At 44.3% G+C, this 144,179-nt stretch overlaps 1 protein-coding gene and 1 non-coding gene across 2 annotated transcripts; both read right to left on the bottom strand.

The window, feature by feature from the left end:
• Nucleotides 1-66,688: 66,688 nt before the first annotated feature.
• Nucleotides 66,689-141,201, bottom strand: BARX2 (BARX homeobox 2). The gene is made up of 4 exons (XM_047693985.1): nt 140,658-141,201; nt 81,294-81,594; nt 76,626-76,710; nt 66,689-67,429 (listed from the first exon to the last, which is right to left on the bottom strand). The coding sequence occupies exons 1-4, from the start codon at nt 140,842-140,844 to the stop codon at nt 67,163-67,165; spliced, it is 840 nt and encodes a 279-aa protein (XP_047549941.1). The 5' UTR covers nt 140,845-141,201; the 3' UTR covers nt 66,689-67,162.
• LOC125080207 (U6 spliceosomal RNA) lies at nt 71,261-71,367 on the bottom strand. Its single transcript, XR_007121243.1, has one exon. It is a non-coding gene; the product is annotated as a U6 spliceosomal RNA (small nuclear RNA).
• Nucleotides 141,202-144,179: the final 2,978 nt, after the last annotated feature.

The following is a 144,179-nucleotide window of genomic DNA, read 5'->3' as shown; positions in this document are numbered from 1 at the left end:
CCAGCGGAGACCTCTGGAGGCCCAGCAAATACCCAGGCCTTCAGATGCCTCCTTGCTGTGCTCCCTGACACTCACGAGGCAGTATGGATTCTCTGAACCACCCCCTCCTCTTTTTCTGACAAAGCCCGGGTCAGACAGATGCCACCCTTTTGTCACTTATTTATCTTCCTCAAGGCTTCAAAGAGCTGTGTGCTTCTATATGTTTTCTGGCAGATTCAGGCAGATTCTTTTGGAAGCAGCTGAGCAAATAGGTGGGTTCAAAATGAGCCACCGCTTCTCTCAAAAGCTTTCTACCACCTACCATGCTGGGACTACTTGCTGCCTGTGACTACAGGAGCTGCCCTGGGCATAACCGACCACACTTCCTGGGTTCAGGGCAGCTGATCACACAAGAGAGGCCGTGGGCATTGCTCATTGTGTTTGGATGCCCATGCCTCGGGCCAGGAGTGGCCAGTCAACTAGTTTGAGTTGCCCATGGCTCTTCATTATTCCCAAAGCCCTTGAATTAAGGGAAGGGGATAGACAATAGATACATGAAAAAAAGTGTTCAATGTCATTAAGCCATTAGGGAAATGCAAATCATAACCAAAATGATATACCACTTCACACCCACTATGATGGCTAAAATTGGTGATAACAAATGTTAGCTAAGATGTGGAAAAATTGGAATTCTTGTGCATTGCTGAGAACATAAAAATAGTGAATGTGAAATAGTGCAGCTACCTTGGAAAGCAGTCTGGAGGTTCCTCAAAATGTTAGACCTAGAGTTACCATATGACCCAGCAAGTCAATCCTAGGTGATCCAAGAAATCCAAGAAAAATGAAGACACATCCTCACAAAAACATGTGCAAAAATATCCATAGCAGCGTTATTCAGAATAGCCCCAAAGGGAAAACAGTCCAAATGTCCATATGTCCAGATGGTTAAATAAAAAGTGCTATATCTATACAATGGAATATTGTTAGGGAAGAAAAGGAGTGAGGTATAGAAAGCCAACTCATCTCCATAGGTCAGAAGACTTAACATTATCAGATGGCAACAATCCTCTAAGTGGTCTGTAAATTCAACATGATCCATATCAAAATCCCAGATGGCGTGTTTACAGAAACTGACAGTCTGGTTCTAGAATTCATATAGGAATGTAAGGGATCCAGAATGGTGAAAATAACATTGAACAAGAACAAAGTTGAAAGACATACCCTCCCTGATTTCAAACTTACTGCAAAACTACAGTCCAGACAGTGTGGCCCAGGTGCAAGGCTAGACTTATAGTTTGATGGGATAGAATTGAGAGTCCAGAAATAATCCTTGACATTTATGGCCAATTGATATTAAATAAGATTGTCAAGACAATTCAATGGGGGAAAATGTGTTTTTTTCAAGAAATGATGCTGGTAGGCAACCTACTGAATGGGGGAAGGTATTTGCAAATGACATATCTGATAAAGGGTTATCCAAAATATGTAAAGAATTTATACAAGTCAACACCCCAAAAACAAATAATCCAATTTAAAAATGGGCAGGAGACATAAACAGACATTTCTCCAAAGAAATGACATGGCCAACAGACTCGTGGAAAGACGCTCAACATCATTCACCATCAAGGAAATGCAAAATCAAAACTATAATAAGGTATCACCTGCCACCTGTCAGATTGGCCAAAATCAACAACACAAGAAACAACAGGGGTTGGCCAGGATGTGGAGAAAAAGGAACCCTCATGGATAATGTAAACTCATGTAGCCACTGTGGAAAACAGTATGAAGATTTCTCAAAAAGTTAAAAATAGAACTACCCTAGGATCCAGTAATTATGCTACTGGGTATTTACCTAAAAAATACAAAAACACTTATTCAAAGGGACACATGCACCCCTACGTTTGCTGCAGCATTATTTACAATAGCCAATCTATGCAAGCAGCCCAAGTGTCCATTGATAGATGAATGGATAAAGAAGATGTGGTAGGTAGATACAATAGAGTATTACTTAGCCATAAAAAGGAATGAAATCTTGCCATTTGCAATGATATGGATGGAGCTAGAGAGTGTTACTCTAAGTGAGATAAGTCAGTCAGAGAAAGACAGATACTATATGAGCAATTTAAGAAACAAAGCAAGTGAGCAAAGGAAAAAAAGAGAGAGGGAAACAAACCAAGAAATGGACTCTTCACTGTAGAGAACAAACTAATGATTATAAGAGAGGAGGCAGGTGGGTGGGGGGGATGGAGGAAATGGGGGTGAGGATTAAAGGGTACACTTATCATGATAAAAAAATAAAATGATTTTAAAAAGGAATGAAATGATGCCAGTTATTATCCATATGCAAAGATATGAAGTTGGACTTCTACCTCTTTGTGATCTTAGATTAGTCCACGGTTCCTTAGATCTGACACCAAAGCATAAGCAACAAAAGACAAAAAATAGACAAATTGGACTTCACCAAAACTAAAAGAATAATTCTGTCCTTCAAAGAATACCATCAAGAAAGTGAAAAGGTACCCCACATAATGGCAGGAAATATTTATACATCATATATCTCATAAGGGGCTTATTTATAGATGATACAGAGAATTTATACAGATCAATAACAAAGAAACAACCAAATTTAAAATTGGGCAAAGGATCTGAATAGACGTTTCTCCAAGACAAATATACAAATAGGCACATGAAAAGATGTTCAACATTGTTAGTCATTAAGGAAATGCAAATCAAAACCACAATGAGGTACCACTTCATACTCCCGAGGATGGCTAAAATGAAAAAGGCAAATGATGGCAAAAGTTGGGGAGAACGTGGAGAAACAGAACCCTTCTACACTGTTTGTGGAACTGTCCAGGGGCATGGATGCTTTGGAAAACCGTCTGGCAGTTTCTCAAAATGTTCAACATATAGTTACCATCTGATCCAGCAAGTCCACTCCCAAGCATATACCCAAAGAAATAAAAACATCCGTTTGCACAAAATGTGTACATGGATATTTCTAGCAGCGTTGTTCTTAATAGCCAAAAGATGGAAACTGCTCCAATGTCCATAGGCTGAAGCATGGAGAAATAAACACAGTGTAACTGTACAACGGAATAGTATTTGTGCATAAAAGGGAATGAGGTACTGATACGTGACTCTCAACATGGAGGAAACTTGAAAACATTAGGCTAAGTGAAAAGATCCAGTCACAAAATCCAGATTATATGAGTGTAATACACAAATACACAAAATCCAGATTATACGAAATGTCCAGAATCGGAAAACCCACCGAGACGGCAAGTAGGTTTGTGGCTGCTTGGGGCTGAAGGGTATGGAGAAGTAAGGAAGTGGGTTCCTTCCTTCCTTCCTTTCTTTTTCTCTCTCTGTCTTTCTTTCTTCCTTCTAAGATTTACTTATTTATTTGAGAGAGAGGGAGAGAGCGCACAAGCAGGAGGGGCAGAGAGAGAGAATCTCAAGCAGATTCCACGCCAAGCAGCCCTGTAAAGGGTATGGGTTTTTTTTTTTTAAAGATGCCTGTGTCTATGAGTCTATTAAAGGGCATGACTTGTATCCTTTAAATGGGTGGATTGTGTGGTATGTGCCATATATCACACATATATCAACAAAGCTGTTAAAAACAAAAAAACCTAACTAAGATTCAAAACGATGGGCATCTGGGTGGCTCAGTTGGTTGGTTAAGCGTCTGGCTCTTGATCTTGGCTCAGGTCATGATCTCAGGGTGGGGAGATCGAGCCCCGCATCTGACTCCCCACTCAGCGAGGAGTCTGTTGAAGATTCTCTCTCTCCCTCTGCCTCTTCCCCTTCCCTCACTCACACTCAAGCTCACTCCCTCTATCAAAACAAAGACAAAAATCTTAAAAACAAAAACAAAAAACGAGTAAATCACCACCATCAAGGTAGCAGTTTTTTGGCTCTACTCGAGGCCGGCTATGTGTCATAGAGCTGGCTGACTTCTGCTGCCTGCCTTCCTCTCTTCTGTGAATGGGGAGAAACCCTGTCCAGTTCCCAGCGCCTCTTCCCTGCCTTCATTCCCCTGTCTCTGCTCTCTCTTCTCTTGGCCATTCTAACCTGCTCACATTTTCACTGAAGTTTTCCTCAGGCACAGATCCGATCATACCTCTTCTATGCCCTCAAACCTTCAGTGACTCCCTGCTACTGAGTAAAGACAACACCTGACCCTACTTTTGCCCCCCTGTCCCCCCCCCACTGGCCCCTGGGCCACCCCTCTGCTGGGCTCACCATCTTCCTTGTTCCTCAGGCACTTTACAGAACACAAAAAAGCCTGGTCATCTTTCTCCACACCAAAGGGCAGCTTCCCGGGCTCCAGGCCTTGCCTCACACAGGCTGTCAGAATCTTCCCACCCTTCCCAGTCCTGATCTGTGCCAGTCCAGCCCCGACTCCTGTCTTGCGGGAGCCCTGGCCCAGCGCTTACCCTCTCTGGTCTTGCTTCCTGTTGTAGGTAAAACCATGGACGACCCAGATATTCCAAGGAATAGGAATTCCTTGAGATGTTCATCAGGGTTTTTCAGAAGAGGGTGGCGTGATCAAGTAGGTTCAGGGAACCCTGGGTTGAACAGATTTCCTTCCCACAGGACTTTTCAGAGCCTTTAATTTGCTAATGGGCATTGGTGGGTCACCAAGAGTGGGATATGATTTACAACCTTTCAAGGCTTTTAAAACTATGCCCATACACACATACACCCCCTACATGCCCCCTACACACACATACACACATACATACACACACGCACATACATGCACACACACACACACACACACACACACACACACACTATAAAGGAACATCTTGGACACACCCAAGAAATGCCGAACTATTTGATCTTTAAGGATCTTTCTGGATCCAAAAAATAAAAACAAAAATTAGTATTTAAAAATTGCTACCTTCACACGAAACCCTTCCTAACCCCTCTGCTCTCAAGCCATCTGACCCCCTCTGTACTCCCATGACACTTTCTGTATCTCTAGTGGAGCGCTTTCTTTCTTCTCCTTTATGAAGTGAAAACAATCCCTTTGCCTCTGTGGCCAGCATGCTGCAGTGAAACACAGACACAGGCCGTGGAGCCCCACACAGAAGCTGGGTTCAGATTCCAGCTTGGCAGCTAGCCTGCTACGGCTTTGAGCAAGTGAAAACCTCGGTTTCCTTATCCTAAATATGGGCATACTCATACCTTCCCTGGAGGACTGGGCAGGGGGGCAGGTAAGGGGGCACCAGACACAAAGCCCTCAGGACCTGGTCCTGGGGGACATACGCTAATTGGAAACTGTCATTATTATTATTATCTCTGAGTGGATTTGTTCTCTGACTCACCAGTAAGGTCCTTGAGGCACTTCACAGCCCAGGCACCTGCGTACCCTCCCAGGGCCTCCGCACTTCTTAGCACAGAGTACGATTTTTAAGAACATGGAAGGAGATCAATTTTGTTCAGGTGAATTAATTGAGGACTTTTCAGGAAGAAAGGCAGAGCTTCTGCCTTCTGCTCAGGCTGTCGGATCTAGGGTCCTGGCACTTTCCTGTTGCGTAATCTCCTACAGGCCTATGCAGGACCCACATTTGCTTTTTATCTGGGGTTAGAATTCCTTCTAGGCCTACGCCGGCAGCTCAAAGAGAGGATATTAAGATAGGAAACAAGGCAAAGGAGCAGGGCAGCAAAATTTATACAAACACACCTTTTCTTGATGATGAAGCCCCAGGATTTTCCTAAATTCTACTTTTGGTGCGGCTACTGCTTGCGTGGGTCTTGGGTCTTGGTCAAGCAGGCTGGTGTTCTCTGATGATTTCTCATGAACAATTACGCAGGACACAAGGGCTATAGTACGCACAGTTATTTGTCTTGAAGCATATGCCATTTATAGAGAAGACAAGACTTCAACTCACAAATCGACTAAGGAGTAGGAAAACCGATAATATAGCAGGCTTTCCTTGATTCCTTTGGTTCAGCTAAGTTCCTGTGTTCTCGGCACCTAAGCGGTCTTTACCCCCCCTGCCCTCCCACTCGTACTTGCCATTCTTGGTTTCATTTGTCTTCCCCACTGGACTGTAAACCCCATAAGGCAGGAGTCAATTACCCACCTCAGCCCCCTATCACCAACCCTTTGCACGACACTGATTAGGTCACTTACAAATACCGCACTTGCTGAATCGTTGTGTTGCATATAGGTTGTGAGGTCCAACCTCTGTTAGACTCTGTGTCAGAGCTAAATTGTTAGTCAGTTCACAGAAGGGAGAACTTCAGAGAAGGGCTGAGACTTGAGTATGATTTGAGCTGATGTAGAGGAAGGGAGAAGGCATTCCAGGGGGAGACACGGCATGAGCAGATGGGCAGAAGCAGAGATGCAAGGGTGGCTCAGTCGGCTAAGCATCTGCCTTTGGCTGAAATCATGATCCCAGGATCCTGGGATCGAGCCCCACGTTGGGATCACTGCTCAGCTGCAAGTCTGTTTCTCCCTCTTCCTCTGCAGCTCCCCCTGCTTGTGTTCTCTCTCTCTCTCTCTCAAATATGTAAATAAAATCTTAAAAAAAAAAAAAAGTACAGAGGCAGGAGTGAATGCTGTCTGTAACTGCCCAGGACTGGGGTCTCTGGCTTAATGCATGCCTACTGAGGTCAATTACCCATGCATTTCATCAATGTTATCCGGAGAAGGAGGAGCAGAGAAATAACAAATGGGGAGGGGTAGGGTGCTCTGTTCAGTCTCCTCTTTTGCCAACACACTCCATTTCTCCACCTCTAGGCCACTCTGGGGTCCCGGTGAGGCTCAGCACTGGGAATCCAGCTCAGCGTGTGGCTCTTGCTGATGGTACTTCGGTCTGGGACTGGCCTGGTGCTGTGGAGGGTGGGGGGAAAGCCACAGCAGACTGGCAAGCTTGGCATCTTCATAGTGCTGGCAAGTGGAGGATTGCTTGCTCAAGTCATTCGTCTTGTAACAGGAGAACCTCATGGCCAGGAAGTGGTAAAAGCCATCAGCTTAGCTAGTGGCAAATCGCATCGTGCAGAGCAAGCTACCACTTCTGTAGACTTCCTCCATCTCGGACTCAGCACTCCTGCCTACAACTTGGGAGCCTGCTCACCAGTATTCTGTCCAAACAGCCAGCACTGCCTTGCTGCACAGTAAAGCAGATGTCCGGAATGCAGAACGGCCCGGCCAAAGGCACCTGTTCTCTTGGCCTCCACTACCAGCCAGGTGACCTTGGGCAAGTACAGCTTTTCATCCTGTGCCTGGAACAGAGTAAGCACCCAAATAAATGTGGCTATTGTTATGAATAATATCATTATTACAGGTACAGACAAGTCTAGGGAAAAAAGACAATAGAGGTTTAGAGCAGATAACTTTTGTTCAGTTTTTAGTATCCTGGTGCAAGATCTCTGGATCAGAGATTTAAAAAAAAAAAGATTTTATTTATTTATTTATTTGCGAGACAGAGAGAGCGAGCTAGCACACACCGGTCGGGGGTGGGGCAAAGGGGGAGGGAGAAGCAGTCTCCCTGCTGAGCAGCGAGCCTGATGTGGGGCTTGATCCCAGGACCCTGAGATCATGATCTGAGCTGAAGGCAGACACTTAACCAACTGAGCCACCAAGGCACCCCCAAATAAGAGGCTTTTTATTCACTCACAGAGAATCTTTTTTTTTTAATTTTTAAATTTTTTTATTAACATATAATGTGTTATTATTAGCCCCAGGGGTACAGGTCTGTGAATCGCCAGGTTTGCACACTTCACAGCACTCACCATAGCACATACCCTCCCCGAATGTCCATAACCCCACCACCCTCTCCCTATCCCCCTCCCCCTGGCAACCCTCAGTTTGTTTTGTGAGATTAAGAGTCACTTATGGTTTGTCTCCCTCCCGATCCCATCTTGTTTCATTTATTCTTTTCCTATCCCCCAAACCCCCTACGTTGCATCTCCACTTCCTCATATCAGGGAGATCATATGATAATTGTCTTTCTCTGATTGACTTATTTCGCTAAACATAATACCCTCTAGTTCCATCCATGTCTTCGCAAATGGCAAGATTTCATTTCTTTTGATAGCTGCATAGTATTCCATTTTATATATATACCACATTTTCTTTATCCATTCGTCTGTTGATGGACATCTAGGTTCTTTCCATAGTTTGGCTATTGTGGACATTGCTGCTATAAATATTCGGGTGCATGTGCCCCTTCAGATCATTACATTTGCATCTTTTGGGTAAATACCCAAAGTACGATTGCTAGGTTGTAGGGTAGCACTATTTTCAACTTTTTGAGGAACCTCCATGTTGTTTTCCAGAGTGGTTGCACCAGCTTGCATTCCCACCAACAGTATAGGAGTGTTCCCCTTTCTCTGCATCCTCGCCAGCGTCTGTTATTTCCTGACTTGTTAATTTTAGCCATTCTGACTGGTGACTCACAGAGAATCTTAGTAACACACCTGTTCCCCATGCCCCAGTTCCTTACGGGGCAATGCATAAGGGTCAAGGAACAGAACCTCAAAAGTATGTGAGGCATCTGGAAAAGGAGAGGGAGGAGAGGGACTAAAGAGTATGGGGGAGGGGGCTAGAGGAGAGAGCCCTTTTCTCTGAAATATAAATGAGTTCTTTCTAGGAGAAGGGAAGGTACCCATATATGTATGGGTGTGTGTGTGCAAATATCTGTGCACGGGTGTGTGCTTGTGTGTAAATATGTGCTCATCTTTGCACATGCGGGTGTATATATTTTGGGGGTACTTGTTTATGTACAGTGCCTGGAGAGGTGTCAAGGTTTCTCTGTCGAAGAAAGGGTGAGTTGAACATATGAAAGGCAGGCTGTGGAAGCCAGTAGGAGCACAGAGGATGGGAGAGAAGTATTGCTGGAGCAGGATTCCAGAGCCCTCCCTTCAACCTGATGAATTGCATGACTGTGTAGTCCTTTCTCTGTACCTCAGTCCCTGTCTCTCTGAAATACCGATGATTGCCTCTGCCATACCTATTGCACCCAGGTTCATGAAATTCAAGTAGGGATAGACATGGGAAAGCACTTTGAACAGTATGAAAATCATACAAATCAAATTCAGGATATTATTAGTAAAGCTTTGCTACCAAACTCTGGTAAAAATGCACATAAATGGCACAGCACAGTATCTGACACATAGTAGGTACTCTGTAAATATCTCTCCTTCTGTTACCCTCTGCACATACTAAGTACCAGTAATACTGGAAGGACAGATGGATGGATGGATGGATGATGGATGGATGGATGGGAGCCTTTCTCAGTGCTCCTTTCTTAAAATTACATTCAATCATCCCTGCACAAAGCATTTGGCTTCCACAGCTGTGGGAAGGGGGAAATTCCCCCCACTACTCCCAGTTCAGTTTTCTGACCTGCTGCATAATCTACCATCCCAGAGAGGAACAGTGGAGTATGGAGAGACAGCATGATGGGGCAGTCAGGGTGACTCCTCCTTTGAGAATAATAAGAGTAATTAGAGGATAGAAGAACAGTGTAGGTTGTTTGAACTGAAAGGCACCCAAGGTGACTTTTTTTTTTTTTAAAGATTTTTTTTATTTATTTGTCAGAGAGAGAGAGGGAGAGAGAGCAAGCACAGGCAGACAGAATGGCAGGCAGAGGCAGAGGGAGAAGCAGGCTCCCTGATGAGCAAGGAGCCCGATGTGGAACTCGATCCCAGGACGCCGGGATCATGACCTGAGCCGAAGGCAGCTGCTTAACCAACTGAGCCACCCAGGCGTCCCCCAAGGTGACTTTTTTTGGTCTCTTGAAGATCTACTCTGTGCTAGGACTGGGATACATACACTTTCTGCTGTCCAGAGGTTGAGTGTAGTGAGGAAGACAGACATCGGACAAGCAACCCCAGGGAAGACTGGCAGGATTGCTCAATGACGTTTTATTTTAACCTGGGCTCCACAGTTCTGGGGAAGTTCATGTTGCTGAGTCAAAAGCAGACCCCCTCCCCCACTTTTTAAGATTTCATTTATTTATTTTATAGAGAGTGAGATAGCACACAAGCAGTGGAGAGGGAAAAGCAGGCAGTCCATCAAGCAAGGAGTCTGATGCAGGGCTCGATCCCAGGACCCTGAGATCATGACCTGAGCCAAAGGCAGATTCCTAACCGACTGAACCACCCAGGTGCCCCTCAAAAGCAGATCCTTGCCTGCCTATTATTTTCCAAAAGCTCGAGAAGCTCCTTGGATGACTCAGCTGGAAAGGGTCAGAGCGTGAGAGGGGGTGGGGTCCCCAAGACAGGGAAACTGATAGAATCCTATGAGAATGGCAAGTGGAGGAGAGCTGGGAAGTTGGAGAACCTCAGAGGCAGCAGATGGCTTTGGGATACACCAGGGAGGTTTGGGGACTCCCAGCCTCCACAGAGGTTTGTGGGCTTAGACATGGTGCCGAAGTTGTCGTCAGGAACCACGTGGAGTTACATCATGAAGACAGCAGTGGTGGCGGTGTTGGGTAGGCAGAACGAGGTCCATTCCCCCAGTGATCTATCAATCCATATTCCAATCCCCAGAACCTACTATGTTACTTTATATGGCAAAGGGAACTTAAAAAAAATTTTTTTAAAGATTTTATTTACTTATTTGAGAGAGATACAGTGGGAAAGAGCATGAATGAGGTGAGAGGCAGAGGGAGAAGCAGACTCCCCATTGAGCAGGGAGCCCCATGATGGTCGGGATCCCGGGACTCCAGGATAATGACCTGAGCTGAAGACAGACACTTAACTGACTGAGCTCCCCAGGCACCCCTGCAAAAGTGACTTTGCAGACAAGAGTAAATTAAGGACCTACAGATAGGGAGATTTTTTTTTGGATTATCCAGGTGGGCTCAAGAAAACCAGGGTTCTTTTTTTTTTTTTTTTTTTGAGATTTTGTTTGTTTATTTGGCACAGAGATCACAAGTAGGCAGAGAGGCAGGAAGAGAGAGAGGAAGGGAAGCAGGCTCCTTGCTGAGAGGAGAGCGAGATGCGAGGCTTGAGCCCAGGACCCTGGGATCATGACCTGAGCCGAAGGCAGAGGCTTTAACCCACTGAGCCACCCAGGCACCCCAAAACCAGGGTTCTTAAAGTAAAAGGCCGAGGCAGTAGAGTCATAGTTACAGAGCGACTTGAAGATGCTGTTGGCTTTGAACACAGAGGACGGGGCTTTGAGCCCACGAATGCAGGTGTCCTCTAGAATCTGGCCAAATATGGACACTGATTTCACCCTAGAGTCTCCAGAACGAATGAAGCCTTTGGATGCCTTGATTTTAGCCTCATGAGATCCATTTTAGATGACTGACTTCCAGAACTGGGAAATAATCAATTTGTGCCCTAAGTCATTACATTGTGATAATTTGTCATAGCATTCCTGGGAGGGAGTCAGAGTGTGAGAACCTCCCTCTTGACCTCTGACCCTGAGCATAATTGCTTATGAATTGGCCATCACTGAGAACTTTCTATGTCCCAGGCATAATACAGTTTTCAAAAAATGCTGTCTTGACCCAGTTTTCAGGCCCTGACTAGAAGCCAGTCAGCTTTCCTTCCTAAGTAGTGGAATACGTCTAACCCCAACCGCCTGTTTGATCAGCCTCTCGCATTCCAGACCACCCTCCAGCTACCCTAACTGTCCAGGGCTAGGCTCTAGGGCAACTGCTCTGCCTCAGAACCCTGTGAAATGATTCAAGCTACCCATTCCTAAGCCTGCTTGCCCGGCCCTGCCTGTTCTTTCCCTCCAAAGCCACAACAGAGGGACCTGCCCATAGTTCCCACCTCTGTCTCACGACCCACCCCGCTGCTTCCCCAAGCAGCCCTGCACAGCCTGCTGTGTTCTTGGCAGGGAGCTGAGAGCCAACACCACCTGGAAATTCTTCCCAATTTCTCTGTCTTGGTGTATGTCTAGCCTCACCCTACCTTACCCCAGGTAAGGTGGTTAAAACACCAGGCAGTGTTCTAAAGCCTTCTACACATATTTACTCACTAATCCTCACCACAAGCCAACCAAGATGGTATTTGTCATGTAAAGTGGGGATAATAATAGTACACAGATACTCATGAGAAGCAGAGTAAGCTCTGCTGATAAGTGGCAGAGCTGGATTTTGAACCCAAGAGTCAGGCTTCAGAATCTGGGCTTGTCACCACCACACTGTGCTGCCCACGGTGACAGAGATGGCATTTGCCACCATCCTAATAAGACGGGGTGCTCAAAACTGGATTTATTTTGACTTAAAGAAAATAAAGGAATGTGACATGTCTAGCACACAACACTTGGGAAATTAGATGTCTGTTCCCCACAAGCATCATTAAGTAGAGTCTAGAGTGACCTACAGCTGGGAAGACTCATCCAGTCTGGGGCCTCCCTGCAACAGTTAGGTGATTTATTTTATTTTATTTTATTTTTTTTCAGTTAGGTGATTTAAAACATCATCTACGCATAATTCCTGATATAAGCCCGTATGTCTGCACAGCTAGCTGGTTTTAAACAACCTCTCATGTGGGGTCTCTTTTGACGGTTACAGCCAATAAGACCTCAATGCTTGGGGATGGAGGTGGCAATCTGGTAGGATATCTCCTTTGAGATCTAGTCCCCCACACTGTTTGGCCTTAGGACTAGCGGGAAGAGAATATTCTGAAGATACTTTGTTTCTGTAATGCTGCAGCTGGTGTTAGAGTGGCCCCTCCCCCCACCGGCCCAGCAGTGATGATCTCATGGTAAACAGAGCTCATTTAGTCTCAACCTGGGGCACCCCCAAAGCAAAGCCTGAAGCCAAAGCTGGCAAGCCAATGTTTGGGAATGTGATCCCAGCAAGCACTGTGTCATCTGCGTGTAGTCTACTGTCTGTCTCTAGCTAAGTCTATCTTCCAACATGCTAATCCTCTCTTTGACTGTGTTCAATCTGATTTTGGCACTATCCATGTCATAATTTCAGTTATTGTATTTTTCAGATTTAGGATTCTATTTGATATTTTTAAGGCTTCTGTTTCTATGGTAGGACTATTTGTTTTGTTGTCAATTCTTTTGAATATAGTCATAGGTATTTTATAATCTGTGCTGGATAATTCCTATCTGGATCACCTATGTGTCTATTTCCCCTCTTCTGTTTTTTCCATTGGTTCTATTTCTTCCTATGTCTGATAATTGGATATTGGATATTGGATATTGTGCATTGAATATTGTAGAGGTTCTGAATGATACTTCCTCTCTAGAAAAGAAAGAAAGATTTATCCCCTGGCAGGTAACTGGGAATCAGAGCTCCTCAACCTGACATGAATTAAGTTGACTTGAGATCTATTTGCAGTCTTTGTAAGATTCTGTGTACAGTGGGTTTGCTCTCACTCTTAGAGTGTAGATCTTCAGGGGTCCTCACTGAGAACCCAAGGTCTGCTCTAGGACCATTCCACCCCCATCCCTGAGGAGATACTGAATCCCAATTTTTGTCCCATAGACTGAGACACTTGTAAAAGCTTTTTCCTGACTCTCAGTCTCTTTCACTTGACTACTTAGTCTCTTCTGTACACAGATTTAACAGTAAAGGCCTCGGGGATCCATGCTGGGTATCAGGCCCACTTCTCTCCTGGGTCTTAGCCCTCAAGTCCTGGCCACCTTGGAGAGACTTCCATTTGTACCTCTCCACCTCATGAGGTTGCCTTAAGCTCTTCTGATTCTCTGCCTCTTAGGAGCACCCTCTCTGTTCCATTTCTTCACCTCTTGCCCCACACCAATACCCCAAAAATGCCCAGTGTGTAGAAAGTTAGGCTCAACTCCAAACTCAATAAGCTTCCCCTCTTTATAGGATGTGGCCCCTCAAGTCCTAGCTGCTTGATAGATCCCCAGTGCCTTCAAAGAGAAAATCTGCAAGAAGAGATTCAAAGAGAGAGAGAGAGAGAGGATCTGCATTTTGCCTGGCTTTTCTAGTTGTTCTTAGCAGGTGTGTTGGCCTGCTACAAGCTACTACATCACAGCTGGAAAGGAATGTGTTGACTCTTATTAAAGATTTCGAGGGGCACCTGGGTGGTTTAGTTGGCTGAGTGTCCAACTCTTGATTTCGGCCCAGGTCATGATCTCAGGGTTGTGAGATCGATCCCTGTTTTGGCTCAGCAGGGCATCTGCTTAAGATTATCTCTCTCCCTTTCCCTCTGTCCCTCCCCCCATTTGGGCTCTCTCTTTCTCTCTCTCAAATAAATAAATAAACAAATAAATATCTTTAAAAAAATAACAACAACAACAAAAGTTTTCTAAAACACCAGTTTATTAAGTTGGTTTCAGTGGTCCTCATTGTCCTTTCTAGTTCTCATCAGCTGTGAATTCAAACACATTGTCCTCCCATTTCAGGCCCTTCTTAGCCTCTTGGGAACCACCTCCCAGTCACCATGAGTGGCATGCTGGGTTGCTGGGCTCCTCCAGGAGGAAACCTCTCAGTCATCACTCAGAGCCCCTCATGGCCCTTTGCTCTGCCCATCCAACCTCTCCCCTCCTTCACTGATACCATCTTGCATATCTCCCTATTTCCTGTCATTTGCGGAGTGATGCCCTTAACAATTCTGAGTGACAGTCATCTCCCCACAGGGACAATCAGGGCCCCTCTACCTGCCCTGTGTTCCCCTTTTAACACCAAGCCTTCCCTCAAACTCAGACACAGACACTGCTGACATCTTCTGTTTTTCCTTAGACATTTGGGGACAAGAAGACAGCTTCCATTGCCCTATTACTATTAGCAAGAGCTTTCCGACTTTCCTGGGGATTCCATTGTTACTCAAACATCACTCCTGGTCTCCTTTCCAGTCTCCCCCCAGGTAACCCACCTAGCAGCATTCTTTCACTTGACTTTCCAGTTTAATCTTGCTCTTCTCCCTTGTAACCTGTTGTCCTGGAAAAGTATGATTTTGGGAGTCAGATAGACTAGAGTTTGCATACTAGCTCCGCCATTTATTTGGGAACTTACCCAGTGTTTTTGAGTTTACCACCATAGATGATAAAATGAAGATAATCATTTCTGCCTCACATCATTGTTGTAGGGAATACATGATACCATCTCTCCAAAGCACCTAGCCAGAGCCTGATTATTTTCTTCCCTCTTCATATGCTAAAACCCTGTCCATTTTGCCAGTACCCCCTCCTTCCTCACCTCCTTATCCTCTTTCATTCCTTTCTTCCTATGACTCATTAGGATTTATGGGAAAGAAACCCAGGTTCTAGCCTCTTCTTTGCCACTGACCTAGTAGCAGAACCTTGAGCAAATCACTAGCTCTCTCTGATTTTCACCTATAAAAGAAGGCCTTGCAGGAGATGACCTTTAGGATCCTGTTCTGAAACACCCTGTGATACAAAGCAGTTCTGGAATTCTGTCTCTTTCACAGGGACTTTTCAACTGTTGAAGATAGTGGCGATTCTTTCTCCTTTACCCACATTCCACTGCCTTGTTTGAACATGTCCCTTCTGTTTTATTTTTGCTCTTTACACTAAAAACATTTATCTGTAAGGATTTATGTCAGCATGGCTGGGGGCAGGGTGGTGAAATGATTTCTTCACGTTGATAGGGAGAGTCTTAGCTCTGCAAGAACAAAAATGTTGCCCTCAAGGGGGAAAAGCTATCCTTTGTGGAGACTGTGTCCTCTCCGTCCCCATCCACAAAAGAGCCTGATGGCAATGCTTGGCTGAGCTCATGACAAGCAACAATCACTCACTCTTCCTCCCTCCCTCCCTTCCTTTCTTCCTTCTTTGCTTCTTTCCTTAGTGTAGGCTCACAAGAAATACACAAAAGCATTTTACCAGAATTCTTTTCAATCTCTAGATTCGATTCAATCTATTTACATGTTCATACATTCTTTCTTTTAGTTAACAAATTGCTATTGACTGTGTATTTTCTGTGAGACACTGTGCTAAGTTTTATGATTGTAAATATGAATAAGACATAATTCTTGCCTTCCAGGAACTCACTGTCTACTTAACTAACTCATTTAACAACTATCTTACTATCTTGTGTCACTCTGGGTTCTCAGAAGCAGTCTGTGAGATAGAATTTGAAGTATGAGATGCTTATTAGGGATGGAAATCTGCTAAAGGAGGCCAGGGGAAAGCAAAAGTGGACAGAAGAAAAAGTTGATTGTGATGCAGGCCTGATAGGACCTTGGGACCCCACAGGGAACTCTGGAGCGGGGAACATTCCTCAGTCATGCCACAGTGGCCCAAATGCTGGCCTTTATGCCCCTGAGTGCCAGTTTCCTATAACAAAACACAAAACAGAAATTTATTCCCTCACAGTCTTGGAAGCCCGAAGTCCAACATCAAGGTATCTGCAGGGCAGACCCCTTTCAAAGCCCCAGCAGAGATTCCTTCCTTGTCTCTTCTAGGTCCTGGTGGCTCCAGGCACTCCTTGACGTGAGGCAGCAACACTCTAGTCTCTTCCTCTGCCTCCACAGACCTTCTCTTCTGTGTGTCCAAGTCTCAAATCTCCCTCTGCTTTTCTCTTATTAAGAACATCCCTCACTTGATCTGAGGCCTATTCTAACTCCAAAATGATCCCATCTTGAGAGCCTTCATTTAATTAGATTCACAAAGGCTCTTTTTTCCAATGAAGTTCTTATTCACAGGTTCAGGGGGTTAGGACACAGATGTATCTTTTGGGGATCACCACTCAACCCACTACACCTTGCCTCAGTCACTGAACAGACTGTCCCCCAAAGGGTACAATTCTCAGGTATGCCACCATCTACAACTGAGGCAGACCCTCACGTTATTGACTGTTGGCGGCTGTCTGCTGGCCATGTTCTGCACAGATGGGCAGTGAGTTCTTCCTTGAAGATGGTCTGGGTGGCACAACTTGTCTACTACACATAGCCAAGCTCTATGCTAGGAATCAAGATGAAGTGTTGATAAAATCAGAGAGCCCCTGTCCTTACCACACTTACAGTGCAATAGGGGAAGATGGATATTAATCATATAACCCCACGACTCTAGGTAAAACACATCAGTGGCTCACACTACCAAGTAGAGTTATGTGTTGCCATCAGAATATGTGGAGTGGAGACCTGATGGTGCTTGATTTGGAGTGAAGAACAATATTCAGGACAGAGAGAAGAGCTTAAGCAAAGTTGGGTCCTAAGCCTTGAAGAGTGAAGGAAGCCAGTGAGGCCAGAGTCAGAGAGTGGAGAGGGATAAGGTGTGGCATGAGATTGGGGAGGGGAGGTGCCCTGGGGAATGTGAAAGCTCTGGCATGAGATTGGGGAGGGGAGGTGCCCTGGGGAATGTGAAAGCTCTGACTTCTATCCTTTGAACAACACAATTCTAGTGAAGAGTTTCAAGAAAGAGTATGATGGCGTGCCAAGAGTTGGAAAGAGATCAGACTAAGCTGCGCATGAAGGTGAGGTGTATGACCATGATGGCAGGGCAAGGACAAGATTTCAGCAGAGAGATAGTCATGGCAGTGGACCAGCCAGGAGCTGATGGAACCTCAGCCCTGGGGGATGATAGTAATGATGGAGAGAAACTGATGGATTTCAGAGAGATTTAGTGGATATTTAACAGGATTTGGAGATGGACTAGGAGAGAAGTGAGGGAGGAAAAGATGTTCGGGATGAATGCTAGGTTTCTACCAGTGGATAAGGGATGCTGATTCTCACTGAAATAGGGAACATTAGAACGACCAGGTGTGAATGAGCATGGAATCTTCAAGAAGATGGGAGGAGTTTTCCATATGCGGTCTAAAGGGAGACTAAGAGTTCAGAGAGAGGTTTAGCACTCTCCTGCCTCCCTTCCCCTGCCACTGTTGAGTGCACACTGATGCCTCTCCGTCTTCATGCACAAATCTTCCCCTCTGAGGTTTATTCTTCCTGTCCATGTGATATTATTGCCCTCTCTTATCATTGACAGGTACTGACTCATCTCTTGGTCCCTCCCCACATTTGGTGAGAATTTTGGCTTGTGGCCCAGACTTTCTACTTCATGTCAAACTGTCATTCTGGGTGACCTCCGTATTTATGTAGATGTCTGGATCTCACTGACTCTACCTTGGCTACTTATCCTACTTGCCTTGTCCTTCTCAGCCCCCAAACTGTACCATGTCGGATCTTAAATGTCATATCCTACTGTCTGAATACAATCTTCTATCCTTCCAGTTTGCTTGTAATTGACTCCCATAACTGCTTTTTTGGTCCCTTCATTTTCTTCTGGTCAGCCACCCCTGGCCTCACTTCCTTCCTTTCCAGCTTACATGGAGAGGGGTATCTCCACATTGCATGGCCGCATCTGAGCATAACCTTGAATTTTGTGTCTTAGTTTCCACATTCACCAGCATTCTCAGTTCCCCTCCAATTTTGTCCTTCCTAATGTTAGGCAAAGCATAAACCAGGATTAATCCTGACTATGCCTCCTCCTCTACTTCTGCCAGGATGCTCACACTGCTGGAGATAGTCATCAGGTTGTAAGACTGGTCTTCAACCTCGGCTTTGCCCTTGGACTCCTGGAGAAGTCTGGGTGTGGGTCACCAGCAAATAAGGTACCTGTGACATGCTCTTGGATGAGGTTGTCCTGGGAAAGTGGGAGACAGGATGGACGACACTAGATTGCAGTAGCTCAAGGCATGCATGGATAATGAAGTGGAGACTAAGCAGGAATACTTACTCAGAAAACTTGATAGAAAAGGGAAGGAGAAAGATAGGGAGTAGGTTTAGTATCCTAACTGTAGGATAGGAGAGATGAAAGTGTGTTCACATGCTCAGAGGAAAGGGCTAATTAAGAGGGAGAGGTTGGGATTATAGGAGAGGGGGTGTTTGCAACTAAATGTCCAGCGAGAAAGGGATAATGAAGCAGATGATTGACCTCAACTCAGTGGAATATTTTACACATATGGAAAGGAGACATATACCATTGTTATGCTATATTACTATAAGTCCGTAAACGGTGTGTCCATCTGCATAAAGTTTGGACAGGAATAAGGAAAAATGAGGAGTTCTTATGTCAATGGAACAGATTCAAGGTTAGGTATTCAAGGCCAGAAATTCTAGCCCTATTTGTGGAGACAGATGAATCTGGGTTCATAGCTTGATTTGTCACTTTCTTTGTTAGTCATTTAAAGCATCTAAACCTTGGTTTTCTCAAATATGTAAAATGGGGATAATAATAATTCTTTTTCATGGTTGCGAGGATTAAATGAAACAAAGCATGTCCTTATGGTCTGTGGCATATAGTAAGTGCTTAGTAAATGTTACTGATTATTATCATTGTTGTTACTAGCTCTGCCAATGTTCTGAGTCAGATGCTCTGTCTTCAGATGTCCTCACAGCAATTAGAGCATGGCATCGTGGAATGAGGAAAGGCTTTGGAATTGGACATACCCTACAGTTCTACTCCTGATTTAGCAGAATAAATTTAAATGAATTAGTTAATTTCTGAGACTCAGTTTCCACAATTTTAAAAAAGAACATCTATCTCTTGGAGCACCTGGGTGGCTCAGTCAGTAGGTGGTCTGACTATTGGTTTCCACTCGTGTTCCGGTCTTAGGGTTGTGGGACTGAGTCCCTCGTCAGGCTCTGGGTTCAGCAGGGCATCTGATCTGCTTGGAATTCTCTCTTCCTCTCTCTCCCCCTCTGCCCCTGCTCATGTTCTCTCTTTCTCTCTGTCTAACATGAATAAATAAAAATAAATTTTTTTTTTAAAAAGAGTATCTACCTTTTAAAATCAAAATCAAAATTCTTACTCTACTTTACAAGATCTGGGCCATGCTTGTCTCTCCAGCTTCACCTTATATTTCTTTCCTGTTCCCCTATACTCCAAACTGATTCCTCCACAGTCTTCAGATCTGTGTCCTCATTTCCTGCCATTTATTTGCTTCAAGTTTCTTTATTTTCTCCCTATCGCTCTACTGATTTATAAACTATATGCTGTAATTCTGTAAGTATTTTATGTGAATATGTTTTAGCTACCATAAGTACCTTTTCATAGCATGTAAGTCACTTGCCCAGTATTTTAATTTCACTGTTTTTATACCCCCCCAATGAACCATCATTATTTTTCCTGTTTAGTAGTCAATTCATGTATTTACCTATGGGTTTATCAATTTCTTTGCTCAAGATTCCTTCTAATGCTTTTTGATTTAGTTCTTTTTTATACATACAATTCAATAATTCTTCCACTGAGTTTCTGCTCATGATAAATTCTTAGTTTCCATTTATCCAAAAATATTTTAATTTCACTGCCATTATTGCATGATACTTTAACTGGGTATAGGATTCTAGGTTTATGATGTTAATTTCTTATCACTTTGAAGATAGTATTCTATTCCCAATGGTTAGTGTTGTAAGTCAGCTGTTAGTCTACCTCCCATTTCTCTGAAGGTGTCTTAGCTTTCTCTATGTTTAAAAACATTTCTCTATGTCTATCTGGTTAAAAATATTTTTCTTCATCTTAAAAAAATTCTTAGTTTAGTTAAATTGTGTCTGGGTGTGGGTCTTCTTCGTCATGTTAAGTATTCAGTATGTTCCTTATATCTTAAGGATTCATTTCTTTAATGATTCTAGGAAATTGTCTTTGAACATTTTCTCTTCCCTATTTTCTCAATTCTGTCATTTTAAAACCCATAGTGGATGTAACTTTGTATTCTCAGTCTATTCTCTGTGTCTGTTAATCTCTTTTCCAATTTTCCATTTTTTCTCTCTCTGAGCTTCAGTTTCTTTAATTTTTTTGACCTCATCTTTCAGTTTATTAATTCTTTCTTTAGCAGCCTCTAATCTACTTAATTCATTTTAATCTGAGTGTATTTTTTCTTCTAAAATTTTTATTTTGTTCTTTTTTATAATTTCCTAGATTTTTAAAGCATTTTTGGTCCCATTTTTGTCAATCCCAATTTTGTATCTTTAATAATATTTTTTTAATTTTATTTTTATAAACATATATTTTTATCCCCAGGGGTACAGGTCTGTGAATCGCCAGGTTTACACACTTCACAGCACTCACCATAGCACATACCCTCCCCAATATCCATAACCCCACCCCCCTCTCCCAACCCCCTCCCCCCATCAACCCTCAGTTTGTTTTGTGAGATTAAGAGTCACTTATGGTTTGTCTCCCTCCCAATCCCATCTTGTTTCATTTACTCTTCTCCTACCCCCTCAACCCCCCATGTTGCATCTCCTCTCCCTCATATCAGGGAGATCATATGATAGTTGTCTTTCTCCAATTGACTTATTTCGCTAAGCATGATACCTTCTAGTTCCATCCACGTCATCACAAATGGCAAGATTTCATTTCTTTTGATGGCTGCATAGTATTCCATTGTGTATATATACCACATCTTCTTTATCCATTTGTCTGTTGATGGACATCTAGGTTCTTTCCATAGTTTGGCTATTGTAGACATTGCTGCTATAAACATTCGGGTGTACGTGCCCCTTCGGATCACTACGTTTGTATCCTTAGGGTAAATACCCAGCAGTGCAATTGCAGGGTCATAGGGTAGATCTATTTTCAACATTTTGAGGAACCTCCATGCTGTTTTCCAGAGTGGTTGCACCAGCTTGCATTCCCACCAACAGTGTAGGAGGGTTCCCCTTTCTCCGCATCCTCGCCAGCATCTGTCATTTCCTGACTTGTTAATTTTAGCCATTCTGACTGGTGTGAGGTGATATCTCATTGTGGTTTTGATTTGTATTTCCCTAATGCCGAGTGATATGGAGCACTTTTTCATGTGTCTGTTGGCCAACTGGATGTCTTCTTTGCAGAAATGTCTGTTCATGTCCTCTGCCCATTTCTTGATTGGATTATTTGTTCTTTGGGTGTTGAGTTTGCTAAGTTCTTTATAGATTTTGGACACTAGCCCTTTATCTGATATGTCATTTGCAAATATCTTCTCCCATTCTGTCAGTTGTCTTTTGGTTTTGTTCACTGTTTCCTTTGCTGTGCAAAAGCTTTTGATCTTGATAAAATCCCAATAGTTCATTTTTGCCCTTGCTTCCCTTGCCTTTGGTGATGTTCCTAGGAAGATGTTGCTGTGGCTGAGGTCGAAGAGGTTGCTGCCTGTGTTCTCCTCAAGGATTTTGATGGATTCCTTTCTCACATTGAGATCCTTCATCCATTTTGAGTCTATTTTCGTGTGTGGTGTAAGGAAATGATCCAATTTCATTTTTCTGCATGTGGCTGTCCAATTTTCCCAACACCATTTATTGAAGAGGCTGTCTTTTTTCCAGTGGACATTCTTTCCTGCTTTGCCGAAGATTAGTTGACCATAGAGTCGAGGGTCTATTTCTGGGCTCTCTATTCTGTTCCATTGATCTATGTGTCTGTTTTTGTGCCAGTACCATGCTGTCTTGATGATGACAGCTTTGTAATAGAGCTTGAAGTCCGGAATTGTGATGCCACCAACTTTGGCTTTCTTTTTCAATATTCCTTTGGCTATTCGAGGTCTTTTCTGGTTCCATATAAATTTTAGGATTATTTGTTCCATTTCTTTGAAAAAAATGGATGGTACTTTGATAGGAATTGCATTAAATGTGTAGATTGCTTTAGGTAGCATAGACATTTTCACAATATTTATTCTTCCAATCCAGGAGCATGGAACATTTTTCCATTTCTTTGTGTCTTCCTCAATTTCTTTCATGAGTACTTTATAGTTTTCTGTGTATAGATTCTTAGTCTCTTTGGTTAGGTTTATTCCTAGGTATCTTATAGTTTTGGGTGCAATTGTAAATGGGATGGACTCCTTAATTTCTCTTTCTTCTGTCTTGTTGTTGGTGTAGAGAAATGCAACTGATTTCTGTGCATTGATTTTATATCCTGACACTTTACTGAATTCCTGTACAAGTTCTAGCAGTTTTGGAGTGGAGTCTTTTGGGTTTTCCACATAGAGTATCATATCATCTGCGAAGAGTGATAGTTTGACTTCTTCTTTGCCGATTTGGATGCCTTTAATTTCCTTTTGTTGTCTGATTGCTGAGGCTAGGACTTCTAGTACTATGTTGAATAGCAGTGGTGATAACGGACATCCCTGCCGTGTTCCTGACCTTAGCGGAAAAGCTTTCAGTTTTTCTCCATTGAGAATGATATTTGCGGTGGGTTTTTCATAGATGGCTTTGATAATATTGAGGTATGTGCCCTCTATCCCTACACTTTGAAGAGTTTTGATCAGGAAGGGATGCTGTACTTTGTCAAATGCTTTTTCAGCATCTATGGAGAGTATCATATGGTTCTTGTTCTTTCTTTTATTAATGTGTTGTATCACATTGATTGATTTGTGGATGTTGAACCAGCCTTGCAGCCCTGGAATAAATCCCACTTGGTCGTGGTGAATAATCCTTTTAACGTACTGTTGAATCCTATTGGCTAGTATTTTGGCGAGAATTTTTGCATCTGTGTTCATCAAGGATATTGGTCTGTAGTTCTCTTTTTTGATGGGATCCTTGTTTGGTTTTGGGATCAAGGTGATGCTGGCCTCATAAAATGAGTTTGGAAGTTTTCCTTCTATTTCTATTTTTTGGAACAGTTTCAGGAGAATAGGAATTAGTTCTTCTTTAAATGTTTGGTAGAATTCCCCCGGGAAGCCGTCTGGCCCTGGGCTTTTGTTTGTTTGGAGATTTTTGATGACTGTTTCAATCTCCTTACTGGTTATGGGTCTGTTCAGGCTTTCCGTTTCTTCCTGGTTCAGTTGTGGTAGTTTATATGTCTCTAGGAATGCATCCATTTCTTCCAGATTGTCAAATTTGTTGGCGTAGAGTTGCTCATAGTATGTTCTTATAAGTCTGTATTTCTTTGGTGTTCGTTGTGATCTCTCCTCTTTCATTCATGATTTTATTTATTTGGGTCCTTTCTCTTTTCTTTTTGATAAGTCTGGCCAGGGGTTTATCAATCTTATTAATTCTTTCAAAGAACCAGCTCCTAGTTTCGTTGATTTGTTCTATTGTTTTTTTGGTTTCTATTTCATTGATTTCTGCTCTGATCTTTATGATTTCTCTTCTCCTGCTGGGTTTAGGGTTTCTTTCTTGTTCTTTCTCCAGCTCCTTTAGGTGTAGGTTTAGGTTGTGTACCTGAGACCTTTCTTGTTTCTTGAGAAAGGCTTGTACTGCTATATATTTTCCTCTCAGGACTGCCTTTGTTGTGTCCCACAGATTCTGAACCGTTGTGTTTTCATTATCATTTGTTTCCATAAATTTTTTCAATTCTTCTTTGATTTCCTGGTTGACCCATTCATTCTTTAGAAGGATGCTGTTTAGTCTCCATGTATTTGGGTTCTTTCCAAATTTCCTCTTGTTATTGAGTTCTAGCTTTAGAGCATTGTGGTCTGAAAATATGCAGGGAATGATCCCAATCTTTTGATACCGGTTAAGACTTGATTTAGGACCAAGAATGTGATCTATTCTGGAGAATGTTCCATGTGCACTAGAGAAGAATGTGTATTCTGTTGCTTTGGGATGAAATGTTCTGAATATATCTGTGATGTCCATCTGATCCAGTGTGTCATTTAAGGCCTTTATTTCCTTGTTGATCTTTTGCTTGGATGATCTGTCCATTTCAGTGAGGGGAGTGTTAAAATCCCCTACTATTATTGTATTCTTGTCGATGTGTTTCTTTGATTTTGTTATTAATTGGTTTATATAGTTGGCTGCTCCCACGTTAGGGGCATAGATATTTAAAATTGTTAGATCTTCTTGTTGGACAGTTCCTTTGAGTATGGTATAGTGTCCTTCCTCATCTCTTATTATAGTCTTTGGCTTAAAATCTAATTGATCTAATATAAGGATTGCCACTCCTGCTTTCTTCTGATGTCCATTAGCATGGTAAATTCTTTTCAACCCCCTCACTTTAAACCTGGAGGTGTCTTCGGGTTTAAGATGAGTTTCTTGTAGGCAACATATAGATGGGTTTTGTTTTTTTATCCATTCTGATACCCTGTGTCTTTTGATTGGGGCATTTAGCCCATTAACATTCAGGGTAAGTATTGAGAAATATGAATTTAGTGCCATTGTATTGCCTGTAAGGTGACTGTTATTGTATATTGTCTCTGTTTCTTTCTGATCTACTACTTTTAGGGTCTCTCTTTGCTTAGAGGACCCCTTTCAATATTTCCTGTAGAGCTGGTTTGGTGTTTGCAAATTCTTTCAGTTTTTGTTTGTCCTGGAAGCTTTTAATCTCTCCTTCTATTTTCAATGATAGCCTAGCTGGATATAGTATTCTTGGCTGCATGTTTTTCTCATTTAGTACTCTGAATATATCATGCCAGCTCTTTCTGGCCTGCCAGGTCTCTGTGGATAAGTCTGCTGCCAATCTAATATTTTTACCATTGTACGTTACAGACTTCTTTTCCCGGGCTGCTTTCAGGATCTTCTCTTTGTCACTAAGACTTGTAAATTTTACTATTAGGTGACGGGGTGTGGACCTATTCTTATTGATTTTGAGGGGGGTTCTCTGAACCTCCTGGATTTTGATGCTTGTACCCTTTGCCATATTGGGGAAATTCTCTCCAATAATTCTCTCCAATATACCTTCTGCTCCCCTCTCTGTTTCCTCTTCTTCTGGAATCCCAATTATTCTTTTTTTTTAAATAGATTTTATTTATTCATTTTACAGACAGAGATCACAAGTAGGCAGAGAGGCAGGCAGAGAGAGAGGAGGAAGCAGGCTCCCTGGTGAGCAGAGAGCCCGACATGGGGCTCGATCCCAGGACCCTGGGACCATGACCTGAGCCGAAGGCAGCGGCTTTAACCCACTGAGCCACCCAGGCGCCCCATGGAATCCTAATTATTCTAATGTTGTTTCGTCTTATGGTGTCACTTATCTCTCGAATTCTCCCCTCGTGGTCCAGTAGCTGTTTGTCCCTCTTTTGCTCAGCTTCTTTATTCTCTGTCATTTGGTCTTCTATATCGCTAATTCTTTCTTCTGCCTCATTTATCCTAGCAGTGAGAGCCTCCATTTTTTATTGCACCTCATTAATAGCTTTTTTGATTTCAACTTGGTTAGATTTTAGTTCTTTTATTTCTCCAGAAAGGGCTTTTATATCTCCCGAGAGGGTTGCTTTAATATCTTCCATGCCTTTTTCAAGCCCGGCTAGAACCTTGAGAATCATCATTCTGAACTCTATATCTGACATATTACCAATGTCTGTATGGATTAGGTCCCTAGCCTTTGGTACTGCTTCTTGTTCTTTTTTTTGTTGTGAATTTTTCCGCCTTGTCATTTTGTCCAGATAAGAGTATATGAAGGAGCAAGTAAAATACTAAAAGGGTGGCAACAACCCCAGGAAAATATGCTTTAGCCAAATCAGAAGAGATCCCAAATCGTGAGGGGGGAGAAAAGGGATAAAAAGGAGTTCAGAAGAAAAAAAGAAAAAAAAAAAGAAACTATTAAAAAAAAAAGAAAGCCGATAAAAAAAATATAAAAAGGAAAATATATATATATATATATATATATATATATATATATTAGATAAACTATTTAAAAAACGTTAAAAAAAGAAAACGGTAAAAGTTAAAAAAAATTTAGCAGAAGAAGAGAAAAAAAAATTGAAAAAGAGAAAAAAAAATTAAATTAACTGCAAGGCTAAAGAATCATGGGGAGAAAGCCATGAGTTCCGTGCTTTGCTTTCTTCTCCTCTGGAATTCCGCCGCTCTCCTTGGTATTGAAACTGCACTCCTTGGTAGGTGAACTTGGTCCTGGCTGGGTTTCTTGTTGATCTTCTGGGGGAGGGGCCTGTTGTAGTGATTCTCAAGCGTCTTTGCCCCAGGCGGAGTTGCACCGCCCTTACCTGGGGCCGGGCTGAGTAATCCGCTCGGGTTTGCTGGGTTTGCTTTCGGGAGCTTTTGTTCCCTGAGCGCTTTCCGTAGAGTTCCGGAGGACGGGAGTGAAGATGGCGGCCTCCCGGTCTCCGGCCCGGAGGAGTCGAGAGCCCGGGGCCCCACTCCTCAGTGCGCCCTCAGAGAACAGCGCCCAATGACTCCCGTCACCCTGCCTCCGGCCGTGCTCTGAGCTGACCGAGCCTGCGAGCGGCCCAAGGCAACCCCGAGTTTAGAGCTCACCCCTCGGCTCTGTCTCTGTAGCCCGCTTCCCCGTTCTAATACCTGCGAGCTCTGCGACACTCAGACACCCCCGATCCTTCTGTGACCCTGTGGGACCTGAGGCCGCGCTGACCCCGCCTGGGCTTCACCCCAGTTAAGCCTCTGGAGCGCTGTCCCTCAGCGGAACAGACTTTTAAAAGTCCTGATTTTGTGCTCCGTTGCTCCGGTGCTCGCCAGGAGCCGGCCCCTCCCCCCGCGGTCTATCTTCCCGTCGCTTTGGATTCACTTCTCCGCCAGTCCTACCTTGCAGAAAGTGGTTGATTTTCTGTTTCTGGAATTGCTGTTCTTCTTCTCTTCAATCTCCCGTTGGATTTATAGGTGTTTGCAATCTTTAGATAAGCTATTTAGCTGATCTCCCGCTACCTGAAGTAGTCTCAGCCTGCTACTTCTCCGCCATCTTGACTCCTCCCCACCTGTATCTTTAATAATTTTAAATATATTTATCTTATGGGACTTTTCATCTCATTCTGCTACTGAAGTTCTCAGGGATCTAATTTTTTAAGGTTTGATTTTTTTTTTTTTTATGCTCCTGATGACTTGCTTCTTTCTGTGTTTGATAATGTTAAATTATGAACACATCTTGATAAGTCATTTATTTGTGGAAATTTGTAGAAGCCTGGATTATATCTATATTTAGATATAATAGGCTTTCTGTCCCTCCAGGGAATTTCTGTTCTTTTCTTGCCTAAGATTTCAACACAAGACCACCTTTAATGCTGCTTCCTGCCTAAGGTCATAGATGTTTAAACCCCAAATTCTTTGAAGTTATGTAATTATAAAATTTCAAGGGCTCTTACTTCCCTCCACCAGAATCCAGATGAAGACAAATAAGACAAATAAGTGTTCTCATATCCCTTTACTTGTTGGTAGTTGTTTTGCTTATTTGTTTGTTTTAAGTCTATTCTTTCACTAATACTGTGGGTGTCCTAGATTACGTGAGTATCTCAGTTTTTTTTTAACTTATTTATTTTGAGAGAGAGAGAGAGAGCGTGAGAGCACAGGCAGACAGAGTGGTAGGCAGAGGCAGAGGCAGAGGGAGAAGCAGGCTCCCTGCTGAGCAAGGAGCCCGATGTGGGACTCGATCCCAGGACGCTGGAATCATGACCTGAGCCAAAGGCAGCCACTTAACCAACTGAGCCACCCAGGCATCCCAATATCTCAGTTTTTACTAACCACCTTTGTGGAAGTGCCAAAAGTCTTCTTTCTTGAACCAGTGTAAGTATTTCAATCTAAGCTCCATAAGGGCAAAGATAATGTGTATTTTGCTTAACAGTAAACCTCCAGGGCCCCACACAGTGCTTGATACATAGTAGGTCACAAATAAAGGTGTGTGGAATGGAGGGAGTTGTGGGATTTAAGTGAGAAATGGTAGGAAATTAGCACATAATAGGTGTACAATTACTAGAAGGCATTTGTTCATGGTGTCCTTTACTAACTTCCTCATTTACATGGATCTTTCTTCTGAAAAAATTAAAAAGCCTCAATGGGACCACATTATCTTATTGTGAGCCTACAATTTCCCTACCATTCTCGTAAGCCAGTTTGACTTAAAACAGCCCCAGATATGGGGGTGTGAAGCCTCCTCCTCACACCTGCACACCTGGGTGCAATTATATTTTTTGAAATGTATTGTGGGGAGGGTGTGGATGGAAGACAGAGATGGGCATCTGATCCTACTGGGCTAGCCCCTTTGACCTATATCCCAACATATTTTCTTCTGGTCTTTCTCTTCAATCTGTTGCATTCTCCAGCACCCACCTGGGCTTTTATTGGACTAGCACAGAACTAAGCCCCAAAAGATGAAAGTTCTATCCAAGTTCTGCCACTGACAAGCTATATGATCTTAGGCAGTTCACTTAACATTCTTATATTTTGTTCCTAAAAAGGAAAATTAAAAATTTGGGCCCCACTGAAAAATCTTCCATCATATGAATAGTTTATAATCTACTATAAAATTGCTTGCCTGTCAGACTATCTTCAACCTTCCATCACTACCAAAGCAGGATGCTTTCTTTCTCCAGCTTGCTTGTCTACCTTCTGTCCATCACTGTGCCAGTTGCTTCCTCCTTTCAATCCATACCTTCATCACTTGCTTATCCCCTATTATAACACGTAAGCTACTTGAAGGTGGAGTAGTATCTGTATAGCATATACAGATTAATAAGTGATTATCCTTATCATAATAATAATTATACTTTCTTTTTACCCTGATCCTTTGAGCTCAAATTAATCCTGCCCTACCTTCCTAAATCCACAAGTAAAGAATTGTTTGGAATCTCCTAATAGAAGGATTTGTATTTTCCAAGTGTCTCACTCCCTGTGACACCTTGTCACTATCCTCTCTTGTTTACCAAGGAGATGACAGTGGCACAAGGGAGGGAAGAGTTTCTTTCAGAGCCTTGTAAGGATGCAATAACTCCCCATTTCCTCTCGGATTACAATAGCAATGAATAGCCTAGAAGGGGAATATAACTGAGGTTCAGTAGTCCTAGTGTTGGTTTTACTAGAATATTTTGGTGTCTTAAGGCAAGTCACTTCACCTCTCAGTCTCATTGTCTCTATCTGTCATAAGAAGGGATTAGATGAGATGGCTGATAAGCGTGGACCTTAAAGTCACAGAGATCACAGTTCAAATCTGGGCTCTGCTGCTTTAGCAGCTGCATACCTTTGGAGTCATTAAACTCTCTGAGGCACAGTTGCCTCCATTTCCTAATTGTCCAGCCTAGGTTAGCTATTAAGCTCAATATTTCTATCTTAATTCACTCCACTTCATTTCCTTTCCCAACTCACTCAGTTATCTCACATCTTCCCTCACTGTTTTCGCTTTTCACCTTTTTCTCCCTCCCAAGGCAGCTCTCATTCTTCACATTTACTGGTCTCCACTTAGTCTCATACCCCTCAGAATCACACAGACTCAGGCTTAAAGCTTACCAGGGATTTCCGTCCTTTCTCATATGCCTAAGATCAGCACCAAGGAAACATGCCCAATAAATAGTCTCCCCATCTCCAACACCACTACCACCACCCAGCCCTTGCTTACGACCCTCCAGTGATAAGGAGCACACACCTGCTGAATCAGCCTTTGCCATTTTAGGTTACCTCTCTATTCATCTCATCTATTCCAGCAGACTAGCTTTTTTCCATGTGCTGAAAATATGGCCCTTTAGTTTTTCATCTTATCACTTCACTCCCAAGAGAGAAGAAGGCTTTAATTATCTGGATCTCAAACATACTAATCCTGGAAATGATATTTGTTGCCCTAGTTCAGAGGAAAACATAACTCCTAAAAAAGCCATAGAAATGGGGCAAGGATGTAGTTGCCAGGAGAAAGGGGATGAGCTTAGCGGATAGAGCAGAGTTATATTTCACAAGTTTGTTGTTCTAACAGCATACAAAAGGAATAACATGGAGGATATGGGGAGATGGAGAGGAGAAGGGCGTTAGGGGAAATTGGAGGGAGAGACCAACCATGAAAGACTGTGGACTCTGAAGAATTAACTGTGGGTTTTGGAGGGGTTGGGTGAGCCTGGTGGTGGGTATTGTGGAGGGCACATTTGTATGGAGCACTGGGTGTGGTGCATAAACCATGAACTTTGGAACACTGAAAAGAAATTTAAAAAATAAATAAAAATTAAAAAAAATAAAAGCATACAAAAAGCAAAAATCAAATATAGCATAGATCGCCCTTGAAAAAACCATAGGTAAAAACTGTGTTAGAGACTGAAATCCAGTGTTTCCCTAACTCCAAAGTCACCAGTGCCTCTTACGGTGTTGGAAGGCACTAGAAGAATCGTGTGGATTAGGTTCAGCGGCCACGCGATCCAAAAGGAAGCAAATACAAACAAACAAAATCTCTGAGCAGACATTCACATTCGTCTCACTAAGATTTACTATGTGGGGGCCCACGTGTGCTGTTTGGTGCTGCATGGAAATCACTCAGGATTGCTTGAGTATTTTTGAAATAACAATCGCTTATTCCCTCCCTCATTCTCCCTCTCTCCTTTTAATATGGCCATTACAGGTGAGCTCATGCAATCAAAACCATGGAGGTGGCCTTTCCACCCTATTTCTACAAGCCTCTTTAAAAATCTTACAGCTTAATTTAAAGAACAGACTGGTAATGGGCCAAGAGGATAATTGTCGTAATAGAGGCAAATAAAAGGTCATGGGAGTCCATTGAAGAAATACTTAATTCAGTATAAGATGGGTCAGGAAAGCGGCCCGTAAGACGGGACAATCAACTGGAGACCTGAAGAACAGAGAAGAGTTAGCCAGAGTGAGGAGAAAGGTGATCCAGGCAGAACATATGAAGATCAGGAGGCAAGCTGGAGCATATCGTACTAGTTCAGAATAGGCTCTGAACACTGCAGATATATGACAGGAGAGGCAGGGGACTGATAACCAAGAATAGCCTTGAATACTGTAACTAGGGAGTTTGGAGATTATTCTGAAAGCAGTAGGGAGCCACTGAAGCCGAAGAGAAACATGATCCGGTTGTGTAGTACAAAGAAAATCCTGGCTGTGCTTTGCAAGTGAGAGTGAAGAACAACAATGTATTAGAAGAGATAAATGAAGAACATTCTTGTAACGCAGGCAAGAGAGGATGGGGCCTAGATCATTGGCTGTGGAGGTTTAGTCGACAAGCGAAAGGAATTAGTGACGCTCTCCCAAGTGTCTGGCTTGAACAATTAAGTGAATGGTGGTGCCATTTGCCTACATAAAGAATAATGGGAGTATCTTCCCATTTTCCAATTGGCTTTAAATTGCTCTTCCCACTTCCCATCCAGCCACCTCTGTTCTTCCTCTCTCTTCCCACTTCCAGACAATGAAGACCAGCAGAGCAAAGCCTTTCCTATCTTCATTGCATAGGAGTCTAGACAAAAAGAGCGCAGAAAGGACCTTCTAACTTCAAAACTTCTCATTTCTTAGTCCTTAAAATGGTGACTTGATGGAAATAGAGAAAAGGTGGGGCATAATGGGATATGGAGAAAGATCTACCCGTGGGGTAAAGAGTGATTTGGATGGCAGTTGAGAGATGACTGCAGTCCTCCCCTTTTCCTTGGTAACTCAAATTCTGGGATGCCATCTTCCTTGTGGTTCCCAGTTTCTCCATGTCAAAGCCTTCCTGGTGATGGCTCACCTTGGCCATGGTTGCCTCATCTTCTTTTTCTTCTTCTTTTTTTTTTTTTTTAAGATTTTATTTATTTATTTGACAGACAGAGATCACAAGTAGGCAGAGAGACAGGGAGAGAGAGAAGGAAGCACGCTGCCCGCTGAGCAGAGAGCCCAATGTGGGGCTCAATCTCAGGACCCTGAGACCATGACCTGAGCCAAAGGCAGAGGCTCAACCCACTGAGCCACCCAGGCACCCGATGGTTGCCTCGTCTTACTCAGAGTGTCAAAGGTCTATTTCACCTGACAGGAGACTGCCACACAAAGAGCCATTGAGAAAAGGAAATCTAACACGTGAAACCTTGAACATGATGGATTCCTCCTGACCCTTCCCTTTTTGGTTATAGACCAAAGGGCATACATGAATCCCAGGTTTTAGGATTAAGAGATTACCTTTAAAAAAAAGAAAGAAAAATAGATAGTGTTAATTAATTTTTATTTGAGGCCTCCACCCTTTTTCTGCTCTCTATTCCTCTTTTGTCTAGTCCCAGGGAAAACCTGTGGGAGAGGCCCAGCCCGTCATCAGAATTGGCTCTTTGGCAGCAGGGGTACTAACTGTGGCCACTGTGAGCCACCCTGCCCCAGCCACTCCTCTTCCCCTTCCAGCTGTTACACAACAGCCGAGCAGACAGATGGGGAGTCCAGTTTGTGCTTTTCCTTCTGGGTTCCCAGGCTCTTCAAAGGATCCCTTTGTTAGTTAATGTCAACCTTTCCCCAAAGGCCTGAAGTGGGAGCCAAGGAGGTTGAGCCCAGGTGAGGTGGAGGCTTCTGTGAGGGGTGCCGGAAGGATGGGGATTTGCTGGTTGCCTCTGGGGTCACCTTGGCTTCTGTGTGTTTTCCAGGGTGAGAGTGGTCTAGGACTTTCAAAGTTGTTTATAATCTCACCTACTAAAGGAAGCCCTCCTAATTATTCCCATTCCTGCTCCAAGTGTCTCTTCGTTGGGCGTCCTCTCAGGCTGGTCTGCATGTAATGCTTCTTCCTGAGGCATTTCAAAGACCACTGAACACACACGAAAAGGTAAATGCTTGGGTCAGAGACAAATTCAAAGCCAAGACTCAATCAAAAGTCTGTGCTCTTTCTACCTCACTAAGTTCTCTGGCCCATTCAATACTCTAGAATCAATTACGTAGTTTCAGGTGCCCAGTGGGGAGAGTCCGAGTCCTCTTGTAGGACATATACCACTCTCTTGCGATGCTCAGTGTCCACTCATGACCTGAAGTTGCTTAAATACAGTGAACTCTGTCTTTCTGGAATCCTGAGCAGTTTAAGAGGTATTTAAAAGGAAACCCTCTCTCCTCTAGGCCATAGCATGCCTCTTTTCCAAGCAGGCCGTCTCAAGGACTCCTGACAAGGTGATGTTCGGGTTAGGGTGCAAAACCACCGGCCCCAAGAAAGACAGTGGGATGGGAAGCTTACATAACTTGTATTATATTTTCCATCTTTGATGCATTCTCACCGACAGGAGTAAAGAAAGAGGCAGCTAATGTTGGAGAGACTGCACAGAGGAGCATTTCAGAGAATGAACTTGAAACCAGATGGCGCAAGTGGACCTAAATGCTGGTGCTATTCATTCGTTGGATGGACTTGGAAAAATTTACTTCTCTCTCTCTCAACTTTATTTCTTCCTCTTTAAAATGGGATTTATAATATATCTACCTAAGTAAGCTGTCGTGAGGATTAAATGCAGTAGTGTAATTAGAAAGTACTTAGCATATAGTGCTTCTTTAATAAGTGGTAGGTGGTATAATGAAAGAATTCTGTACTGACCAGCGCCGGGTTAAACCTGAATTCTGTCTCATTTGGTTCTTTGACCTTGAGCAAGTCACTTAAGCTCTTTGGAACTTAGTATCCTCTCTTTTAATGAGAGATTGGACTGAGGACCTCCAGGTTCCCTCCCAGCTATTTCAATTCCTTCCAGAATTTTGAAAAATCAAAATTCTTTGATTTTGTGTGTCTACCTGCCTCATACCCATGTCTGACTCCCAACTCACCTGTAAGCTTCTCAATGGCAGGGACCATTTCACTTTTAACCCTAGAGCCAACAGCAAAAGCAAGGTTTAGTGGACATTTGTGTTTTTTCTAGTAGGAAAAACCTAGTGCTAGGTGTTGGGATTCTCTTTCTTGGTGCCTTAGGGATCCACTGAGGGAGGCTTATCAGCTGCCCTGAGCTTAGACGCCACAGAGACATCCTGTCAAGGCCAAATCATCAAACATGCTGGGGAAAGGCTGACTGAGGGCTGGTGACTTGGTGCCTGGCGGGCCCCAGATCATCTAACTGGGCTTGAATCCAGCCAGAATGAAGGAACACCAGGCCATATTATGCTGGAAGCATGACAATCTGCTCCCTCCTCCTTTTACTTTCCAGACAGGGCTAAGCAGGACAAATCTCTGACCGGGTTATTCTGCCATGCAAGAGGCACGAAAAAGTTAAACGCTCACCCTGTTCTCTCTCCTCAGTTCTTTTTCAAAAACAGACAAACAAATTCACAAAACCCAGAAACTCCTCCAAATTCAGATTCTAATTCGTCCCTTCTTTCTAACTTTTTAGGACCAGGTGATTTTAGTTAGACTACCTCTGTTGGCTTCAGAAGAAATGATTTATCTTCAGTTTGATTCCCGAGTATGTCTCCTTAGGGAAGATGGGTAGACAGATGCGGGATTAGTAGATTATAACAGAAGCCAGCAAGAAGCTTTGATTCTGGATATGAGGCCAACTCAGGGCTTTTAAAAAGGGACAACAAGTGACAACTCAAGATGCCTAAAAGCCTGGGACGCTGACAGACATGACCACTAATCATGGGACACACTTCACGTGTGTGCAGTGTAGATACAGCTTTGAGATCTTCAGCTTTGTGGGATAATAGGAACATTCAATTAGTCAGGAAGACTTGTGGGTCCCACCTTCATAATTTCCTTCCCCACGTTCCATTCCTTCCTGCCGCTCCCCCAGTGACCTGCCGCAAGACGGGGAGAGAGTCCTACGCACATTGGTACATTCAATCAAGAACCTGGGGTAGGCAGGAGAGGTCTAATGCTATTTCTCAGAAGCATCCAAGTCCACTGTGGCCAAGCAAAGATGTCCCGTTAGAGCAGCTGAACCACCATTATCTTCTGTTTGAATTATTGATTACCAAATTCTTCCTGGTTATCAGTCTCTCTTTCTTCTAGTATACCGCCCACACTGCTTCCAGAGTGTGGAAGCTTCTAATCCGGCAACAATTGACCATTGTTCACAGAACAAAGAGTATGTTTTTCAAGGACCTGCTAAATCTAATGATTGGCAATACCACCAATACTACCGCCAATACCACCTCCTCTGCACCCCAGAATCCAGCCACTCGGTTCTCTTTCCAATTTCCTAAATAAGCCAGGTGTTGTTGTTTCTTGATCTTTTGTTGACTCTGTTTTTCACTTGAACTCCTCTCCCAGCTAACTATCCATATACTCTCTAGTTGATTGAATCTTACTGAAATCTCAAAGCCCAACTTATATAACATTATGAAGAAACTCCAGCTTCCTCTTTCCCCAAGAACCAGAATTCTTAGAAATGGTTGGGGCTTGGAATTGGGGAATCCCATGTTCACATCCCAGTTCTTCTGTTTCGTAGCTATGTGAAATATTTAGCAAGTTATAAACTCTATAGGCTTCAACTTTCTCATCTGCAAAATGAGGATAATAACCTTTTTTCCTGGGAATATTTTACAGATTAAATATATATGTGAGATACATGAGATAATATATGTGAAGTGCCTGGCAGAAATTCTTGTGATTATCATTTATGAGTTACCTTCTCCAAGCTTCAGTTCCTCATCAACTAAAGTGACTAAAATACCAAAAGTGAATGTGTTTTTTTTTTAAAGTGATCTATCGGGACGCCTGGGTGGCTCAGTTGGTTGAGCAGCTGCCTTCGGCTCAGGTCATGATCCCGGCGTCCTGGGATCAAGTCCCGCATCGGGCTCCTTGCTCATCGGGGAGCCTGCTTCTCCCTCTGCCTCTGCTTGCTCTCTCTCCCTCTCTCTCTCTGACGGATAAATAAATAAAATCTTTAAAAAAAAAATAAAGTGATCTAGCAAGCGCTAAATGCAATTCAATAATTTCAGTATTTTTGACTTACAGCTATAGGTGGTTTATCCTTACCTGCCTGTATTCTTGTGGTTTGCTGAATGATGCAATACTTGGTTCTGCAGTTAAGTGTTGTCCCTGGGTTTTTCATTTGTGTTCTACAGTTTTGTCTACTTTGGGGGGAAGATCAGAAGATATTCAAACTATGGTGTCACTACTGCCATTTTCCCATTACAACGACACTCCATTTTTTTTTTTTTTGCAGCTTTATTGAGGTGTAATTGACAAATAAAATTATAAGAATTTAAAACATATATCATGATGATAGGCTATACATACACATTGCGAAAAATTTCCACCCTCCCACATCCATCCCTTCACTTATTTGATCTTTTTTCTTTTTATTTTTTTTTTTGTGAGAACATTTAACATTTATGTCCTACCTTCTCCGCAAATTATAATTAAAATGCAGTGTTATTAACTTCAGTCAACATATTTTACATTAGATCTTCAGACCTTATTCACCTTCTAAGTGGAAGATTGTACCCTCCCTTTTACTAACCTCTCCCCACTCCACCACCTTTCAGCCCCTGGAAACCACTTTCCTAGTCTGTTGCTACAACTTCAACTCTTTGAAATTCCACATTGAAGTGATAACAGGCAGTATTTGTCTTTCTCTCTCTGGCTTATTTCACTTAGCAAAATGCCCTGACGTTCCATCCATGTTGTCACAAATGGCAAGATTTCCTTCTTTCTTATGCCTGAATAATATTCCGTTGTGTGTATCTTCTTTATCCATTCATTGATCGATCGATTCTTAGCTAATGTAAAATGCAAATAATGCTGCAATAAACATGGGAGTGCAACTATCTCTTTGATATCCGATTTTAGTTTCTTTTAGATATATACCCAGAAATGGGATTGCTGAATCTTTTTAAAAAAAATATTTTATTTATTTATTCATCAGAGAGAAGGAGAGAGAGAGAGAGCACACAAGTAGGCCGAGAGGCAGGCAGAGGCGGAGTAGAGAAGCAGGCTCCCTGCCGAGCAAGGAGCCCATGCGGGACTCGATCCCAGGACCCTGGGATCATGACCTGAGCTGAAGGCAGCGGCTTAACCCACTGAGCCACACAGGCATCCCCTGAATATTATGGTAGTTCTATTTTTGCATCACATCACATGCCCTCTTTAATGCCCATCCCCCACTTACCCCATCCCCTTCCCTGGTAGTTCTATTTTTAATGTTTTCAGGAACTGTTATACTGTTTTGCATAGTGGTTGCACCGATTTACATTCCCACCAACAATGCACAAGTGTTCCCTTTGCTCCACATTAACACTTGTTAGATCTTGTCTTTTTGATGACAGCCATTCTAAGAGGTGTGAGGTAATATCTCATTGTGGTTTTGATTTGCATTTCCCTGATGATTAGTGATGCTGAGCACCTTTTTGTGTAGCTGTTGGCCATCTATATGTCTTCCTTTGGAGAAACATCTATTCAGATCCTCTGTCCATCTTTTAACAGATCATTTGCTTGCTAAAAGTTGTTTGAGTTCCTTATGTATTTTAGATATTAACCCCTTATCAGATACATGATTTGCAAGTATTTTCTTCCATTTAGTGAATTGCCTGTTTCTTTTGTTGATATTGACCCACTACTAATATCACACTTAATGGCAAAATATTAAACACTTTGCCCTTAAGATTAAACAAGAGGAAGATGCCTACTTGTATCACATCTATTCAACACTGTATTGGAAATCCTACCCAATGTAATAAGGTGAGAAAAAAAAACAGGCAAAGATTAGAAAATAAGAAATAAGATAGTATCTATTTGCAAATGATAATTTATTATTATATATATTATTATTATATATATAATAATACAATTATATGTTATAATTATTTAATTATATTATTATTATAATTATTTATACAGAAAATTCTAACAAATCTAGCCAAAAAATAAAACCTTAGTAGAAAAAGTAAATTTCCTCAATTTGCAAGATACAAGAAAAATATAAAGAGCCAATGTGTTTTTATGTTACAAGCAAAAACTGGACAATGAATTTTTAAAATACCATGTATAGTAATGTAAAAAAAAAATGAAATATTTAGGCATAAATTTAACAAAGAGCATTCCAAACCTATTAATGAAAATTACATAACACTGCTGAGAGAAATTTCGAAAGACCTATACAAATGGAGAGATATACTATGTTTGCAGGCTGGTGGATGCAGTATTGTTGAAACAGCAATTCTCTCTAGATTGATCTGCAGATTTAATGCGAACACAATTGATGCAGGGCCTTTGTATACACTGAGCAGCTGCTACTAAAACTAATGTGATAATGCAGTAGACCTAGAACATCCACAAGAATCCTATAAAACAATGACTGAAGAAACGAAAATGTGTTCACACCAGAACCTTTATTTTCTAGCAGCTATATTTATAATTGCCCCTGAAATGAAAATAATCCAAATGTTCTTTAATGAGTGAGTGGATAAACAAACTGCATTGTGTTCATAAAATGGAATATTACCCAACAAATAAAAGAAATGTTATTGATACATACAACACCTTGGTTGAATTTCAGAGACATCTTACTGGATGAAAGGAGACTGTCTCAAACGTTTACACATACTATCTGATTCCATTTAGATGACATTTTCTAAAAGACAAAGCTATAATGACAAAGACTAGATCAGTGGTTATCAGGGTTTAAGAGCAGGGAAAAGGTGTCAGTGTTCTGTATTCTGAGTGTGGTAATGGTTACATAGATTTACGTATGTGTTAAAATTAATATAATGATACAGTTTTAAATTTGTTTTTCCTAGATGTTCATTTTAAAAATCAAATCTTAAAGAGGAACAAATTTAAAAGACAAAATATCTAACTTCAGAACATATTATAAGTTGTAATGATCAAGACTAGTGCTACTGGCATGAGAATAAATAAATAGGTCAATAAAATGATACAGAGACCCACATTTATACAGTGATCTGCTTTTCCAAAAAGACATAAAGTCAAGCCAATGGGAAAGGACAATCTTTTCTACGAGGATGTTGGAACAACTACATACAGAAAATGATGAACTCTGACTGCATTTCCTACACAGCAAAACAAATTCAAAACAAATTAGAGATCTAAATATAAAAATAATTAGAGATCTAAACATAGAAACTATAAGACTACCAGAAGAAAACTTCAGAGGCTATCTCTATGGCCAAAAGGTAGGTGGAGATTTCTTCAGCAAGATTCAGGAAGAATAACCATAAAAGAAATAATTGATAAATTAGATTTCACAGAAATTAAACACTTCCCTCAACAAAAGAAACCATGAAGAAAATGAATAATCCAGCCACAGGCCAGGAGGAAATGTTTGTAAGGCACATACATCTGCCTAAGGAATTATACCCAGGATTTCCCTTTAATGGTGGAGGATCTTTCAGAGACCCAGTGAATTCCCACTACAAGCCCAGTTTGTATAGATGGCCTAAAAAATGGTGTGAAGTGTCTATAGAACTCAGAACATATCCTGAAAGTTCCTTCTTGCCTAACCTCTACTGTGTTTTTGTTTTCTGACAATCAGAATCTCTCTCTCTTTTTTTCTTACTGGGAGAGACACAAATGCTACACCCCTCCATGGAAGGCCTGATTTAAATGCATACCAGAAGCTTTGTTGCATCAGTCAGGTCTGTGTTTGCAAACAACAGCGACCAGCCTGGCTAGTTCATTAAAAAAAAAGAATGTGCGGAATTGTTAAGGGATATTATGAGCTCACCTATTTTCCAGGGGAACCAGAGAGGCAGAATCTGGGGCTGGGCAGCAATCACACTTAAGGCCTTCTCTAGCAAAAACATCTCCACAGATGCTGCTGGTCACCTGTAATGCCTGGAACCAGATGCCAGAAATTCCACCAGTGTCACCGTGAAGACTCAGCCTTCTTCCCCAGCATGCTCCCACACATATAGATACCTCCTCACATGGCCTATTGTGGAATTCCAGCAGAATCTATCTGATTGACAAAACCTTGATTGCATTTTTGCACTTTAGCTGGCTTCTTTCTAGAATAGGAAGTCTTAAAATATAGGAAATTAGGGGATGCCTAGCTGGCTTTGTGGGAAGAGCATGCAACTCTTGATCTCATGGTCATAAGTTCAAGCCCTACACTGGGCCTGGAGCCTACAATTAATTAATTAATTAATTAATAGGAAATTAGCAAAACATTAGCAGGTTGTTCAAAAATGCTGGTTGTGGGCACCTGGGTGGCTCAGTGGGTTAAGCCACTGCCTTCGGCTCAGGTCATGATCTCAGGGTCCTGGGATCGAGTCCCACGTTGGGCTCTCTGCTCAGCAGGGAGCCTGCTTCCCTTCCTCTCTCTCTGCCTGCCTCTCTGCCTACTTGTGATCTCTCTCTGTCAAATAAATAAATAAAATCTTTAAAAAAAAAAATGCTGGTTGCCAAGATAATCTTCTCTACACATACCAAACAGATGAGTTAAATGGGGGACATGATAGGAATCACCATATCTGTATCTTTTAAGTCTTTAAAGTTAAACAAATCTTTGTAATTTCCCTAGGACTGTAGAATTTCTTGTGTTTCCAACTGTGAGAACTGGGAATTTGGTGAGCACCCAGACCCTCTATTGTAGTTGCTAGAGATACACCTCAGTTTATCAGACCTAGGAATTTTTTAAAATCTCTTCTAGAGTTGAAATAAAACACTAATGAACTGACCAACTATTTCAGTCCTTGAGAATGTATGAGCAATTAGTAGTGCTAATGATCATTCTAGTTACCATGTTAGGCCTGCTAAATTATGGTGGTTATTATGATGGTTATCCCTTTCACCCTCCTTCCTGTACAACAAAGGCTGGAAAACTGAAAGCTACATTTCTCGGACACCTTTATAGCTGGACTCTGGATGGAATTTAGGTTCCATCAAATGATTTTTTTTGCATAAAACTTGGAAGGCCTAATTGAGGAAGAAACCATGCTTTTGCTGCTTCTATTGGTTCTCCTAGCATAGTTACATAGCTTGTGTATGGCTGTATTGAGTTTTTCTTTGTCAGGGTTGGCTGGATTCCCAGTATTCAATCCTTAAATTTATGGGTTTTAAGAGGTGGGACAGGGGAGCATTTTGTTTTGCTAGTATGGGCCTAGTGGGCATCATTTCATTCTGGAGTTAGCTATTAAATGATGGTGGCTTATTATTCTATGGATGGTGGGTGTGGTGGTATATTTCTAGAGCTATCACTTATAGTGGTGACTTTTGATTCTCTATCTTCCTGATTCTTGAAAATGTAGGAGTTCAACTGACTGGCGGTATTGCTCTAAATGTCAATCCCTCAACCCTTCTAAGGATTTTTGTAAACACTAAATCGCTATACTTAATCTCTTTCTGGCAGAGTGCTTTCTGTGACTTCTCATTGAGCCTTTTCTAATATAGATGTTAGATAAAGTTCTCTTTACACACTGCGTTAGCTGCATCCACTAAATTTGATACATTGTGTTTTTATTCAGTTCAAAATACTTTCTGACTTCCCTTGTCCCTTTTTTTTTTAGCCTATGGGTTATTTAGTTGTGGTTAGTTTCTAAATATTTGGAAATCCTCTCAGTATGTTTTTGCTATTGATATCTAATTTAATTCCATTGTAGAGAGAGAACAAATTTGATTTGAATCCTTTAAAATTTATTGAGTTTTGTTTTATAGCCTAGAATATGCTTTATCTTGGTAAAGGAGTGTTGTATACCTTTACTGATTTTCTATCTCCGCTTTTACTTTTAACTTAGTTGTTTCTTTGTATTTGAAGTGGGTTTCTTGAGCAGCATATAGTTGGATCTTGGTATTTTAAGCAGTCTTAGAATCTCTGCTTTCTAATTGGAGTGTTGTGATCATTTACATTTAATTGAGTCTTTCATCTTACTATTTGTTTTCTATTTGTTCCACCTGTACTCTGGTTCATTTTTCTTCTTTTGATGACAATTTTAGATTGAGTATCTTTATAATTTCATTTGAGAGTCATCTCATAATGACAAAGCGATCAATTCATCAGAAGACATGAGAATCCTACATGTTTATGTGCCTAGCAACATAGCTGCTTTCTCTCTCTACCAATCTCTCTCTCTTTCTCTCTCTATATATAGACAGATATTGATATATAAAATCCTTTAATGTATACACATACATAGATAGATATAGATATCTATATAATATATATGTATATATACATCTGTAACTATTAACTATCTTAGAGGTTGCTTTCAGGTTTATAGCACATATCTTTAAGTTATCACAGTCTATCTTTAAATAATATTATACTATTTCACATAAAGTATAGGAGCCTTATGATGATATACTTCTATTTCTTTCCTCTTGGCCCTTGTACTATTGTTGTCATACATTTTTCTTCTTCCATATGTTGTAAATTCCAGAATGCATTGTTATTATTTTATATATTATTATTATGTTATATATTATTTAATTATTTAATTATTTAATTATAAAATTATTATTTAATTATTATTTAGTCAGTTATTTTTATTTATTTGTTTAAAAAATTTGTTAAAGATTTTATTTATTTATTTTGAGAGGGAGAGAGAGTGTGAGAAGGGGGGAGAGGCAGAGGCAAAGGGAATGAGAGAATCTCAAGCAGACTCCACACTGAGTGCAGAGCCCCACAAAGGGCTGGATCTTATGACCCTGAGATGATGACCTGAGCAGAAATCAAGAGTTGGACGCTTAACCTACTGAGCCACCCAGGTGCCCCACTTAGTTACTTTTAAAAAAGGTTTTTTTAAAAAATGAAAAAAGTCTTGTATATTTATCCACGTAGTTACCATTTCTAGTCCTCTTTAATCATTTGTGTAGATTCAAATTTTCACCTGGTATCCATATTTTTATTTATACACATACAATAAACTCCATAATACATTGTGGTTAATTTTATTGGCACTGTCAATTTTCTTTTTAGAAGGTTAAATAATAGACAGAAATATTTGTTCTTGATCCATGTAGTTATCATTTCACTCATTTGTATAGATCCTCATTTCCAACGGGCTTCATTTTACTTCTGCTTGGAGACTTCCTTTAACATTTATTGTAAAATAGGTCTCTATCTTAGAATGATAAATTGCGATAAATTCTTTCAGCTTTTGGATGTCCGAAAAAGTTTATTTCACTTTCATTTTTGGACAATTGCTGGTTACAGAATTCTAGAATGATTTTTTTTCCCTTTCAGTATTTTAATAATGTTACTGCACTGTCTTTGGCTTGCATTGTTTATAACAAGAAATTTACAGTCATTGTTATTTTGTTCTCACCTTTTCTCATTATAGGCTATATTTTTCTGCTTATCTGTTTGTCTATAAATTTTGACTGGATGCTAGACATTGTATATTTTACTATGTTTGCTGCTGAATATTTTATGCTTCTATAAATATTCTGTAGCTTTGTTTTGCAATCCAGTTAAATTGCTTGGAAACAGTCTGACCCTCTCTAGTCTTATGTTTGTGTTTACTTTGTTGGTGTCAGAGCAGCATTTAGGACTAACACTTCCCCATTACTCAAGCAAAAACCTTCTGTAGACCCCATCGGATGCCTCATGAATTATGAAGGTTTGCGCTTGGACAGGTAAGAACAGGAACTATTCTCAGCCCTGTGTGAACTCCAACCCTTCTTCATTCTAAATCTTTAATGCAGTTCTTTCCCTGGCCTAGGGTAGTTTCCTCACAGGCATTTGTTAACCTTTACTCTTATTTACCCTCCAGGGGGATCTTCTACAGTGCTGCAGTACTCTGTCTTCATGCAATTGTTTCCTCTTGGTCCTTTGCTCTGCAAACTCAACTATTTTGTACTTCCTACCCTCCCAGCTTTGTCTCCTTGATTCAAGGACATTACAAATTCTGCCTGGGTCTCCCTCCCTGCATCAAAGGAGAGTTCCCCAGAAACTGTCTCCAGAATGTATATTAGTATCATCATAAAAATTCCTTGATTTGTTTCTTATTTCTCAGGGATAATTTGCCTTTATTACCTGATTTTTAATTTTTAAACCATTGTTTCTTATATTTTCTTCTCATTTTTTGATATTTTAGGTGGGAAAGCAAATCTGGTTCTGACTCTTTCATCTTGGCCAGGAGCCAAAGTTCTTGTTATGTACCATTGAACCTTCACTCCTATATACACCAACCTTGCCTTGCCACTTTTTGGGTAAATTCTGCTACCTCTGCTCCTATACTACTCCATAATTTTCATTCAATCAAAGTGACGATTTCAATATCTTCTGTATGTATCCCCAGCCTGCAGAAGATAGCAATGACAATAAACACCGATCCATTGGTGTTCTCTTCACTAATGTTATATCTCAGGGCCTTAGAGAATGGAGTGCCTTCTGGGTTCTTTCAAGGACATAGTTAAGGGCTAGTGAGTGGGTCACATATGATAAATCCACTCCAAGATTCTTTCTGTAATCTTGGGAATTCTTCCTCCCTACATTTTCCCAGTGATGTCAAATATCTCGTTTTATTTGGCATAAATCCTTGCTGACTAAATTTTAACCAACTAAATGAGAAACCACTAAAGTTACTCTCAACCATTTGAATTAACACATTCAATTCAAAATCTCCACTAAGTGAAACCATATTAACCAGCTTATCCCTATCTAAGTTTACATTTCTACTCTTATCTCACCCAGCCTCTTATCATCTATTTCCATATATATTTCCCAGTTGTTTTTTTTTTTTTGAGGAAACACTTTTGTATTTCTTAACCAACACTTATTTTTTTAAATTAATATATAATGTATTATTTTAGGGGTACAGGTCTGTGAATCATCAGTCTTACACAATTCACAACACTCACCATATCACACACCCTCCCCAAAGTGCATCACCCAGACACCCCATCCCTCCCACCCTCCTCCCCTCCAGCAACTGTCGGCTTGTTTCCTGAGATTAAGAGTCTCTTATGGTTTGTCTCCCTCTCTGGTTTCCTCTTGTTTCATTTTTCCTTCCCTTCCCCTATGATCCTCTGTCTTGTTTCTCAAATTCCTCATATCAGTGAGATCATATGATAATTGTCTTTCTCTGATTGACTTATTTTGCTTAACATAACACCCTCTAGTTCAATCCATGTCATTGCAAATGGCAAGATTTCGTTTCTTTTGATGGCTGCATAGTATTCCATTGTGTATGTGTGTCTGTGTGTGTGTGTGTATGTATATATACACACACCACATCTTCTTTATCCATTCTTCTGTTGATGGACATCTAAGCTCTTTCCATAATTTGGCTATTGTGGACATTGCTGCTCCAAACATTGGTATTTTCCAGTTTTTAACCATAGAAATTAGGAAAATCTTATTACTATTTGTGTCACTTCCACAGATTGACTTTGTAATTGCCTCCCTGGCATATCCAAGGATTTGACTTTAGTTCTAGATCTGAAGGAAGTGCGAGGTGGTTAGCATAGCCCGTGAAGACAAAATATTACTTCTATTATAACATCATGCAGAAACAATAGACTGAATGAGAAAGAGAGAAAGTCCTCTCCTCCTGAGACTTTGGGAATTGTGATGATTCAAACTTCCCCATACCAACTCTTCCTGCCTTACTCTTCCCCAGTCAGTGTTCTGACTTCCACGTAAGAATCTTCTTAAAGCAATGAATTCAACCTATTTTAGACATTGGTGTTCCACTGTGAATTTTATTTTCAGTTACTTCAGCCCTGTGACTTTAAGAGATAGCATAGAAGCTACTTGATTACAAGATAGTCTCATGTGCTACAAATTTTAACTTTTGACTTAACATTTTCTTTCTTTAAAAGTTTCTTTCTTTAACTTTCAGCAAAGTTAAAAGCACCAAGCTCAGCCCATAGTACTTGCATTCCTCAGGCCCTCCAACCTGAAGGCCATCAAAGCCTTGGGTTGTAGGTAGGTCATAGGTTGTATGGTAATTTATGTAATTGTTTCCTCACTGTCCCTGAGGGGCTACCTGAATCCTCAAACACCAGCTAAACAATCATTGCCTTGCCATCAAATCCAAACACTTCAGACAACCAACCATTAGGTTCCCATTTCCTTGAGCATTTATCACTGGTAACCATTCCAACTACCGATCAGTGCATCTGGCAGGGTCTTTATTCTTTATTCTGGCACTTTAAGCTTAAAAAAAATTTTTTTAAGACTGTTAGATAACTCATCAAATCTCCTGGAGGCCAATTGACTGAGACTCTGAAGGTAAGCAGTCAAAGCAATGTCCATCCATGTAGTCTCACAGCAGTTAGTCTCACAACAGTTCACAACCAGAAACTCCACCACTCCCAAAGATCTGGAGACTTCTGCTACTACACCTGCTTGAGGATTGATCACTCATGTGTGGCTCTCTCTTCATATTTCTGAATTCTGAATCCAAGCCTCAAGAGGGTGTGCCTGATTTCCAGAACCTAGATCATATGACTGCACCATAGTTGGGTGAGGTCTGTAGTTGTGAATTTTCTGGCTTCACCTTGGGAAGAAGGGCTTCATAACATGGTAACTTACCAAAACACAAGGCAGAATTGAGAGCTGCTGGATGGCCACAAGTAATTAATGTCCTTTTTATAATATTGTAATTTATAATCATTGGTGCCCATAGTGAACAATTATGAGTCAATATACACAGATATGCAATTTTAGTTGCCCAAGATCTCTGAGATTTAGGGATCAGTCAAAGCCTCAGTCTAGATTGTGTATCCATGAACTACTTTCCTCCACTAAAATGGAAGCGTGGGTGATACAGAAAGCAGCCAAATCAGCCCACAGTGCAGTCTTGCTTAAGACAAGCAGTCTAACTCCTGGAAACCCCATCCCTCCTTCACCATGCAATATGCTTCAGTGGCCCTTGCTGCAATCTTGCACACGGGTTCCTCTATTTATAAAGCAGGATTTCTGGGTAGAAGAGCCTTGGCGAACGTCAGGTTGCCTCCGTGCCAAGATGGGATTAGGGTTCTCTGCATCTTGGTCACACCAATGGCTCCCAGAAGACACATAGGCAGGCTGTAGCTAAAATTAAGTGTTCAGCCCCACCTGACCCCCACTAGCCAGCCCATCATGCCCACTTTTGGAACAGCTAATGTTCCCTGTCTCTTCTGGGGATCCGGTGGCTGGGGGACGGCAGCCAGGGCTCTTCTGTATGGTGATGCGGACTCCCGCGGAGGTTTCCCGCGGAAGCAATAGCACCTGGGATTAAAGGATTGCTGCCTCTTTAAATCTGATCTCTCTCAGGATTATTGGTAGGCTGCTCTTTAAACCTATTTCTCTATCAGCATTCATTTGGGACAATAATTGGATCCAGAGAAAGAGATCTCTGGGTTCAGGGGGATCTTTTCAAGCCAGACGGCTGTGTGGAAAGATCACCATTAAGTAGACACAGTCATCAAAAACCTGATTTCCAGCTGCTCTCTTGGACTCTGCAGAAAAAGAAGAGGAACATCCCCTGCTTTGGGGGGCATGAAACTCAGCACAGATATGGGGGCTCAGACAGCTCTGTAAAGGGTGGACATGTGACAAAAAAGAGCAGGGAGCCTCTGACTCATAGCCAGACCACAAACTATGGGGCTGACGTCAGAACCACGGCTGTTCACCTCCGTGCAGCTCCTCAGGACCTCAGCCCGGAGCTCTGTGAGCAGCCTCCTCACTGGCTCCTCTCAGTCCAACAGCTCCCTTCCTCCACCCACTCTGAGCTCCTGGAAGACTTCTCAGAAGCCTCCGGGGGCGCCCCCTGCTCCCACAAGCTCTTCTCAATCATTCTGCCAAAGAAATTTACAGCTTTCCCCATCCTGGAAGTTGTACCATACGATCTGCTGAAAATAGCCCAAAGCCACTTCCTATTCGGGAAGTCTTTCATATTAAGTTATAGTTTATCAGCCCAAACAACATCACACTTGCTTCTCCATGTCTTCACCTTTGCTCATGCTTTTCTTGTTCTGAAGGCTGTTTCCTACTCCTCTCCTTCCACCATCATCTGCTCAAACTGTCTCAATTGTGTGAGGCATGATTTGAATGCCACCCACTATGAGAATCATCTGCATGTCTTTTTTTTTAAAAACATGGATTCCCCAAGGCCCTCATTTTCTATTTCCTTACTTCTGGGACAAAGCCCAGGGATCTATTTTTTATTTCCCCAAACGATTTTTTACATCCCCCACATTTAGGAACCACCTACTAGGACCATGGATCCTAAACTTTTGGATTTCACAGAACAACAAGATTTACACATGCATGTGCACACGCATGCACAAATGCAATCTAAGGACTCAAGGTAGGCTGCCAACTTTATGTTTTGTTCAATAAGGATATTATAAAACATCAGGAGGAAAGCCCATTGTTTTTTACGTCTCCAGAATAAAACCATCAGCTCAGAAGCATTAGTTGGTGGGACCTGAGCATGGGCACAGCCCTAGCCCCAGATACTGGGGGTTTGGGGACACTGGAGGATGGTCCCTGCCTGAGGGGCCTACAACCTGGGGGGTGTGGGGGGCACAGAATAAGAATCATCAACTGAAGAACGATTCCAGTCCATCTCAATCAGTACTAGAGAAGGTGGAAGGGGGAGCTGACTCCCTGGGGCCAGACCTTAGGAGAGGTCTTGAGGGGGAGGGAGAGTAGAATGCAGCCAAAGTCCCATGAATGGGAACCCAAGGGAGGGGAGAGGAGGGCTGCGATGGTGAGGGGGCAGACTGCATGAGAATTACCATCCGAAAAGAACTTTGTTTCCTCAAGACAGGACTTCAGTAGCCTTGTCCCAAAAAAGAACTTAACCCAATGAGGAGGGAAATAGAGGCAAATATCAGTGTTATCAGCTGAGCTTTAAAATCACCTCTACAACTCTGCTAGGTCTCTATAATTTAGCAATCTGTGTATGGGTTGTAGAAGTGTAATGGAGCAGAAAGGGTAGGGAGCTTGGATTCAACTCCCAACTCTGCTTGGAAGACAAGTCATGTGACTACACCAAGCCTCAGCGTCTTCATCTGAATGGTGGAAATAACATGTGCCTGCCTGGGATGTTATCATTAGCTAAGAGGAGTGATGCGTCTCAACTATTATGCTTTCTGTGAAACTTCTCTCTTCTCAGCCTCCTGATGTGTTGGAAACAATCACTTCATGTTTTATGCCCTATTGTGCTTTATAGAGATTTCCAACACATCTTCCTCCATGCTTATATCCTTCTACCAGACTAAGAGTTCCTGGAGAAAAGAACTATATCTTACTCATGTTAAGTTCTGGTGCCTTATGCATTTTTTTTTTTAAAGATTTTATTTATTTATTTGACAGAGAGATCACAAGTAGTTGGAGAGGCAGGCAGAGAGAGAGAGAGAGAGGGAAGCAGGCTCCCTGCTGAGCAGAGAACCCGATGCGGGACTCGATCCCAGAACCCTGAGATCATGACCTGAGCCGAAGGCAGCGGCCCAACCCACTGAGCCACCCAGGCGCCCGCCTTATGCATTCTTAATACAACTAAAAACTCAATATCCATTTGATGACAGACAAAAATGAAAGTGTTTTATAACATAAATAGATATTAAGTATATATATATATATATATATATATATATATATATATACATATATATAGTGTAAAACACTATAAAAATGGTAGTAACTACTTCCATTCCTTTTAGGAACTTCCTACATTTGCAGTATTTTCTTGTGCTTGTAATGGCTGAGTGGTCATATGACAAAGGTAGTTAGCTAAAAGAGAATTCAGCTTTAAGAACTATAACAATAAGGCCTTCCTGTAAAGAAAACAGCCCCCCTGAATTCTTGGAGTGGTGAACGATCATCTTTTTATGAGACCCCTGACATTTTGTCACTATGGGTCAAAGACTGCTATACTAAGGCAGCTCCCACTCATGGCGTGTTGTTAACACCATGGCTAAGGGTTCAACAGAGGCTGGTAATTAGTAAATGTATTCACTGTGCTTCTGTTTATATTTTCATTCCCAGAGGCAATTGTTAAGTAAATATTTTGACCTGATTATAGATAAAAATAAACCAAAGGGCACTCACATTTCCTCAAGTATGTCTGAAATTCACAGGTCTAGCCAGGATCACTAGACATTTATTATCACCTCTAATCACATTAAGAACCTTATGTAAATAGCTAATTGGCCTTCAGAATAGAAGGGCAAATGGGACTGTGATTTTTGAAGATATTAATTTATCTTTTTTTGTTGTTGCTATTAGTTGACTTTGAGTCTTCCTCTCTGATCACAAAGCTGGTAGACACCCCCAAGATCATCTGGTCCAACTTGCTCCAAACATATAATTGCCTCTCCTCTACTGGAGAGATGGTTATCTGCCCCGAGAACTTTAAGTGACAATGTGCTCTCATTTTTAGATATTTGTAATAATTATGAAAATTGTTCTTGATTTGGCAGATTCTGGCTAAATGCTCAGTAAACCAATTTCCTCTTCTTCCTAGGAACACAGCAAGACTGTATCTCCTGGGTTTCCTTCAGTGAGATGTGGCATGTGACTAAGTTCTAGCTACTCTTGGTGGAAGCACATATCCTACCTCCAGGCCTGGGCCACTGAAACCTCTACTGTGTTGCCTGCCACTCATCCACTAGCTGGAGGCAGAGGATTCAGAGAGGCATTAAGAGAGGGAGGGCCCCAAGGGAAAGGAGCAGACAGTTCTCCAAAGAAAAAATCCAGAGGACCAACAGACACAGGGAAAGGTGCTCAACATCATTCATCACCAGGGAAATGCAAATCAAACCTACAAGGAGATGTCAGCTCATACCTGTCAGAATGGCTAAAATCAACAATTCAAGAAACAACAGGTGTTGGTGAGGATGTGGGGGAAAAAGGAGCCCTCCTGTGCTGTTGGAGACAATGCAAACTGGAGAAGCCACTCTGGAAAACAGTGTGAAGATTTCTCAAGAAGTTAAAGATAGAATGCCCTGTGATGCAGTAATCACACTACTGGGTATTTACCCCAAAATACATAAAACACTAATTCAAAGGGATACAGGCACAGTTGTATCTGTTTATTGAAACATTATTTACAATAGCCAAGCTAGAGAAGCTGCCCAAGTGTCTGTTGACAGACGAATGGATAAAGAAGATACGGTGTGTATATATATGAAGGAATATCACTCGGCCATCAAAAAGAATGAAATCTTGCCATATACAATGACATGCATGGAGCCAGAGAGTATAATGCTAAATGAAATGAGTCAGTCAGAGAAAGACAAACATCATATGATCTCACTCACATGAAATTTAAGAAACAAAACAAAGAAGCAAAGGGGGGCACCTGGGAGGCTCAGTCAGTTAGGTGTCTGTCTTCAGCTCAGGTCATGATCCCAGGGTCCTAGGATCGAGCCCTGCCTCTGGCTCCTTGTTCAGCAGAAAGCAAGCTTCTCCCTCTCCCTCTGCTGCTCCCCATGCTTATGCTCTTTCTCTCTCTCTCTCTGTGTCAAATAATTAAATAAATAAATAAATCTTCAAACGACAACAACAACAAAGGAGCATAGGCAAAAAGACAAACCAAGGAATAGACTGTTACCTTAGAGAACAAACTGATGGCTACCAGAGGGGAGGTAGGTGGGGGGATGGGTGAAATAGGTGATAGGGGTTAAAGAGTACACTTACTATGATGAAAAAAAATTTTTTTAATCGATTCAAATAAGACAATAAAACCATGGGAAAGATCAAAAGAGAGAGAGAGAGATGGCTGAGCCCCGAGAGTGAGGTCTCTGATGCTCAGTTTGGAAGAAAGCCATGTGGGAGAAGCACGGGACTGGGAATATACTCATTGGACCACTGCAGGAACAAGTGAATTTCCCTGTGCTATGTGATAGAAACTGGGGACTGTCTTATAAAGCAATTAGCATACCTTGACTTTCACAACACTTTGTACCTTGAAATAGAGCTCTGCCATTTCAAAACCCACAAAAGGGCTCCTGGGTGGCTCAGTCATTGGACGTCTGCCTTTGGCTCAAGTCATGATCCTGGGGTCCTGGGATCGAGTCCCAAATCGGTCTTCCCTGCTCAGCGGGGAGCCTGTTTCTTCCACTTTTACTACCTCTGCTTGTGTTCCCTCTCTCTCTCTCTCTCTTTCTCTGTCAAATGAATAGAAAAAATCTTAAAAAAAAATACCCCCCCAGAACCCCATGATGACTTGACATTGGCTTAGCAGCATGATGACAAGAGAACTGGTAATGAGGACTGGGAAAAGTTTATATAATGGCAAACTCTTTGGTACTAATTTGCCTGTGCTAACTCCGAAGGCAGCCCCATGGGTACCAAGTGTACAGCTCCAGGGGTGATGGCTGGAAAGAACCCAAGCATTAGCGTATGTCAGTTACTATGGGCTGACTTCAACAAATACTCCAAGAAAGAGATACGCTACGGAAAGAAATTGACCTTTAGTAAAGATGAGATTAAGTGTTGTGGCCTCTTCACCTAAGCCAATGAGAACAGCTAGCTTCAAAGGAACAAATAAAGTTGGTGAGGAAGCAAAGTAACTAATCAAGGTTGAGAATTATGTTCAGGGAAGAAATTTAGGTATAGTTACTGGCACAGGGCGCTGACTAGAAGCACACAGAATGGAAACCCTGTGAACTTTTAAGGATATTATATTACCAAAGAAGCCACAAAACCATACTAAAAAATCCTTCACTGTTCCAACTCAAAACTATCCTTGGGCCTCAGAACTTCTACAGGCATGAATGAGGTACCAAGGAGGTATAGGGAGTGACGTCACAATTTCTTTGTCACTTAAGTAAAAGGAATTATTTGCCTTCCACTCATCTCCTTCGCTTATATACAAAATTTGTGTTCTGTACAGTAGCCCCCCCTTTTCTGTGGGGGATGTATTTCAAGACCTCCAGTGGATTCCTGAAACCACAGATGGAGCCAAACCCTCTATATATATATACTATGTTTTTTCTCAGACATTCATACCTACCTATGGTAAAATTCAATTTGTAAATTAGGCACTGTAAGAGATTAAACAACAATAAATAGGAAAAATAATAATTATAACAATAATGCTATAACAAAAATTATATAAATGCGGTTTCTTTCTTTCCCTCAAAATATCTTATTACTTTGTTGTTATATTATTTTTAAACCCCATCGAATCAAACACTCCCTGGGAGAGATAGCAAAATTAACCTCAGTAATGGGTCAGAATAATTATCTAATAGGAAACGGTAGTTTGCCACAAAGTGCTAGGATAGAGGCAATATATGAAATATGGAGCATGACGGGGTAGAAAGTGTCAAGAATACTTTCTGGGATTCTGACCTGTCTAACCAGATGGGTGATGATGCCATTCAAAGGGACACAGCATAATCTACTTTTGCTGCCTTTGATTTTTAAGAAGGAAGAAAGGCCAAGTTTCGGAGGATATCATGAGTTCAATTTTCATACGTTGAGTTTACGATGCATTTTTTTTTAGCAGCTAAGTGTAGATGTTGAGTAGGCAACTAAATTATATTTGAAGTTGTGGATTGTTATGAGATGGACTGTAGCCAGGTGCAGGAACCCACCTGGTTCCGGGGTCCCAGAAAGAGCAGGTTCCGCCACTCCCTGCTGACAAAATCCACAGGCAGAGAAACGAGCTGTGGTAAAACAAGAAAGGGATTTATTTTGGTGAGTCCTACACGGGGAAAGACAGCTGATTAGTATTTCAAAGACTGTCTCCAACGTGCCCCAAATACTTCCCGGTTTCAATAAGGAAAATGTGAGGCAAAGGTGGGTGGGTACGCACAGGTGGGCAGGAAAGGTGAAGTCAATCATTGTCTTGGAGTCAGTCACACAGGGTATTGTGTCTTGCTGGCTCGGGTCTGTCCTTATTGCTTGAGGGGGTACTTTCAGTTCCCATCAAGGGATGCTTTCCCTGAAAGGTCTTCCACCTGAACCAAGGGAACTGCTGGAAAGAAGAACCCATCTAGAAAGTTTAAGGTCCAAATGGAGATTGCCAAAGTCTCCTTTAAAGACAAGGGAGGTAATATAGATTATGGAGAAAATAGGGGCTCTGTGTAGAACCTAGAGAGATGCAAGGATTTACTGGCCTTGATAGATGAGGATAAGCCTACAAAAGAGTTATCAAAAGACAGACAGTGAAAGAGCTTGGTATCATCAAATCCAGACTGAGAGGATCCAAGAATGAGGGATTGGTCAAACAAGAGGAAAGACCAAGTTAGACGAAGGCTGAGAATTGTCCACCAGCTTTAGAGACATAAAAATCTTAGCTCTTAATTTAAAAGGTACTTCAGGACACTTGGCTGGCTCAGTGGGAAGAGCGTGTTGCTCCGGATCTCAGGGTTGAGAGTTCAAGTCCTGAGTTGGGTGTTGAGATTGCTTAAATAAACTTAAAAACAAAACAAAACAAAAACCTTCAGTGAGGGGAGAGCAGAAGCTAGCGTGGAGTCAACGGAACAAAGACATGGAATATAGACAATTCTTCCAGAAAAATGTGGCTAGAGGAAGAAAAAGGTCAGTACCTGAAGATTAAGATATATTTTAAAATGCTGGTTGTTTTTTAAAATGGGAGAGTTGATATTTAAATATGTATGAGATAGATTTCTGCTTCTGCCCAGGATGGAGTCATAGTGACCAGATCGATCCCCTGTCTGAAACAACAGTCACCAGATAAAGTATACAAAACAAATTATAGGAAATAAGGACAGAGCTTGCCCTGAGAGAAGGGGAAACAATGAGCCAAGCCATAAGACTGCCTCAGTTTACTGCCTTGAGAGAGTTTCCAGGCTGTGTTCATGGATGGGAAATTCAGGCAACATCTGGTAGACCCCTGTCTCCCTTTAAACAGGCAAAGCCAAGGGTTCGGGGATACCAAGGGAGCTAGAGTTGGCAGGCCAGAGTACCAAAAAAGGAGAACACGGCCCACAGAGAGAATCCTGGAAAGCTGAAGATTGTTCCCTTGAGTGTTTAGCAGAAAGCTGACTATTTACAATAATAACAGATTATAAAATACTTAGGGATAAAATTCGCTAATAATAGGACAGACTTGCACAACCAAAATGACAAAACCTTGCTGAAAGAAATGAAAGAAGACCTAAATAAATGGACAGGTGGGCCTTAGTTATGGGTGGGGAGATTAAATATTGTTAAATTGGTGAGTCTACCCAAGTTAAATGCATTTCCGATCAAAATCTCAGCAGGCTTTTCTATAGAAATTAACAAGGTGATTCTAACAGTCATATGGAAATGCAAGGAACCTAAAACAGCAAAATGAATTTTTTTTAAAGATTTTATTTATTTATTTGACAGAGAGAGATCACAAGCAGGCAGAGAGGCAGGCAGAGAGACAGGAGGAAGCAGGCTCCCTGCCGAGCAGAGAGCCCGATGTGGGAGGCGATCCCAGGACTTCGAGATCATGATCTGAGCCGAAGGCAGCGGCTTAATCCACTGAGCCACCCAGGCGCCCCGCAAAATGAATTTTTCAAAGGAAGAAAAAACTTGGAGGGTGAATGCTAGCTGATTTCCAGAATTATTATAAAGCTGCTGTAATTAATATAGTCTGGTATTGGTTTAAAGATAGAAAATAGATCAGTGAAACAGAATAGTGAGTTCAGACTTATGTGAATGAATCTAGATATGTATAGACAAATTTTTTTGAGAAAAAAATATAAAGCAGAAATCTACCTCACTTATAATTTTCTCAATATAGTTATGAAAATATTGGCTGTCCATATGCAAAGTGAGAGAAAGAAAGATTAAAGTAATGATGAAGAACTTTGATCCATTCTTCACATTTTTCACAAAAAATGATCTAAAATGGATCATAAACCTAAAGACAAAAATCTGAAATAAGGGGCACCTGGGTGGCTCAGTCAGTTAAGCATCTGCCTTTGGCTCAGGTCATGATCCCAGAGTCCTGGGATTGAGTCCCTCATCGGGCTGCTTGCTCAGCAGAGAGCCTGCTTCTCTTTCTGCCTGCTCTCTCTCTCTCTCTCTGACAAATAAATAAATAAAATCTTTAAAAAAACAAAAACAAAAAACAAGTATGCTGAATGAATACCAGGCAAAAGCATGTGAGTTGATATCATCAGTATGAGTCGATACGAGATGATACCATCTATCTAAATCTTCAGAAGACACCTAGTAATGTCCAGCAACAGAAGGTAGGTCAGCGTTTGCCTGGGGACGAGGGGCAGGAGGAGATTAGCAAGGGGCATATGGCAATCTTCTTGGTGGTGGACATGGTTACTATCTTGATTGTGATAATGGTTTTACATGTATATTCACACGTCAAACTTGTCAAATGACACACTTTATGTGAAGTGTATTGCATGCCAATTGTGCCTCAATAAAATTATTTAAAATAATACTTACGTGATAGATACAGAGATTGAAGAGTTGAGAAATGAGAAGGTATAACCGATGTGATAAAGTACCAAAAGTTGGAGGTGGGCATCCAATACACAGGTCAGAGATGTAATTGTGCATAAATGTAGGGACACTTCTTCAGTAGCAAGAGACAGGAAAGAGAGACTGGGGACGGAAGTATAGGTTTACGGCTTAGGTAGCAGGGTGTTGAGGGAGTCCCATCTACTGGCTGCTTTTTTAATAGGGAAGTTGGAGGCATCACTGCAGATGCAACACAGTGTGTCTTGTAAAAAGAAGAATGGGGGACACCTGGCTGGAGTGCCTGTGTCATGATTTCAGCTCAGGTCATGAGATCAGGGTCGTGAGATTGATCCCTGCATCTGGCTCTGTGTTCAGCGAGGAGCTATTTCAGATTCTCTCTCCCCCAGGCCCTCCTGATCATGCGCTCTCTCTCTCTCTCTCAAATAATACATAAATACATCTGTAAGAAAGAAGAATGGAAGTCGCCATCTGAGAATAGTTGTAGGGGAAAAGGCTGAACTAGGAATGGGAAGCATTGAAAGTCATGATCAAGAAGCAGAGAGTAAAACGTTTCAATTAGTCATTTTCCAGGTAGGTAAGTGTGGGGTGGTGACAGGGTTCACAGTGTGACTGTTGAGGTAGGACATTGAGGGTGACCCGGTGGGGACGTTAAGAAAGCCCACTTGAATGCATTATTGGGGAAATCATCTGAATTTTGCTGATTGAATGTTTCGCTGGAATATTGTTTAACATTTCCCCGTCCATTTTTTCCCTATAAAATTGGTATCTTCAGGTAGGAGCTCGATCAGGTTCAGATCCAACTTGTTTTTTCCTTTGCAAGATTCCCTCATAGGTAGTGGTGTGTACTTTAATCAGGATACAGAAAATGTCTGCTTGTGGCTCTTTCTGTAGTACTAGCATGCATCAGTGATCTTCACCCAGATTCATTCATTCCACGAGGTTCTGAATGGTGACATTAGAAATCACTCATTCCTTGCTCACTTACTGTTTTTTCTAAAGAGAAACTTCCCTCAATTACTTCACTACCTGGGGGCATAGTTCATGTAGGGTAAATGCTTGATGCTTTCCCTCTTATTCACCAGTTTTCAAAATCATAAATGGGTTTTCTAGAATCCCTTCAAAGGTGATGAATTCATTTTATTTTTTAAATTCTGGACACATGAATTTATATATATTTGATATACTTCAATCCATTGCAATTATTATTCTTTTTTTTTTAAAGATTTTATTTATTTATTTGACAGAGAGAGATCACAAGTAGACAGAGAGGCAGGCAGAGAGAGAGAGGGAAGCAGGCCTCTTGCTGAGCAGAGAGCCCGATGCGGGACTCGATCCCAGGACCCTGAGATCATGACCTGAGCCGAAGGCAGCGGCTTAACCCACTGAGCCACCCAGGCGCCTGCAATTATTATTCTTACTGACATTCCCATGGCCCCACTTTTAGTCTGGGAAAGCTTGTTCAAGTTAGCCCCTATGGCCCCTCTATCCTTTTGACATGACCCAGCCATGCTTGATAGCTTCACTGCCTTCTAGAACAAGACATTCCAAACCAACCTAATGCAGTTTCTGCCCTGACCTGGAATGAGTCGTTTCCAAGGAGTCCCTGTTCCTTTTAGTGGAAAATAAGATTTTGAGATCATCATCTAGGTGACAGACATTTCCACTGCCACTGGGCTAACCGCTGTTTCTGGTCTTTTCCAAAGGCAGAGCTAGAAAACACTCTTTAAAAAGAAAGTAAAGATACTATACTTCATGAGTTCATACTGATGGCAATATCTTTAAAATTCATGGAAACAATATGTCCTATTAGGCAATAAATTGGAGGTGAGGAAAAAAAAAGGGGGAACCTATAGACAAAAAAAAAAAGAGACTTAGGGACCCACCAGCTCTTAAGCTCAGACTCCTATTTATACCCTAGAAAGGTGAAGAACTGGGCATTTCCCTTCCTATAGTCCCATTCACCAAAAGGGAATCAGATTCTTTTAGCTTCAAGATGACCCCAAATAACTTTAAACTAGAACCTTCCTTCAGCGTATGTAAAATAATATGTAAAAATGGAAAAGATCCATTTTGAGCATGTATTTATAAATGTTGTAAGATATAAAACTATAAGGTGAATTGAACACTGGAGACTCAGGTGAGCTAAACTCACAAAAATTCTCTTACGTTATTTCCATAAATACTTTTTTCTCCACTGTTAGGAATTAAAACTAGCTGCTTCGGGAGCACATTCTGTATCAGCCAGTGTTTGAAATAGTTAGAATCTGACTAAAAAAATCAGTCTAAAGCCAGTCTGATTCTGGAAAGTAAGTCTCGTACAGCTGCCTGTGTGCAGAAGCCTTTTCTTCCCCCCAGGAATAAACACTCATTGAATTGATTGTCATGACCCCACATGTGTTCCAGGGTCCAAATAGGCACAATGGCCTTGGTTATTTAATAAAAGCCAATGTTTGCCATCCTTAGAAAGCACCACAAAACAACCAGCTCCAACACATCTCCAGCTTTGGTATGTGTGAATGAACTCCGTTCTTGCTTCATATTTGCATGTTGAACATCTGCTTTGATTGTACATTGTATCTGGGTAACTATGCTGTGATTCAGAGTGACTTTCTCATATGGAATTTCTTTGCATAGTGCACAAACTTCAACTAAAAAAAAATCAAAACAAAACTGGCTGAAAGGGAAGCCAAGAAGAAGAAGAAGAAGGAGAGGGCGATGGCAAGGAACAGGAAAAGGAAGACTGGCTCTAGGGTCTCTGAGGGGCAGAAGCATGATGAGGTGTGTCCAGAGCCAGGCTCCAAGGCTGGCTTTGACCTCAGAGGTCGCTGCGAGAGCTCCTGGGAAAGAGCAGCATCTGCGATACGAGCTAGAACAGAGGACGCGGCATTCTCAGAAGCTTCTACCCAGCATCCTCAAGCTTCTACGGAGGCCGCTCCCCTTCTGGGATGGAAGGCAACATCCTCTAGCTGTGCTTGCCATTCCAAAGTGAGGATGCCGTCCTCAGAGTATGTTCCTTCCTGGGGCCAGCATTCCCTTCCAAAGTCACTGCAAAGGACAACACCATAGGAGGACTATTCCCAAGCCCCTGGATCCACAATAGAGAAGTTGGGAGGGGCCTGGACTGCTTGCTGAAGCGAGAGGGTAGAGGGAGGGGCAGACGGAGGACTAGGGTCTGCAGGCCAAACAGGAGGTCGTGCTGTGAAAGATGCCCCGGCTACAACAGCATGAGAATGGGGGGCAGAGCCCCCTGCAGGGGAAGCTGAGGGACAAAGGGGTCTACCTACTTCCATGCTCTGCCCTGAGATCTGCCTCAGTCCACTCAGCCTGGGGAGAAGTAAGACTAGCCCAGTTCGGGGACAAGCAGTCCTCCTAGCTGTGTGGGGCAACTTTTGTGTGGTGACTTATGTCATCACACGTTGTCTCAGCTTCCCTGTGTCTGAAGTGGGGCTGGTGACAGCACCTCCTTCACAGGGCTACTGAGATGAGGCAGTGTGATGATGTGACGAGCTCTTGTGACCAGGCCGCGTGCCCGGTCAGGGTGTGTGAAGACAGCACCCCAGAGTCTGGCAGCTTCCAGCAGAGCTGTGTATGTGTGTGTGCATGTGTGCGTGTGTGCGTGTGTGTGTGTGTGTGTGTGTGTGTGTGTGTGTGAGGTGAGGTGCTTGGGAAGAAATGCCACCTGAGGAAGGGACGCCCTGGCAGAACCAGGAAGGCTCTCAGATCAAGGACGTTATCTACGGATCCCAAAGCGGTAGGGACTCGGCCTGACGTGCCTGCTGGTTCTTGGCAACCATTTTAAGCAGGTGCACCGCCGCCTCTCAGCCCTGCCCCAAGCCGTGTCCTCTCAGGCAGCCGAGACAAAGGAATGAACTCTAGACCCCCGAGTCCTGCGGGAGAGATGACACACGTCTTGATGGGCAGGGTGAAGTCAAGGCTGCTTGGAGGGCCTGGGCGTGTCCTTGAGCTGCAGGAGAGGCCGTGGTTTAGGTTTTGGTTGTTCTTGGCCTCCTCACTGACCTGGGGCACTATTTCCTCCTCCTCTCCCCCGTGCCTCCCCACCTGCTTTTAAAAAAATGTTTAAAGGGTTTTGTCAGTGAATGATCTTATTCATAAAGCAGGCGCGATGACAGTTTGCAGAGCTAAATGGGCACTTAACTGCGTGTCTAATAAATCTGCAACAAAAATAAACAGAAGGGAAGCGGCTTTGGGGAAGAAAGGAGGTCAGGTATGAAAGGAGCCTGTCACACTGATTTACCACCGCCCCCCTCAGCAGGCCGTGTCCGCCTGGTCCCCGCCTAGCCACCGTCGACCTGGAGATCCAAGAGGCTGACGACAGACAGCCCCAGGTGGAGGCCTCTCCAGAGCACGGCAGGTGAACAGGGCCTGGGTGTGGGGTGGGAGAGGACACAGTCAAGGCCACTGCAGCTGCTGCCCATCGGTGAGGCGAGCGCAAAACGCATGGAGCCAAACGTGAGGTGGAGTCAAACCTCCCTCCTTCGGGCATCCAAGCACAGGTCACAGATGGTACAATCAGCATCTTTCTGCCTGCCCCAACCCACCCAGGATTTGGGTGACAATCTCTGGGATTAGAGGCATATATATTCAGGTGAAACTAGCAAACACCTGTTGTTCCAGTGTTAATTGCCCTTCCAGGCGAACAAGGGGCCTACTTAAAGCATTAACCCTTCCCTAGTGGGACTAGCCTGGTGAATGACAAACACAGGGACGTATTGTCCATAAATCACCTTCCTGGCTCTGAAAGAACCATCTCGAGGGAAGGGCAGGCGTAAACACCTCACAGACCTAGCTGGAATCCGTGCCACTCCTCCAAACTCACTCAAGTAGCAGTTTCTCCATGAGATGTCAGCTTCTGTGAGGGCGGGGCCATATTGCGTTCTCCCCTCCTCCCCCCAGCCTTCCCCACCCCCACACTAGCACAGTGCTAGGCACAAGGGTTTGAACAGTGGCTAATGCTGCTTCTGGGGGTAGAAGCCCGGAGCACTCGGCTTTCTGAGGGCCGGCTGGAGGCCCTCTCTCCGTTTCCCCCTCTGTGGGTGGAAAGGACGTTTTTGGCTTCTGCCCACCCCAAGGTTTTAGACTCGCTGCATTCCTCAAAGCTGAGTCCTGGGGTCCACTGTGACCTTCGGGCCGCAGCCTCCCAGCCATCCTTGAGGATGAGTTCACCTCCCTCCAGCCCTTTTATATCACCTCTTGTATCAGGTCAAACAAATTCACCAACCCAAACCAGCTACCGACCATGATTCAGGTAGAGACAGGATGTTAATTTTCGTTTTAGACAGATGTCTCAGGAAGCATCATCTTCCTCCCAGCCTGCCCCTGGCAACGCTGCCTGTGATCTTGAGGAGAAATCGTCTGAGGGCATCTTCTTCAGAACCCTGTCAGTAGTTTTTCCAAAAGGAATTAGCAAAATGGAGGGGGTGGAGTGGGGAAGGATTGGTCCTAGGCCATGAGGGTCTTCAAGTCTGGCTCCTCATCCTCCTTTGCCTTCTTTGGCCCTGGGGAAATGGGCCCAGCATTACTTCCCTTGGGTGATGGGAATGTTTCTGCAGACAACCAAGATCTTTTGCTCTGCCTTCCTTCTTGTCTCTGAAAAGTGCTGGCAGCCCCAAGCCCTGAAGCCAATGAGTGTGGCTCTGACAATGGCCAAGGCCCAGGAGAGTTGCTTCATGATTTGGGGCCTCAAGGCTTCATGACAGTGGGTGTACCCACCATACTGCTGAGAACTCAAAACCTCTGGGCCTCCAAGAAAGATGTCAGCAGGAGACCAGGAGCACCCAGGTCCTCTCATTACCCACCCATGGGCCTTCGGAGCTCTGAGCACCGGAAAAGGACGTCAGAACTCGTGAACTGAAAAACAGCCTCAAGGAATTTAGGCTCTATTTAATAGGGAAACAAAACTAATCCATCTCCTCTTTGGAAAGATGGCAGGCCCACGGTGCTAATGACAAAAGGTGCATTAAGAGGAAGAGGTGGAGAGGAATTAACAGGTTAGATTGGAGAGGAGGTGAGGTGAATAAAGAACAGGAAGACGTGGCTGAGAAGGGTAAACGAGAGGGGAGCCAAGGCAGGTAGGAGAGAGGACGTTGTCTCTGCGGCACAGAGCAGGCTGGGGGGCAGCCCCTCGGAGCGTGACTGGAAGAGAGAGGATCTCTCGTGGAAGGCGCGATGCAAGGCAACACAGTGGAGAAGAAAGTAGTGAAGGGGCGGAGGCGGTGCCTGTCCACACAAGGAGCCACAGCAGCTCCTCAGAGCTTTAGGCAAACATAAGCAACTCAGTGCACAGAAATCCTGAGAAACAAGTTTGCTTTTTTTTTTTTTTCTACAAGACTCATTTCAACCCTCTAACCCAATACTTCCTGCCCTTCAAAGATCCTTCAGACCTTCAGACACAGTCCAGGGCAAGATTGAGGCGGCAGCTACAAAAAATGGCCAGAGGATCAGGCAGTGACCTAGTGGCTAACCCAGGCCGGGGAGAGATGGGGGAGCACCCCTTGGGACATGCTTTAATCTGGTCCTGCGGAGTCCCTGCTCCTTTTCTGTTGAGTGGACACCACGTGACCAGGGTGACAAAGCACAGCCTACTGAGGAAAGCTTTTCATCTCCAGCAGCAGAGCTCCAGCCCAGCCCAGCCCAGGGTGTGGGGCGGGTGGTGTCAAGTTGAAAGGTCGTGAGGAGGACAGGGAACTTGAAGCACCTGGGGAAGGGAAGAGGGGCTCACAGAGGTCCCCACAACCCTTTCTCTAAGGCAGCTTTACAACTGACTCGTCTCTGAGAAAAACCTGAAAACAGCCTAGTGAGGGTTGGTGTCTGATGGATCTGTTCAGACTGGTTTGAAGACTCCAGGCTCCCAGCAGGAGACCCATTTGGTTATTGTTCTGAGTCAAGCTTGGGCTGAGCATTGGGTCTCAACCAGCCCTCGTAGACTCTGGAGAAGCAAATCTGGGTACAGTGACTGAGAACACAGACCCGTTGTTAGACACTTGGATGCTTACTGAAGGTCTAGAACTTGCTCCAGGAATCCTTGCGAACATAGAAGATGCAGGGGGCGGCCTGAGGGGGTTATGCTTGTCTTGGGGGTGGGGGTGGGCGCCAGGGCGGCTCAGTTGGTTAAGTGGCTGCCTGCAGCTCAGGTCATGACCCTGGGGTCCTGGGATAGAGTCCCGCATTGGGCTCTCTGCTCTGCAGGGAGTCTACTACTCCCTTGCTCAGCTGCTCCCCCTGCTTGTGCTCTCTCTGTCAAATAAATAAATAAAATCTTAGATAGATAGATGGTAGATAGAAGATTCAAGGGGTGGGAGCACAGGCGGTGGCTCATGGTGGCCTCACCTACTGTAGCCTGGAAAGCCCCCATCCCCTCCTAATCCCTGCCTAGGACACAGCACTCATGCTCGAGGGGCAGACCGTTGCTGAAAGCCCCCTATGTCCCATCCCCCTGCAGCCTCAGGAGGGACAGCAGGCTAGCACTCACCTTGAAGGTCCCCACAGGGAACCTGCCCCGGGCTCGGTTCTCAGCATGGCTCCTGACCAGCTACCAGACCAGGGGAGAGCCAAATTAACCTCTCCCTGGTTAACAGGCTTCCTATAAAACTGGAAGAAATAGCCCATTTCACAGACTGATGGGGCGGCATCAGCTCAAAGAGCTCATAAAAGCATTCTCCAATGCTCAGAGCAGAGACACTACAAACAAACAAACAAACAAACAAACAAAACGGTGGGTGGGGGAAGGGCGGTGGGAGGGCGATGTCTCAGTGGCTGGCTTCCTGTGTGGGCAGTTGGCTTTGGCTTGCTCCCTTCCTCTGGAAAACATCAGAAAGCATCAAGTGACCAGACCTGACAGTAAGACCCTGAACCCTCATGGGGTCACCATCCTGGATGTCAGACAAGGGAGGGAATGCTTTTGTTTAGTGAGGCCCACAAAGGTGAGTGAAGGCCCAGAGAGAGGCCTCCTAGAAAGCAGCTGAGAAAGTGAGCAGACTGGGCTTGGTGCAGGAGAAACCCTGAGGTCAAGGTTCCCTGAACGGCTCCGCTCCAGACTGCGCTGAATGCCACCTCCTAGTCACAGCTCAGAGACACCCCGTGGAGCTGGGTTTCTGGGTGCCATCACATGTCTCGGGAAGTAGAGGGCAAATGGGAAGACTGGAGGGAAAAGGGGAAGGTGAAGGATGAGCAGGGCTTGGTGTGGAATCGATGCCCACTCACGTGCCCGCAGCCCAACCCTAACCCATCTTGCAGTTCCAGAGCAAGGCTACACAGAGCTGAGGCCCCAGGACAAGCCCAGGGCTCCCAAGCAGAGTTGACCTTGAGCTCAGGGCTTCCAGAACGGCAGGAAAGATCAGGGGAGGTCTGAGACCAGGCACTGAAATACCTCCAACCCCTAGAGACACTATAGATGACAGGCCACGGACAGGGTCACAAGTCAGAAACAGTGCCCGGAAGCCTAGCTCAGGATTAATTGTGTGTGACAACAGTCAATGTCAGACCTCTCAGAAGGGGACGTTGTGAGAGTCCATGACAAGAGACCGAAAACCACCACAGGAAAACAGCATCCTAATGCAAAGTCTTTCCAGGATGGGGCTGGACAGGACAGAGCCCTTCCTTAGGACTGAGCCCCAATCGGCACAGACCCACCTGCTTCCTGTGGCCAGGGGTACACGCCAGCTCACTGGGTCCCCCTCTTGGCAGGCAGATCGTAAACCTGTCCTGGGTGGGGAGTGGGCTCGAGGTGCGGGAGGCAGCGCCCCACGTGCACAGCCCCAGAAACCTCCAGAAACCTCACCTGCAGCTGGGTGTGGTCTGCACAAACTGGTTCTCAGAGGCCAAATCCTCAGCTCCTTTGTTCGCAAGAGGCAGGGAAATGACTGGCTTTCTTTTTGCTGATCTTGAGAGAAAAGGGAAAGGAGGCGCTACCTAGCTAAGTTGAAATCGCAGTCACTCTGATTGGTGGTGTTAACGGGGGCAAGCCAGCAGCCTGATGGTTGAAAACGAGCAGGTCATCCCTGTGTGACTTTCCAAAAAATGACATGAGTTGTTTTACAGAACCAGCAGCAGATTCTGCTCCCTAGTTGCGGCCGTTACGAAAGCGGGTAGATGGCTCCCGAGCCCACAACTGGGCAGAGTTACCGTGTGATCAAGATTTGCTAGTCAACGAGCCTGGCGCTCTGCCCCGCAGGCCGTCTGTGGGCTCAGCCCCCCCCCACCCCCCCACCCCCCCCACCCCCCCCCACCCCCCGGCACGACAATCAGACAAGAAAGGGTCAGAGTTTTCCTCCTTCAGCGAGTCAGGGGCTTCCCTCTTTCCTGGGAAAGTGGGACATCGTTTTAAATTTAAATTTAAAATCGCAGAGCACCTCTAGCCAAGAAGCTCTCAAATCTTCTTTTGCTAAAAGCTGCGGAGCCCATCAGCCAAATGGATACTTAATAAAGATAAACAAGAAACCCATAAAAATGGTTACCTGTGCAGGATGTGGGGGAGGGGGGTGCGGGAGTTGGGGGCGGGGAGAAGCAAGACTTCTTTTTGTTTGACTTCGGAAGAACGTACATCTATTATGTGTTCTTCAAAAAAGTGAAGCCGTTTTTAAAGCTGGAAGCCCACGGTGGAAAGTGGCTGATGGCAGAGCGGCTCTGGCAGAAGGCGGTGGGAGGGGTGATGGGCAGAGACCCATCTTCTATTTTACAGTGGGCAAAATGAAAGCCTGCGGAGCTGGGCTGTCTCTCCGGGTCTTTCCACAAGCCGTATCCAGACAGGGCTAAATATACTCCCCAGAAGACACAAAACACCCGATCCTTTTGAAAGATTTATTTTTAATTAAAAAATAGAAGTTATCTTAACAGAATCTGCTTGGCAGCTTCAGGGAGGGCAACTCAATAAAGCGAGAAAACCAGGGCTTCTCTGCTCTTGGGTCACCTGACTTAGAATGGGTACAAAGGCACACGGGTCTTCAAACAAACTTTATTCAGAAACAATTCTAATAACTCAGAACTTGCTTCCCCCACCCTTTTTTGCCCACCCTCACCAGCCTGGCCCTACCCCCCCGCCCCCACCCCCCAAAAAACAACCAAAAACATTAAATTCTCTTTTAAAACGACAGAAATAAGTGCTGAGTTAGCAAGGAGGCCAGGCTTGCGGCCCAGGCTCCACCATGATCTCTCTGCTTTGATGACGGGCTGTGCAGGGGCTGGAGGGAGAGAGACGGGGCAGCCCCCCACCGTGCCAGCCCCGGGGTGGGCTCTGGTACCCAGCCCCGCAGCCCTCGCCCCAGCAGGGGCAGGCAGTTCCAAGGCACTGTCTCCCTTCATCAAGGGCATCCGGTGGCTAAAACAGCCTTTCAGGAAGAGAAAGGCCTAAGGCAAGCAGGTCTTCATCAAATGCTTGTGATGAAAACCACTGAGACCCGTGGGGGCTGGGAGACGTGGATCTCTTCTCGCCAAGTTTACCAGGCTTTGGGGAGCGTATCTCTCTCTATTCTCCCTGACTTCCCTCTTTCCATTCCTCCCCATCTTCCCCTTCCCCCAATTGAGTTTTTATTTTAGCTTGATGGTGGGGGTTCCGAAGAGGCTACTGGCAACTCCTGGGCCTGGCCGGGGGGCTCTGCCACCTCTAGGGAGACATCGCATGCTTCCGATTCCTGTGGGTCACAGAGCTCCTCCTGTCTCTGGGAGGGTGCAAGGCGCTCCTGGCTCTGGGCCTGGCTGTGCATTTTCTCTTCAGCTTCAATCTCTTCTGATGTGGGGATGGAGTTCTTCTTGGGACGACCTTTGGGTTTTGTAGGTGCTTCCTGTCCACCTTTAAGAACCTTCATGGTAGAAAAAAAACAGTCATTAAATCTAATAACTCCCTCCCTCCACTTTCCCACTCAACAGGGTCTATAGGGTTCCTTCCCAGCAGTGATGGCCTGGCAAAAGGTATTTTCAACCCATCACCTCTAGAGTATAAAAACATCTTCATTCTTTTTATTATTGTCATTATTATTATTTTAGAGTGACTTTTTAAAAAGATTTTATTTATTTATTTGACAGAGGGAGAAAGAGCACAAGTAGGCAATGGGAGGAGGGGAAGCAGGCTCCTGAGCAGGGAGCCTGAAGCGGGACTCGATTCCAGGACCCTGGGATCATGACCTGAGCTGAAGGCAGGCGCTTAACCAACTGAGCCACCCAGGCACCCCTTTTAAAAAGGATTTTATTTACTTATTTGAAAGAGAGAAAGAGAGAGAGAACATGTGCTAGCAGGAGAGGGAGGTTAGCAGAGGGACTCCCCACTGATCAGGGAGCCTGACATGGGACTTGACCCCAGGACCCCAAGATCATGACCAAAGGAACACACTTGACTGAGCCACCCAGGCGCCCCAAGATACGTCCATTCTTTAAATGTTCAATGTACTTTCAGTGAGTATCGCATATTTTGGCTTTAAATAAAATGATCACAAACACATTAAATAAGCCAACTTCAACAGTAAGGAAAGAAATAACAATTAAAATATTAAAGCAGTACCTATCAAGTTGACAAGTTAAAAAGCCAATATTTATAGCAAGCAGGAAAATAAATACTCCAGTGTGGAAGTGTCACTGGTATAACCTTCTCAAAAGGGAAACAGAGAATTCAAATCAAGTCTTGTGCATACTCGGACAAGAAATTTCACTTCTCATAATTTAGCCTAAGTAAGTCATCAAAGACTGAGATGAAGACTGATCTGTAGAAACGTTCATCAAAAAGTTGGTTATAACAGCAAAAATTGGGGGGGGGGATACTCTAAAGTTTAGTTATATGATTGAGTAGATAATTATAGCATATTCCAGAGAGAGAATACTTGATAAACATTACAATCATTTGTGTAGAATGTTTAATGACATGGGAAATATCACTAACGTACTTTTGTGGAAAACAGGTTATAAACCAGCATAACCCAATCTGGAGGACGGATGACCTGTTTTCAGTGTCAAGATCATGAAGAATTTTAAATTTTTCTTTCTTTCTCTCTCTCTCTCTTTTTTGTAGTCTCTATTTTTTTGGTACAATGATCACGTGTAAGTATTTCTGTAAGAAAAAATGTTACAAGAGATATACAACTGAATGGCTCAAAGACGGAGTAGAGAATAATAGTAAGTTCCAGCCAGTTTCAAAAGTCGAATCACTACGGTAGTTGAATTCTTACTCTGCTCCTTAGCAGCTGCGTCTTTGGGAGAGTTCCTGAAAGACTGAGCCTCAGCTTCCTAGTGTACAAAACCGATATGATCCCACCTCCTCTCACAGGGGGATGACGAGGGTGACCAACAGATACAACGTATGCAAGAGAGCAAGAACTCTTCCTGCTCAGCAGAACCGGACTCCCCACCCTCCTCTCCTGGTGCTCCTGTGGGGAGCCTTCCCTGACCTCCCAGGTCCACGCCAGGGGCCCTCCACCAGGGGCAAGATGAGCTCTTCCCCTTCTTCTGTTAGAGCACCTTTCACAAACCACTGTCCCTGCACATTTACTTGCCTGCTCCTCCCACTCTGCCGCTGCAGGGAGCAGGCATTCAACACTGGAGGGGAAGAAAGATACAGAGCAAGAAATGTAACAGCGCGCCAAATAGCTTTGGCTGATCGCAATGGACTTGCACATTTATTGTCCCAATGTGTGATGTCGAGAATACTGTAACTTACAAAGGCAGAACTTTAAAAATACGTGTATGTTACTTTAGAATATCACAGACAGTCCCTTCTTCCATTGGTTCTGAGCTCTGACTTGGTGTCCTTGTGGCTTTCCTGGGCAGCTAGTGCCACGCGCTGCAGGAGGACCTGGATTAGCACGGATAATTAGGAGTGAAATGTATTGTGCTACTTACATAACCCACTTAATCGTATCTTCTGTAGTTGAACCGAGGTTCCTTGAAGGTAAATCCTGCAACTTCCCCTTGCTTTGTGCTCTAGACAAATCACTTTCAACTAACTCTAACAGTTACCAAATACTTATCAATCGATTACACCTCTTTCTTTCAAGAGAAGCACAGGACCTCCGGGTGCTGAACTGTAGGAATGAAGGCAGTAACTCAATAAGCCAGAAATTCTTGTTTTAAACAGCTTTATTGAGATAAAATTCACATACCATACACTTCCTAGTGACAATTAAGTGATCTTTTATACAGTCAGAACTGTACGACTATCACCAGAATCCAAATTTATTTTATTATTTTTTAAAGATTTTATTTATTTATTTGACAGAGAGATCACAAGTAGGCAGAGAGGCAGGCAGAGAGAAAGGGAGGAGGAAGCAGGCTCCCTGCCAAGCAGAGAGCCTGATGCGGGACTCGATCCCAGGACCCCTGAGATCATGACCTGAGCCGAAGGCAGGGGCTTAACCCGCTGAGCCACCCAGGCACCCCAGAATCCAATTTTAGAACATTCTTAGCACCCCCCAAAAGATACCCCATACCCATTAACAGTCACCTGTATTTTGCCCCAGGCCCTGCACCCCCAAACCTAGGCAACCACTCATCTGCCTTTTGTCTCTACAGATTTGCCTGTTCTTGCTATTTCATATGAATTGAGTTACACAATATGTCATCCTTTGCCATTAGCTTCTTTTCACTCAGCATGAGATGCTTTCAAGGGTCATCCATGCTGTACCCTAGATCAATACTTCAATTCCTTTTTATGGCCAACTAATAGCCATTGTGGGAACAGATCACATTCCATTTACCCATTCATCAGTGGAGAGACACGCAGGTTGCTACTACCTTTTGGCTGTTGTGAACAGTGCTGCTGTAAAGAGGGTACAGAAACATCTGTTCACTTCTTTTGGGTGTATCCGTACAACTGGGATTGCTGTGTCATATGGTAACTCTGTTTTTTTGTTTTTTGTTTTTTGGACCTTCCGGACTGTTTGCCAAAGCGATTGCACCATGTTCCAATCAGCAGTCTATGAGGGATCCAATTCTCCATATCCTCACCAGTATGTGATGGTATGTCTTTCTGATTCCAGCTACGCCAGAGGGAAGGCCGTGGTACCCCATGCTTGTGAGTTACATTTCCCTGAGGACTGATGAAGAGGAGCATCTTTTCCTGTGCTTATGGGCCAACCATATGTTTTCTTGAGACAGAGGTCTATCCAAATCCTTCACTCATGTGAAATTCAGTCACCTTATTATTATTGAGGTGTAAGGGTTCTTTTTTTTTTTTTTTTAAGATTTTATTTATTTACTTGACAGACAGAGATCACAAGCAGGTGGAGAGGCAGGCAGAGAGAGAGGAAGCAGGCCCCTTGCTGAGTAGAGAGCCCGACTCAGGGCTCAATCCCAGGACTCTGGGATCATGACCCGAGCCAAAGGCAGAGGCTTTAACCCACTGAACCACCCAGGCGCCCCGAGGTGTAAGGGTTTTTTATACACATTCAGGATACAAGTCCATCATCAGATACAAAATTTGCAAAGGCCCTCTCCTGTTCCATGGGTTGTCTCTTCCCTCTCTTGGCAATGTCCTTCACAGCATATAGACTTTTAGTTCTGATGAAGACCAATTTATTTTCTCTTTCGTTGCTTGGGCTTTGGTGTGCTCAGGAGATTTTGCCTAATCCAAGGCCGTGAATATTTACTCTTAAATTTTCTTTTCTCAACTTTCCTCTGGCTATTCGAGGTCTTTTCTGGTTCCATAAAAAAATATGGAGCGCTTCACGAATTTGCGTGTCATCCTTGCGCAGGGGCCATGCTAATCTTCTCTGTATTGTTCCAATTTTCCTATATGTGCAGCAGAAGCGAGTACATTTTCTTCTAAGAGTTTTACAGTTTTAGCTTTTACCTTTAGGTCTATGGTTCACTTTGAGTTATTTTTTGTATAAGATGTGAGGAAACCCAGAGGCGCTCAACGAACACCTCTTTCTAGCTGGGGATCTGCTCAGCCACTGCACTTTCCACGCGAACAGCAAACACACTAGGAAGGGGACGTCCCTCTAACAAGGTAGAGACGCTGACAGAATGCACCTCTGGGGAGAAGGCGTCCCTATATTCCTTTTCACATAAGTCAGCATCTGATTTTTATTTCAGTCTGAGTGCAGGCTGTTGAAAGTGCCCAGATGTGCCAAGATGGAATTTATGTGTTGAAAGCAGCTCCACTTGGTATGAAAGAGGTTATACAAAATTAAGTTGCCCCATATAGTAATCAAGTTATAAAAGGGCAGGTCTAAGGAAGCCACCTAATTGGCAAAAGAAAGTCCAGCCCAGCAATTAGAGAACACCACCCACACAGTTTGGATAGACCCCACCTGGCTGTTTTCCTACTGCACCGAGGAAAAGAAAAAATCAAAACAATCAAGCCATTTTCTAAATGGGATAAAACATTCCAGCGCAAGCAATAATTAGGAGATAACTACCCTCTTGGCTGCTTCCCGCACTCGACCTCTGGCCCCTTGCCTCCCAGCACACCTGAGACAAGCAATTATCTCATAACCGCCCCATGCCAGGAGCTGTGCGTTCTCATGCACCCCGTGGCCCTCCTCCCCGGGGTCCCTTCTGCCCAATTATTCCTAAAGCCAATTTAGTCCCCTTGGTCGGGGGAGTCCAGACAACACACCGCACCCGAGGTCACATGCCTCTTTGAGAAACAGCTAGACACCATCTACCTCCACTAGTCGTGTTTGCTGCTAGCCGCAGCTCCCCTCACCCCTCAGAACCCTTCAACTAGATATTCAACTATGATGTCAGGACAGGCCTGTTTCCTTTCCAAGGCACTTGGGTGGGAGACACTCAGTTAGATGGCAGAGCACGGACCATGAGCGCAGGGAGGGGCCCTCTACCTCCCCCATTACTCAGACAGGAAACTGAGCAGGCACAGTAATCTTCCATGGGCCAAGAGCAAGCCAAGGGCAGGGCTGGGATTTGAACACACAGCCCTGCCCACTTGACTCTAACGCTCTTACCAATATCTCATTGTGCATAATGAGCGAGGGATATGTCAAATGTGCCTCTGTGATTTCTGATTCTAATACCACTCTGCAGTTCCCCAGTCTCCCGGCAGACCCTGGGTCACGGGCGCCTTCCCCAGGGGTGCTTTCTGCACCTTTTTCTGTCTTCATCTGTGGCTCTCTGGAGCAGGGAGAGTCGGATCAACTGATGGCTATTTCCATAAAGCTGAGAAGCTGGGATTCCCTGGCACAAATCTTTTTCCTGCACCCTGCTCGATAGCCTTTCCCTGCCGGAAGACACCATGCCCCACATGCTAAGAGCACTGAGCCGGAGCAGGCCCGGCGAGAAAGGACAGCCAGGATGGTTCTCATCCAGAAGACAGTTTCGGGGCCCCCAGAAACCTGTAGAATTCAGTTTCTGCTTATATATTCTCTGGCCTCCCCAACTGGATTCTCTGAAGAAGTGAATCACATGGCTAAATAAATAATAATAATAATAAAGAAGGAGGAGGAGGAAGAGGAGGATGGTGGTTAACACTTCTCAGCTGCGTTCTATGCAGGAAGCCCTTCGAGAAAGCGCTCACAGGGATGAGCTCATTTAGCACCACAGCCCTATAAGGTGTTTATGTATGAGGCATTTTACTAACGGGAAAACAGGACCCCAGAGGTTAAGGAACCTGCTCAAGATCACATAGAGAGTAGCCATTTCACAGAATTGTTGACTATCTAGAGATCTGCAGCGCCCCAAGATGAGGACGGCGCCTGCTCTGTGGCCCACCCAATCCTGTGACCAGGGCAGGAAGCTGGTGTCCATTCGGATCCTCTCACTGAACTGGGTTTTAGAGCTGAGAGAGATCCCTGAATGATGAGGCACTTTCGGCCCGTTGCAAAACTCTGGGTCCTCCTGGAACTCGAGCCAAACAGAAATGGAATAGAGGGTGAGCGTCCCATCTCGTGTGCTAGATGAAATTTACTCAACCCGCTAGAAGTTACCAATGCTGACCGGTAGGAACTAGTCTGAGATGCTATCTGGCCTCTGGCAGCGCTCTCCTTGGCTGCCCTGTGAGTAACTCTTGAGAACCGAGTGCTAATCTTTTTCCAGTTCCAATTAGGTGACTAGCCTTGAGACATCTTTATTACCCAATTAGCTTTTTCTTTTCCTCCCAGTACTTGAAGAGATAGCCTTGAAAGGGTTCTACCAGGAAAACATATGAGGCAATCTGGATCCCAACAATGCCTCGCTGCTGAGGGGGAGTCAGAATTCAGACCCGCAATGGAACTACTACCCTCCCCTTTGTAGCTCTGGCCATTCTGAAGTCGTTCAAAGAGCCCCGGGTGCTCTGGCTCCTTCCTTGTGACCGTGACACCCTCCCCACCTTTGCCTGGCCCTCTTCTATTTGTCTGCTGAAACCATTTTAGACGACACCTCTTCCCTGATGCCCTCCCTTTCTCTATCCTGATTTCAAACCCAGTAAAGTCCACTGTGGACCTGATCCCTCTGAATAATTACTAGTTTCACAGGTCGGTCCCCTCCCACCTGACGGGGTACTCTTTTCTCATTTTATTTTGTAATGGACATGTTCGTGACTTATCTTGGCATCTCCGTTGCCCCGGTGCTCCATTCCTACGCTCAACATTTAACTGCTAGAGCGGACACAGCGCTTGGCACTCCTGCCTCTCCTGAAGGCACCTGGATTCAGTTGGCCCGTGGAATGCTCTCTGAGGTTAAATCTGCTGAGTGACTTCCATTTTGCTTTTGGTGACAGGGCTGACCCTCACTAACCAGCTTGCACTTGTGCAGGCAGCCCAGTGGCTGGTGAACAACAGGTGACGTCAGAGGCAAAGGCACACGCTCGTCCCACGGGCAGCGGGCGGAGCTGGCGGGGATGGCAGGCTGTCAATTCCTTAATCGTCTGACTCATGAAGAGATCACTGATAACTGATTTCAACAATGCCTCTGCCACTCAGGAGACATTGATTTCGATGATGATGATTGACGAGGAAGGAGGTGGGTGGCGGACTTGCCCGAAATCAGCCGGGGAGGGACAGGCATGGGAACTCGGCCCAGAGTTTCTAACTCCCAGATCTGGTTCTTTCTGAGATCAGTTCCCCAGGAGGTTTCCGTCATTATTTTCTTCTTTCTTTCTTTCTTTTTTTTCCCCCCTAGATTTTATTTATTTATTTGTCATGGAGAAAGAGCAAGAGCGTACACGTGTGAGTGCTCACACAAGCAGGCAGAGAGGCAGGCAGAAGAGAAGCAGGCTCTCCGCTGAGAAAGGAGCCCCATGTGGGGCTCAACCCCAGGACCCCAAGATCACGACCTTAGCAGAAGGCAGACACTTGACCCACTGAGCCACCCAGGTGCCCCTCAGCCATCATTTTCACGTACCTGTAGCATTCTTAAGGTTTTGGAACGACATATTTCACCAAATCCCATTTATCCTTCAACTTTTCCTTACACCCTTCTCAAATACCCAACCCCTGAACACTTCTGGTTCATATACCTACAAGAATTCTAATTCACCATCACATGCTCCCTGGCTGCTTTCTGGATCTTGACTTTCCAATGGGGTCACAAATGCCATGAAGGCAGGCTTACATCTTATTTCATTACTTCCTACCGTCCCTAGGATAAGGCACGGTTCATAAGAGATGTGAAGACACACAAGTGGAGTCATTCAGGATATGTGTGTTTGTACTGACATCTTGGCCTCTCTTTGCAAGCTCTCCGGGGCCATGCCGCCTCCCCCTGAACATCCTTCCCTGGCAGGCTCAGGTCCCCCCAGAGGAAATGATGAGATTTGCCCAGGAATTCCCTTCCAGGAATATAATAAATGCTGCCTGGCTGGCTTTTTTTCCTCTTAAGAATTAATTTACAATGTATTTCTTTTTCTCAGATGACAGCAAGGACTAATGTTTTCAGAAAAAAATTATTGGACAAAAGCACAAAATTGAGAAAATGTCTCTGTATCTAGTAGCTATTAAAAATAGCTATTGACTCACCTGTTTTCCTGAAAACTAGGGGTCAGAGAAGGACCTCAGTTTTAGTAACTGTAAAAAAAAAAACCCCACCATATTCTAGCTCTTGAACACCAGGAAAGATGGCTTGTCGCCAGATGGGTTAGCAAATTAGAGTGTTGTCCACGCAGGTCTGGACCACCTGGTCCGCACCAGAGGAGAAAGGGCCAGTAAGTTTCAGTGAGGGTGTGAGGAAGGCCCAGGTCACAGGCCATGGTTGTACCTGGTCTTTTCAGAAAACAGGTTGCTTCCCATCCTCTCGTCCCAGCTCACCTCTTGTCTCTGGGCTTTGACCTTTTCCCTTGTGGTTTACGGAACTAGCAATGAAACACGCAACCACTTTGGAAAATCCAGATTTAACAGATTTTTTCATAGTTGCTCTTTTTTAAGAAAAAGTGAACTATGATGAAGCTGAATCCTTCAAAATATGGAGATGTCTATTTGGTGTTTTTGTTTGTTTGTTTGTTTTTTAGCAAGGGGTGTTTATGCTAATAGGTCCATTTAGAAACCAAAGATGGAATGCTTGATTAGCAGGGTAATAAAACAACGTTAGGGAAACCACCAGGGGAACCTGGGAGCTTGCGATCACGTGAATCCCCAGCCCTGTCACAGACCTCTGCACTCAGAATCCGGGGAGAGCCTCAACTTCTGTATTTGTACCTGCAATCCAGGTTCCTCTGATACCCACTGAAACCTGACAATGCCTACATTCCAGCCCATGTAGCCCAGGAACAGATGTGCCCTATATGTCATCATAAACAAAGAGTCCTGACTTCTAATCTTAGCTCCTGGTGGGAGGGGGAAGGAAGTTCTTTGAAAAGGCCAGCAGGTGGGGTGAAAACTAGCAACTGAGAAGCTTGTGAGCTTTCTTTTATTTCCAAGGAAACTATGGAAAAGAATATCCCTCTGGTCAGGAAATCCAGGTCAGGAGGAATGGCTTATCTGACCGTCCCAACGGCCTCCCTCCCAGCCAGCATCATAAAAGGCCTTCCTCTCTCCGACAACCAAACCACCAGTGGTCCCTCCTGTCTTCTTCCCAGCCTTGTGGTAAGAATTTTCCCCATCATGGTGGGCACGCGGTGAGACTCACTCTCTTCCTTACCATTTTCTTCCACTTCATTCTGCGGTTCTGATACCAAGTCTTCACCTGCAGTTGAGTGAGTCCTAGAGATTGGGCCAAGTCCAACCTAGAAGGTGTGAGATGCAAAGGAAGGATAAGGAAGGAGGAAAGGGGCAGAAGGGATGGGGTCCCGCGGACTAGCTCCAGGCACCGCTATCAGAGTGCGGACATCCCCCATTGAAGCAGTTCTTCCCCGAAGAGCTTTACTTTCCTTCCAAGTATCTCATGGATGAAACTCTGGGAACCTGAGAAACGGATGCCTACAACCCAAGGGCACCTGGGGCCATCATCCTGGAAACATCCACTGTCTGCTCTGGAACCGAAAAGGATTTCTCAGCCTTGATTATAAAGTTCTCTTTCTGACCTGACGGAGTCTTTACGTGGATCCCATATAAAATGAGGACGCTGTCCCCAAATCCAAACTGGAAAGGAAAAGTAAAGACCTGTCACCCTTGTCAAAATCCTCATCAACCCAGATGCAGCACAAGCCCCCCTCCTGCAGGGGGGCCTTCCCACCCCCAAGACACCTCCCACAGCTTCTGCCCTCTGGACCTTCCCACCAGTCAGCCATACCTGGGGGCGGGTGGCTCCACATTGTCAAGGGTTCCCTGTTTCCCACAAGTACTTTCTGCCTCCCTGATTCAACAGCAAGGGTCTCTTTTCTGTCTACAGATGTGCCTATCAGGTACTCAGTCCAGACCAAGGGCTCAAAAATACTTTCTGATAGACAGATTCATTCATCGTAGCTGCCCTGAACTGTTAAAATTTGGGTTCCAGAAGAAACATTCAATCTGTAACCCCTCCTGCTTCCCATTCGATTGATAACCATGGTTCTGCATTTCTCTGTAGCCTTCTGTGAATCCCTGAATGTCAAAGCCATTCCTGGGAAGTGTGAGGTTGGGAGCTACTTCCAAAGATCCAGCAACCCTTTCCAGGGAACCGCGGTGGGATCCCAGCCCCTAGCTCAGCCCCCAACAACCCATGCTGTCTTATTTATTCCTTTCTACGATGCTGTGAAGTAGGTATAATTATTCCCATTTTACGGATGAGAGATCTGAAGTTTGGAAAGATTAGAATCTCTCGGTAACCATGGTCAAATCCTGTCTGCTGCCTGTTTTTGTAAATAAAGTTTTTATTGGCATATGGACACCCATTTGTCTGCCTACATCCATGGCTGCTTTCCTGCTCCAGGCTTGGAGGCGAGCAGCTGTGACAGAGACTGAAATGACTTTCTTTCTGGTCCCATACAAGAAAAACTTTGCTGAGCCCTGGGAGATGATCCTAGAGTGAGAGGTACAGCTACAACGTGAACCTACTTACTTCTGGCTTGTCTGCCTCCTCCTGTATGGGGCTCCCCTCCACCCACCATGTTTTTATACAAGTTCAATTTATCCAAGGGAAGCTCCTGCTCAAAGTTGTTGAAGAGAAAATGCAAACAACCCAACTGGAGTATATTAAATGCGAAAGAGAGCCAGGCTTCCGAACTCAATCCTCAAGACTACAACTATGGACCAATGTTGAAAAGAACCCTGGGTCTACTACCTGAGCACCAACAGGAAGGACCCCCTCCTTGAGCCAACATGAGCGGTCTCCCTGTGACTTCTAGAGTGACAACCTGGGCCAAGCACCCTTGCTACAGGGAGCGATGGTCACCACTTTCAAAGTCCAAGGTTTCTGAAGATTACAGTCTGTGGCTCTGAGGTTCCTCCTGTCACACAAACCTTCCCACCCACAAGCCTGAGCCACGGGGATGCCCGAGAACGCGTTCTCGGCCACAACTTTCTTTCCCCAACATCTGACCATGAGCAAGACCAGCGGGTATTGGCAATGAAGGTTCCAGGTGCCGCTTGCTGGCACTGCAGCTGCCCAGCTCCCCTGCTCTGACCAGAGGGCACGATTGCAATCTCCAATAATAAAAACAGTCTTCCTTCCCCCAAAACCTCAGAACCTGTCTCACATCGGCAATTCACATATCTCCGGTTGTCCCAGGGAAAGGGCGACTGGAAGCTAACAGTTTTATTGAAAGTGATTAACAGACCGAAGCTAGTAAATTCCCTGCGCTGAGAGCACGCAGCCCTCCCCACTAATGAAGCATTGCTTCCCAAGCAGCCGTTCATTGGGAAGCAAAACTCCAGGGGGCTGTCCCACAGGCTTCTGGTCTCCCCGGCTCCCACCGCGCCTGGCAGCCCGGTTCACCTGAGGCCATCAGGTGCATGAGTCAATGGCAGGCTCACTTCACGGCTCCGCATTAGCAACTGGTGTTAGCTCACTTGGGAAAAATGCACCCCTGACTCACTCTGGCTACAGAAAGGCACTTCGCTGTCAGCGGCTTTCTCTCATTACCTGCCACCGTTACAAATTCGCACTTCCCTGCGTGTTCGCTTAAATGGGGTCACCCAGGAAACTGGAGAAACAAACAAAAGGGCAGAGGGAGAAAGCTGTGGGAGGAGGCAGTGCCCATGGCCCTGGTCACGTAGGGAGGCGAGGAGCACGGGAGAGGGCGGGCGAAGGCGGCAGCTCCCATGCCAGCCAGATGGTGTCCTTCTCCCCAGGCAAGTGAATCAGTCCTGCGTAGGTCACCTGAGAGGTGCCTGAGCAGGTATCAGGAAGTCCCTTGATGAGGAATGAACAGTTCTGTTAAAACATTCTCTGACTTCCAGAAAATAAGCCTAACATCTTACCCATGCTTGCTGAAGCCCTTTGGGTGTTACTACCACACAAGTCATAACCAATGGCGCCCACCTCCACTGGCTGCCCAGCTCCCTGAGGCCCTCCTTTACCTGCTAGGGCCACCAAAACACCTGATGATAACTGGGCATCCCTTCTGTCACTCCCCACTTCACAGCCGCATCTCCACTGTCTGGCCAAAGCCTCCCCCAGAGGCTCACGTCCCAACAGGACTCCCACTTACCCCACCAAACCCATTTTGTCCCCTGCCTTGCAACTTTGTTCGTGGTATCCCTGTCTATGCGGTGACCCAAACCAGGAGGAACAGGCTTCCCAGATCTCTCTTCCCTTCTTCATGCCGGTGTCAAGCCTGTCCATGCCACCTTCAAAACTGTTCTTCAATCTATTCCCTTTTCTCGGTGCCCACTGTCAACACCTTAATTCAGGTCTTCAGGGACTATCCCTGGGCTTCCTCCCACTCCCCTGCTCCATCGGTTCCATCTCAGATCAGACACTGAGGATGCCACCAGGATGAGGAGTCTAAAAGGTAAATCTGACCACATCCCTCCCCACTCTTAGAGGTTGCCAATGAAAACGAAGTCAGCATTCTTTGGCCAGGCACATGAGCCTTCCCACCTCCGGCCTCCTCTCCTGCCACACTCCCATTTGCACTGTCGGGAACCTACAGTTCCCTCAGCGTGCCCAGCGAGCCGTGCCTCAGTGCCCCTGTGGGCCATTCCCTCTGGGCCATAAGAGTCAAAGCTCTTCTGAAATGTTGCCTCCTCTGAGATGCCTTCCTTAACCCCATCTCACACATACTCTACAATGTCTCTGGGCTCCTCCAGCCCTTGGTAACATACCGGCACCAGGACCGGTGCCTTGGGTCGTGGGTACTTGTTGTCCTGCCCTCCCCTAGCATCTCCTGCACAGCAAGACTCTTTTCTCCTACTTTCTGGATGCACACTCGGACACCATGCCTGGCCCCCAGCAAATGCCCAGCACCCAGCTGATGGGGGCTCAATTAAGTGAATCAGTAGCCAGATGCTCTTTAGTGAGGGATTTGTACACGCCTTTCTCACTTAAATTTGTGTCAAACAGCTACTAACTAGCTTAAGAGATGCATGACAGTTTTCTTCCCTTTCTCTTCCATAGGACTAGGATCAAACCTAATACAGACAAGGAAGTGAGCAAAAGAACAGAAAAAGGACCTGGAATATCCTCCCAGTAAACAGGATCACATATTAGCTCAGCCCTCTCCAGAGCCCCTGAGTGAGTTTGAAAGAATAAGGTAAGAGAGACATTCTTGCATATTCTGCAGTTAAGATACTAAATTAAAGAAAGGAGGTGAGAGATGAAGGTCTTGGAGTAAATCAGGGGTCACAGTCCCCTCACCTGGATTTCAAAAGGGTTTAAAGAAGAAACCCACATCTGGGTCCTGCTCGTCTCTTAGCCAAGTGGTTCTGACTTAATATCCATCAAATCTACCCCAACATCTAGCGGCTCCTGAACCAAATCCGTCCAGGCCTTCCCAGTCAAGGGCCAGGCCCGCAGCCTGAGTCAGCTGGGAATTGCAGGGTGGGGAGAAGCCTGAGAAGGTCCCGGGTCCCCATCCCACAGCTAACCCCACTGCGGCTAAGCCTTCGTGTAAGCGGCTTTAAAAACCAAACCTGTCTGCCAGCTCAGAGCCTGGGCAACCTATTCACTAAACTTGACTTTGATTCTCACACTGGAGTAGTTAAGTTAAATATGGGGATACAGCTGGGGCTTAAGGATGATGAGCACCAGTGGGCTGGGTGCTGTCGAACAGGCTGCGACGTGCACCAAGGGTGAGACTCCTGCCATCGTGTAGAACCTCTCTCTAAAACAGTCCTTGCCCCTCTCTCTAAATGAGTCCCTGTGGCTCTCCATCCCGGCCCGAGAGCAAAAGGTGTCACCCCTTCCCGAAGGCCTTCCCCGTGGACAGTCCCTTCCCCGGGTTCTCACCTGTCCGGAGTGGACAAGTACTTCTGCTTCTGGAACTTCTTCTCCAGGCCCATGAGCTGCAGCTCGGTGAAGATGGTACGGCTCCGGCGGGGCTTCTTCTGCCGCGGCGTGGGCTGCTCCGTCTCCGACTCACTGCTGCCCAGAGCCTCACCCCCTGGGGCCTCGTTGGACGAGGTCTCGGAGGCTGGGTGGCAGGACAAGGCCTGGGCAGCTCCCGGGGGGGCAGGGACCAGGTGGGAGATGACCGCAGGCTGCCGGGTGATCACTGAGAGGAGAGGGTATGCCCGAAGGGAAGCAGGGCCTGGAAGACAAACAGGGCGCCAGGTCATGAAAGGAGCCGGGATGGAAGAGAGCCAGGGCCCCTCAGAGGACCACTGGCCCACGCCCGTCTGCGGGTAGGGCCTCCTGATCATAAGGAGGTAGAATGGAAGAAGGGGAAGAGGACCTAGAACTGCTTGGCGGGGTGGGGGGGCAGCTGAGCATTGCTCAGTCTGGAGTGTGAGAAAATTCAAGTTCCCTGAAGGTAAGAGGAGGTTCCTGCAATTCGTCTGGTTTTGAGCGGGCATGTCCCCGCCTCCTCTCCTTGAAACCCCTAAATTCTGGTTTCAGAGATATGAGTCAATGGTCTGAGCAGATGAAAAGAAAAAGCTCAAAAAGTCATCAGAAAAAGCTACAAACACACAAGGAAGGATACAGAATAGCTCTGTAATATACAAACTGCCTAAAAACCCCCTGGGTCTTTATAAAAATACATAGTTGCAACTATGAATTCCTCCTGAGAGGTCTCTAGACATTGAATCATGACATTTTTCAGAGCTGGAAGGAACCTTAAAGGTGATTTAATTCAACTTCTTCGTTTCAGAGACAAGAATGAGTGAAAGGCTAAGTGACTTGCCCAAGATCACAGAGCCAGGAGCAAGAAAATCCAGCAGTCAAACCACGTTCTTCTGGCTTAACGTCCAGAGGTCTTTTCACATCAGGAATCACAGGGATACACCAATCATTAGAGGGGAGGTGCAAACAGAAACAGATTTTAACTCACATGAAAAAACTCAGATCCATTCTGACCTGCTGCCTCCAGCACTGTGTGAAGGAGGATTGTCAGGCTGGGTGAGGGCTTGGTTGAGGAAAGAGAGCTGGGGTTGACTGCCGACATCTGCTGTGGGCATTTGCAGGGGTGTATGGTGGCATGGAGGCCAGTTATGTGCCACTCCTGCCTTAGGAATTTCTAGGCAGAAGTACCATTCCACCAAGAATCTGTTATGTCTTTAAAGTTCAAGTACAAGAGCTCTTCTTTTTCATTATTCAATAGGATCGTGCTTAAAACGTGATGATCCTTACCCATCTAAGTCATTTTATCTCACTGGGCCTCAGTCTTGCCATCCATATAGCGAGTAAAAGCAGGTAATTTTAAGGAATTCTTCAAACCCTGATATACTGATGCCATAAAAGTGCCTCTCATCCCAAGCCCATCTTGACACCTGATGAAAGATAGAGAAGACTCAGGGGTTGCCGTTTGGGACTCATCCCAGCCCTGGCAGCTCACTACCAGGGCAAAGGCAAGCCTGTGAAGTAACCAACGATCCCACTAGCTTTGGATTAAAACCAACCCAAGTCACAGAAACACCCGGGTGCTACTTGGGCTGTACCTCCCTCCCCTGGGTTGGCATCTGTCTTCATAGTCATGCCTGTGCTTCTGTTTTGGGCCCCAGTCATAGTTATTAAAATAGATAACTTCTCTTGTTCTTTGAGTCCTTCTCATAAGGCCCAGTACAAACCACAGACAAGCAAATAGTAAATCACCAATGGCTATGTCTTTCATTAACTCTCCAGCCAATGCCAACGTTTGAGGTTTTGTGTTGTGGATTCTTTCTCAGGGGGAAAAAAATCATCCAGGAATGAATTACAGCAAGAAAATGAGGAAACCTGGGCCTGTGGTTTTGGATCTCCCAGGACACATTATGAAATATGTCTTCTCGTGAAAACAGTATCTGAAAGTTTCTTTACAGGTACAATATAGTTCTCATCTTGAATCACTTTATTCCTTTAATTCTGACATTTCTTTTTAAAAGGAACTATCTTTACGAAACAGGCTAACCTAGAATCCAGAAGCTTAGGAGCTTACCAGTGTAGGAAGTGGCTGGTTATCTACTGGCCTGTAAGATTTTCAATCACCAGAGTTTAGGCTTTCTCTTTTGTAAGAGAGTAAAACTTTTTTCCCCCAATATTAAAAAATATTTGGGATGTGGGGTAATACCTGGTATTGGCCAGGATATGGGGAAATGAGGCCTCATATATTGTTGGCGAGATTGTAAATCAGTATAATGTTTTAGAAGGACAAATTAAGCAATACCTCTCAAGTACTGATCCAGGTGGTTCTATAATTTGAGACCAATTTTTCCATGTGCACAAAGATTTAAGGACAAGCATATTCACTGCAGCCTTGATTATAATAAGGAAACAGGGAAAACAACCCACATATCAACAGGAAAATGATTAAATAAATTATATATCTATAGTATGAACTACAATGTAAGCACTAAAAAGACCTATATAAATACATAGATTACATGAAAAAATAAACTAAAATGGAAAAAATTCTAAAGTAAACTACTGAGCGAAAATAAAGGTATGGAACAGTTTGCATTCCATTTAAAAAAAACTGGATGTGTGTCTGCATTCATAAATGCATTGTTTTTAAGCCCAGGAAGTTAGTCACCAAGCTATTAACAGTGATTAGTTCCAGAGAAGGTGTGGGAGTGAAGTAGGGTGAAAAGTAGTGTATATGTATGACTCTAATCCTGTATTTAATCCTGCCATAAATGTTTACTGAACATCTACTATGGGCTGTACTCTGTTCTAGAAGTTGGGGATAGAGCTGTGACCCACATCAAGTCCCACCTTCAGGAAGCTTACATTTCAGTCGGGAAGGCAGACAGCAAACAAACAAATATATGATGCCAGGTAGTGGTAAATTCTCTGAAGAAAAACACAGCAGACTGAGAAGATGGGGGAGGGAAAGAGGGGGCAGGTATTTCTGAGAGGGGAGGCAAGGCAAGGCAAGGAACAAATAACAGTTCTAGTAAATGGGTGACTCAGGGGAGAGGAGAACATTGGGAAGGGCACCCCGGGGGCAGAGAACCAGCTCAAGCAAAGCCCTAAAGTGGGAATAGGCTTGTGTTCAAAGAGTAGCAAAAAGGCAGAATGAACCATGTGGGGGCGGGGGGAGGGGGAAATAAATGTTCCAGGAAATAAAAATTTGGAGAAATAGGCCGTAGCCAGATCACATACGGTCTTGAAGGCCAGGGCAAAGATTTTCTTCAGCATTAGCGAGATCTGAGCTGGAGAAGGACATGATGTGCTTTCTGTCCTGAAGAGCCCCATGGCTGCTGTGCAGGGGCCTGACTGCAGCAGTGAGTGTGGAAGCAGAGAAGTAAGCTGGGAGGCAAGGCCGCCTTCTAGACCAGGCACCACTGTGGCAGGAGCCAGACAGGGAGCAGCTGCATAGCGAGAGGGGGGTCCGCTCAGTGTGTTCTTTACAGTGAGGGGTGGAAGAGCCTACAGGATGCTGAGTGTCATGTCCAAGCTACTGAGAGCTGACATCTCAGGTCTGGGTTTCTGGCCTTGGCATATAAAGGAATGACGGTGCCATTTGCTAAGGAAGGAAAGATGGGGCAAAGAAGGGACCAAGATTTCTGTTTTATTTTTTTAAGGATTTTACTTATTTATTTGGAGAGAGAGTTCGAGAGAGCATAAGTAGAGGGAGGGGCAGAGGAAGAGGGAGAAGCAGGCTCCCCGCTGAGCAAGGAGCCCAACATGGGACTTGATTCCAGGACCCTGGGATCGTGACCTGAGCCAAAGGCAGATGCTTGACCAACTGAACCACCCAGGTGCCCCAAGATTTCTGTGTCAGACAAGCTGCTGTTACACGCAGTAGACGTTCTGAAGAGGCAGCTACCCGTACTGGTCTGGAGTTTGGAGAAGAGCTTAGGCTGGAGACACAGCCTTGACTCCTGGGAGCACATGCGGTGCGCAGAACCACATGATTAAACAACATCACCTAGAGAGCTAGTAAAATAAAGAAATAAAGAGATCCAAAGATGAAGCCCTGGGGTATGCCAACATCTGAGGTCATAAAAAGGGAGAGAAGCCCATCAAAAGGACCAAGGAAAGGGAACCGAGAAGCAATAGGAAACCACTATGCCATGTATCCCAATTTCTAGATGATTCTTCTGTAGTACAGCTGACCTTTGAGCAATGGGGGGTTAGGGCACTGACATAGCAGTTGAAAATCCATGTATAAATTCTGACTCTCCATAAATGTAACTGCTAATAGCTTGCCAGTGATCAGGGGCCTTACCGATAAACAGTGAACACATATTTTTTATGTTATTGTATTTCAGTATACTGTATTCTTACAGTGAAGTAAGCTAGAGAAAAATGTTATTAAGAAAACTGTAAGAAAAAGGAAATACATTTGCAGTATTGTACTCTGTTTATTGAAAAAAATCTGTAGCTAAGTGGACCATGCAGTTGAAATTCGTATTATTCAAGGGTCACCTGTATTTAGATTTTACGTTAAGCATGTATTATTTTTTCTAATTCAAAAAAGGAAAAGTTAGACTAAACAAACTTCAGTTTTGTTCTCATTGTTAAGTTTTAGTATACATCCAATTTGTCAAAAAAAGAATTTTCGTGCCCATAAATGGTTAAAATTTCTTCTAAAAGCTGGGCCAAACAAACAAAAACCCTCAACAACCTAGAAATCCCAGCAATGGAGTATAAATTATGTTTGGTTTTATGACACTGCTAGTAAAACAAATATTGTCTGTTCTGAGCAAAGGGGACTCTCTCTCAGCCACCCCTGAGCCAGTGGGTCCAAGGAATTTTCTCCTTTCATGATAGAAGATGTTTGAGTTCTCATGCTAGACAGAATCACATTCTTTTAAAATAAAAACTGTATAATGTGGAGAAATGATGGTCTTTAACAAGTGGTCCTGGAATGACTAGATATCCATATGCAAAAAAAAAAAAAAAAAAAAAAGTAACCTAGAACTCATAACTTACTTTAAAAACTGAAAATGGATCATAGATCCAAGTAAATACAAACTTATAAAACTTTTAGAAGAAAACATAGGAGAACAATCTTTGTGACTTTGGGTTAGGCAGGGAGTTCTTAGCTATGACACCCAAAGAATGTCACAGTAAGGAAAAAGGTCAAAAGCTGGTCTCCATCAAACATAACAACTTTTACTTGGCAAAAGATACTACCAAGAAAACAGAAATATAAGCTACAGACTGGGAGAAAATATTTGCAAATCATACACCTGACAAATGACTTGTATCCAAAATATACTTTAAAAAAAAAAAAAACTTCTCAAAGTTTAGCAATTTAAAAAATCACTCCATAAGAAAATGAACACTTTTTTTTAAAAGATTCTATTTATTTATTTATGTGTCAGAGAGAGAAAGGGAAAGCACAAGCAGGAGGAGCAGCAGGCTCTCCACCAAGCAAGGAGCCCAGTGTGGGACTTGATCCCAGGATCTTGGGATCATGACCTGAGCCAAAGGCAGATGCTGAACTGACCGAGCCACCCAGGCTTCCCTGAACAAAGATTTCGAGCAGATACTTCACCAAAGTGGATACACAGATAGTATATAAGTACATGGAAAGCTGCTTAGCATGATTAGCCATTGAGGAAATGTATATTAAAACTATGACAAAGGGCAACTGGGTGATTCAGTTGGTTAAGCGGCCGGCTCTTGATGTGGGCTCAGGTCATGATCTCAGGGACCTGGGATCAAGCCCCGGTTGGGGCTCCACACTCAGTGTGGAGTCTGTTTGGGATTCTCTCTCTCTCCCTCTGCCCCTCCCCTCACATAAAAGCCTAGGTCCAAATGTTTATAGTGGCACTATTAGTCATTATCAGAAATGAAACAATCCAACAGCCCGCCACTGGGATGGAGGGACAAACTCCAATGGAATCATGGAATACTATTCAGGAATAATAAGGGAAGAAAGTGTTGATACACACAGCATCAAGGATGAATTTCAAATGCATTATGCTAAGTGAAGGAAGCCAGACTCCAAAGCTATAGAAATCCATTTATAAGACATTCTGGAGAAGGCAAAACTCGAGATGGAGAAGACACCTAGAAATCAGTGGCTTCCAGAGATTAAGGGCAGAGGAAGATTTTGACTATAAGGAGGCAATAAAAGACAATTGGGGGTGACAAGGCTGGGTTTTTTTTTTATATTATTATTATTGAAGTGCAGTTGACATACAATGTCACATCAGTTTCAGGTGTACAACAGAGTGACTGGGCGACTTTTCATCTTACACTACGCTCACCACAAGTGTAGCTACCATCCGGTGACGAGGCTGGTTTGTATCTTGACTGTGGCTCTGGGTTAGACAATTTGATGCATTTGTCAGAACTTGCTACTATATACTAAAATAGTGAACTTTTACTGAATATAAGGTAAAAATAAATTTAAAACCCCCAAAGGGTAATTAAGTACTTTGATTGCTATTTTGTTTTGGGGTGGCTTTTTTTTTTTAAAGATTTTATTTATTTATTTGACAGAGAGAGAAAGATCACAAGTCGGCAGAGAGGCAGGCGGGGGTGGGGGAAGCAGGCTCCCTGCTGAGCAGAGAGCCCGATGCGGGGCTCGATCCCAGGACCCTGAGACCATGACCTGAGCTGAAGGCAGAGGCTTAACCCACTGAGCCACCCAGGCACCCCAAGTTTTGGGGTGCTTAAACACATTTGTTTTAAAAATTTGAGCATAGTTGAAACACTGTTACATGAGTTTCAGGCATACCACATGGTGATTCAAAATACATTATGCTAGCTTGTAGTGTTGTCACCGTGCAATGCTATGACAGTTCCATGGACTGTATTCCCTATGCTGTGCCCTTTATTCCCATGACCTATTCCTTCCATAAGTAGAAGCCTGTACCTCCCACACTCTCCCCTCTGGCAACCAAAGGTTTGTTCTCTATTTATAGATCTGATTCTGTAATTTGTTTGTTTGCACATTTGCTTTAAGGTTTTTCTTTCTTTCTTTTTTTTTCTTTTTGGTTCAACATATAAGTGCAACTACATGGTATTTGTCTTTCTCATTCTGACTTATTTCACTTAGCGTAATACCTTCTAGATCCATCTATGCTATCTCGAATGGCAAGATCCCACTCTTTTTTTTTTTAAAGATATTTATTTATTTATTTGATAGACAGAGATCACAAGTAGGCAGAGAGGCAGGCAGAGAGAGAGGGGAGGAAGCAGGCTCCCCACTGAGCAGAGAGCCCAATACGGGGCTCGATCCCAGAACCCTGGGATCATGACCTGAGCCGAAGGCAGAGGCTTTAACCCACTGAGCCACCCAGGCGCCCCAATCCCACTCTTTTTTAAGGCTGAGTAATACTCCATTGCAAGTGTGTCTGTCTGTCTGCATCTGTGTATATATATGTCACATCTTCTTTCAACAGGAAATGCTAGAATCAAAAAGACATGAAATAACAAGTGGTGGCAAGGATGTGGGAAAAGGGAACCCTCGTGCACTACTGCTGGAGGTGTCAACCCATACAGCCACTGTGGAAAACAGGATGGAGGGTCCCCCCAAAAATTAAAAATAGAACTACCCAGATACGACCCAATAATTCCATTACCAGGCATTTACCCAAAGAAAATGAAAATGCTCTTTCATTTTTATTATAAAAGTAACACAATCTGTTATAAAAGAAATTTAAAACAATTTGTAACTATATAAAGTCAAAGTCTCCTCTCACCACCGTCAACCCTAGGCCTTAGAGCTAAACTTCCATCACTATCCCCATGTATTAGCAGAAACGTACAGATGCTCCAAATCTAATCTCTTGAGACCTGTATTTCCCAAGTGTTCATTTGGGGAAGTATCAATGCGTCACCTTTTTCCTCTAAAGGGGTAGCCAACAATGTCAACACCACCTACTGACCAGTCTAGTGACTTCAAATGCTACCTTTAAGATTCACTAAGTTCCCAAAGAAATGAGACTGGGAAGTTTTGTTCATTCTGGGAATTCTGGGAGTCTGCTAGGGGCTTCTAGTCACCAGAGTTCTGAGACTCTCCTGCTCTCTAGAAAAGCAGCACTACCGTTCCCCCAAGGGCTGCCTTCTGGGGAGGTGATCACCCACTGCTACATGAAGGTAGTGGGTGTGAGGGGACGATGGGAGACGGGGAGACAAGGGTTAGGAAATCAGAGAAAGGGGTACATTTCTAGAGACTGCTGTGAGTCTGCAACTTTGGGGAGAGGAGTGGCTATTAGAGAAGATTTCTGAAAACCATTTAGGGTGTATACTGTATATAATCCATGAATATACCCTTTCAGAAGATCTAAAGAACTTCAAGCTCCAGGCTTCTGTGACCAGATTTTTATTGTCTTTGAATATGATTCTGGACATACACTGGGTCATATGGGGCCCTAAAAATAATTAGGTTATATGATGTACTGGATTCTTCTAACCTACTGAACTAATATACAGGCTGACCACTCCACTTTAATTATTGTGGTTTTTAAAGGGAGTTTTGTTATCTGGGAGAACAAGTCCCCTTCTCTATTCTTTTTTACAGAATTTTCTTGGCTATTGTCATTACTTTATTTTTCCAGCTGAATTTTAGCACCAACTTGTTAGTCTCGAAAAAACCAAATCCCACTAAAGTTTTGGTTCAAATTACCTAACCTTATAGATCAATTCACGGAAAACTGTTCTTTTGAGGATCCTACCTTCTGGTAGGTTGGAATCAATTGCTGTTATTTAAAAATGGCTTTGGAGGAACACTCATGCACCACTGATGGGAATGCAAATTAGCACAGCCATTGTAAAAGTAGTATGGAGGCTCTTCCAAAAATTAAAAATAGAAATACCATATGATCTAGTAATTCTACTATTAGGTATAAAATATCAATTCAAAAAGATACATACCACCCTATATTTACTGTAGCATTATTTAAAACAGCCAACATATGGAAGCAACCTAAGTGTCAATCAATAAATGAGAGGATAAGGAAGATGTGGGCTATATAAATACATATACATGATGGAATATTATGCAGCCATTAAAAAGGATGAGATCATGCTTTTTGAGACAACACAGATGAACCTAGAGAGGATTATGTTAAATGAAATAAATCGGACTGAGAAAAAAAAAAAACCCACACGACTACATTCATGAGTAAAATCTAAAAAAAAAAATTAATTAAAAGCAGAATCAGACCTAGAAATAGAACAAACCAAGGGTGGCCATAGGGGTGGGGGATTGGGGAATGGACAGAATGGGTGCAGGAGAGTGGGAGGTAGAGGCTTCTAGTTATGGAATGAATAAGTCATGGGATCAAAGGCACAGCAAGGGGAAGAGAGTCAATGATACCGTAATAACTATGTATGGGGACAGAGGGTGGTTCTCCTTGTGGTGAATACAGTATAATGTGCAACCTTGTCAAATCACAATGTTGTACACCTGAAACTAACATAACATTGTGTGTTGACCACATTCAGACAACAGATAAATGGCTTTTGGACATTGACGCAATTTGGTTCTGATGCTTAAACCCAGCAAAAAACCTTCATCAAAAACAAAGCAAACAAGGGCACCTGGCGGGCTCAATCAGTAGAGCACATGAATCTTGATCTCGGGGTGATGAATTCAAGCCCCATGTTGGGCGTAGAGCTTACCTAAAGAAGAAAAACACAAAGTTCTAAGGAATGACAGTGATCTAAGGCACTGTCCTTTACAGAAACCTATAGTTGCCAGCATCCTGACCTGACCTCTGAGGCAAGTTCAAGGACAAAGCTGCATTTTACTTGCTGGCTGGGAGCACCGCGTGATGTTGGAGGTGCACACAGGATGGCTGGGATGAGCATACATGTTTGGGGTTTTCAGGAGGACCTCCCTTGTTAGTAAGTATAGGACTGCAGTGGAGCAATGTGTTGAGTTGTGCGTCCTTGGAAGGAAGGAGCTTGGCCTGCAGAAGTCAGGGTAGGAAATGTGCATGCTTTGGAGCACTGAGTCTCCCAAAAGGCAAACCCACGGGGAGCAGAAAAGTGAGATAAAATGCATTTCAGCCAGCTGTTTGGCATCTTTTCTTGTTTTATTATATGACCCAATTCCCAACAAAACAACACCAGCCCCGAGCTTTAATGTCTCAAAGCACTGGCAACTCCCATTTCATATTCCCCCAAAAGTACTATGTGATTGTCCAGCCACATTTTTATATTTTGGCTTAAAACCCAATGTAGGTTTTTAAAATAGTAGGGAAAAGCTTGCAATTAACACATTTGTTAGGGGGCACTGCGGTCGCTGAGAAGGCGGACGGTGTATAGTGCTGTGTATTAAGTAGGTCTTTCCCTTTCCCTGAGAATCATCACTATGTGAAAATGTTGACTGAAGACAGCTGCCCTGCTCGGCTAGATCATTTACATACACTTGTGAAATTCAAGCACGGTATCTGCCACCGAGGAATGACTGCCCTAAACCAAGGACATTGTTTAAACAAACACATTTTTTAATTGACAAACAGAGAGTAAACATAACCACAATAAATGCGTTTTCTAATCATTGTTTTCCTTCAACCAGTCCCCCTCACCAATGCTTTGCTGCAGGACGGATATCACATTAACTGTGTGTATTGTGTACCTACAAGTGGTTCCCTGCCATGTGACTAGCTGTTTTGAGAATCGGGTTTTGGATTCGAAAATCTGAGCACATCAGCAGTCGGTGTGCCCTGGGACAACCCAGGGTGTGTGGGATGATACAGAACATTCGGCAGGCTCAACAGAACGTTTTCCGGCTATGCTGATTCTGGAAACTGTAACCTTGTGCATGTGACTGTGTCTGGGCCAAGGAGAGGCACAGTCCAGGCACATCTCCTCTGTATAAATCCTCCTTTGTGGCAGAAGCCTGTCCCTTCCAACTACAGCTTGACTTGAACTTCAGGGCCGAATCCCTGAAGAACAGTGTCTGTTCCTATGCATCTCCTATGGGCTTCTCTTCCATTCTTCCAACATACCCAGTCCCCAAATTGACTCTCCACATTCACATTTCCTGTGGACACGGGCGAGGGCCAAAGGTCTGAGTGGATAAGAATCTCTAAGCTGCTTGCTTGACTGATTTATGTTCCAGGAATGTGTGACCTATATATCCGCTGAGAGCTTCAAAGGGTCGAACACAACACATACAAAGACACGGAGCAGAAGTACTCAGATAACCTAGCAGACTCCATGGGACGACTGGGTGGTTTTAGCTGAGTTTCCTGGGAAAAATCGTAAAATCACCCATGCCCCAGAGATTCCCATAGGCTCACATTCCTGCCACTTGGCTGGTAATCTGGAGTAGGGGAAAGAAAAGGCTCTCTACCATTGACTCGTGGAGCTATCTCAAACAGGTCACCAACACTTTCCTCGTTTCAATTTCCTCTTCCATGAAGCGGGGCTAGTAAGTGTTCGCCCCTGAAGATTTCTGTGAGGATGAAGTGCGTTACCATTTGTGGAATGCCCAGTGGGTTTTCGTTGCTGTTCCCTCCCTTTCCTTTCCTGCCTTCACTGGAGTTGCCTGATGCTCTCTGAGTAAGCCAAAGGAAAGCAGATAACATTTTCTTAGGGAGAAAGCAGAATGTACCTGCATGTACTCAGGAATTAGGCACATGGGTCTCCTTATCCTCTGGGCCTTCATATGCAAAGCAAGACCACCCCATCAGAGTCCACCAGTTTCTCCTCACCACATGGTCGGGGGGGGGGGGGGCAGAGGTCTTCAAATGCCCTTACAGCTGTGTAGTGAGACTGACAGCAGCAAGGGGTCTAAAGGAAATTGGTGGGAAGGCTGACCTGGTGGGACATGGAACATCCCCTAAAATTATCAAGACTCTAGAAATCATGTGCAGGTTTTGCAGACCTGTAAAAAAAGAAACTTCGTAGAAACACTTAAGAGGCCCAAAGCTCAGCTCTTCCCAAGGGGAAGAAGGATGGAGGCAAAGATGGCTGCAGCTGAGACAGACCAGAGTCCATTTCTGACAACTGTGGAGAAAGGAGATGCGGGGGTTAGAATTCATTTGCCCTGTCTAATGCTGAAAGAGGGAGGAGGTGAGCCGAGGGTAAGTGGTCAGCAGAGAGGACGATTCGGTCACCGTGTCTAGATGGATAATCTGTAAGCATGAGACAGAAGGGGAAGAGGAATGAAAGCAATCATAAAGATGCTCCAAGGGGCCTTTTAACTTTGGCACACGCCAAGTTTCTAGAATGGTTTCACACAACTAATGAAAAGAGAAAATGTTTAAAGAGGCCAACTCAAAAGCTGACGAAAATGCCTTAGCCAGGGGCGCCTGGGTGGCTCCGTGGGTTAAAGCCTCTGCCTTCAGGTCATGATCCCAGGGTCCTGGAATTGAGCCCCACATCTGGCTCTCTGCTCTGCGGGGAACCTGTTTCCTCCTCTCTCTCTCTCTCTCTCTCTCTGCCTGCCTCTCTGCCTACTTGTGATCTCTGTCTGTCAAATAAATAAATAAAATCTTTTTAAAAAATGTCTTAGCCATTAACTACTTCACTAAAAAGGGGGGGCATTTTGATGGGTTATGTGTAAATGAATTAAAAACACACAGAATAAACCTATTCCAAAATCCACACAAGACTATCATACTGTCAACTCTGGAATAAGCATCAGCTAAATAAAAACTTAAGAAGGTTCACAACGGTTGAAAAGTAAAGGAGGTAGGGAGAACACATTTGGGGGGAGTATTTAGAAAATCGTAGGAAGTTCAAAAAATAAGCAGAGGACACTGGAGCAAGGCTGGTAGGCTGACGACATGGCACCATCTTTCCAGATTCTTGAGCTTTGCACAGAGACAAGCTCAGTCTTCTCACAGTCAGCCTGCAATGTCGTCAAAGCTGCAGCCGCCCACAGGAACACTAGGCTACACCAAGAGCTTGAGGAAATCAATAAAGCCAGTTGGGGCAGAAAGGTTTAGGGACCTTCCCCTCCTACCTAGAATGTTGAACTACCCAAAGTGGTCACCATCCACCCTCCACCTTTGCCACTCCCTGGCTCCTGCTGCCAAAGAACATACGGAGATGGTACTGTCTCTCTCCTCCCCGCCATTCTGTTTTCTACAGACGCCCACACCTGCTTTCATCCACACCTCATAACCACTCACTGACGGAAAGCTTCCCAGAGCAGCTGTTGCTCAGCACAAAGACTGAATTAATCACTCCTACCTTCATGAGCCCACACCATTGTGTTTGTGTCCTTATTCACCCTTAACTCAATTCAGACCTTGGAGTTAATTTGTTTACTCCTCTACTTCTCACGAAAATGCAAACTTCTTTAGGACAAGAGCGGGAAGTACATCTTCCTGGTGTTAACTCAGTGTCCTTACTTGAGCTGATTTTTACCTGGAACCAGAAGATCGGGGCCGGAGATGTGCTTCTGCCGCCTTGGGGATCTATGGCCTCAGGTCAAACCAGATTCCCAAGTTTCTGTTTTCTCTCCTACAAAATGGCAATACGATACGTCTCCACAGCTTGCTGAAGGTTCACATGAGATAATGAGCAGGAAAAAAAAATTTCCAACAATGAAGAACGATACCAAAGGAGGCACTGATTTTTTTTTCCCCCCAATGCTCAAAAGGAACTCATCTTCCATATTTTGGAGTTGCCTCTATTCATTGGAAGTCACAACACCGCTCTCTTGGGTTAACCTAATCCCCCCTCTGCTTCATATCTTGTGCTTTGCCATTTCTAGTTAAGGTACTGGTGTCCTACGGGTGCAGTCTACACAAAGCTGACCAAGAGGAGTCCTCTGATTCACCGTCACTGTCATCAGTGAACTTGACCCACAGCGACGCAGCTCTATGCCAATTGCTAGAGACAGGAAGACAAACCATTCCTCATCTCTGCCCTCAAGAAACTAATTACTTATTGGGAAAATGAGACATTAAAATTTAAAAAACCAAACAAACAGGAAAACAAAAAAGAATGTGGCAATGCTGGGCACCATAAGAACCCTTGGAATTCAGGACAGATGGCTGGATTCTAGAGAGTACAGGGCCCTGGAGCAAAAAGAGGAGCTGGGTTGTGGGGAGAAAGGAGGGAATGGATGCCAGAGCCACTGTCAAGGAAAAACCAATGGGATCTGGAAAACCATGAGGCTGGGGTAGAGGTAGGTGCAGACACAGGCAAGGCACAGGGAGACTCAAAGACTCGAGTGGTCTGTGACGGAAATGTGGCACCCTTGCCAGGTGAGAATGTCCAGGTAGAAAAGACAAGGCTTACAGAGGCTTATTTGTTTGTGGTGACAATTAGATACCCAAGTGATGATACCTAACAGGCGGGGACGGTAACAGATGGTTCTGCCCAGAAACACTCGGAGATGGATATGGAGATTGTCCCGAGAACCAGAGTTGAAGGGCTGAAAGTCAAATCCATCTCCTAGAAAGAAAATACTTACAAACAACAGAGGATCAAGGATACAACTTGGGGTACGACTTGTTGACGGGCCTGGAAAAGGAAAAAGCAACAACGAGCAAGACACACTTGCCTAAGGAGGAAGTAGCACAAGGGGAACGAGTACAGGCTCAATGAAAATGGCCAGAGAATGACAAACTTCTAGTAAGTTTACTCACTCAGAAATCTTCTGCCTTAAGTTCTGAAACTTTCCCCCCTTCTCTGCTACGTCCAGACCGATCTTCATAGTATCTTCATTGTATCTCTACCAGGCAAGCTGGGAAAATGTGCCTCATGCCTCATGCCAGGGCACTGGGCAAAGTTTCTAGAAAAAACCACAGGAGGTTACTTTTCTGCAAATGGCCCCGTGGGTCCATAGGCAAGCTCCTGATTACCCAGAAGGAAAATCATTTGCCAAACTTAGAACCTATTTCATGCCAAAATGTAATTTTCCAAATTCAAGTTCATTTCCTCCTTCTCCCTGTGCATTCTAATCCTGATTTAAATGTATTCTCTCTAGCTTGTCTTTGGTTGCAAAGAATAGAAACAAAGTGGGATAAAAGAGAATAAAATTCAATTTAATTTAACAAATTATGGAATACCTCGCGTAGACACTGTGCCAAGAACTGGGGATAAAACAGTACGCAAGACAGACCAGGTCCTTGCCCAGCTTATGTTCTGGACAGATGGCAGACACTTAAGAAAGCAGTAATTCAGGGTGCTATAAAGAGCATTCAGCAAGAGGATTTAACCAAATATAGGTGGTCAGGATGCCCCCACAAGAGTGTCATTTAAATGGAGACATGAAGGATGAGATTAGTGGAGATTCCATAGGGGGAAAAAAGAAACAGGTAAAAGTATACAAATTTGCCAAATACGGACTGTAAAAAAAAAAATTAAGAAAAATAAGAAACCCAGGATGGAATGGCACTTGGGCCTTACCAGAGAACACCCAAAGAGCTTCTAAGGTGGAAGCTGGGTCTGCTGAGTGGGGCCAGTGGGAAGAGTTCTCTGCTGGAACACAAAGGCAAGTTGCTAGACCGGAGTGCTCTCAAACACACCAGGGTCCGGTAAGGCCCCCCAGGTATAGGCAGGGATTGGAAGATTTCCCTTTGCCATAACGATCGGCAACATACGGGCATTTTCTACGAGCCGCCTCAATGTCACGCACTCATATCGTTTCTGCGTAATCCCCTTGTTTTCTGATGGAACGTGCCTCCTTAAAGGTTATACAGTGAATGAGCTCGGGGAACACAGAACCACGTGGCAGAAAGGGCTCAAACTCTGGGGAGATGCACCCCTTGAAAGAAAGGAGGAAAGAGCAGCTCCGTGTTCGGCAGAAGGGTCTTGCTGGATGGAATGGACGAGTTCTTCTCCTTTTCTCTTCTACGCAAGCCAGTAAGATCAAGTGGCAGACAAACAGCAGTCAGACAATTTTACAGCAGGAATATCAGTATGTACTCATGCTTGAGTCTTGCTCTTGTAGGTATTAAAAGGCAAGAGCAACGAAGGATCATTGTAGGAGTAATGGTAATAAGATTCTACAAAACAGTGAATGTGAATCATGGGGACCATGGTTACCCAACTGACCGACCAGGACCAAGGATAGTTGCTCCCTACAGCAAGAAGGCTTTCCCGAACTTCCCTGCGCGGAGCCAAACCTTGTCGGTTAAGATGCAGCTCTCCTCTCAACAGTGCCAACATTAAGCTTATGGGGGTCGCCTTTAGTCCATGATGAGATCTTCATTGGAATCTTCCTCATCTGTACCCGGGGGAGTTAGAGGGTTTTAAGGTCCCTTTTGGTACCGAGATGCAATGATTTTATGAGCAATCATCACACTCAGAGCCAATGTGTCTCTCTTCCATTTCTCAACCCGACTGTATAGTCTTTGCCTTAGATTTCTATTTCCCATGCTGTACCTCCCGTGCTTTGCCAGGACATCAAACGAATACATATTACCTGAATGAAGCAAGTGTGCTGAGAACAAGAGTGTTACTGCATGCAGGTAAACTTCTCCAGCATGACTACGTTTCTGTTCACAAGGAAGTGATGAATTGTGTACTCATCCGATATCTCCACAAGTGATCCAGATCATAACTACTCAAGGCCAAAGACTATCTTTGCATTCAATCTAACCGTGTACAGTTAAGACTTTGAGGCTATGTGATTTATAGCTAATGACACAGTGAGTAACACAACACAGACATTACTTTTTCTAGCCCGGCCTTTGATGTATGAGGCAGATGGTATTTGACAAACGGACACAGAAAGTCGATGTCTGAACTAGGACCAGAGCTCAAACCCCTAGAGGGAAGCACAAAGGTTCTGTTTATGTCGCGTATTGCCTTTCTAGGTGGGAATGACCAAAATGCTGAGTAGTGGCTGGCCCGACATTTCTTTTCTTCCTTAGTGTGGTGTGTGGTTTTTTTTTTTAATCATTAACTGATTCTGCAACCCAGTGTTACAAACACTGTGATTTTAATAATGAGAGGCCATGGTGAATACCACTTTGGAAGTTTCTGGGCCTTTGCAATTTCCTTTCATACACTGCCCCTCCCCCACCCCCAGCTATACTGAAGCATAATTGAGAAATAAAAATTATATATACATATAAAGTATACAACGTGATGATTTGATATAGGTACACATTGTGAAATGATTATCACAATCAACTTAATTAACATAGCCATCAGCTCACATAATTGCCTTTTTTGTGTGTGGCAAGAACACACTTGGCAAATTTCAAGGATATGATACATTATTATTAACTATGGTCACCGCCTGCTGTGTTTTAGGTCTCCAGAACATATCTGTCCCATAAATGGATGTTTGTCCTCTCTGACCAACAATTTCCCAATTTCTCCAACCACCAGCTCTCTGTAACTCTTTTCTTCTCTGTTTCTAGAAGTTTCTAGACTGCACACATGAGTGAGACCATGTAGTATTTCTCTTTCTATGTCTTATTTCACTCCACATAATGTCCTCCAGGTTCATCTATGTTGTCACAGATGGCACGATTTTTTTCAGGCTGAATAATACTCTATTATATGTATACTCTACATTTTCTTTATCCATTCATCTGCCAATGGACACTTGGGTTGTTTCCATGTCATGGCTAGTGTGAATAATGGTGCAATAAACATAATAATGCAGAAATCTCTTTGCAAAAATGATTTTATTTCCTCTGGAAGTAAACCCAGAAGTGGGACTGCTGGATTCTATGGTAGTCCTATTTTTCATTTCTTGAGGTACCCTCTGTACTGTTTTCCACAGTGGCTGTAATCATGTGGCCCATTTTTAAGTTTCCTTGGTTTAAGTGTTTTAGAGATGAACAGCTAACAATCTGATATGTCACAAACCATTGAAAGACTTCTGCTTAGAAATTTCTCCTAAATCAGGCAAATACACATTTAGGAAGAGTGGAGGAATGCAAGGGCAGACCTCTGATTTATGTATTACAACTTGATGGCCTACAACATTGGCATTGATTTGCTCACTTAAAAAAAATGATAATAATAATTCACCCTGTGTTAAGGACTGTAGGAAGGGTCAATCTCTAAAAGAAGAGAGGCTCCCTCAACAAAACACCGCATTAGTCTCATGCCTCTTAAATTCTACCCATATCCAAAGGCAATGGGCAGACAGAGGGGACAAAAGAGGGAAAGCTTATCGAGCACAATCCTGGGCTAGATTCTGTGCTAGATTCTAAGTCTGAGCAAAAATTACCAGTGATGTGGGCACATATCTGGAATCTGAACAGGTATCTGTCTGATTCATGGCATGCTCTTTTAATTATACCACACTACCTTCCAGAATTCTAAAATACAATTTACCAGGGAACTTCCCTTCTGATATTTCTAGTGTTCCAGGTAATCAGTGTACGTGCATGCATAGCTAAAGCCTTCTGCTTCTTCCAGGGGTTGCTTATGAGTTATGCACTGGTGTTGGCTCATATTGCCTGAGCAGAGTCCATCCTTATCTCAAGGCCTCCATAATTTTCATGACGTGGTGCCCAACTCTCAAAAGATAAAAGCAGGCAAGGAGATATTTTGAATTCTTCTTAAATCACATTAATTCTTTCCCAGTAGGAAGCAACATGTTTCAATGTATAAAATTTAAATCTACAGAAATATAGACACCAAAAAAAGTATATTCCCACATACAGAAAAACCAGTGAAGTTCACAGACTTCTGCAAGATAAAGGGGTTCCTATTTGGAGACACTCTGCTTGGAGGAAAGATGGCACCACAGTTTTAGCCCAGGCCAGAAAAGAGAACAAACAGTCGTGTTTCCTGGGGAGCAGCCTGGGTTGAAACAACATAGGACATTCTGAAATCCATCTGACACAGAAATAATGGCCCTATTACCGAGACTTAAGAAGTGAGCCAACCCATACACATGGGCGAAGAATTCAGATCTATAGCCAGATGCCCAGGTACTTTCTCATTTTCCATGAGCCTTTTCCCCAATGATCCTGTGAGAGGTAGAGAGGCATTTTTTATAGAACTTGCAACCATTTTTCACAGAGATATGTATCAATATTGCTTTGGGTTTCCCTTAATTACTCAAATACATTTCCCCTCTGCTAATAACAAGTTAGCAAATGCTGGAGAAAACTAAGGGGAAAAACAAATGCTCCCTTTCTTCATTAGATTCTGAGCTCAGGATTAAAGGCTCGGGCACCTGGGTGGCTCAGTGGGTAAGCCTTTGCCTTCGGCTCAGGTCATGATCCCAGGGTCCTGGGATCGAGCCCCATATCGGGCTCTCTGCTCAGCAGGGAGCCTGCTTCCTCCTCTCTCTCTGCCTGCCTCTCTGCCTACTTGTGATCTCTGTCTGCCAAATAAATAAATAAAATCTTTTTTTAAAAAAAGGATTATAGGCTCAAAAATGGTCATTCTGTCAACAGAAAAAAAATAAGGTCAATAAACTGCAGTGTAGAATTGTGCCAAGATTTACGTCAAAGGGATGGATTTTTAAAATAAGTACATGTTGTTAAATTTTAGGATGTCTTGGGTCAACTGAATAAGATGGATGTTAGGACAAGGTTTTGAAATGTAATCAGAAATGTTAATGCCATGGTCAGCATATTTCACTTTCTAGGTACTGTTCTCAGCTGAAAGGGGCAATATAAACGTGAGCTATACTTATCTTATGACAGGGACTTCTGGGCTAGCACAGTCTTTCCTAGAATATCTCCCTTCTTGTTGTCAACACTACAGAACCCACTTCCCACGCCAAGTATAACCACCAATGCAGATATGACTTGGTTCTGCCACAGGCCCTGGTCCCCCTCACACCTGTGATGTGTATTCCTCTCCACTCTTCAGATGCAGCACAATAAAGAGGATTTTTGACAAGAGCAACTCACAGGCCCCCAAATGTGCCCTGCCAGCTTGTGCTCCTTGAATTGGGCCATGACTGTCTTCCCTGACCCAACTCCACCAGCTCTCCGTCCAGCTGTCCATTCGGGCCAGACCCTGCCTTCCCTCTGTCATCACACAGCTGACAGCAAGAGATGAGAGCTATTCTGGGGCCAGTGCCTTCCCTGCCCTGGGGGATGGGGCAGAGAGTGAGTCGGAACACCGGGGTGTTCCTCTCTGATCCAGCTATGTCCACATACAACCCCACCACTCGGAGAAGGACTGGCAGAAGGCAGAAGTGCCACATACAAATATAACCATTGGACAGACAGACTCCCAGGACACTCTAAAAGTCTCCAAAAGTAGCCTCAGGCAGCAATCAAATTATACCATACCAACATCTGAATAGAAACCAGCCATTTGCAGAGGAGAGGAAGAAACCATAGTTGATCTTTTACATTTTTAGGTCTATAATGAAGTTATGCGAGTCAGGTTCAGGTCGTCGCTTTTTTTTATGCAGTAATTAAATGCAAACTAGTGGTGACAACTTGTTAACCCACTCACCTACTGATGAAGACTTCTGGCTGGTCACAGTTCAAGGGGGAAATGATTGGCTCCGATATACCAACTCCAAGTACAGCTGATGGACTCTGCAGTTTCTGCTTGTTCTTAACTAGCAAGGTTCTGCACGACCCTTACCTTCACGTCTTTGCACATTATTCAAAGACAATCAGAGACACTGAGCCAACTCCTTTCCCCTAAGCCGTCTCTGAGAAAGTTTCTGTAGGAAAAGAATGTCCTGCCGGACGTCTCCATTCCCTGGCACTGCTCCTCCTCCTTTTCAACACACTAACATTTGCTGGTCTTTCTTTTTCTTTTCTTTTTTTTTTTTAAGATCTTATTTATTGACAGAGAGAGATCACAAGTAAGCAGAGAGGCAGGCAGAGAGAAAAGGGGAAGCAGGCTCCCCGCCGAGCAGAGAGCCCCATGCGGGACTCAATCCCAGGACCCTGAGATCATGACCCGAACTGAAGGCAGAGGTTTAACTCACTGAGCCCCCCAGGCGCCCCTTGCTAGTCTTTTTTTAACCAACATGCCCACCTCCACCTCTAGCCACATGCTATTCTCTCCACAACAACCACTGAGCATCACCCAGCTGTCAAGTCTCGGTAAACAATCTAGGACCAAGACACAGGTCTGATTCCCAAACAGAAATGAAGCAGCAGAACTCAAAGGGACACAGAGTGAGATTTAAAAATAAAAAGCACATTCAACCTCATCTTCTGTACCAGTCCCTGGCCCCGGACGCACCTGCAGACCACGGTAAGGCCCACAGAGAGAACAGCCAGCCCGTCTAATTCAATCTTTCCCATACGAGAGGGAGATAAAGGGAAGGGCAGGAGAGTCTTAAGAAATCCACAGCTCTGAAACTGGATGGGTCTTTCTGGACACGGATTCTGAAAAGGGAACTAAAAGCCCAGGTGACACCCAACCCCAAGAAAGAAGTCTCAAGAAACAGTATCATGGGAGGTCTGGGGACATCGGGGGGACGTTATGTTAGGCCATCTGTTCACTTTGAAAACACGTAGGGTCACTACTTTTTTTTTTCAGGAGGAAGGGTAGAAGGGAAAGTTGGGGTAGGAGGAGAGGAGTTTGTTATACCAAATCTTGATAAATGTTTTAACACATCCTGTGCAATGGGTACTCTCATTCCTCAGCTTATGACTCTTTGAGCGATTTAGTTCTAAGAAAGAGTCAAAAGGTCTCAGGTCAAAGAAAGAGTCAAAAGCTTAGCTGTCCAAACTTTGGGGCGCCTGGGTAGCTCACTCAGTTAAGCGTATGCCTTCAGCTCAGGTGACGGTCTCAGGGTCCGGAGACTCAGTCCCGCATTGGGCTCCCGATGCCTGCTCCTCCCTCTCCCTCTGCCCCTCCCCACCGCTTGTTTTCGCTCTCTCTCTTAATAAAGAAATAAAATCTTTAAAAAAGGAAAAAGAGGTTCCAAGATCGAATGCTCCATGATCTGGGAAATGATTTGTAAACATGTGGTCTTCTCTGAGGAAAAGAGAGAGGTGCTGAAGGTGACGGCTGATGCATTTAATATACATATTGTAATAAATGGGTTCAGCAGGGCAACCGCTGTTGCTTAGCCAAAATCTCTGGACAGAAGTAGGAAGGAAAGCTTGCTGTGTGCAATAGTTATGTGAAGGCATTTCCCACGATATCCTGCAGGCTTTGTTTAAAATAAATAAATAGGGGCGCCTGGGTGGCTCAGTGGGTTAAGCCGCTGCCTTCGGCTCAGGTCGTGATCTCAGGGTCCTGGGATCGAGCCCTGCATCGGGCTCTCTGCTCAGCAGGGAGCCTGCTTCCTCCTTTCTCTCTACCTGCCTCTCTGCCTGCTTGTGATCTCTCTCTGTCAAATAAATAAATAAAATCTTTAAAATAAATAAATAAATAAATAAATAAATAAATAATAGGTAATAATAATAATAATGAGGTGAAAGTCTTCTCCTGATGCTTCTGGACCTAAAAGGGGAAAGAAAAGGGCCATGAGGAGAACTGGCCGGCCTAGCCCCACATAATGATGTCATGGAAAACATGTGAGAGTCTTGCCTTAGTAGGCAACACCAGCACACTTAAAACTCATCATTGTCATGATTAATACCATCAAAACACTTATTAAGAACCTAATTATGAGGCCTATCAAAGTAGGGAGTGAACTGAGATCACCAAAGCCACACTTGCTCATAGGTTTATAATGGGGCTGAGGTAAGGGGAATCATCTTATTTTTAAATTAAGATTGGATATTAAATTATAAATAAAAGTAAAATCAATTAACATTAAACTGACCATTTTAAACAAAGGTATAAATGAATTGTACTACTTACCATGACTTGAAATGAAATACTTAATGCTCTGGAGCCAAGAAGAACAATGAGTCCATTCATTAATTGCTATCATTATTTGGGAGCTCTGTTGACAGCTCTATTGTTCACCCTAATTATTTTTGGCCTAAACTCTCTAGCCCTTACGATAATCATTAGTAATGATGCATCTGAATTTCTCAGACCTAGCTCAGGTAGTATTTTCACATACCTAGGATATGTGCAGCTGAGGCCCTGGGTCTTTCTTTTTTTTTTTTTTTTTTTTTTTTTTTAAAGATTTTATTTATTTATTTGACAGAGAGAAATCACAAGTAGGCAGAGAGGCAGGCAGAGAGAGAAGAGGAAGCAGACTCCCTGCTGAGCAGAAAGCCCGATGTGGGGCTTGAACCCAGGACCTGGGATCATGACCTGAGCCGAAGGCAGTGGCTTAACCCACTGAGCCACCCAGGCGCCCCCCCTGGGTCTTTCTTAAGCCAATGCATGACAAAGATCACAAGAGAGCTACAAACTGACTCAAATTCACTCCCACCTTCCTAGTGCTGGCATTCCCATAGAGAGCTAACATAGGATTTGAGCATACAGGTATCAAGAGAGCATTACGGAGGCCTACGAGAAAGATCTCTGGAAGCTTCCCATCCCAGAGCTGGAGATCTCATTCGGTGGAGAAATGTCTCTAGTCATTAAAGACCGATCAGTCCCTAGTAGCTGTAATTAATACTTAAGAGAAGACAGCAGGGGAATGAGAAAGGAGGTTGATGGGCGAGCTGAGAAATATTGCCAGAGCCCTCCATTAGAATCAAAGATGGTACTCCTTGTAATTCCTTTGTCTCAGAACCTCTTCGAGAAGCCAGATAAAGTAGCTTAGTCACAAGGCCTAAATTAAATAACAGCCAGAACTGAACTGGGTCAAAGGTCATACTATCCTCACAATCCTAGCACACTCAGAGCTTAATTTCAGAAAAAAATCACCCCTTCCTTTCTCTTAATATTCACACCAAAAAGTACACTTTTTACTGCAAAATCTCTCTACCTTACTCATGTAAGGAAATTCAAACTAACACCACCCCGAAATTACCCCTGACGTAATTCTTGTCCCATCCCACATACCCCGCCATCTCTGGACAGAAGGAAGGGCCATCCTTCTCCAAAGTGCCCCACACCGTTCCCACCCTTTCCCATCCCACTGACTGACTCTGTTTAGGCTTCCTACAGTGACCACTGACACATCTTTTTAATTGGTGTTCCTGTCTTCAGGCTTGAAGCTTTTCCCGAAAACAACTTTTCATCACTACACCCCTTCCCCCAAAACCCTTCAAGGAGTCTCCAGTGTGCAGAAGATAAAGGTAAATTCCACGAAATGGCAGTCAAAACCTGCAACGAATGGAACTGGTCTCCAAGTTACCTTTGCAATAATCACACAGTTACCCAACCTAACCCGCTACTTAGTCAATGCACAAAAAAATCCACTTTACTCACTCTGGCCTCCCTCCTCTGCTCACGCCGGTCCTACAGATGGCGGTCACAAGCTCAGCTCAGGAGCCAACACCACTTAATAACTTGTGTGACCTTGGACACATTTCTTTGGCCTCCATAAGCCTTGGCCTCCCCACCTGCAGCACAGAGAACGATGGCCCGCAGCTCCGAAGCACTCTTCGAGAACTTGATCCATGCACAGTGCTCCGTGGGGTGCATGTCATCATTGTCTGCTTTATAAATTATAAAATTAAATGAGCTTTTTGCAATTCTTGAAGGTGACACCCAAAGTTCACCTGCAACACTAGAAACTTTTCCCAACTATATCCGAGGCTGCCTCTTGGAATTCTTAGTGTGCTTAAATTTCCAGGCATAACATAGCAGCAAATAACCCCGGTTTTCTTCGGGTTTGTTGTTTTTTTGTGCTCCTTTACCCAAAATAGAAGTTTCTTGTGTGTTCGTTTCCTGTGTGTCTCCAGCAGAACTTCCTTCGGGCCCGGCGCAGAACCAGCACTTAGTCCCCGGCTATCCCCTAAACAAAACTAATCTCCCTATTCCAAACTCCCCTCCGCCCATTTTATCCATTACTTCTTTGGCACACCTTATATTATCACTTTAAGTTTTCAGCATTAAATTTCAAGCTCCAATCAAGCACCTGAAGGACAGGAGCCCGATTTTATACCTGATTATCTTCGAAGAGACTCTTTCCTAGCAGTGTCAAATTTAACTGCAACTTAAAATGACCTTGGGAGCTTTTAAAAAAAAAAAAAAAGGTAGTAATTCCCAGGCCCTATCCCCAGGGGTTCTGACCTAATTGGTCTTTGGCCAGGCCTGGGGATTCTACCGTGCAGCCAGGGTTAGGAGTAACTCGCAACCAAATACAAACTACAAGCCAACAGATTCTTGCTGACTTACTGATCAGCAGGTCTGCTGGACTCTAAGGAAGCCTCCCAGTCTTCCTGTCCTCCAAGTTATCCAACCCATTTTCTGTGTTCTTTGCCCTACATGAGCCTCATGCCACTTCCTACTGTTCTCCTGATTCCGCCCAGCCTGCTAGCCTAAAATTCAGTTACAGAATTTCCATCTAAGCCCAGCTCCCTGAAGATTTAAAGGGCTACTGACTGAGCATAACTTCATTGTGTCCCTAATATTCTCATTGATATCCACTCTCTGCCTTACTTTATAGACTCTCAGCTTCAGTGGAGGGTTACCAGAGCACAACCAGAGAAACCATGAAATCCGCTGTATTACAGACCTATTTCAAGCCCGTCCAAGAATGTCCTTGGAAGGAATCCTGTTACAGTGCAGGCTTGTCTAATACGGCCATTACTCTGGATTCTGGCTAGTGTATTAGACTCCCCTTTAATTAGCTAAGGACAGCAAAGGTCATTGCCCGTCTCTTAGGGTTCATGGTCAACTATACTCAAGTAGTATTCCCATAGAAACTTCTCTTTTAATAGCACCTAAATATTTCCTGAGTTCCCGCAGTAGACAAAATAGATAGGGTCTCCCTCCTTGGAGAGTTTACAGTTTAGAGAGAGTGGGCATAAATAATAATACAATACACAAGTAAACAAAGAGATAACCCTGACTCATGACAAGTGCTATGAAAGAGAGAAACAGGTTGAGTGATGGAGCATGGCTGGGTGTGGCTTGGCGGACCGAGGAAGTGGAGATCTTTTAGAAGATATCTCAAGGTTAAGAACCAGCTGCAGAAAATGTTCCAGGTAGTGGAACAGCATATGCAAGGGACCAGAAGTAGAGAAGAGCTTAGCGTGTTCCAGAAACAGCATAGAAGGTGTAGATGAAGCACAGCAGGACCTGGGAGGGACAGGTCGGGCCAGGCTGGCCAGGTTGATGTGGGCTTTGCTAGGCCTACGGACTGTCTGCTGACCCGTCCTGTTCAGCGTTCACAGCTCCCTTCCAAGGCAGGTTGAGGTGCTCAGTCCTTCTTTTAGTATCCCTTTTCGGTGCTTTTATCCAAAATTTGACTGGAAGCAGACAAGGTATGCGTATCAAATCCTCTCATGTCACAAAAAAGTAATATGTTGCATGAAATAACCAGGATTTTTAGCGCTTGGTATAACTAAGTTCAACAGGGATGAACCACCCTTCAGTGGCTTTCAGGACAGAACCCAATCTCTTCGGCAAGGCATGCAAAGCCCTGCCCACCCCCACCGCTTCCTCCCTCATCAGTGAGCCCCAGTGAGCCCGTTGTTCAGCCAGTCCTGCAAGTACCCTCAGGCCTTTTCATGCCCCTTGGTCTTGCAAAGCTTACTCTGTCTGCCTCGTTCTCCTCCACCTCCTTAACTTCTATTTGTCTTCGAAGAGGTGACAGAGATACCAGATCCTCCCAGGATCCTTCTCTGGCCCTCTCCCCACACTCTTTCATTCCAACAGGGTTAGACAGCCCTCCTTTGTGACTGCCTAGCACCCTGCATACACTCCTGTCCGAGCGCTTGGCCCATATGGGGAATTTCCATTTAATTATGTGTCTTCCCTACAAGACTGAACTTGGTGCCAGAACCGCACGGTGGTTCGGAACTGCATCTGAGAAACAGTATCCAGTAGAGCCCCAGATGGTACTCAAAGTTTACTGGATGAATGAGTGAATGAATGACATACAGGCTGGAAATCACCAGACTTAACAGTTGTTTGTGGAGTGCAGATGGGTGAAAAGTGGGATTCGAGGTGATCACAGTTCCAAGAGCCCAGCCAAGCAAGCCTTCACTAGTGGAAGTACAAAGCACAGACTGTGGAAAGGGCGTTGGGTCCAATTGCTGAAACCGTCCTTTAAATGCAACTCGGCTCTCCAGGATAGGGTGATGGAAACAATACCATGTCTGGATTTCTAGATGGACCATTCAACGAGCTCCTAGAGGGGGGAAAAGCTGTGTCTTATCAACTTTGTGTCTCTAGCAAGGAGCATCACACACAGAGTAAGGGCTCCGTGTAATATACGCCCACTGCATATATTAAATGAAAGTGGAGGGAGTTTAGTCCAATGTGACTTAGCAGGACTAGAAGAGCCTTTGGATATCTGAGGGTCCTGCACCTGGACAATTAGATTCCTACTGCGTGGCTCCAGAGTCTGAAATGAAGACTCTGAGTAGGTGGGTTTCGCTTCATGAACACCCACAAAGGAATGGGCTGCCTAGCACAGCGGCGAGTACCTCCTTCCCCACCGGATGTGCAGGCAGAGGCTCGGACAACCTGTGGGTTCTGCGGAGGAAGTGCCCTCCGGCACGTAGGAGGAGAACCAGGTGGCCTCTCGGGTCCCGTCCAAAGGGCTCTAAGACTCGGAGACTCCACACTTGAACATGAAAAAGGTGTGTCTGCTTTAAACATCCTTTTGGTAGACCACGGTCAGCGTTTCTCATCAGATACCCACTCAGTGCTCCCTGGGTTTTCCTCCAGCGTGGATTTTTGAAAACAACAGAAAATCACAGTGACTTTTTTTTTTTAAAACTGATTTTTAAAGGTTTTGGTTTTGTTTTGTTTTACAAACACGTGTTTTATTTTATTTTATTATTATTTTTTAAAGATTTTATTTATTTATTTGACAGAGAGAGATCACAAGCAGGCAGAGAGGCAGGCAGAGAGAGAGGAGGAAGCAGGCTCCCTGCTGAGCAGAGAGCCCGATGCGGGGCTCGATCCCAGGACCCTGAGATCATGACCTGAGCCGAAGGCAGCGGCTTAACCCACTGAGCCACCCAGGCACCCCTTATTTTATTTTTTTATTGAAGTTTTCGGTGTACGACATACTTCTTCAACATTTGTATGTGAAGTGATATGGCTTGAGCCACCATTTGTCACCATACAAAGTTGTTACATATTATTAACTGTATTCCCTGTGCTGTACATTGTATCCCCACGTCTTCTTTATCTTACAACTGCAGATCTGTACTTTTTAATCCCTTTCTCCTACTTTTGCCCATTTACCTGCTCTTTAAAACAAATTCCTGTGGTCTCTCCAGTAGTCTCTCTCTTCATCTATTTTATGCGCTTTATTTATTTTTTAAATTTTATCCATTTTATAGGCTTACCTATTACCTCAGAAGCCATAAAAATCCAAAAACTTGAGGGTAAATTTCACTGTTTACCAGAAAATGCATGCTGGGCTGAACAGAAACCCTAAGGAACAGAGAAACCCTTAAGCCTTGTCGAGTCTGGTTCATCCAGCACAGAGAAAACACATATGTCCATGCTCCTCACAGGCCCCTCAAAGACACAGTCCACTGCTTCTTGTGACATGCCCTGACCATTGTCCCTCCCACCCCATCCCTACAGTGCCTGACCACAGGCGCCTCTCCTCTGGCAGCCTGCACCTTTGTCTCTCCACCAGCCTGCCAGCCCCTGGCCAGCAACTGTGCATTACGTACCCTGTCTCGACACAGGACACCTGAGGGACACCATGACCCCGAAGTGTAAATGCAGGTTTGGGGAGTCAGACCTGAATTTGAGTCCAGACAAATTGTGGGGTTCCTGACAGAATTATTCATCTCTCTGAGCTCCACTTTTCTAAACTGAAACAAGGACAAAAGTAATAATTATGCCATAGGATTATTGTGGGAATTAAATATTAATGAGGAGTTCCTTAAACACTTGCTTCAAATACTCGACACAAAGGCAGAGAAAGTCAAATACTGGCTGGTGTCTCATACATGGCGTCTAAACGAAAGTCTGACTCATAGGAACAGAGTAAGAAAGTGGTTGTTAGGGGCTGGAAGATGGGGGGAAATAGGACAGGTTGGTAAAAAGGGTACCAGATGAGTAAGTCCTGAAGATCTAATGGATAACACCATGTTGTATAATTAAAATTTGCTACAGGAGTAGAACTTACAAATACTCTCTCACACAAAGAGAAAGAAAGAAAGGAAGAAAGAAAGAAAGAAAGAAAGAGAAAGAAAGAGGGAGGAAGGAAGGGGAAAGGGAAAAGAAAAGGAAAGGAAAAAAAAAAGGAGGGAGGGAGGGAGGAAGAAAGGAAAGTATGTGAGGTGATGAGTATGTTAATTAACTCCAGGGAGAAAAATCCTTTCACATGTATATGTATCACAGTGGATACATATACAAAATTATCATATATACTTGAAAAGTCTTAAAATTGTATTTATCAATCATACCTCAATAAAGCTGGAAACAGAGAAAAGGCACTAGGGATATTAGGTGAATGTGTAGTTATCATGGTTTAAGAAGGTCCATTTATGTTTTAAAGAATTTATTTAGGAGTTAACCTTATGCAATGGGCTACGCTTTGCTCTGTAGTAACAAATCCATGTAAGGAAAAAAAAGAAGCCATTTGTCCAGGAATTCATAATCTAGTACAGCAATAGATAAGTAATACACACAGATATTCATAAAGCAAGGCGTTCAATTACATATAGAATAAAAAATAGAAGGCCTGTAGAAATTAGGAAGAGGGAGTGAAAACTTCTGCCCGCCCTGTTCGGGGAAGGGAATGGCAGTGAGCTGCGCTCAGAGTAATGGGATTTTGATTAACAGAAGGAACAAAGACAAGCACTGTATGCAGCAGGAACATCATGACCGAGATAAAAAGACAAAAACATGCAAGACAGGCTAGGGAGAAAAAGTCACAGAAGAGAACCAGAAGACCAGCGCTCAGATGTGAAACAGTTTCTGTACTTTGAACCTCTCTTTTCCATTGAAAGTCGCTGTTTCTTCCAAGTTCTCCTGGGAGCCATCACGGTATGTCTGAGCTTTTCCTTCCACCATATGGATTACTAAAATGATTTTAATTTATCTTTAAATGTAAGGACATGTTATCAGTGAGGAAACTGTTACATTAGTCCAGGTAATAATGGCCTGAACTATGAGTATCAGTGAAGAGAGAGGCATAAAAGAAAAACTCCACGCTTTCTGGAGACGGATCAGAGGTGGGGGGTAACGGAGAAATCAGGGACACTCATCCCCGAGCTTGCTGCTTGGGACCAGGCAAATGGTGATCCCATTAAATAACAGAGAGATGTCAAAAGCAAGACCTCCTTGGAAGGGAGGGGCAGAGGAAGAAAGACGAATTTATCAGACTTGCAGACTCTGTTGTACGAGGGTAAATTGGTCACCTCCATGAGACAGTCCACTTGAATTACCTACCCTCTGGAGGGTGAGCGGCACAGAAAATTCCCTCAGTTTTATGATACTATTGTTGGAATGTCTCAGAACTGTCAGGTCCAGAGGAAAGAAATGCTTCTGCCCAAATGCTCGGAGGCCTTCAACCCCTCAGAGCATTAAGGGGCTGGATTTCACTGCATCCGATGGAAATCTCTCTCAGATCATGCCATGGTCACAGGAAGCAAAACACGGATCAAGAGGATATATGCATGAATGTATATATAACCCACATATTTTTTGCATACTTCCAAATTGCATTGTTTATGCAGCTGTTCACAAACTCAGCTTCTCTGTTTATTTTTGTCCTTAGAGGAAACAGAGCAGAGGGTTCTGCCTATTAGGCGAAGGGAGATCAAAGAGTCCCCTTCCCGGCCGAGAGGGTATTCCACTAAAGCCTTCCATCTGAGCGGAGATCAAAACAAGCCTGCTGCTCTCTGAACGGCTCCTCCGCCGGCAAGCTTACAATGGCACCTGTTCGAAGCCTCCTTTCACTGCTCCCACCAAATGGACAGGCTTTGTGCTTTCCTGGGAATGAAACGTGAAATAATAGCCAGGCTCTCCAAAGAGAAAAGCACTTCCCACCAGGTTTATTCAGACAACATTCCTCTCCCAGAGCAGGTAGCGTGGTTGTTGTTCTATGAACCAAGGAGGGACAAGAGCCCAAAAAGGTCAACCAGCAATGGAAAGGTATCCAGCCATTAGTGCATGGACTTGGGAAGCAGGCAGATGGCAGACTCTTGGGCCAGTGGCGGGTGTGTGTGTATGTAATCAACGCCCTCTGTGTTTTCTCTTCCCATCCCTACGATGTGTCACCCTCTTAATTGGTTCTAATCACCTGAAGCAAGACGACAGAGTGACATCTCTTCCCGGCACCATTTTGGTTGGCACATGAGACAGGCCTACCCTTGTAACCTGTGAATAGAGCATTGTTCACCATGTGAGCCTGTGGCCTCCTGTGAAGCCCTCTCCAATCTGACTGGGGTTTACTTCAGGATGTGCTAATTCCCGTCAGAACTGCAATGTGGCTGGCTGGGTGGTGGCGTGCGTGACTCTGGCCTCTGACACTTCTCCTTCTGGGAACTTTCAGGGCAGAATGGCCACTAGACATACCATCTCTCTCAGAAACTTGGATAAGATGATTATTTAGGATGGGACGACTAGTTCTACACCCCAACCCCTGTTCTGGGGCTGCCCTTACCCCTACTGACGTTCCTGTGCCTTCAGAAAAACAAAAGTTGCCATTTGATCCCAAATCAACTTGGGGTGGGAGCCATGAAGAACTAGCTCTGCAGAAAACGGGGTGGGGACTTTGGTTACTGCTTTCATGTCTAGGTACCCGCAATCCGCTATCAAGTCTGCAGCAAAAGGTGCAAGTGGGTCGTACGGCTGACATAAAGTGGACAGTCGTGCACGGTAGAGGGATATGTAATCCCACTGGACCGGGGCCAAGGGCAGCAGGGTGTGCGGGGATGGAGGTTGCTATCAGAAGGCTGAAGGTGGAGATGCCAACAGGAGCCTCCTGGAGGAACTGGGAAGAACAACCACAGACAGATCTGGACTTCACGCTGCCTTTAAATAGGACTCCTTCCAAGAAGGAGTGCAAGGATCACCCAGTTTCCATGATAAAAATTACATTTGCAACACAGCTGGGCTATACCCACTTCTAGGCACGGAGTAATGGAAGGGAAGAAAGAATTTACAAGTACACGGCTGACAGCAATGACCATCCCAAACAGCCAACTGCTGACGGAAAACCCTTAAGGAGGCTGAGAAAACCAGTGGAGTTCAGAGCTCTAGAAAGCTGTGGAGCTACCCGGCATGCTGGTTCAACCCAAGGACTGCAACATTTCATTGCAAGGACACCATCAGCATTCCACCTCTTGTCTTGCTATGTGCCGTTTCCAAATACTACACATGCGCATGAAAGAAGTGATTTGCTACCGCCCTCTTCCTCCTTGAGGCAACTTCTTTGGATGTCCTGTTGGAGCGCCTCCCTTGGCCTGAACCACTTTCCTCCTTGACTGTCTTCTCCTTGGACAGACCTCATGCTCCTCCTGGTTTCTACTGCTGTTGTCTGTCTGTTTTGGATCTCCCTCAGGGTCCAGAACGTTCTCTCACATACTTGAGACATTCAGTTTGCAGTTGTTGCCTGATTTGTTAACTGACTGATTTCTCCACAAGACGGTCTACTAGGAACCCATCATAAGAGGAGTCAGCCAACCAGGTAATTGGACCGCTGAAGTCCCAGGATTTGCAAACATAGTGAAATGCTTCCTTTAACTTCTGAAATGTTAACATATCATGAAAGCATTTCATAAATAGCTCGTTTGTCTCTTTGTACAACCCTGTACACAATGAAGGCGTTATTATTCACTCTTCTTCACAGATAAGGAAATTGCAACATTCCTGTCTTAAGCAGCCTGCCTAGTCACGCACTGATTTTCACATCAGTGCAGTGAACTCAATCATTCAGTTGTCAAGAGCTAATCAGATCTATACCAGTAGGTGACACCTGAGAGTTTACATACATACTTTCTCATTTAATCACCATAACAATCCTACATTATGGGTATCATTATGCCTTTTTTTTTTTTTTAAAGATGAGGAAACATGCTCAGAGTGTCTAAATAATTTGCCCACATTTACACACCTGATAGGGACAGACGGAGAATTTAAACCAAAGTCTGTTCCTTAAAAAGCTGTAGGCTATGATTCATACACAATGTTACTTCTCAGGGAAACCTGGAAAAACAGAGCCAGCACTGAGAGCCAAGCCTCACCACTCCAGGGCACCAATCAACCCACTGAGTCCCACATGACAATGGCTTACATTTGTTCAGACACTTCTAGGTAAGGGTATGGATGTCTTCGACATATTTGTTTTTATGTTACCCACCTTCCTTATCATAAACCGCAATCTTTCTAGTTTCCTGTAAGCCAAACAGCAGGCACTTACATCTCTGCCATGCTAAAAATGTGGTTTCTTGACTTGTCCCCATCTCTGACAATTTCTTCCTATCCTATTTTAGCTGAGTTCCTTCTTGTTATACAGTCATATCCAAATTCACCGCGATGGTGGTTCTGTCCCAACCATCTGAATGAAAATGATACATCAAGGTCATCGACAACCAAGTGTGGATCATGACTCTGCATCTCCAGCCAGCTCTCAGACACTGCCGGTGCCGCTGGCCCAGGAACCATACCCTGTCTGATGCTGCTCTTGACACTTCTCAGTCTTGAGTTCATTGGACCCCTCAACTGCACTGAACACCCTGATCACTTACTCCTTTCGAAATTCTCTTCTGGACCCTCTTTTCTGATTTTTCTTTCATCTCTCTGACAGGGGAGGGGGGCTGTTTTGCTCAGGCTCCTAGTTCTCTGCTATTCATTAAATGCTGGGATTCCCCAGGGCTCCCTCCTCGGCCCATTCCGACCACTGCCCCAGTTCACCGTCTTTGCCTGGATAATGACAAGAGCCTCCTAACTGCTTCTCCTGCCCTCAGTCTTCTGCCTGTCAAAGCCATCCTCCAAAATGACTCTCCCCCCAAACCAGACCCAAGCGTTAGTCCCTTGCTTAGAACCATGATGTGATTCCCCAGGGCCTCCAGAATAAAAGCCCGGCTGGCACGGGACCCTTCCTTGCCAACCTCTCCGTGACTCTCAGAGCCTTCAAACTGACCCGCCTGTAGGTCCCAGACACATGCTATGCTGTCTCAAACCACAACATCCTTGGTCCTACTCTCCCTCTTCTCAGCATGTCCCCAGCTTCACCCCAAGGAGTCTCATTCCCCTGGCTAATTCCTATTCATCCTTTAAGTTTCAGCTTGGGCTTTCTCATCCATAGACCCTTCCCCAGCCTTTTCCTGCTGCCTTCTACACAGACTGAGCTAAATCCCTTCCTTTGTGCTCCCACGGTGCCACCATGCTTACCTTTTCCAGAGCGCTCCACAGAGTACTTAATTGACTTATAATATGTTTGTATCCCTTTACCACTCACTGAGCTCTGCAGGGATAATTCATCTTTGTAGCTGCGCCCTCAACCTTTGGCAAGGAGTGGGTGTTCAATGAATGTTTTCTGAACTGACTTAAATCTCTATTGCTCCTGTGCCAGATGGAGGTGCTCAGCTGGTGAGCCGCCACGTAAGGGTCTGTGGTTCTAATCAGAGGACCATCTTTCTAGATTCAAGAGAAGTGGCCACCGACTTCTGGCTGAATTTGTTCTCTTGTCTTCCCACTTTGCCCCCTCAGTCAATCTGAAAGTCTTCCCATGAGAACAGGAATCCAAATGGGAAGCTGTCTCCAGCAGGGCACCCCTGGAGAGACGACAATGCTGGCGCTCCGTGTGTTACCAAGTAATACTGATGGACTTGTCTAGTGGGCGGACCAGAGCTGGTCCAGTGGCCATCACATCGGTACATGGACCATCATACAGGGAGCCTGCCACGATGTTCCTTGAGCAGCTACTGACAAATGTCCTTATGCTGTTTCTCTTTCTGAAAATCCTCAAATGGTTAGCTTAAGGAGGTAAAGTAGTCTGGCACGATTTTCTCTGAGCCAGTCATCACTAAGGAACAACACAGCCCCACCATTCTGAGAACAAGGAAACTCAGATCTACCCAGGCCCCTTCTCTCCCAAACCCCATCACAGGCATCCCACTCTCTCAAGGTTTTATAAGTCATGTATTTAGAACTGGATTCAAACATGGCTTTTGCCACTAGTGCCCAACTGTGTTCTGAACAAGGTGAACGAACACATTTGCTGGGCTCCCATGCCAATTCTGATGAACTCAGTCAACCAAATGATCAATGAACCAGAATCAAAATACTCATAGGTGAAGCTTGGAAATTCCAACGGGAACAGCAATAATACTCTTTTTTTTTTTTTAATTCACTTGTTGCAACTACGATTCTAATGCTTTGCCATGAACTGTGAATGATTAAACTCTCAGTTAAATTTACTTCCGCAAACATTTATTGAGCATCTGCTTGAAACAGAGAAATGTGTGCACCATGTAATTACATTGTGCATTTTCCTAAGTTTCCTAGTTGATATTGAAGAAGCTCCAAGTATGCCACCAATGAACATGATATCTGTGTTCAGAAGAAAAGTCCAAAAGAAGTGAAACGACTTACTCTAGGAATGTAAGTTACTCTAGGAGCTCATTACAAAATTAGAAGTAAACTCAGTAAATAAAAGAGCCTCCATTTCTGGTAAAACAAAGCCTTAATTTCGTCAAGAGACACAGATGCTATCCTGACCTCTTAAGACAGAAATGATGAAAAGGAGGGATTTTTGAGGCAACGGTGACTCATGATTCGAAAACACACAACTCACCCCAATGGTTTGCATTGTCCTTCTGCTACACAAGTCTTAGGTTGAGTTTATGTGGGCTTATTTTTACTTTTATTTATTTATTTTTAAAGATCTTATTTACTTATTTGAGAGACAGAGAGGATAAGAGTGCGGGAGGAGAAGCAGAGGGAGAGGGACTAGCAGACTCTACATTAAGCACAGAGCCCCACACAGGGCTTGATCCCAGGATCCTGAGACAGTGACCTGAGCCCAAATTAAGAGTCAGTCACTTAACCAGCTAAGCCACCCAGGTGCCCTTATATGGGCTTATTTCTAAAGATTTCATTTTTATTTATTTGACAAACAGAGAGACAGTATGAGCTGGGAGAGGGGCAGAGGCAGAGGGAGAAGCAGACTCCTCTGCCGAGCTGGGAGCCCGACGTCGGGCTTGATCCTAGGACCCGAGATCATGACCTGAGCCAAATGAAGGTAGATGCTTAACCGACTGAGCTACCCCAGCATCCCTGTGGGCTTATTTTTTTAAAAATACAACTTCCAAAGAGGCATTTCAGACTGTATTATCATTAATAGTCTACTAATATTTTATACAACTACACTTACAACACTACATAAAGATTGGTGGTAAAAATAATTTCCCTAAGGTCACAAGATCATCAACCATCAAAGTAATGTTCAATCCCATTTGCTATAACATTCAAGAAACAGAACTTATTTTAGCAATGTCTGCTTCTGCCTATTCATCCTGGAGGCCTCAGCTTAGAGGCTGCCTTCCCTGGACCTTCCCTCACTGCTGCCCCAAGTTCTTGTCTGGGTTAGGTGGTCCTTGGCACACCTACCCACCCCCCTCATGGAATCTGTCATTTGATATTGTACCGGTGACCTTGTATTTCCTCCTCTACCTCTCCCACAAGAATGAGGGCAGAAACTTTGATGCTCTGTCATCACACCTGGGAGATAAGTACTTGAGAGTTTTTTCTTAATGAACTCTAGTTGAAACAGTGAGGGCTGTTTTCTAAGGTTGTTTTTTTAAAAATATTTATTTACTTGAGAGAGAGAGAGAGAAGGCACGCAAGTGAGCAGGGAGAGAGGCAAAGGGAAAGGGAGAGGGAGAGACAGGCTCCTCCAGCAAGCTCCCTGCTGAGCGTGGAGCCTGATGCGGGTTTGGTCGCAGGACCCTAAGGTCACAACTGGAGCCAAAATCAAGAGTCAGCCACTCAACTGACCAAGCCACCTCGGCACCCTGCCATTTCTTTGTTTTAGTCAGAAAGTTCAGTGTGGATCACTCCATCATTTAAGAGTTAAATTGAATTCACTAGGTTTTTTAAAATTAATATAATGAATGTACCGTGTTATACTTTCAGGGGTACAATATAGTGATTCAACAATTCTATACATTACTCAGTGCTCTTCGAAATAAATGTACTCTTAATTCCCTTCACCTATTTCATCCATCCCACCCACCCACCTGTCCTTTGGCAACTACCAGTTTATTCTCTGTATTTAAGAGTCTATTTTTTTTTGTTTTCTCTTTTTTTATTTGTTCACTTGTTTTGTTTCTTAAATTCCACATACAAGTGAAATCATACATTACTTGTCCTTCTCTGGCAGACTTATTTCACTTGGCATTATACCCTCTAGATCCATCCATGTTTTTGCAAATGACAAGATTTCATTCTTTTTATGGCTGAGTCATATTCCATTTTAAACACACACACACACATGCACAGGTACACCCCGCATCTTCTTTATCTGTTGATCTACTGATGGACACCTGGACTGCTTCCGTAATTTAACTGTTGTGACGAATGCTGCAATAAACATAGGGGTGTATGTATCCCTCTGAATTAATTTTTTTTTATATTCTTTAGGTAAATACCCTGTAGTGGAATTACTGGATCACATGGTAGTTCTATTTTTAGTTTTTTTTGAAGAGCCTCCATAACTGCTTTCCACAGGGGCTGCAGCAGTTAGCATTCCCACCAAAGGTGCACGAGGGTTCCTCTTTCTCCACATCCTCACCAACACTTGCTGTTTCTTGTGTTTTTGATTTTAGCCTTTCTGACAGGTGTGAGGTAACATCTCATTGTTAACTCACTAAAGTTTCTAATGCAGACATTGTAAATTTTTGATAAGCTTGTATAGAATCCGGGGCACCTAGGTGGCTCGGTCAGTTAAGCATCTGCCTTTGGCTCAGGTCATGATCCCAGGGTCCTAGGATTGAGCCCCATGTCGGGCTCCCCGCTCAGTAAGGAGTCTGTTTCTCCCCCACCTTGCCACCCCTGCTGCTTGTGAGCTCTCTCTCTCCCTATCTGACAAATAAATAAATAAAATCTTTTTTTAAAAAAAGCTTGTTTAGAATCTGATTTGTATAAAATCTGAAAAAAATCACAGCCATCTGTACAATTTCCTGAGCACAAAAATAGGGTAGTGAGTTCATTAATAATTTATTATTAATTGTATTACTACTAATAATTCTATATATTTCAATAATTATTTAATAATTTAATCTAATTTAAATAATTAATATTAATAATTTTATTTCCAAATGGGTTACACTCTGAAATGATGCTATGACCAATTTAGGGCATCTTTCAGTAACTGCCAGCAGGGGATGGATTCTTTCATGCGAAGATGTTTAATAGCAGTTTTATATATCAGGTGACTTAATTCTTCCAATTTCTTCATGCTTTTCACACCTCAAAGTCCTAAGAGGTTTTGCAATTATTCTGATCACCAACTTTATGGGACACGAAGGTGGCAAGAACTCTGTCTCTATTATACAGAGGTTTCACTAAGGAAGAAGGGAACGGGGGCGCCTGGGTGGCTCAGTGGGTTAAGCCGCTGCCTTCGGCTCAGGTCATGATCCCAGAGTCCTGGGATCGAGCCCCGCATCGGGCTCTCTGCTCAGCGGGGAGCCTGCTTCCCTTCCTCTCTCTCTGCCTGTCTCTCTGCCTGCTTGTGATCTCTGTCAAATAAATAAATAAATAAATAATCTTTAAAAAAAAAAAAAGGAAGAAGGGAACGGATGTTGTGTGACAACAGAGTGTAAAGCTCCCTGAGCTACACTGGAACTGGCTGATGATTCCACCAGCCTTTCTTCTGGGGCGTCGTGGGGCTAAAGGTTCAGGGGCTCTGGTCTTATGAGACGTAGTCATCGTCTACAACTGCAAGTTCCAATCCCGTGTTCTCTAGCACGCGGTGTCCTCATCAAATTCCAGCATATTCTATTACTCCCATTCCCTTTTCATGTTTAAGCCATTGTGAGGAGTTGCTATGCACTGTTTAACAGCTGCCATTGAGCTCCTATCTCCCCACCCCAGTAGGTTACACTTTAGTCTTGTAGATTAACTTGAAATGAACCATCATCCCTCCTGGGGAAGTACAATCAGTATGGATTTAGAGAATTAAAACAACCGCAGACACTTAAATATAAATAATAAGGGTTTAATTTAAGGATTCGCACACCAGAGTGGACAATTCCACATAATAAAGTCTATTAGCCAAGTGTGACAAGTTGCATATTATAAATTCTTGGGCCAAAAAAAAAAGGAGGGTCCGGGGAGGAGCAGCAACATCTGACAACTGGAGGTGTGTGATCAAGATGGTCCCTTGATAGGAGAAAGAGCAACTGAGTGGAAAACAGGGGGAGAAGGTGAGCAAGAGAAAAATATATTGCCTAGAGTAAGACGAGTGCTGAAAGGAGACACCAGACTAATCTCAGCGGGTTCAGTAAGTTATAGTAAGGTTTGAAACCACTCTGTTGGGGTGCCTGGGTGGCTCCTCTGCCTTCAGCTAGGATCATTATCCCAGGGTGCTGGGATCAAGCCCTGCATCAGACTCTCTGCTCAGCAGGGAGCCTGCTTCCTCCTTTCTCTCTGCCTGCCTCTCTGCCTACTTGTGTTCTCCGTCTGTCAAATAAATAAATAAAATCTTTAAAAACAAAACAAAACCACACTGTTTTCTGGACCTATTAAGCACCCAAAATATGCTAGGTGCCAGGGGCACAAGGATGAATGAAGCACATTTCTTGCCCGACGGAAGCTCACAGCCCCACAGGGCAGACAGTCAAATAAATATGAAATTTCAGGACAGTATATGGGCTAAGCCAGGTACTGCTGGAGGAGGGTGCAAGGGAAGGGGGCAGCTGGTATGTGACAGGCTATGCATCTAGCCATCTTGGTGACCTCTCTCTGCAGATGTATTCCCCCGGCTCTCTGATGCAGAAACCTAAGGACATATAGGTGTGTGTATACACACACACACACACACACACACACACACACACTTTAAATTTATTTCAGAGGTGAATTCCTTTGTCCATTGAGATTCAGGAGATCTAGCTCAGTCTCTACAGCAAACCCAGGGGCACCCTGCACTATGACACACCCATTTCCCAGCCCAGGAGGGAGAGGCTGAGAAAAAGCAGGGTAGCTTGCCTAGTCACCCACTGCATGCGCACGCTCTGTCTCCAGGACCCATTGCGTTGCCGCGCCATTCTTAAAACAGACTACAAACTTTCGGAGACTGTCATTCAGACGAACAAAGTCAAAACCCAACCCATCCCCGCCTCGCCCCCGTTGGCCCATCCCCCTGGCAAATGCAGAGTCACCAGCCCATGGAAATTAGAGGAGCACTGAATGTCTTCCGTGCTGAACCCTGGCTATTTCAGGATGGGGGCAGAGGGAATGGGCTGGACGGGTGCTGGCAGGGTGTGACGGGAGGGCCCGGGGAGATTCCAAGAACATGAAGAGCCTCACACCCACCCCTAAATGCGCGGACCTCCCTGGCCCTTAGCCCAGTCTAATCCAAAGGACCTCATTAAGATCTCTCTTGCAAAGTCGCCGTTTCCTTCCGAGGGAAAACCCCAGGACAGCCTGCGGACAAGCTGAGGTCGAGGTGCCCTGTGCTGCTGCTGGGTGACCCAGCCATAGGATTCTTCAAGCTTAGTGCTTCTCCTAGAACGTGAGTGGCGGCAGCCGAGTCAGGAGACGGAGGAAATACTGTCAGGGACAGAAGCCCGGCTCTGGGAACGAAGCACAATCTCTCTTAGGTCAACACAGTAGACCGGGTGGGGAAAAGCAATCGGACAAATCAAACCTTAGGCTGTCATGATCGATTTCATTGATGATTCCATTTTTTAAATGACGCTGAGTAAGTTAAGATGCACTGAAGCAAAAAGTAGGACTATGACAAGACACTGCTGGCTTCTAGTTTACAAGAGGAACTATAGGTTCCTAGAGCATTTTAGAGAAGCTGTATTTAAAGGCGTAGTAAGACCTCACCGTGATCTTGGTTAAGTAACTTAGTCAGGGTTTTGGTTCTCTTTCTAGCAAAAAACAGCGCAGTGGACTATAAATTCTTTCCTGTTTTAAACCTCCGTGCTTTCATATCTTTCTGCAGATAATTTCAGAAAGTTCTTAAAGACTATCTTTTTAAGTTGAAAAATGCCCAAATTAAACATTTCTTTTCTAGTCTCCAAATAAACAGGGGTTGGGGCAAAGACCATCTTACCTAAGTAATTGTACTGTTTACCATTTGTTGCTCTGGATGACAAAAGCTTATTTAATATCTCCCTTACAAAGTACTTCACATTCTAGTTAAAATTATTTAGTATTTTCAAACACCTATTTGATTAAAATATATATAAAACTTCTGTGGTAAAATGTGACTTATTTTCCAGTGATTTTTACAATAAATACTTCAATTTGTTTAGAAAATAATACTTACAAATCATTCTCAATTCTGGGAAAAAGTTAATAAAAAAATCAATTAAAAATAAATCCATTTAATATGCAGGCTGCATCCCCAAATAAAAACTACACCTATCTGTGCAAAAAATAAGTATTACCATTTTCACTAAACTGTAAGACTATCCTTTTCATCGGAAAACTATTTAAGGGAGTCCTCCTGATCACTGGTTTTAAGAAAAGGCATTTAACAGGGCGCCTGGGTGGCTCAGTGGCTTAAAGCCTCTACCTTCGGCTGAGGTCATGATCTCAGGGTCCTGGGATGAAGCCCCACATTGGGCTCTCTGCTCAGTGGGGAGCCTGCTTTCCACCCTCTCTCTGCCTGCCTCTCTGCCTACTTGCGATCCCTCTCTGTCAAATAAATAAATAAAATCTTTCAAAAAAAAAGAAAAGGCATTTAACAAGAATGCTCAAAATAACAATATCCCTGGGGTGCCTGGCTGGCTTGGTGGGTAGAGCATGTGACTCTTTTTTTTTTTTTTAAAGATTTTATTTATTTATTTGACAGAGAGAGATCACAAGCAGGCAGAGAGGCAGGCAGAGAGACAGGAGGAAGCAGGCTCCCTGCTGAGCAGAGAGCCCAATGCGGGACTGGATCCCAGGACTCCGAGATCATGACCTGAGCCGAAGGCAGCGGCTTAACCCACTGAGCCACCCAGGCGCCCCGAGCATGTGACTCTTGATCTCAGTGTTGTGAGTTCCAGCCCCGTGTTGGGTATAGGGATTACTTAAAAACAAGATCTTAAAAAAAAAAAAAAAAAAAGCAAGGCAACAGTATCTTTAATGAGAACTGGACACAACCCAAAAGTCCATGGACAGAATGGATAAATACATTGCATTATATCTCTACACTGGGGAGCACACAGCCATGAAAAACAGAACAAACAGCAGCTACATATAACATACACGAAGCTTGGGAATGTAATGCTACATAAAGCACAAGTCATCAAAAATACACACGGGACGCTTGCATTTCTATAAAGTTCAAAAATGAAGAAAGCTAAGCAATCTCTGTTTTAGGGATACAAACATATGGTGAAACTACAGAGAAGAGCAGGGCAGAGAACTGAGACACTTGTTGCCTCTAGTGCAGGAAAAGAAGGGGACAGGGTCAGGGAGGGGCACAGGGTAACCGCAGGAGAAATGTCCTTCCCTTCAACTCAGTGGCAGGTACACAGGTATTCAGTTTTATCGACTCACATTTAATTTTTTTCTGATATTAACAATAAAATAAAATAGTGTTAAATTATATCCATCCTGGAACAGTACCTAAGGCAGTAAAGCGTAATGAGTAAAACACGGAACTGCGTCCATCTTTAGCTCACTTCGCAAATATGGACACTAATAGGTTCCCTTAGACTTCAGCCATGGAAGAACTTCACTGTTCTTCGGGGGAAAATACATCCTAATCATTCTAGGGACAGTTGTGTAGCCTGGAAATAAAGGATTGGGTAAGGAAAGTCAAATGAGTCATAATAAAAGAAAATCAGAAAAATTTTTTAAAAACATTGCTTACGATCTATTTTGCACCCAGCACCACTTTTAAAAATATGGAATTCAGGGCATCTGGCTGGCTCAGTCGAGAATGCGACTCCATTTTTAAAAATTTTTTATTTATTTAAATAACCTCTAACCTAATGTGGGGCTCAAACTCGCAATGCTGAGATCAAAAGTCGCTCACTCCTCTGACCACGCCGGCCAGGTGCCTCAAATGTGTGACTCTTGATCTCGGGGTTGTGAGTTCCAGCCCCCATGCTGGGTGTAGAGATTAGTTAAAAATAAAATCTTTAAAAATTCTTTTGAACTAAAAAATAAATAAAAAGAAAAGAAATTCTTCAGGAGTCTAAGCTCCCTATTAAGCAACAGAGCTCCCCATGTGTGACAAAGTTGTGATTTCTCTTCTCCTCCTCCAGCCATATTTTTTGAGTATCCCTGTTTGTCACACTCTGTGTGAACACTGTAGAAATCAGAGATTATCCCCTCCAGTACTTAATCTCTAACCATGTAAACTGTGATTTCCTCTCTTCTGCCACTATGCCACCCAAGCAGAGGTCTTTCTCTTTACTTCTCTGTTTCCTCATTTTTAAGTGCAAGGAATACTAGTCTTTCACATGAGTGTGGCAAGAACTAAATTCATTAATTCATGTAGGGCATTGAGAGCAGTGGCCGGCACACAGTAAGTGTTAAATAAATGTTTGCTGTTACATTTATTTTTGTTTTTATATTTATTTTGTTTTTCATTGTTATTATTGTCCCTTTGTCAAGTTCACCTCCACTTGGAGAAAGAAATCACAGGTAACATGCCCCATGAATGCTTCTCTTTGAGGTTGGATTTTACCCACCAACATCAGTGACTGTTTCTTCTTGAGTTAACCTACCTTCCGGGTACACACCCTTCACCAAGGCCATTTTAGGGGTAAGGCCAGTACCTGAGGGATTCTCAGCTCGGTGGTTGGATAAACACGAGGAGGAAGTTATCACCAGTCAGCTTCATTTCACACCTCCTACTTCCCAATGGGCTTCCTCAGTCCAAAGGCTGCCTGGGACAGGGGAAGTCTCATCCCAACCCCAAGCACCTAAAACAAAGTAAGAGTGCACTGAGCACCAGGGGAATCATGCTTTGTCCTTCTTGAAAGGTCTGGGAGCCCCGAACCCGAAAGGCTGAAAATTCCAAAGGCACATAGAGACGGGTGTGCATTTCCGCAGCAGAATGTGAGCCTACGGTCAAGTGCTTTACCCAGCCGTGCAAAGCCTCCCGGCTGGGGCTGTGATATTATAACTGCAGAACTTGTATTATTATTGCTATTATTTCCAGGGATGGGCAATAAGTTAAAGTCAAATAAGAAGCCTGTAAAATGTCACCCTCAATGTCAACCTCAATGTCAACCTCAAACAGATAAATGTCAGTCATTTGGATACTCCCAAGCTCTTGTAAGCTGTCATTCTCAGCTCTCCTCTGGGAAAATGAATTGAGAGTTGGGACAGCAAAGAAAATTTCCCAGAATTCAGCAGAATCTTGACCACTTTACTGTCAGTATTTCTAACCCCTCTCTTGGTACAGAAAAATCTTGTGTTATTTCTAGAAAGGTTTAGAAATTCACCCTTAGTTCCAAGAGCCTTGTCTCAATTTAAGAGCATCCCTGCAAAATTCCCACTAAACTCCCACTTCCAAGGTCGTTCACACGTCACAGGAGGACAACAGAACCTTGGTCTGTGGTGAATCAAAGGAGGGGTTTTGTGGCCTAGAATAACTAGGATGACGTCATCTGTTGTGGATCAGAAGTAACTTTATTAGCCAACTACGGAACCCTGATTCCAGTAGTCTAGTTCAAGGGCCTGCAAACCTTTCCTGTAAAGGGCCAGGTAGTAAAGAGTTTAGTTTTGGGGGGTCATTCCATCTCTGCCAAAACTGCCCCTCTCTGCTGTCACCCCAGGAAACCCACCAAACACAATATATTGGGGGGTGTGGCTTTGCCCCCATCAAACTTCATAGTCACTGATATCTGGACTTCACGTAATTTTCACGGGTCACAAAATGTTCTTCTTTTGATTTCTTTTCTTCCATTTACAAGTGGAAACACCAACAAATGTTAGCTCCTAGCCGTAGAAAAAACAGGTGGTGGGCCAAATGTGGCCTGCCTTTGGTCTCGCTGTCTTAAAAAAAAACACATAATGCATGTTATTACCCTGAAACGGAGGCAGTGAAGGGCCCAAGAGAGGTTTTCTGACAGGATTTGCACTGTGAACTCTGCTCCCACTCGCCCTGTTTACATATAGCAGGGGACATGCGATTTCCTGCCTGGCACTGTATGCATATGGTTACTGTATTATCGTATAATAATGATCTTTTGTGACCCAGGATGATGAAACTCTTCAACGCATCATTAATATATATGCTAATGAGGCAACATGCGTGGCTGGGCAGGCTGCTGCCCAATCAGGGGTTATCAACTGCCCTCCGGGACCAGGAACGCCTCTGGTAATAAGTAGGTACTCACCGGGCAATTTCCATAATGAAATATTCCATTCCCATTTTTGAATCTGTTTTCCTGATGGGGACAGCATATCTGTGCACAGAAGTCGAAGGACCCATGCTCCAAGCTTCAGTAGTATAACCTGTTTCCTGACCCCCAACTCTTCTTTCCTTGTTTGCCAACATTCTCTTCCACACCCCACCTCCCACCTTTCACCCATTTCTGCCTACTCCTCTCCTACTGGGTTACAAATGCAGACACAGTACTTCTCTGAATTCATAGCTTTAACAGAATATTCTCAACAGGCTGCCCCAAATCCCTATCTCTCATTGAGTCCTATTTCAACAATGGTCCTGAGGAACTTAGGGAACAAGGTGAGTCCTCCCTACACAAATCAGCCCCGTTCCATGGCAGCCATGATGACACACCAATGGGTCCTACTCCACCTGCTTTCACCTGCCCCTCCCCCTACCACTGAGCCTGGACGATGTCACAAGACACTGCTTGTAGGAATCATCACTGTAAATGGTGGGACAGATGTCCCGCCCTGTTCACCGGGCTCACACCATTGAAAGGGAGAACTCCTCGAGAGAATTTTTCTCACCCTATGGAGGGGATTAATCAATTAAAGTATTTCATTAGCAGATACTGGACCTCCTAAGATACCACTGACTAGTCAAGAAACAATTCCAGGAGAAACCTATGTCCAACTCCTGTCCACGCAGCTCCTTCAACACAACAGCCAGCATTACCACTTGGAATGAAATCTTAAACTAGCCCCATGAGCAATTTAAAAGCTGTAAACCAGGGCCTTTATTTGGAACTCCCTGTGAATCACAGACCCAATAATATACTGGGACAACAACTGTTTCCCAACCTGCTACCTTTTCCACATCGCCAATTAAAAAAGATCCCAACTGAATTTTTTTCTCTCAGTACGCTGAAATAAGAGAATATTTGGGCTCTCTTGCACAAGAAGGGACTATCCTGAACTGTACTCTTCAAAGAAGAAAAGAATGCAAACTTGCTGGGAAATCCTGCCACTTTTCTGAAACAGTTCTTGAGATACACAGCTATATGATGAAATATTTCCTATGGGTAATTATTCCCAAGCAACTCTTGTAAAAGAATAAAGGAACAAAGCACATTTTGTGACGATGTCACATTGGCCTGTTTGTGCCACTCGTTTAGGAATTTACAAAATTCTGAATTCATATTACCAAACAAGAAGGTGAGGAATCTAACATACCTATTCATGAAGACTTGACCTCAGCTCACAGACCACCCGGGTTGCAAGCAGCCTTAAGAGGCAGTTGGTGCTGTGACATAACTCACAAGAATGCCCTGGAGTGAAGGGGTTGTTTTTAAAGATATTTAGTTTTTTTTTAGTTTAATTCATCAAGAATAGTGACTTTTCTCTAAAGGGCTGTGCTTCAGTCAACCAAGATGCGGTTATGATTATAAGACTATTATTTTCAACAGAAGCTATCAGTTAGTGAGCATTTACAAGCCAGGAACTATGCTAAGACCTTTGTATTCATTATCTCATTTAACCTACATGACTAACCCTAGGCAGCTAATATTTTTTTAATATTTTTTTCCTTTTGTAGATTAGGAAATTGAGTGTCAGGGAGGTTAAGTGACTTGCCGAAGGTCAAGCAAACAATAAAATGCACACAAACCCAGTACCCTCTGACTCAAAATCCATCCACTAGGATCACTCCACTAAACAGCTTCCTGCATTCGAGTTGTGGGGTACAAATTACCTCAATCTCACCATTAAGCTGATATCTATACTACAGTGATTCCCAACCTTGACCTTTCATTATAAACTCTTTTTAAAAACAGAGACTCCAAGGGGTGCCTGGGTGGCTCGGTGGGCTCAGTGGGTGCCTTCGGCTCAGGTCATGATCTCAAGGTCCTGGGATCGAGCCCTGCATCGGGCTCTCTGCTCATCGGGGAGCCTGCTTCCTCCTCTCTCTCTCTCTGCCTGCCTCTCTCCCTTCTTGTGATCTCTGTCTGTCAAATAAATAAACAAAATCTTAAAAAAAAAAAAAAAAGAGAGACTCCCAGAACTCACCCCAAGCCCCACAACATATAATGTGAAACAAATTAGTCTCTTAATGAAGTGATGCCAAATAAGAGGTCAGATATTTTTCCCCACTAAACTTACTAGTGAGTATTTCATGAAAAATATTTCAAGCCTTCACTCTCCGGGCAACTGGTGGTCATCTAGTTGTTAAGCATATTCTCTGGTTCACAAGAATGAATGGATGATGGATGGAGGGAGGGATGTATGGGAATTCCACCCTTGAGCCCCAGAGAAAAGCTTTCTTCAGAGGACCTCAGCTCATGGAAGTAATGTGACCAAAGAAGCCTCAGGCATGTCACACGGATCAGGACACCTGGAGCAAGGAGATGGGTTCAGAATCACAACGCCAGAAGGCAGTAGGTCTACGATCTCGCTTCCTCCAAAGACATTACCACTTCTTAGAATTCGTCTAGATGCATTTAGAGACCCAAATAATCACGGAAAAGGAAAGGCTGACTGGCACACAGTGATTGTAAATATGTATAAAGGAGTTAACAGGTGCAAAATAAATTCCTTCACAAAGTTCATCAGACCTTGCTTTATATACAGTATGGACCCGCCCCACCCCACGGAAAGGAACAGGCTTGACTTCTAACTTGCATACTTCCCTATAATTACACATAGCATGGAGCTTTATACGAAAGAAACAGACCTGAATTCCAATCTCAATGGTGCCACCTACTCATGTGACCTTGCTGCCCTTTCTTCATCTCCCCGAGTTTCCCTTTTCCCATCCAAAAAGCAGTGCTTACAATAGCAATGATTTCATTAACATAAACACCTTCATGTAGGCAAACACCTTATATCTGCCACAGGGTTACCATTTACACTTATTGTTATTGTTATTTTGCAGTTACTTAAAAAGTGAAACGCACTCTGTTGGCACAGCAATTGTTCCAACTGCCAAGGCTCGAGGTCCCAGTTTAAAAAAAAAAAACAAAACAAAACCCAAACCAGTACTCCAATAGAATGTTCCTTTATGCTGCGCTCAACACCGGGGATCGAAAACGTGCTTCCAAGTTACACAGCTGTCTAACGTGCTAAGAGCAATAATGAGTTGCCATGATATGCAGGGATAACAAAATTAACAACACCCTCCAAACAGTCTCCTCTGGGGCGACTGACCAATTATTTCCATAAAATGCTCAGTCATGAGAAGAAAAGGACTTGGGCTGGAACCTAAGTCAAATATATCCCTATCTGTCTCCTTGGGTGAAAACTTGCTAAAAAGCCACCGTGGCTATTCTAAGTCCTCGCCTGTTTTTTTCCCAAGTAGTTGCAAACGGAAGATCCAAGGTGGCTCTCTCCAATTTGTTGCCAGTTCCGGAGCCCATTGGTCGCGAGAACAAGTCCTTCTGCGAGTTACTTACTCCGAGAGTCGCACGGCAGCTCTTTGGAACTTTTCTTCGTAATGTGTACTCCATTTGCAGCCTCCAGCCCAGCCAGTCCCTTTTATGAGGAATAAGATTCCACAGAAAAGATCCAGAAGGTTGACTGAGCAAGACGCAGCGAAAAGTGCCGTCTGTTTGATTTCCTCCAGCCACTGCGTGAGTCCACGCGGGTCAGATGAATTGTAGACTTGCTCCTGCAAACCATGAAAGTCCGCTCGCTGGCAATAAATCTGACAGATCCACCGTCCCCTCGGCCGTGTCCAATTTGGCCACAGTCCTCTAGATGTGGTCATTAATTCCTGCTGACTGTGGCTGTCACTGCCGAGCACCGGTAAAAGCTCAGCGACACCGGCTGCGGATGATCTGGGTGGGACGCAGGCCCTAAAGTGCTTGGATTGATTTGCTTCTCCGTATGCACAGTGGACTCCTGGGCAATAAGGGGTTTGGGGTGCACTCAAAAAATCACCGTTGAGCTTCTGACTCCCCGCAAGACTGAACTACTAACAGCCTACTGCTGACCGGAAGCCTTACCGGCAACATAAACGGCTAACACGTGTTTTGTATTCTGCGAACACGTAAGCCGGAGGAAAGAAAACGTTACGAAGAAAATAGTAAGGAAGAAAAAAATGCATCTATAGTGCTATATAGAATTTATTTTAAAAAATTCATGCATAATTGGACCTGTGCAGTTCAAACCCGTGTTGTGCAAGGGTCCACTGTATTTAGGCAGAAAGGGATGGTCGAGGAAGAGGAACGCGTTGGCCAGCTCTTGACTGTACGAACTGTTTCTGAAGATCTTGTGCACTGAAGAGTATTTTTCCCTCTGAAGGGACACAGAAGGATAAAGCTCCCAAAGGCCACTTTTTGGTCAAAATGTCTTAGAGCACTATTTCTAAACTGGAACAAGGTTGCAGAGAAAAGAGAAATGTCCCGGCTGTTAAGACCGACTGAACAGATGTCACTGTAGAGTAACACGGTCTCCGTTACCTTCTCCAAACCGTAGGATGGCCATTTATTATCCCTAACACACAGCTCTCTGTGGGATTTCCACGGTAACAGTTCTCATCCCTTCCTAACAAGCCCTGCTACCACACATGAATGCTTTCACAGCAAATCATGGTTCCAAAACATAAGGAGAACTTACCCAGTTTACACGCCAACACCAATATCATTGGTCCCTGTTTATAATCTACATTTTAACATTTTTAGATTCTTTGGTATTCCTAGCTGTCCCTAGACAATTTTAAGTTAAATTGTCCATAGCAATGGACCACAGGTCAAAAGCCAAGGGTTGTATAACAGCTCAGCAAATAGATACAAAAGCAAGACGCAATAAAAGACAACTGATTGTGATTTTAAACATCAACAACGTTAAGAAGGGAAAACAACCTAATGACTCTTGCTTGCATGATTATTGATGTGTATCTGAAATAAACAAACACTTCAAGGAGCAATTTCCTCCTAGTCCTAGTGACGGGCTCAGAGATGGTTTACTCATATGCAAAAGTATCACTTGGGGGAATGGCAGCTATCTTGGTGATAAATAGTATCCCCATCTAGCCAGGGGAGGAAAGTGAGATCCAAAAACCAATTACAGAAGCTACAGTGGTTGTTTTAGTGAGACTTGTACACATGTGTCTAATTATAAAGTGTTCTTATTTCCCTACTGTGAGACTGCCTACAAGTTCTGCATTTAAAAGCTTCTGTGTCAGGACAGAAAAGCTATTAAGAAAACCATCAAGCGTTCCACAAGATCAAGGGCTTTGTGAGTATGTGAGGTCTCCCATACTATCACTTTTCAATGTTTATACTATGAAAAATTTCAAACATAGAGAAAAGTACAAAGAGTAATGTAATGAACATCTGTATACCCATGACCAGGCTTTGCTAAATCTGAATGCTTAGCCATATTTACATTAGGCCTTTTCTTTCCCTTAATAAATAATTACACAGGAAAATAAAGACCCGTGGGTAGTCCTCCTCATCCCATACCCTTGCCTCCCTCAATAATATAAACTATTAGTCTGCATGTTTTCAAGCAGTATATAAATAGTATCAATCTACAACTTGTTTTATTCTCAACACTGTCTTTCTAAAACTCACCCACATTCAGACACGTAGAATATGGTTCTGGCTCATTCATTTTCATAACACAGAATTTCATTGCATGAATAGACATATTTTGTATCCTTTTTTCCTTCTGAAGAGTGGTTTATTTTAGATTTGTCACTCTCATAAGCAACACAGAAATGACCATTCTTAAACATGTGTCCCTTTGCACACGTGTACAGTTTTCTCACGGCATCACCCCAGAGGTAGGGCTCCTGGGCTGTAGCTTTTCTGGGTGTTACCACACGGCTCTCCGAAGAAATTGTACCAAAAAAATATTCCCACCATCAGTGTATGAGAATGTCTATCATGCCACATCGCTGTCCTCAATCGAGAGTTTTGGATTCTTTAATTTTTCTCTATCTGGTCATGTGAAACGGTACGTCATTTTAATTTGTGTTTTCCTGATTCCCAGGGAGGCAGAACATGCTTTCATCTTTACTGTCTAAATATTCATCTCTAAGAACTTTAAATCTTTCTACTTGCCTTTTTACTGCTTTGTACGTGATCTTTATGTGTCCATGTGACTTTGGGAAAGTTACTTAATTTCTTGGCTTCCCATCCATGGCAGTAATAATACCTACCTCCTAGGGATGACTTCTAGCTGATCTTAAAGCTCTTAGCCCAATGCCTATTAAATGATAGGCACTCAAAAAGAAAAAAGTCACCCTTTCTAGTATGGTTACAAATATGAAGAAGGGCATTCAGGGTATTTCTAGCATTTCTCCCAAGTTTGTAGCTGCCTCTGGGATAAATAAAACAGGACTCAAGAGGAGGAATCTCAGCAAATTTCTTTGCCCAGGCGGCTCCCTCACCACAGAAGACATAATATCAGGACTTGGTTGTTTGTAAACTACCACGAGGGAAATGTACAAAGTTGATTCTCCTAGCCATCGCTTAAACTAAACTTCCACGTTACACTTCCTTCAATATACAAGCGGTCGTGACCTTGTCTTTGAAATGACCGTAATCCTGAATTTCAACAAAGGTTAAGTTACACAGTGCAAGGAACTCTGAGAAGAGGGAAGTGAGTGCTGGAGGTTGGCAGGTGAATCAGTATTAGGGACCTGCTGGGCATTCCTGGGTGGAGATAAAGCTATGGCTTCCTAAGATTCCACCAAGCCCTACACCATTCCATCTTCCCACATCATAAGCAATCCTTGAATTAGAAAAGCGAAAAGAAAATCACATTGCTTATCACACACATAAGTTGTTTTTTTTGTTTTTTGTTTTTTGTTTTAAATAATGACACTGACATCACCAAGGCAGCAGGTAATCCTGCATGACTCACACTGTGAGAATGCTTATGTGTCCCCCATACCCAGAAGAATATGTTCCTCGGGACATGCTGGTAAGCTAGAAGGATGCAATAAAAAGGAGCCACGTAAGCTTGTCTGCTTGGACTCTTAACATATTTAGTTTCGTGCGGGGATCCTCCCAGATTGGCTTCTATTCAGCCGTATCTTGAACTTTCCTTGGAGAAAGGCCATGTTCTTCTTTCTGAGCTCTGCCAGTGGGAGTCAGGGAGCGTAGATCGCTGTCTTCCAGGCCTATCAAGTAGTCCTGACATCAGCTTCAACTGGTGACTGGCAGGGTCCCTTTTCAGATGTACTTGCACATCATCTAACGTTCAGAATTCTCTCCCTCCGTATTTAATTTCAACGGGCGCTGAAGAAACCAGAGACTTAGCTTTGCAGCTAAAGAAAGAGGCCCTCTATCCCCATATCTTCTCCAGGGCAATCATGTGTCAGAGTCAACTCCAGCCCAAACATAATTAGACCATCTTCTGATACCTATCTAGCAGCACTGCTTTCTTCCTTAAACGTGTGCCAAGTTTCCACTTTCAAGAAGTTAAATTGCCATATAAAAATGCCCTGGTGATGATGAGTAATTAGACACTGTAATGGAAAATTAACTGTGTTTTTATTTAGAGCATTCATTTTAACAAGACTCTTTTTTTTCTTTCCTAACTGTTCTTAAGCCACAATGAAAATACATTAAAACCTGAGGGGTTGGGGAGGTTTTCTGGTTAAAAACAAACACACACACACACACACAAAACACACACATAAACTTCTTCCTGGAACCACTTACTTTGCGAATATCACCAAGTTTATCCAAGGTTCTGATCTGAACCACATTATTATTGCATTCTAAGGCCAATTCTCACCCCGTCATCTGTGCTGTGGAGGAAGAAATAGCCATTCCAACCCCACAGGCCGCTAATGCAGAGGTAGGCACTGGAGAGGCGGCACACGGGGGCTTGTCACACGTGGGGAGCCTTCTCCCTAATACCCTACAGTCCCCTCTTCCCCTCTCTGTTCCTGTTGCTGCCAAGGGAAGCAGGGTGCTTGCAGCCGTGGCTCCAGACGGCTCCGTGAGCAGCCGGGGGCTCTGGGCAGCCCTCCGTGAGGAAGCTGTGAGATTGGGGTTCAGCTCTGGGGCCGCACTAAAAACGACCCCACGACATGGCACGTGCGACGGCCTTCCCCAAGGAAGAAGGGCGAATGAGGCTGAAATCTGGACATCTCATCCCAGTCCCCACAGCCCTCTAGTCCCATGTTCCAGTGATGAGTTCATCATGGGTTCAGCCACAGGACCTGAGTGCACTTCGATCTGAAGCTGGATGAGGGGCCAGCGGGGCAGTGTCCCACTGGCAGTGTCCCTACCCATACAAGTTCACGGGTGTCATACCAATGAGGGAGCCTCAGACCATGTGGCCTACCTAAGCTTTCCAACTTTGTTCCTGCGGGACCTCAAAAATAAAGTGCCAATGACACCTAAAAATGCTTCTGGCCTGACATTTATTCAGCCCTCCACAGTGAACACCGAATGCTGGGCAGTGCCCAGGCCCTGGGTCTCTTGTTTCAAGGGGCTCCCTGTGTATCCAAGTAAAATCAATCTTCACCATTGACTATCCAGGCACTGACAAGCATTTCAGAAGCCCCCTTAGGTTGGCCCGTGCAGTCCCACAGAAGGACAGTGGGCTTCAGGCAAGGCTCCCTCGAGCAGCTACAGAAGTTTCAGGGAAACCTGCTCTTTTTCTTTTCCCCTATCCCTTCCTTTTGTGGGTTTATTTTTTCCCAGTTTAATCTCTCCTTATAATTTAAACAACCTTTTCGTTACAGCTTTCCCTATAGATCCCTGGGACTTATTCGACCTAACAATCTTTTCACTTCGATTCCTCAGCTGGGTTACAACCAACAACTTTGTATAGTCCACGCTTATATCCAAATGTGGTTTCAATCTGGACACACAACCCACAAGAACACCGGCAGACTGGCTTCAGCAAAGAAGTATCACAAACACCGTTTCATTCTGGCTGTATTTAACGAGGTTAATATGACATGTTGGCTGGCAATGACACCCCTTAGGGGGAGTTCAAACAGAAAAAGCTATCTGGTGAGCAAAAGTATTTGTCACAATGCTCCCCGGTCCCAATGCCAAACTGCCCAGTATGTTCTAGAGAACGACAAAGAAGGGTTTGACAGTGGTTCTACGGATAGTTTAGAGGAATCTGTAAAGTATCCCAACTGTGAGTCAAGATTTAGAGTAAACGGGAACGTAATGAACTCGTTAACAGTGCCATCACCGAGCAAGAATGAAGATGTGTTGAATGAAATTGCTGAATTCAATGATACTAAAGACTGCAGACATTTGGAGAGGCATTTTAACCTGTGGACTAAATTTCTAATCATTTTCCCCTTGGTTATTAGGGAAATCAGAACCAGAGAAGAAACCGCTGAGAAGCTATATTCACCAGTTAAAACAGACTCCCTGGGGAGCCCCTCAGACTCTCTGTTTCACAAAGGAGTTATAAAATTGAAGGAGTAAATGAGACAACAACTGAGGAGGCCCAAAGAGCTCAGCTCCAGATCCACTCTGACTCTGGATGAGTCCTATAGCCTGTGCATACCTCGATTTGTTTACCCTGAGAATGGGAACAGGAGGAGCAGTTATAAATAATCACTAATAAATGCCCATCTGCCTCTGGCAGAAATACACATGCCTGTTGATAATGGTCACCCTCCCAAACCCCAGTCTACCTTTTTCCATTCCAATGGAATTACATTCCAATCCCCAACCCTGAGACTAAAACCCTGAGGGTTTTAGTCTCAGACTGAAAGACCACACTGAGATTTGGGGAGTCCCGGGAGCCAACCCCATGAAGCAATGGCTGGCCGCCTAACTCCCAAGAAGTCATTACATGTGTCCCCACCTCATTTCATTTTTCACTGGGATGACACCCAATCTTTGTGATAAAATGAACCCAAAGACACCACCCCAAAGAATTTGTTTCTCTTGGATCCACCAAAGCATAAAATGTTCTCAATGCCACCTCTTCAGATAAACACCCTTCCCCAAGTGCCCCTCTTAACTGGCTAGTTGACTGTCCCTTGGGGGCGAGTGCCCAGACTTATCCCGGGTATGTGACCAGGTTGGAAAAGTCTTCCTGATTTCTGAGTACCCTAACAAGGACGGCTGTGCAGAGCGTGGACTAAAATGGTGTCTAAGCACTGATGCGACCCTAGCGCCTCACAAAAAAAGGACACTGTGTTCTGGGAGATTGGTCTGTGATCTCTGTGACCCCTTCCAGCTCCGTACCTCCACAGTTGGTTCTACAAGGCCAGCCAGTGAAGGTTCCCAGGAGACCCAACAGAACCATTCCCCCAGGGAAGGTGAAAGAAATTCATCTGTAGGTTTCAGTGGGTTAATGAAAAGTGGGACCCATGTGCGGGTCCCAGGCAGCACAATGTCCAAATATCTACATTCACCTTCCCCTGCAAAACGCACATGGGCAAGGCTAGGGTCATTCTAGGTTCTAAGTTTAAATATCATAGAATTGTAAGTAAGTAGCACAGCAGGCTGGCTTCTCAGTATCCTCAAGAAAACTCGTAGGATAAATTGTTATACCTTTGTTTTCGTGAAGCAGGCCATTCATCTTTTCCACCCTCTGTCTCTAAATATCAAACTGAAAGACAGAGCCTTCAAAAATGACCCGCCGGCATCTCTGCCCCGTACTCCACCCCGAGAAGCCAGATTCCTTCGAGCAACTCTTCCACCAAGAAACAGTAATCACGACCAGAAAAATGAAATTATGCACTCAAGAGTTCAGCAGTATTTATGACAGCCTAAACGGTACCTCATTTTTAGCTTTTACTCACTGTCAAAGTTCTAATGTTTCTGAGAGATTGTTAACCGATTTCTAAATGGCAATATATTTCCATTCCAAATGGTGATGTCTGTTACCACATTTAAAAATAAAACCAACGTGTTATATACTAAATAAATCCCAAACATATTTCACACCTCATCAGGGGTCCGAGCAACAAACTTTTCTTTCAAATGGAGGCTCTCTTTGGACGTGGTGTTGTAAATTTTATTTTAAATCTAATGACAAATGCTCCTTCAGTTCGCCTTCAAAGGACAGGATCCCCTTTCTCACTGTCTAGTTTGTGATGTAGAACATCTCTTGGGAAACTTAAATAAATTTAGAGACAGCCTTCTAAGCCTAAAATTACTGTATTTGTAATAAGAAAGGGCCTATTTAAATAAACGACAATTTTTTTTTTTTTTTTGGAGGTGAGCATTCCATCAAGATTAGCCTGTCTAATAATAAACTGCTTTCAGGTAATGATCTGCTTAATGAAAAATGTTTCCATTTCTCAATTTACTTGAAGACATGCTCTTCTGCCTGAGGAGTTTCAGTACCATAAATTGGCATTTGGATTACTAAATCTAAACAATGTGGACTGCTTAATTATGTAGAGGCTTCTTAAATGCTGTAGCTTTTTTTTTTTCACCCCAATTTTATATGCTTATTGTGCAGGGTGATAATTTTTTTTTAATCTTATTTCATTATTTTACCTGGCAAAGTTCACTTTTGGTAGTTATTTAAATCTTAAAAACAGCAAATCAATGGATGAGGACAAGTTCAGTAATTTCAACTCCTTTGTATGCCTTCCACTGGACTTGAACTTTTTACATATCGGTTCTACCAAAAGCGCTAAATATTTATCTCTATCCAGAAAAAAAAATACATATATATATACATACATATGTAAATACATATAGTTGTATTGAATGTAGAAAGCCACTAACTTAATGCCATTTTTAATAAAAAAGATTAAATTTATCCAGTCTAAGATTTTTGATCTTGAACATTTTGATCTTAACTGTTAAAAACAACAAAAATGCTTTGAAAGCATGGTATTTGCAAAACCCTTGAGAAGTCACTAATGGGATTCCCATGATCTAATACATGTAAGGCTTTAACTGTAATTGTAAACCCACTAAAGGCTTATGACCTGAAAGTATGGACTATTGTAGCCAGTTTTTATGGGTTTAATTCCACTGGCAAATCCCACTTTCTGTATTTTAAATTTCAAAGAGCACAAAATCACAACGTTTTTCGTAAGAACCATCTAAAGGAAGTAAACACTGGAATGACAGGGCAAGAAAACCATTAGCAACAACCACCCTTTCACACAAACCATCAATGAACTTAAAAGCCCAAGACCAAGCAAAACTTTTAGTTTGTGATACATGTGCAATTCACCCTTAACATTCTCAAAACTACCTATGAATCATCTTATTTTCCTCTGACTTATTTCCATACAAGGCTCAGTGAAACACAGAACTTAGCCCCTATTGATGACTGGATCACTGTTTTCTGAGACTATTTATTACTTTTTTTTTTTTTTTTTAAGCACGTTTTTACTATGATCCCATTCCGTGACTGCTGAAAGCCAGGAAAATTTGCCTTCGGGTCAATGCGGAAGACAAAGTCATTAAAAACTGTGCCAGCCCTGAACTAAACTCAAATATTCAGAATTGTTCTGTTTCCTCCTTAGGTCCTGCAGAAATGCAATTCGTAGCAGGGTGTACTGAAATTTGTGATTAATCTTTTTTTTTTTTTTCCCCTCAAGGAGGTTTGACTTATTATAACAAGTGATGATTTATGCTCAACACAAGACTCAGCCTACCTCCCCTATCTAATATACAGGTAGACTACTCATTCAAGGGTATATATATATGCATGGCAAGCACATAAATGTAAAAATATAAACATCAAGGATATCTACCTTATTTCCAAAGTTTCTTATTTGTTTCTTCTCTCATATACTTCTTGGTCCTTAAAATTTAATATTACAAGTCCTCTTATGGGCTATCAGGCCCAATTCTACCTTACAGATAAAATTTATTTTACAAAGGCATAACTTAATATTGTAATCATTTCATAACCAAATACATGTGGAAACAACTTGGTTTTCAAAGAACTTTGCTGTAAGTATTTACATACATTATTAACTGATGGTCCTACAGTGACAACCTATTAAATCAAAAGAAAATACAGGATTCTAAGCATGGTGCACTAGAAGCTTCTGGCCTGGATATTTAAAAAAAAAATCTTTTAAAAACACTGCTAGCTCTTCACTTTACTTTTTCAGTGGAAGTAACAATTTTTTTTTTCTTTCAGGGCATCCATGCAACAAACATAACCTCAAAGTTTCTTTTAGTTGGGAAATACTAAATTTTTACCTTTAGATGAAAGCACAGTCACTATTTTTGATAAAAAATTGCTTGAACTTCTCTCTCTTTTTTTTTTTTTTTCTATACCTGCTTTTCCATAGCCTAAATCCTTATAAAGCCAGGGCACTTTGAAACTTGGATATTCTCTTAATGCACTCAAAGTTTTCAAAATACCTTTGGATTTACTTTCCACATAAACCTACGACTTTTTCAAAGTATTTATAAAATGTTCTTTATCTTTCCTAGCAGTCTTGGTTAGGCTCTTGTGGGTAGAGGAAACCAGACGTGAAGAATGTTTTTATTGTTATAACTGTTGTTTTTTTCAGTCCCTTAAAACCAAAAGGGGGTGATCTCCCCAGCTTGCACTGCAGGCAGAACTACTGCCCCAGAGGGAGAGCCTTGTAAGTGAAGTTCAATTTCAGGGTTTGGTTAAGAACCTCAGGACACCGATTTACTTGTAAAATCCCCAGTGGAGACAGGAGGAGGCTGGACAACTGAACTCAAGGCGAGCAGCAACACCACCACTTCCCGAAAAGAGTATTTAGGCGCTGAACCGGGTCAAGGGTTTGAACTTTCTGACCGAAAAACCACAGCAGCGCCGGGGAGGAGGAAGTTTTCTTCCCCGAGCAGGATCGCCGGCGTGGCACGAGCGGCCGCTGCTCTGGGCCCGCCGCCTCTGCTCCACGGCCAGCCTTGCGATCGACACCTTGCCTGGCCCGTCCCAGGTCGCCGACGCCTCTGCGATGCCCGCCGTGGACGAGTCTAGTCCCTCCGGCACCGAATCCCCTCGCCCTCCGGTGGGAGGACGGAGGCAGGAAGGCGCCTGACGCCCGCGGGAGAGCCACCGCACCCGACTAATGCCCCCACCACCGGCAGGGCGTCTTACCGGTACAGGAATGCAGGGGCTTGGGTCGCACGACCAGCGACGGGCACACGGAGTAGAGGGAAAGTTTCTCAAAGTAATCGCAGGTCTCCTTGGAAAGGATCTCGTCAATCATGAAAGTCTTGTAGCGCCGCCTGGCTGTTTTGAGCTGGCCGGGCGAGCTCAGCCGCAGCTCCGCGTGGCAATGCATGGTGAGCCGGGGAGAGCGCCTGCCGGCCTGGGCCGCAGGAACTGGTGCGCCGGCGGGAGCCTGGGTCCCGCTCCTCCGCCGCCGGGGATACGGCGGGCTCGGGAGGCGCGCAGAGGGGAGCGGGCACCGGGCGCGCCGGCCGCGCGTCTAGACCCACCCGCGAAGCAGCATCTTCGCGGAGCCTTTTTGGGACAGCGCAGCTGTCAATCAGCGCACGCTTCCTGCGGGGCCTGGTGCCGAGCCGCGCCGAGGGGCGTCGGCGCCCACCCCGCCCAGCCCAGCCCGCCCGTGCAAGTCGACCGCGGACCTGCACGCCTCGTGCCCGCCTCTCTCGCTCGCCTCCTCCCGCCTCGCGGTGTCTCGCGCTCCTCTGCCAGCCTCTCTATTTTAAGACACTCGCTTTGGCTCTCCTCCCCGCCCCCCTCCTGGGACGAGCTCCAGGTGTGTGTGCAGGGTGTGCGCGCTCGGGTGTGCGCGCGGTGCGCGGAGCGCGCGCCGCCCCCGCCCGCGGGCCGGGCCTGGGCCGCTCCTCGGCGATCCGACCCCGCGCACCTCCTGGACTGGGTCGGGTGCGCGCAACCCGCAACCGGGGGAGCAGGCGCGTCTAGGTCTCTTGCTAGAAAGAAGTCGAGTCCTTGCTGAGGCTCCCGAGGCTGCGGGCCACAGAGCCGACGCCCCAAGGACCCGTGGGTCGTTCTTCTCGGTTTCCCAAGGACCCGCGGCCTCCTCTGCAGTTCTACGCTTCGGCCCAAGCTGAACCGCACACTTGACCGCCCCCACGAGATCCCAAACCATCAATGACCCTTGCCCTGACCGTTATCCCAATAATAAATTGTAAAAATGGGAGGGTAATCCTCCAAAAGCGTGCGTTCTTTTTTATGTTTTAACGTTTATGAACTGTTTTCGCCGCCGCAAGGGCCAACGCAGCGCGATCCGGGTTGCTCGCGGGCCCTCCGGCGGTCAGCCCCACTCGAGGATTCTGGTCGCCGGATGCTCGGGGCAGCGCAGCTTTCGTTCCCGGGTCGCTCACAGCGCTTAAGGTTCGGGGAACCCCGGAAGACACACCATTATTGGGTGGCCTTTCTCCCTCCCCTTGGGGTCCTAACCTCCTAATCTGTTCCAATCAGTATCTGTACGAACTTATGTGTTTGACTGGAATTGGTGGGCGAGGGCGACCCCCCAACCAGTCTAGGCGCCCGGGACAACTCCCGCTGCCTGCGTCCTGCCACCCCGCCCGGCGGTCGGCCACAACCGCCCGGTGGCACCGCTTTCCCACGATTTTGTCTCCGAACTGGTGTGTGCCCGGCCAGAAGGAAAACGCACAAGAGGGAGACAGAATTATAGACACATGGCCTTCTCCGAAACCGAGTTTGGGACTGGTGACATCTCGCGGGAAACCTGGAAGCGGCCCGGAGTCGCAGCGGGCTCGCTGCAGAGCTGCTCACCCAGGAGCCCGAGTCGCCGCTGTAGAAAGCGGACGCGCGCCCCTGGGTGGGTGGTTCCTGTCGGACGGAAGGGACACACCTGGAGGACTAATAAGTAGGCACTTAGAGAAAATAGCGATCAGCCAAATTAGAGCCTAGTATTAGACACGGATCGCAATGCGAATTTGAGGCTCTTCATTTTCGATGTGTTCACGTGTGCCGAGGTTCCCTACTCCTACCCTCCTCTCAGTTTAGAATTGTTTCCGTTCATTCTCCTCCACGCGCAGGCGGCTCGGAGGCCCGCAAAGACTGCGGCTAGGTGTCCCGGCGGCGGCGGGAGTCCCGCGGTGGGGAAGCGAGGTCGCCGCGATGAACCCAGGAGCGCCTCGGGCTCTGGTGACCAGCAGTCCCCGCCGTCTGTGCGCTATTCCCCAAGGGGTTTTTCAGGGCGCGGGCGCAGCGGGGACCAGCGGCGCCACGAGCTGGGGATGGTCCCAAGGGCGCGATGCTCGCTCCGAGGACAATGGGGGCGGGTGGTTATATTTTGCCCCTGGCAAGCGTAGAGTTGTTGACAGGCGCCGAGAAACGGTGTTTGGTGGGGGCGACCCCACCGGCAGCGCGGACCTCGAAGTGTGCTTGGGGCGCAGCACCTGAGCGACAGCCTTTCCTTTACACCTGGCGACCCTGGAGAGGGACTGAGCGTTACCCGTGTGGACTGTTTGTCCGGTCCTGCCGGGCGCTGACTCCGAGTTACTCTTCCTGGCCTCCCCCCGCCCCCGCCACCCCGCAACCCCTTTTCTCCCTTTCCAGACTTATTCCATCTCCCCCCACCCCGCCCCGCCCCGTCTCACCCTCTCTGTTCCTTTAACTGCCTTGACTCCTTCTCCCTCTTCCTCCCATTCCTCCCTTTCCCCCACTCTTACCTGCACTTGGGCCTCACCTCCCCTATGGGACGTCCCCCTTCTCTTTTCTCTTCCGCCCTCCCTTCTCTTCACCCATCTTCCATCCTGGTTTCTCTTTTTCTTTCTGCCCTTCTCTTCCCTCCCTTGCCCCTTCTCCTCTTCCTCTCTTCCTTCCCTCTCTCCAAACGCGGATCTGCAGCCGCGCTCCCGGGTCCCCGCGTCGCGGCGCCGCCACACGAGAGGCTGCCGGCAGCTCGCTGCGGCGGGGACAGCGCTGAGAGCCCGGGTCACCATGTCCGGCGGGAAATCTGCCTCGCCTCTGCTCCCAGCTCAGACTCTTGCCCACAGACACAGAATGTGCTCACACTCTTCCTCGGACTGTTCTTTGATTTGAAATCTGCAGTGTTTCAAATAGCTTAAGAATTTCAAGTCCTTGGATTTTCCACCTTCTCGATTTTCTGCCACGGGAGCCAAGACCTCATGTCCCAGGTATAGGGGAGAGAGAGATTCCGGCTCTCTGCCACTTATAATCAAAGTTGAGCCTCAGTATTTTCATTTATAAGTGGAAGTCGTAATACCTACCTACTTCACAAGGTGGGCCCTTCATAATCCATGCCTTTACACAAGCTGCTCCCCTTGTGGGAATGCCCTCCACAGCTCAGTCCCTCCCTCCTTCACTGCCTGAAAAGCTAGTTCAAGACCCATCTCATATGTCACCTCCGCTGAGGAATCTTTCCCCACTCCCCAAGGCTGTTGATTCCTACCTGGACGTGTTTATTTCACGCCCTGGTCAAGGAACTCCTGGTGTGTTCTCCAGCATAGCACCTGGCACAGAGTAGGTTTTCAGTAAGTGTGTCATAAATAAATGAATGTATGAAGGGAACCTGGGTGGCACAGTCCACTAAGCTTTGGGCTCTTGGTTTCCGCTCAGATCATGATCTCAGGGGTGAGATCAAGCCCCAGGTGGGGCACCACCCTCAGCAACCTGTCCACCTGAGACTCTCTCTCC

The sequence above is a fragment of the Lutra lutra genome, chromosome 10, assembly GCF_902655055.1.
Source record: "Lutra lutra chromosome 10, mLutLut1.2, whole genome shotgun sequence".
In the NCBI taxonomy this organism is placed as follows: Eukaryota; Metazoa; Chordata; class Mammalia; order Carnivora; family Mustelidae; genus Lutra; species Lutra lutra.
The sequence above is the reverse complement of the archived record's forward strand: the minus strand, read 5'-3'. Positions and strand labels throughout refer to the sequence as shown.

Bases quoted from the DNA above. Each gene is read 5' to 3' on its own strand.
- BARX2 (XM_047693985.1), bottom strand. From the start codon at position 140,844: ATGCATTGCCACGCGGAGCTGCGGCTGAGCTCGCCCGGCCAGCTCAAA. The intron at 76,711-81,293 runs GTGAGAACCCGG...CACACCTTCTAG, and splicing joins TACTTGTCCACTCCGGACAG to GTTGGACTTGGCCCAATCTC. The intron at 67,430-76,625 runs GTAAGGAAGAGA...TCTACCATGAAG, and splicing joins GAATGAAGTGGAAGAAAATG to GTTCTTAAAGGTGGACAGGA.